The sequence below is a fragment of the Eschscholzia californica genome, unplaced genomic scaffold, assembly GCF_041429995.1.
Source record: "Eschscholzia californica isolate CP2 unplaced genomic scaffold, dmEscCali1.0.p SCAF_2, whole genome shotgun sequence".
Lineage (NCBI taxonomy): Eukaryota > Viridiplantae > Streptophyta > Magnoliopsida > Ranunculales > Papaveraceae > Eschscholzia > Eschscholzia californica.
In genome coordinates, this window is record NW_028238309.1 from 4,007,056 (window position 1) to 4,149,224 (window position 142,169).

The following is a 142,169-nucleotide window of genomic DNA, read 5'->3' on the forward strand; positions in this document are numbered from 1 at the left end:
TGTGAAAGACAGCAGGGATTTCTCTGGCCAGTTCTCTTCCACTCTCTTTTAATGTTCACCATCATCGGCACCAACCATCACATACGAGACCTCTCTCTCCCTCGGTGAGTTTCTCTCTCAGAAAGAGGGGAAAGAGAGTACCGACGATAGTGGTGGTTGGTGAACATGGTGGCAGCAAAAGTGCTGCGGTTACTTAAAATGACGGTGGGTAGCGATGGTGAAGAAGATGAAGATGCGGACGAGTTTGTGTTTTTCTTGTGTATGGGTTTAACAAATGATTTGGTATTAGTCAATGGACCAAACAAGTATGAGTTGTGTGTGCATCAGTGCATGTCAAAAACACATTATGCCTTCGGAGCAGCTTTGCTTCAAGAATGTTTACTCTCTCATGTGAAAGGGTTAGCTTAGGGGTTGAGTTAACTTTAATATGTGGTCAACCTGCGTGAACTTGTTATAATTTTTTATCAAATTTCAAATAAATAGTGTCGTTTAAGAAACCATCCACTTTAGGAGGCATAAGTAAATCACCTTTATTTTATTCTATGTTATTTTATTATTTCATTTTAAAATTAGATTTCTTTGTCCCACAACTCAATATTCAACTTTAAATTGAACCCATATAACCGCCAACAAGAATTCTTCATTTTCACCCAAATTCATTTTTAATTTGATTAAAGCCTCTTAATTGGTGAAAATAGTAATACCAACTGTGATTGGTTGATTGCTTGGTCAAGAGTAACATCAATATAGAAGCCAAGTGGTAACCCATTTGGAGTTTTATATATTAAAATTGCTTTTACAAAAGATAGTATACTCCAACTACTATTCTTCTTGTTTTTATTTTGTCTATTCTCACAGCAGAATTTTGAAATAGAGTATAAGGTGTGACAACAAAAATGTGAAGTTTAGAATTGTTAAGTTTGTGGCCATCCAACTCAAAACCAATTGGCAATGAGTGGAGAGGACCTATACGTTATATTCTTAGTTGCTGGTTACCCATTCTCCCATGTGGGACTATTCTCACACGCCCCCTCACGTGTGGCGTTCTTTGAGCCTAACACGTGTTTTTTTTTTCTTTACGGGTGACGTGGAGCACGTGTGGCTTTTAAACCTATCACGTGTGGGCCTAGCTCTGATACCATGTTAAGTTTGTGGCCATCCAACTCAAAACCAATTGGCAATGAGTGGAGAGGACCTATACGTTATATTCTTAGTTGCTGGTTACTCATTCTCCCATGTGGGACTATTCTCACAAGAATTTGCACGTGCAGTTGAAAACGTTTACGTTCCAATGAAGAGTTTGGCAGCGTCAAAATCAAGATATAAAAATTGGAATACTTCGTAGACTAATTTCATGTTTACATTGCAATAGACCATATCAAATAAATTTGGTAGCAAGTTGTGTGTTTTAACTTTTTTGAATTTCACACCATGTAAAATACTAGATCTTCATCAAAAAAAATTGTAAAATATTAGGTATAATAAGTGTTTGTAATGTAAGCTCATTTTGTAAGGATGACACACCCGGGACAGAACCAATTCTGTAGATAATAGTGGTGTTAGTGGTGGTTATGATTGTGGAGGTCTTGGTGACAATGGTGGTGGATTGGAAAGGTATTTGAGTATGTATATAAGAGTTTTTGTATGGATGGAATAAACATTAATTTTCATCTAAGAAAAAGATTAATTGTAATTGATGGTTTTGATATTATACATTTTTTTAACATAATACGGGTTAATAAGATATCGGGTAGATAAATAAAATTTTAGAAGTCAATTAGAGATTTAGAGCGTGTTTGATTTTTTAGCACTTGTAAGTGATAGCACTTACAAGTGAATATCACTTATAAAGGGCTATCACTTAATACGTGCAACGCCGTTTGTTTTTTATCACTTACAAGTGCAATGTCGTTTGTTTTTCAACACTGATAAACGCTTAAAACAATGTAAATTGTCTAGATTATCCTTGCATAAAATCTCTTAATTTTGTAACTTTGTTAGTAGAATTTATTCAAAAAATCAATCATCATTAATCAAACTTCACATCCTAAATTGATGAGGTAAATAAACTTCATGTCCCATATAGTTACGTAAGAAAATAGGCATTAAGCTGTAGCGCCTTGACATCCTAGTCGGAGGATCGGGCGAGTTAGTGTTGGAATCAGAGCCAATTTTGGCTCGACCCGACTCGTCAAACTCAGAAACCGAACGCGCCATTGCGTTCGTCTCGTCGAGCTCTTAAATTTAGAGCAAAGAATTACTCGAATCCGATTCCGGATGAATGAGAAATTCGAGTTTGAAGTTTGGGTGAAAAAACGGTTAAGTCAGGGTCTGAAACGTCAAACGGGACAAGTTAGATCAGGGGTCGTTTGAGCGAATACCACGCGCATCCAAATCTGTGGGCACATTTCGGTATTGATCTGACGGTGGGCGTTCCACCCGAGATTTTCACCCAGATCCGACGCCCCAGATTATAACCGACTTCAACAATCAGTTATACTTCATGTTTGGTCCCTAATTCCGAACAGATATGTCTTTTAACCCAACAGACACTATGCATCCATTCAACTCCTATATAAACCAACCAAACCCACTCCATTTTCATTCAATTCATTATCTTCTCTTCTTCTCTTCTCTCCTAACAATTAGAAGTTCTGGTTTGCCTAGAATATCTAATTAAGGGAGTAATTCTAGAAGTTCTGGTTAGACTAGAATATCTAGAAAAGGAAGAAAGAAGTTTTTCATAGGTCGTCTAGAATATCAATTCAATTCATTCTCTTCTTCTCTTCCCTTCTAACAATTAGAGGTTCTGGTTAGCCTAGAATATCTAATTAAAGAAGTATTTTCTAGAGGTTCTGGATAGACTAGAATATCTAGAAAAGGAAGAAAGAAGCCTCGAGTGAAATCTGAATTTCCGAAGCATCTAGAAGATCATCCGCATTAGTCAAAGAGCTCATAATACTGACAAAGGTTCGTCCGCTTTCAGAATATAGAAGTACCATCTTAAAATTCTGAAAGGTTAGTCGTTGTATCCCGAAGGCATTCACCCTAACGTTTGGTACTGTTACGGGGGTGTAAAATGTCTTAAGGAAAGAGAATTTATTCTTGCCTCGACTACATTAAACACCTATCTCGGTTAGCCCGAAAGAAGGAATATTGATTAATCATTAATCCTTACTAGTTTATCTCTCTATAAGTTAGAGAAAGGAAACTCTGTCTAAATCAAGCCAAGACAGAGAGAAATCGACTTCTCGATTGATAACCAGAGAACAACAGTTAGAGCGTCGAACAGAGCTAGTGGTTTATTTTGGATTTTAGGTACTCCGTTTAGTTGATTCAGACACCTCATCGGATAGTTCTCGAAAAAAATATGAATTTTGACTGGTCACACGAAAAGATCGGACATTGTTTGGCTATAGCTTCGTATTCGGTAGTTTTCTTCCAGGTCGAATTAATAATCATGGTTAGTTGTGGGATGAAAAGGGAATGAGAAAAGGTCATATTGGGTTTATAAGGTAATTAATAGGGGTTGAATAAGTAAGATATAATGTGTGGTGACTTGTTTATGGGAGCTATATAAAATAGGGACTTTAAAGTAAATGAATTTCATGGCCACTTCGTTAACGAACATGTGGCACCCCGATTCCCTTACTCCCAACGCCAAACCCACTTTCAGCTTACACGTGACCAGCAATTACCACCATAACCCCACCACCCTACTTCCTATTTCCATTTCATTTCTAAACTTATTAACAAAGAAACCAGAGAAGCTTTAACGACAGGAGATTAGGGTTCCGATGAACACAAACTTTATTCGTCGATTAGTTTGCGCTCGATCGTCGGAATTTGATGAAATTTGTTCCAGGTAATCCTATTCGACTTGTTCTACATATATAGTGGTTCAGAATTTTCAATTTCGTCTGTATTTGGTGGTTTTATGATAGTTATTACGATAATTGTATAGTTGGGTCTAATTTCTTTTGGGTTCATGATTTGGAGCAGTTATTCTTTAGTTTCTTCGAATGATTTATGTTCAGGATCATGTCTAGAATATTATGGACTATTTTGGGGTGTCTATATATAGACGGGTTGCTGCCGAATTATTTTACGGTTCGATTTTCGTATTTGGGCTAGTTTTGGGAATGAATTGGAATAGAGATGGTTACCCGAACTTTGTCGTATTTCACATAAATGAAGTTTGAGTTATGGATTCGTAATATTGGGTTCATTTTATGATTTGACGGTTCTAGATTCATAGTATTGGGTTCATTATATATATTGTCAGCTTATAAAGACTCGGAAATTTAAAATAGAGTTTGTGGGAAGTTGGTTGGTTTATATTCATTTCAGTTATTTGATGAGACGTCCCAGTGAATTGTATAGCGCCAATAGGACATTCCTAGTATAGTTTCATTCATTTTATGCATTCTTGCTCTGCAAGAGGACTCTTGACAGTTATGTAACTGTCAAATGACCGTTTTGCCCTTTCATATTTCAGTAGAACTAATGAACTGCAATAGGGAGCTCGAGGAGAAGTGGAGCTTAGTCAGGAGCACCATTGGAAGCGAAGAAGAGGTAGGATCCTACGAATCTTACTTGGAGCACGGGCATTCCCCGTTGCACCATTATATATATAGTCATTTTTCTTATAGTTCTCTAGCTCAATTTATGATATGATATGATATGATATGTATGTATGCGGTGTACTCTATGTTATGGATGTTTCTCTTTTCAAAACAAAATTGGTTTTTCTGAAAAAAATAATCACATGGAGGCAGAATCGCTTGATCTGTGTGATCGTTTTGTGTGAATTGTAAACACGTGGTGGCGGAATCGCTTGAGCTGCGTGTATAACATGGAGGCGGAATCGCTTGATCTGTGTTACGTGTATTGATTGTTTGACGCTGGGCATTGGTTGGTCCCCTTATTTATATTTCTGTTATGGATTAGCCATGAATTCATGTTAAGGGTTACACTCGGTGCGTGTGGCCAGCCGTTTGGTAACGACCATTCTTGTTTACCCGGAATGGGGTCCGAGAGAGATTGGGAGTTGGGGTATTCCGACCCTTGGAGTGATTAGGGGACTGACCAGTGCCATGTTTGTTTATTTATTCTGCTAAGCCACTGGTGAGTGTGGTTTGAATTCTGTAATGTCTTGTGTTTGATACTTACAATGTTTCACCGAACCGAAAGAGGGTGTTTACCCAAGTTTTCTTAATAAGAAAATACTTAATCCCTGAAAGTGGAAACTTGTAAAAGCTTGGCTTTAAACAAGGTTTACCTTACCTTGAGACACAAGAACGCTCTTCTCCTTCGGTTGATGGGACTTGTTAGGAGGGTTCTGTTCTTGTAGCTTTGGGAGCCTATCAGATCATTTAATATTATTATAGGTTCATGCATATGTTTGGGTATTCTTCGAATGGTCAATGAGTTACCTTGCGAGGAAGCGTCAGATCTGGCCGGAGATAGGACGCGCCTCAAGACGAGATAATTGTATCGCCGTGGGTATATGGCTCTACTAAGCGACGATACTCTTATGGTCGTCTGGGTAAGTCGTGACATATTCCAAGCGTATCATTGTTTGGGTGAGATTTACTATTCGATGCGTATTGAGATCACAAGTCAGCCCGATGGGCGATGATGACGAAGGGAGAGTTACGGAAGCTCTTACCGGGGTATTACGTGGATCCATGTGTACACTGCAGTAGTCAAACGTTAGATAAGGCGCCGCCTGCCTACGCACTAACAAAGGCTTACCGGTTCTTCCTAGCCGAATAGTAGGTGACCCCGACTGAGGGCGTATTCAGTCGTGATCTTGGTAAGCTAGAAGAACTATCTTGCTATATTGTTTTGCTTCATGTGCATATTGACATCTCTGTATATATGTAACACTTATAACTATTGATATATTAAAATGCTGATGTGTGTGGTGCGGGTAGGATGTCTAGGTATCCTACTGAGCTGACTTTCGGGTTATCTCATTCCTATTTGTTGTTGTTCAGTTGCAGGTATTGGTGACCCGGAGTGACATAGTTTACTTCGACGGCTCATATTATGTAAGATTATAATTTCTATTATATTTTCAACATAATCACAACGTTAATATTATATATGTATCATCTAGAATAGTTAGGATCGTTTTCTCCCTCGATTGTAATTGTACACATGTAAATAGTATGCACATTATCACTTTTTATTTGATGCTATTGTTATTTAGAAGTTTGTGAGATATGTATGAATGTTTGACAGGTTTTTCAGGTTTGATATGTTCAATTTATAGAGGAGACTCTGTCCAAATTTAGTCTCTTCTGTGAACTATTCATAAACATTAATTCAAGTTGTTTTTCTCTTTATGAAAACTATTTTGGGTTACATATTTTCCGAGCATATTTTCAAAAGGTTTAAACTATATTTGTTTTTCCGCTGTGTTTGTTCTTGATTTGTAACCCGTGATGAGAGTTTTGGCTTGGGTTTATATTTGAAACTGGTTTGAGTTAGTATTAGACCGAGTTTCTTTTATAAACTGCCGGACAAACCGTGATTCGGAACACGGGGCGTCACAAAGCAATCACATTTGACCGTATTTGGTATTCAACTCCTTAATAATGTTAGACCAATTCTTTAGAGAACTTCCAGCATATCCAAAAATCGCAACTGAATCTAAACATAAATCGATGAAATCCTTCTTCATTGTTGGGTTCAATTTCTAGATTTGTATATTTTTTTTTGTCTCTTTATCGGCAGATTCTTTACGCAAAATATTTAGCTTCGACATTCTTCTTAAACAATAGAAGTAAACAGACAAATAGATTTAATAACTAATTCAAATTTCTCAATTATTATTCTAAAACTCCTTTTATAATCATAAGGTTTATGATTGAAGGTTGTTCATGAAGTGAGTATGTCTTTCTAAACAATGATATTTATTTTTGGAGTGATTTGTTGTGTTACAAAGCATATACAATAATATTTATTGAACAATTGATTTTATGTGTATGGAGAAAACATTGGGATAGATTTTATTAAGTATGAATATTGTAAACAATACAATATCGTTTTTCTATGTTGTATCACTGTATCAGTTTGTATACCTTCTCATTCTTTCTCAAATAAATAAATATTTAACTAAACAATACAACCATGATCCTTAAAAAAAAAAAACAATACAATCATGATGAAGACACCAAAGCAAGTTATTAGGGTTGGTAACCTGCAAAGCAAGTTTCGGGTTTTGGTCAGGGCACAAATTAGTATAGGTATATATAGGTGTGTGGTAAGTTGCAACGCTTTCTGTGGTTCATAATGGGCAGGGCATTTTTTTTTTTTTGTGGAGGGGTGTTATGTAGTGGTTTATATTGGGATGAGTAGGCATAGGCATTAATTAGGTTTATAATGTTTTTTTTTGTGAGAAGAGTTTAGTTGGTTAGTTAGTAATTTTTATATTTTGTGGAGGGGTGTTATGTCTTTTTTAGCACTTATAGAGTAAGTGCAAAAAAGTAAGCTCCAAGTTGGAGCTTACTTTTTTGCACTTACTTTGACACCACTTAGAAGTGATATTCACTTATTAAGTGAAAAAACAAACGCTTAAAATTGCCGGCCCGCACTTATTAAGTGAAAATCACTTAATAAGTGCAAAAATCAAACACCCTCTTAGAGTATAATGAGGCGATTTGGAAGAGAGATAAAATCTAATGAACAAACACCTAAGATTTATCAATGATGTTTTGTCCCCGTCACACTCTCGTCCACTTTTATAGGTTTAAAGTAGAGCAAAATTACACCTATGTTATCATTGCGTCATATGCCACTATATTTAGCTAACAAGTTAACGAGTGTAGTTGTGTTATATTTTCTAATGGTTTGGCAATAATTTTAAAGGGAAATACGTTTCTTAACGCAATAACACAAAATATTGACCTGTCGAACGGATCGTACGTGAATAATGTGACGAATTGAGAAGACAAAGATCTGACGATCAACAAAAAGTAAAGATATATCAAGATATCGTTAAATGTATAAAACTCAATCTTCTTGATCCTCACATATCTTATAATATTTTCAAATATCATGGAATATCTTAAACTTTTATTGATCGATGGATATTCGTTTTCTCGATGCGTCACGTAATTCACATATCTCATTACTGTCTACGACCACTTGGTCTAGTAGCTTCACACTCACTCTGCACCTTAGAGGTCCCAAGTTCGAATGATGTGGAAGTGAAAATCTATGATTTTTTTATACATGTTTTCAAATTGACTTTGATATATGATAGTCATCACAATGGTGTTGATACATCCAAGATGTGATACACACGATAACTCTCAAAGCAAACATGAACTGGCCTAAAGCCCAACTAAACTACAGTCTGAAACCCATCTACTTTATTTATGCCCTAATAACTCCAAGTTCAATCATCCAGAAATTCCACCTTCTCTGGGGATCGAACCCAGGACCTCCAGGGACCTTTGGAGTATATGTGAACACTTTAACCACTTGGGCAACCAAGTGTTGATAAATCTATGATTTATTAAACTAGAGGATAAATAAGTTAAAAATGAGAATAAATGGAGTTTCATACCACAGAGCATCTCCAATGAAAACTCAAAAAAATTTCTAGTTGACTTATGTGTTGAGTCTCAATTGAGATTCTCTTTCCTATGTGGCTAACCTGAGTGTATCTAATTCAAGTCATTCTCCAATGCAACAAAAACTCTAATATATACACATGTCACACATATAGGAAAAAATAGTTGAGAAATAAAGACTTCGTTGGTTCTAAAATTAAATTTGGTGACTAGGATACTTAAGATACGCAAGAGATATCTCCAAAATAGAGTTTCTAGTTGAGACATCTTAAAACTAAATGCTTCCGCATCATCTTAAGATCTCAATTCAGTTTTGCATTAAAGAAGCTTTTTCTCAAAAAAAAACTTTAAAGTCCTATGTGGCACTTAAGATTTTAAGATTGAGTCTTGCATTGGAGTAACATATTAAAATGATCATCATCTTTTGGCCCCCTAAATATAATTGACTCATCAAAATGACCTCCTAAAAATGACTAGTTTTTATTTTGGCCATTTTTTATTTTTATCGTCAGTCAACTTTAACTGCTGACTTATCTGTTCTTTTTCTACTCATCTCCTCAAAATTCTTTTCCTCCCTATCATTTGTCACTTCCTTCTTGTTGGTCTTTGTAAGTCGGTTCTCGCCGACCGACAACCATATATATATATATATTCTCCTCTCCTCCCAAAACTTCCTCCGGTTGTCCACCACCATCTCTCATTTTTAATTTCTTCTTCTTTTCCCTTATTCTCGCTCGATTCTTCTCTTTCTCCTGATTTCTCTATCTCAATACTATGCGTTATTTCTCTTATATCATCTTTCAACAGCAGACAATGGCAAAACTAGAATATATCTTTTATGGGGGGGGCACCTTTTAATTATAAAAACCAATATCTCACAAATAAATCAAACAATATCTATCTATTTATTATGTTGTAATTAATTGTATCGATAGCTTCAAGATCGAATCAATAGAAACAAATTTGGTCCCACACAATATATTTCCATATTTGGAAAACAAAAATTTTGGACGAAAGTTATTCGAACTAATATATTTTTTTTAATCTTATTTGAACAATCCTAAAGCATATTGTGTGTGTGTGTGTGTGTGTGTAAATTTCATTATCTTCTGAATTATATTTTGGAAATTTTGAAAAGAAAGAGTCACACCATTTCAAATGGAAATATAAAGACAAAGGGAGGAGAAAAAGAATACTTTAGTTGCATTAAAGTATACATATATATATACTACTTTAGTTCCAAATTTCTTCGAACTAACATACTTTGTTTTTCAATGGACGAAACTTACGTTTGATCAACATTTTACGAGTTAAAGTCCATAGAATAAGAATTTCTTTTGTCTTATTTGTTTATTAAGGCGACTGACTATCTACGATTGCGGTTTTAGCCTAACAGGTTTCACATTTTATTTTTATAGTATTTATGTTGCATTTATAAAAAGTACACGTGCTATAAAAAAAATATGTGTTATATAGTTTCACTAATGAAGGGCGAGATTACATTGAGGTAGGTTCAAACTATTTTCTCATAGATTTGAGTTATAATTGCTTAACACTAATGAAGGGTATACATTGGAAGTTGATTTGTCTTTAATAACTATGAGGTGCTTGCAAAAAAAAACTATGATGTGCTTTCAAAGAAAAAGTATGAGGTGGCTTTGGAGTAATATTAAAGGGAGATCATTTGGAGCTTGTGGGGGCACATGCCCCCCGCATACTTCTTGGTGGCCACGCCCCTGACAGTAGACAGGGTTGTGTGGTGGGGGGTGCGGACTGTGCGCCCGCACAGGGCCCACCACCACAAGGGGCCTATTTCTCGAGATTTGGCCATATATTGCCGTATTAAAAACTAAAGGCCCGAGTGTTAACATCAAATGTGAAGTAGTTCATGTGGCATAGCATTGTTCTCGCGCGCCTGAGGTACCAAGTTCGAGTACGACTTGAGACCATCCCTTTTTCTTTTTAAGAAAGGCCACAGCAAAACATTTATATTAGGCGAATGCTATAGATCTCTCCTCTAATTATCACAAATCTCTTTTCTCTCCCTCTCTCTTGCGAAATGATATTTCTACAATTTTTATAGATCGGATATTACTCTCTGACACATAACTTTCTCTTTAATCTTCATTTTTTCCTCTCCGCTCTAGAATTTCTCATTGTTTCTATCGCACAAATATCTCTATCCATACCGTCATCATCATAAATTACTAAACTATAATTTAGGTTGTGTGAGATGAAAAAGTCAACCACAACCCTGCCATACACAAAAGCGACCGAATGAGTTGTTGATGTGTGGAACCTCACTTATAAAATTTTCAGATTTTACGTTTGATTATACAAGAAGGCCAAACTAAAATTTGACACTGGGCCCCCGAATTCTCAGGCACGACCCTAACAGTAGAGAGAAAAAAGAAGAAACCTCAGATGATTCCATTAAAACCTTTGATCGATGGTTCCATCAAATCCCTAGTCCATTAAGGGAACCGTCAAACACCAGTTTTTATGAATCTCCAACTAGAAGGTTCACGTTCTCTCTACTACTGCAGAAGGAGAGTAGGAAAAAAAAGTTGTTGGAGAGAAAATTGAGGATATTGGGAGAGAGAATATAGATGATAATGGAGGTGTGGTGGCATGACGGAGGAAGTGTTGGTGGTGGGAGAAGGGGAAAAAGGAGAAGAAGAAATTTTTTCCTTTTAAATTGTGGTTCTCGCAACTTGGTGACTAATCGATCTTTGGTGATTGACAAAAAGGATGGGGAGGGAAAGAGTTTTGAAGAGAGGGGTAGAAAATGAAAAGATAAATTAACATTCAACCGTTAAAGTTGATGGATGGAAAAACTCAAAAAAGGGGTCAAAATGTGAGTTTGTTATCTTTGGGAAAATTTTAGTGAATTGGTCATCTTTAGGTGCAATAATAGAATTATCCCAAATAAAGGAAGCAAACACCGTGTTTCGGGTCAACTTCTCACTTGGTCAACGCAGCAATTACTCCGCCAATTTAGGAGTAAGCAATCTATTAATTGGTGACTCAATTAAATGTGGGTGATGAAAACCACAACAACCCGACTAAAAAGTTCACAACACAAGCACAAAATCAAGGGTCTCCATTTTCAAGAGACAACTCTTTTTATCTTTTGATGAATTTTTCACTAACGATAAATATTTGATTTCTTGTCTAGGTTTAGTGTATAGCTCTACTTTTGTAGTTTCTTCTGTCTTTTCCTATTGTTAAAACAGAATTCTAATTTGGAACTTCGACCTAAAGACATCAGCATTATGACATCAACACCGTAATTTGACATTGATTAGAGGTATAAAAAGAGTGAGCATCAGTCACTTGACCATTCTTTGCTAATCGAGAGGTAGACTAATCAAAGCCTCTTCTCGTATTGTTTGGCGTGGTTGGGTTCAACCAATTACATATATCTATTGACTTATTTAAAAAATGTTAAATATTAACTAGAAAATCATACGCACACAAAAATTTCATCGATTATGAGATCCAAGGATAAAAAATAGAAAGTCCAAGATATTTGAAAATCTAAAAGATTGTGTTTTATGCTTTCAGAATACCTCTTGTAATTATTAGTACTATTATTAGATAGTCTAAATAGAAATAATAAATAAAGCTATGAACCCCGATTTACTATGTAATTATGAGTTTTTCTTTTTTGTTGAAAACTGTAATTATGAGTTAGATCCTAATTTGTATTCATTCGGTAATCAATTAAGGCAACGAATTAGTCCTCAACTGACAATTGTGGATATTGAGTTTATACGTGGACGCAGATCAATATTATGTGGATGAATTTTCGATTGAACCACGTTAGAAACTGATGTTCACTATTTTGTTTATCTTTACGTCTATCATGTAATCACAGATTTAACATCTATTTGTAATTTTATCTGAAAAAGAAAAAACTATTCACTACAAAATTTTGCAATCATAAAATGCTAACACAAATTGATTTTTTAGATGAAAGTCCGAACAACCTTACATTAAATAAAATACAATAAATTAGCTCGTAAAGATATCACATCATACGACTTACAGCTACGCGATAGGTAGGATTCGTCGGTTTAGTTTGACAGTTAAAAAAGTTTGGGCAAAAGTAAAATTAATTTGACGTGGCTCTATTTGGGTTGGCGAAAAAAATGTTCAAAGTAGTTCTTTTTTATCATTCTTACGGAAAAATAAAGAAATTTTTCAGATTGCAAAGCTTTTTGGGGTAACAAGATGAATTTAGAAATTTTTGTTTCCTCCAAACACCCGACCCCTTCTCAGTCCCTCTTCATCTTCTTCCACTTGCATCATCATCTTCTTCTCTTCTACCACTAATCCCGGCAACATCTCCACCCATCAAATCGGTCAAAACTTCTTCCCTTTTTGTGTTTCTCTCTCCCTGCCTCCCTCCTCTCACCACGCTCCGACGGAAGGGAGGGCCCCTTCGCTGGAACTTACAGAGAGAGATGAGAGTATAGATTGGAGAGAGAGAAGAAAGAGAGAAGAAAGGGTGATGAGAAGATGAATAGTCCGACAAGATTCTCCGACCGATAACTATTCCGACGACGTAAAGTGTGTGTTTGGGAGAACTTTTTTTGTTGTTCACTTTTTGATATTTTAATCTCCAGAATTTCTTTTGGTTTTCTCAAAGGTCGCGGCTTTGGGGAATAAAGAAAATTCTCCGGGGAATAAAGACTTTTCTTAAAACTAGTCAAATTAGATTGACTTTTTATGTTTCTTTTTATTGCTAAGGGGCTTCTAATTTTAGAAGATGCTATAAAAAAGGTTCCTCTATCTCATCACCTCTCTCTGCCACTTCATCTTCTCGACACCTCATCATCTTCTCCGACGAAAGTCGCCGGCCGGCGACCTTCAAACATAAATTTTTTTTCTTTTTTTTTTATTTTCTCTCTCCTCTTTCTCTCTCTAAATTTTTTTTTCTTCTCTCTCTCTTTAGATCAGATCTCTATGAGCAGTAGTAACAAAAAAATAAGAAGGGTTGCTTGGTCAATTAATTCAACGTGAACTAGTAGTGTAGGATCTCAATCTTTTATTGCTCTTAGACAACCAGATGGATGAATGACTCTAAAAGCTTGTAATGATTAGTTCGTATAGGATTATTCAACTGAGGAAGATTGATTTTGATTCTTCTTTCCTGAATTCAAAATTTGAATATATTAATGGGTTTATTAAGGTTTTATGCAACTATTGTTTTACCGGAAAGTTAAGGGAAAGTATTGAATCAAGTTTTAGCAAGTGGACCTGGAATTCATGATAATGGAATGTTAATTATCCACGACCTAATAATATGAATTCTAAAAGGAAACTTGATTTGAAAAGGATGATTGGTTAATCTTTATTGGACGAGCTCGTTATTTGCATACTCAACAAACTGGTGTTACTAAGGAAGACTTCAACTTCAAATCTTCAATCATTATCCTTACTCAGATAATCTCAACCTTCCTCGACTACTTCAAGCTACAACCGTTAATCTCACGAACAAACCTTCTCTCTCTAGATCAGATCTAGAGAGAGAGAGAAAATAAAATAAAATAAATTATGTTTGAAGATCGCCAGTCGGAAAATTGTCCGGCCGGCGACTTTCGCCAGAGAAGATGATGAAGTGTCGAGAAGATGAAGTGGTAGAGAGAACAGATGAGATGGAGGAGAACTTTCAAAAAAATGTATTCCGTATTCCCCATAAAACTTTATTCCCCCGAGAATTTTCAAAAAAATCTGGATTCCTCGAGAATTTATTCTCGGAAAATTTTCTTTATTCCCCAAAGTCGCGGCCTTTCTCAGAGGCCAGCGCTTTGGGGAAAGCTAAAAAGTTTCCGGGGTGTAAAGACTTGATCAAAAATTAGTCAATTTTGTTTGACAATTTTATTTAGGGGGAAAGCAAAATACTTCTCCACCTCACCTCACTCTCTCTCTCCACCTCACCTCACTCTCTCTCCACCTCACCTCTATCTTCTCCGATTAGGTCGCCGGCCGGAAAATTAAAAAAAAAAAAACTTTTTTTCACTCTCTCTCTCTCTCTAGAAACTCCGGTGAAGGGGGTTTCTCTCTCTCTAGAAACTCCGGTGAAGGGAACCCCCTTCGCCGGAGTTTCTAGAGAGAGAGAGAGTGAATTTTTTTTTTTAATGGTCGCCGGCCGAAAAAAATTTCGCGCGGCGACCAAATCGGAGAAGACAAAGAGGTGAGGTGGAGATAGATTGAGGTGAGGTGGAGTGTTTTTTTTATTTTCCCTTAAAATTTATTTCCCCGGAAAATCTCTAAAATTCTACATATTCTCTTTAAAATTTCACACCCCGAAAACTATTTAGCTTTCCCCAAAGCGCTGGCCTTCTCAAAACATCAACTTTTTTTTTTTTTTGGATGAGGAGTGTTAAGAGTAAGTTCGGTTCGACCAATCATACCCACGTTACACGTGAGTAAACAGAAACAGCTAAACTCCATTACCCACATTGCTGTCTTGCTAAATCCAACGGCTAAGTTTGCACCGAATTCAAATGAGAGATGTGAGTCTTAGATTTCTTATTCCTTACTAGCTTAGTATATTACAACCCTCACAACACGTTCAAAGATGTCTCAAAGTTAGAGAGAGAAAGAGAAAGAACGTGCTGGCAAGAATGGTAGCCATTGTCCAGATGGTATGAGGATCTTTAATCTCAATTATTGGGACCTACCTTTAATCTTATTATTAGTTATCATAGAGATTTGTTTTCCACTTCCAATGGGAAAATAAGAAAATGATCTTAGCCGTTAATATGGGAGATGCTACTAGAAGCTTAAACTTTACTTCTAGGATCCACTTAGATATCCAACCTCATTTATTACAAAGGTAATTTAATAAGAATTTGGAGGTTAATTGAAATCACTAATTAAATTAAATTTACAATTATGCCCATTTATTGTTAGTAAGATAATGATATAGGGGATGCTTTTTCTCCTGTTGTTCTTTTTCGCCGTAAAACGCTCACCTAACTAGGTCAAATTGTCAACTTCATAAACCTGTATCATACGATTGGATTACATGTAGATATTTATTCAGATTAAAATCTTACTCGAGTTTTCACTTGGTTGAAAGAAGAAACTATTGTTTGTAAATAGGAGTTGGAGTATAAACTATTCAATTAAATCTAATTTGGGCAACTTCTAGTTATTTGACTTTAATCTTGAGTTCAACCAATCTAATGTAAATGAAATGTGAATATAAATATATTGTCTAAAATTAGGCTTATAACCAAAAGAGTTCAACTCAACAACTCAACTCAGGCAAGACAAATTCAAGAAAGTTAGATTAAGGCGCTTAGAAACCACAAACACCATCTAATGAGTACAGTCTTATATCAAAACACAAAAATTTGTGTTTTTTTTATCGTGTCGTGAAAAAGAACTCAACTTGTGAATTCATAGGGAAAGAGTTAATTTTGATGTTTGGAAACAGTAAGATTCGTACCAAATAGATCTTTTTAATAAATGAACACCCGAAAAATGTTGAGTTTTCAGTAATGTAACTAGAATTCACCACATAATCTTGTACTTATATGATATATATATATATATATATATATATAAATAACAAATAAATTAGGGGGTAAAGTAACCAAACGTGTAAATGTTATTTAATTTGCAAGTACGTTTAGATGAATCATTCAGTCACTATTTAGTCAGGGCAAAACCGCCAATATTTGGAGTCGCGATATATATTTACTCTTCAAAACATATACAAATAATAAATTACAATACCTAAAAAATAAACATATAAACTCGGTAAGACAAATCTAAAGTTGGAACAAACAACAAGTGTCAATTTTATAGTTTTGTTTTTCCAAAATCAAACAAGAGACCCGTTAACTCAAACATGAAGTTGTAAGACTAACTCAAATTGAGATATCACTTCTGGTTAGTATTGTTTTTTTTTTTGAATCAAACTTCATTAGTAGACCAAAAGGCTAATGAGAATTACACCATGATCAAACACTCGATCCTGACTAAATACGAAAACAACAAATTGATCCTAGAGATCAACATAAACAAGCCCTAAAGACCAACAAAGAAAATAACCTTTATTTAGAAACGAAGAAAGGAATCCGACGAAGGGAAAACCCTTCGTTGGAGAAACAATGAAATTCCCTGGTTAATATTGTATCACACTAGATGCGAGAACCCTGATCGAGGGTCTAAACTAGTCTAAGGTAATGTTTAGTTGTTTCAAATCAAATTCATGCCTTTTCAACTTATAAAGTAAGACAAAATTAGATAAGAAGAATTTGTTTTTAAATCTGAATTTATTAGAGAACTAACACATCTAAATACTCAAACTACACATAGGTTAGTTTAATTCCATATTCGGACTTAGAAAAAACAAATAACACCTTCGGTTTTATAAACCCACCTATAAATAGATTATTACAATTGAGAAAGACAACGCGTCATGCACGTGTTTTACCGAACACAAACAAGTTAAAATACAGTTGACACCATTCCCGCCCTGGAAATGATAATTTAATCAAAATAGTCTCTTAAATGTGACCATCTCTTTTTGGCAACTGATCTTTCTAACTCGTCGTCTTTAAAAGTTGATTTTTTTTCTTTCCCTTCTTGACATAACACGTCTAAATACTCAAACTACACATAGGTTAGTTCAATTCCATATCCGGACTTAGAAAAAAAACAAATAACACCTTGGGTTTTATAAACCCACCTATAAATAGATTATTACAATTGAGAAAGACAACGCGTCATACACGTGTTTTACCGAACACAAACAAGTCAAATGACAGTTGACACCATTCCCGCCCCGGAAATGATAATTTCATCAAAATAGTCTCTTAAATGTGACCATATCTTTTTGGCAACTGATCTTTCTCACTCGTCGTCTTTAAAATTTGATTTTTTTTTTCTTTCCCTTCTTGAGATAACACATCTAAATACTCAAACTACACATAGGTTAGTTCAATTCCATATCCGGACTTAGATAAAAACAAATAACACCTTGGGTTTTATAAACCCACCTATAAATAGATTATTACAATTGAGAAAGACAACGCGTTATACACGTGTTTTACCGAACACAAACAAGTCAAATGACAGTTGACACTATTCCCGCCATGGAAATGATAATTTCATCAAAATAGTCTCTTAAATGTGACCATATATTTTTGGCAACTGATCTTTCTCACTCGTCGTCTTTAAAAGTTGATTTTTTTTCTTTCCCTTCTTGACATAACACGTCTAAATACTCAAACTACACATAGGTTAGTTCAATTCCATATCCGGACTTAGAAAAAAAACAAATAACACCTTGGGTTTTATAAACCCACCTATAAATAGATTATTACAATTGAGAAAGACAACGCGTCATACACGTGTTTTACCGAACACAAACAAGTCAAATGACAGTTGACACCATTCCCGCCCTGGAAATGATAATTTCATCAAAATAGTCTCTTAAATGTGACCATATCTTTTTGGCAACTGATCTTTCTCACTCGTTGTCTTTAAACCCTTCTTGATATAACACATCTAAATACTCAAACTACACATAGGTTAGTTCAATTCCATATCCGGACTTAGAAAAAAACAAATAACACCTTGGGTTTTATAAACCCACCTATAAATAGATTATTACAATTGAGAAAGACAACGCGTCATACACGTGTTTTACCGAACACAAACAAGTCAAATGACAGTTGACACTATTCCCGCCATGGAAATGATAATTTCATCAAAATAGTTCTTAAATGTGACCATATCTTTTTGGCAACTGATCTTTCTCACTCGTCGTCTTTAAAAGTTGATTTTTTTTCTTTCCCTTCTTGATGTAACACATCTAAATACTCAAACTACACATAGGTTAGTTCAATTCCATATTCAGACTAAAAAAAAAACAAATAACACCTTGGGTTTTAGAAACCCACCTATAAATAGATTATTACAACTGAGAAAGACGACGCGTCATACACGTGTTTTACCGAACACAAACAAGTCAAATGACAGTTGACACCATTCCCGCCCTGGAAATGATAATTTCATCAAAATAGTCTCTCAAATGTGACCATATCATTTTGGCAACAGATCTTTCTCACTCGTCGTCTTTAAAAGTTGATTTTTGGTCTTTCCCTTCTTGATATTCTTTACAAATGTATTTCCATTGATGTCCTCCCTTCCATCGTCATCAGAGGAGAATCACCAGTAGACAAACGAACAACCAATCGACAACATATTACCCTTCACCAATAAACAACTGTTCCTCGTTTTTATTATCTCCCTTCATCCCCTCATTCCACCACCACCACAATCCACCGTCTTCTCCATCACAAATCTTCCTCTCTCAACACTCTTATAATTCTATCATGTTATCTTTTACTCCAAGTAAAGAGAACAGTGAAGATCTAAAAAAGTGTTAAGATGGCCAACAACCCTTGATTGGAGTGGTAAGAGGTACAATCTTTCACATTAGAAGTCAAGGGTTCGAGCCACGCTAACCAATTAAAAAAAAGTGTGAATACAGAGATTGAAGAAAAAGAAAAGAGAACAAGAGTACTACGCCATATACAATGTTCAGTCGTGTAAAGGATTTAAAAGGGTATCTAAAATAAATTGAAGAAAAGTTTGAGGGTAATTAAGGAAATACAAAATAATGAAAATTAACGTCCGAGTTTGTAACATGAAGCGAAGGTGGTAGGGAAGCTAAAGAAGAAAGAAAGTTGAAACCGAAGAGAAGAGAAAAGAGAGAGAGAAACTAGAGAGAGAGATAGAGAGGTTTTGCAGGGGAGAAATAGGGTTTCATCTTCTTCACACAGACCAAGTCCGATTCTTCATTCTAAAACCTAATTGAGTTACGGTTTAATCGGGATTAGGTCAGTTTGGGATGAATAAACCTCTGCAATACTTCAAATCTCATCTTCTGACCACCGATCTTTAAACCCTATTCAATCTCTCAATCAAAAAGAAATACACAAACCCCCTATCTCATAGAATCCTAGTTAAGTACATTTCTTTTTAGATTAGATAGCTGTTATAATTCATTTTTAGGTTAAATTACTTAGGAGGGAAAAGAAATTAGGGGGAAAAATTGGATCTTGGTGAAATTATTTTGAGTGGTTTATTGTGTTATTGGATGATCATTGTTGTAAAAGAATTACGGAAGAGTAGATCGAGAAGAAGCCAAAAGTTAGATATCCCGATCTGACAAAGTCAATTGAACATGGTATGACACATTCTTGTTTAAAGATTTGATTTTTTTTTTTTTTATAATAAAGTTCTTACATTTGTTTTGATTTTGATCTGTTTGAAATAAATTCTATTTGTTCTGTATAGTTGACACATCGATCTGTTTCTGATTCCAATTAGAAATTTCTAGTTTTGTGTGAGAGTAGCTCATAACTAGATATTTTTTTTTTGCAATACTTATAGAAGCTTGTTTTTCAGTTCTATATCTGGTAAGCTCAATTAGTGTAAAGCAAGTTTGAGTTCAACTTTTGCTCACTTGTTCGTATTTTTCAAACGGGGTTGGTTGGTTTTTAAATGATGTTGCTGCAGAATTTGGGTTTTCTACTTCATCAATGCTCAAAAACTAAATCATTAAGCTATGGAAGTCCCTCCAAGCTATGATGATCAAGGGAGGATCTCAATCTGATGTTTTTCTCTCCAACCACCTCCTCAATGTCTATTCGAAATGTGGGTACATTGATGAATCACTAAAAGTGTTCAATGAAATGCCTAACAAGAATCTTGTTACATGGTCAGCCATCATTTCTGGCTGCTACCAGTCAGGGAAACACTTAATGTCACTCAATCTATTCTCCAAAATGATGAGCGTCTAATACCAGATATTCCAGATATTCCAAATGTGATGCACATCAGCACATGCATCATATTCGTGCTCTTCGAAGTTGAAATTTCAAATATAGAAGCCACATTTAATTAAGGCACTACCATGTCTTTGAAGTATCTGGATTTCATAGGTTTTGACATCCTTGTACACCAAAGCCAAAAAAGAAAAGAAAAACGAAGGGAAGAAGAGTGAGAGAGATAAAAAGGGCCATCTGGAATGGCCTCTTGGTCTCTCCTTCGATCTCATCCATGCAACTAGGTCTTCACATAGGCACAATTCTTACTGCAATCCCTCGCACACAGTTTTTTATTAACAATGGTATCCAGTTTTTATTTCTCTTTGAGCCCTGCGCCCCTGCGCCCCTGCCTCCTTCATTGGCTGGCCTACTTCATTGTATGAACGTGCGGGGCTTAACTAAGTGGTTTCTGGTATTTCTTTATATATATTTTAAGTATTTGTATCTGGTGAAATGCTAATTATTTCTTCTCTAGGCCGCTCCTGCCAATATATCGGTAGGATCTCATGTTTGGGTGGAGGATCCTGATGTGGTTTGGATTGATGGAGAAGTCTTGGAGGTTAATGGTGAAGAATTAACGATCAGTTGCACATCTGGGAAAACAGTGAGTGCTGTCTGTAAAATTGTACTTATCAAAGATATATCATTCTGTGTTTTTTCATAGCTTGCTTGATTATCCATGTTCTTATTATACAATTGTTCCAAATAAACTGAAGGTCCTTCTGACTTACCATTGATTATTTGCATTTTTCTGCTGTTTACATTCCTCTCATTTTTCCTTTTCCCTTATGTTAATTGATACTCCGTCTGATTTCCCATCTGTTCTAGCTATTTTATTATGGTTCACATTTTCCCCATATTACTTTTCCACCATGATGTATTGAAACCTATTCCGGCTTGCTATCGACTTACTTCCTCAGTTCACAAGAAGTTTATTGTCAAATTACTATATCCTTTCGATATACTAAGCTACTGAGCTCTGAGTTTCTATTATTGTTTGTAGCTGGCAAGATATCTGCTGGAATTCGTTGTTTCACTCATCTAGTTCAATAATTCGTGCGATTTGTGCTCATATTTTCTATCAGGTGGTTGTAAACATTTCCAAAGTCTGCCCCAAAGATGTTGATGCTCCCCCATGTGGTGTGGATGACATGACGAAGTTGGCTTATTTGCATGAGCCAGGAGTTCTGCAGAACATAAAATCTAGATATGATATTAATGAAATCTACGTAAGTTATTGCATCATGACGTTTTTTTAGTAATTTTTGATGCACACTAGTTCTGTCTAATTGTCTAGTAGCTAGTGCTTCCTATGTAACATGGACACTAATATGGGAATGCATCTATAACACGTATGAGGTGTCGGGAGTGAAAAAAGCTGTTACGAGGATATGAGTGTAAATATGTGTTTCACAGCCAGAGTTATTAGGTCTATCAGTTTCTACTTGTGATTTCCTTACTTTTGACCAACTATTATTACATGACAAAAAAAGGCTTTGACATAAAGTTGTATTTTATGGTCCTAACATGATTGTATGCAAGTCCAGACAAAATGTACATACAAAATTTCGTATTGCCACTGCTGTAATGACTAAAAGTATCAGAGTATCTGATAGAAGTACGAGAGTATCCCGGTGTCGGGGCATGCTTTATGAAGATTGATACCAAAAAGATGTAAAGTTGTATCCTTGATACATAAGTACTTTTAACCCAGACAAGATTGTTTTTTTTTTTGTCCTGAGAGAAATACAATAACATTAATAAACGATAGGTTACAAAGTTGGTCCCGAATCGGACAGATAGGGACTGAAGAGTAACACAAGTTAACGAAATGTACTAAGACCGCATACAAGACAGACTAAGGGGGTGAAACCGAAGTCGCCAAATCATGTGCTGCTAACCCAGACAAGATTGTTGATCAGGCAGCACATGTAGCAAAAATTATTAATTGTTAGAAGTAAATTTCATTTTTGTGCATTTATGCACCGTTCTCCTACTAACTATCTAATCCACAAATTGGACCTTATTTCATTCAAGGAGTTGATCTTTTCTTTCAGTAACCATTTGTCGTTTGTACCGTTCACTATGAACTTCAATACGAAGAATTCATTCCTCCCTCTTGTCAGAAGGAAAATAACAAAATCTAATCCCTTTTATGGTGTCCGCAGACATACACAGGCAGTATATTGATTGCTGTGAACCCTTTTAGAAGGCTACCTCATCTATATGATAGCCACATGATGGGTCAATATAAGGGTGCAGCCTTTGGTGAGCTGAGCCCACATCCTTTTGCTCTTGCTGATGCTGCATACAGGTAGTACTCATAGTAACTGTAACCCCCTCTTTGATAAACTATTTATAGACACCTCAAATAATTTTCAAAAAATAATGATAAATAATTGTGAAAACTTTATTGTTGTTTGTCCAAAAATAGGTGTATGAAAACATTCTTTTTGTGGTTGCAGACTAATGATTAATGATGGGATAAGCCAATCCATTCTGGTAAGTGGAGAAAGTGGAGCAGGTAAAACTGAAAGTACAAAAATGCTTATGCGCTATCTTGCTTACATGGGAGGAAGAGCCGCTGTTGAGGGCCAGCGGACAGTGGAGCAGCAAGTACTAGAGGTAGAAATGAGTAGTTTTGTTCTTTCCATGGAAGTTGAACGTATTATTATTCTTAGTTTCTGGGTTGGTTAAAAATGGGTTGTGATTCTTATATTTTGCCATTAACATTTTGTCTTACCATGTTATCTGTTTTGCAGTCAAATCCCGTTCTTGAAGCATTTGGTAATGCAAAAACTGTTCGAAACAATAACTCAAGGTGTGGAGGACCGATTACAAATAGCTATCTATCCTACTTTGCTTTTATTTTTGAGTCTTTAATTGAATATAAAGAACAATCCTACTTTACTAATTTATTCTGTGTTTATGCTTCTCAAATATAATTTTGCTTCTCTTATGAGTCTGTGAGGGGTAGTCTACCATAGAGATATTTCTTTCACCCATAGAGATTTCAGTCTTACTTTTGCTTGGGCTCATTGCCGCCAACTGATTTTCTTTTTTGGCTTTGAGCTTTATTTCTCTCCAGATAGGCTTTTCTTTCAAAAATCAATTTGTTCTCGTCCCGTCCTAATTTTCTTCATATTTTCGTGCAGTCGCTTTGGCAAGTTCGTGGAACTCCAGTTTGATGATAGGGGGAGGATATCAGGAGCTGCCATCAGAACTTATTTACTAGAAAGATCTCGTGTTTGTCAAGTATCTGATCCTGAGAGAAATTACCACTGCTTTTACATGCTTTGCTCTGCACCACCTGAGGTAACCGTAGCCCTCTTTCATTATCTGACATTTCTATACGAAGACATTCATATATGTTCATGAAGTTCCGAAAAAACCCGCAGCCTGAAGCAAACTTATAATTGCGAAATAACTGGTGTACAACATTAGGTGAATACAAAGTGGGACCTTTTTTCGTTGCCTTATAGCATCACAGTTCAGCAATTTCTTTCGTGTTCTATTTCTTCGTGGACCATGAAGTCAACTTCTTTGCTAATATTTTAAGTGACTACTGTTATATCTGCACCCTCAAGGATTCAAGGAGTCACCAATGTTAGTGTTTTAATATTGTGGTTCTGTGTATATGTTTTAATGAGCATTTACACTTAAAAATTTGGATGCGTCATGCATAAGTTCCTATAATCTTTTGTCGCTCAAGCATGTTTTTATCATTCTTTCAAACTGGGTTAGATATATATCCTATGATAGTAACAAATTTTAATTATTAATATCTCTGACTCCAAAAAGACGACTTAATTATATATATATTTGTGTGTGTGTGTATTGGAACCGGAGGATCTGAATTTACTGCCCATCTTTTGAATCCTTTTTTTACTGTTTGCTATTAGGATGTTGAGAAGTACAAATTAGGAAATCCAAGAACGTTTCATTATTTGAACCAATCAAGTTGCATTGAGTTGGATGGGATAGACGATCCTAAAGAGTACATCGCCACCAGAAAAGCAATGGGTGTTGTTGGAATTTCTGAGGAAGAGCAGGTAGTATTTCCGAGGAATTATCTACTTTGAATTGAATGTCTCTTACACGGGTTTCAAGATCATTGTTGAACTTCCCAATTCTTGTGTCTGAGTTTGCAGGATTCAATTTTCCGTGTCGTAGCTGCTATTCTCCACCTGGGTAACATTGAGTTTGTCAAAGGAAAGGAAATGGATTCATCTGAGCCGAAAGATGAGAAATCACGGTTCCATCTAAGAACTGCTGCCGAGCTTTTTAAGTAAGTCAATTATGTGTGTTTCTCGTTTTCTTTTGAAAAGTAAATTGTATAATATGTACATCAATGTGATACATTGTAGAAATTGCAAATCTCAATTGTATCGAGTCCTCTACAGGTGTGATGTGAAAGCTCTTGAGGATTCCCTATGTAAACGTGTAATTGTAACTCGTGATGAAACCATAACAAAGTGGCTGGATCCTGAATCTGCTCTTGTTAGTAGAGATGCTTTGGCGAAAGTTGTGTATTCTAGGTTATTTGACTGGTAAGTACAACATTATGAGGAAAAACTCGTATGATGAATGCTTGAAATTTGAAATTTTATATGATTATTCTTTACTACAAAAGTTGTTCCTACAATGGTTTCTCTCAGGCTTGTGAACAAGATTAATAGTTCCATTGGTCAAGATCCTGATTCGAAGCTCCTCATTGGGGTGCTGGATATCTATGGATTCGAGAGTTTCAAGACAAACAGGTGCTAAGCGGTACGCCTTTTGTTTTCAATACTTACAGAGGTTAATTTCTTGCAGTAAGCTGCTTGAAAACCCTGCATTAAGTATTCTAGAGCTGTGTTTTGATTATTGGTTATGTTTGTCTATGCAGTTTTGAGCAGTTTTGCATTAATTTGACAAATGAGAAACTACAGCAACATTTCAATCAGGTTTGTTTCTGAATTCTTCTTGAAATCTGCTACATGATTTACAAGATTCTTATGTGTGATGTTCTCTTTTACAGCATGTTTTTAAAATGGAGCAAGAAGAGTATACAAGAGAAGAAATTGATTGGAGTTACATAGAGTTCATTGATAATAAAGATGTACTGGATCTCATTGAGAAGGTTGGTTTGCTTTTTTTCTTTAAACATCATTAACCTAATGTACTTGTCCTTGTCCACTTATAATCAAATATTTGGTTGTTGAATTTGGAATGGTTCTTTACGGTAATATGATGTCATGTTCATCTTTCAAGTGAAGGAGAAAAGTTATGATACTTCATCACTTGTCCGTGGTTCTTCACTTATAGGTCTTTCCTGTAATATGAAAACAATAGTCCAAAATCCTACTAATAAAATTCCAATAAGGTGAACTGGTGAACTAGTTTTGTGTTCCATAGCTGCATTTGTTGGTATTTTGCTAGCCTTTGGTGTTTCATGTGATTATTATTACATTAAGATCTTTTCTTTCTTTCAGAAACCTGGTGGCATTATCTCTCTTCTGGACGAAGCTTGGTAAGTAATTTGATGTCTGGACATCTGGTTGCAACTAATCTGTTCGAATTGTTAGTTTGATTTGTGCTTATATGAGATCAAAAACTGAAGTTTAAATTTTGTAGTATGTTTCCAAGATCCACACATGAAACATTCGCTCAGAAGCTGTACCAGACTTTTAAAAACCACAAACGGTTTCAGAAACCAAAACTATCGCAAACTGACTTCACCATATCTCACTATGCTGGCGAGGTAAATATCATTGTTGTGTCCGTGTTTTACTTGTATGTCAGCTGTTTATGGCCCCGTCAGAACAAGGTCCGTTCTTTCAGTATTCATAGAACTTCTTTTTCTCCTTTTATCTATTTTCCAGGTCACATATCAAACCGATTTATTCTTGGACAAGAACAAAGATTATGTTGTTGCCGAGCATCAAGCACTCTTGAGTGCTTCAGAGTGCACTTTCGTATCTAGTTTGTTCCCTCACCAATCTGATGAATCATCAAAATCAAAGTTCTCATCTATTGGAACACGGTTCAAGGTGTGGTGTTGTTCTCGTTTGATTTAGTAGACTTCCTTTCTCCTTCCAGTGGCTCGAATGTGAATCGTGATATTTTCCTTTCACGTATTTTTTTATGCAGCAACAATTGCAATCTTTGCTCGAGACACTGAGCTCTACCGAACCACACTACATTCGTTGTGTAAAGCCTAATAACGTTCTTAAGCCAGCAATATTTGAGAACGGTAATGTTCTGCAACAGCTTCGTTGTGGGGTAAGAAGTTTCTTTTTCGCAACATGTTAATTTATTTGCATATCATAGTGTTTGTAGTTGATGTCATTCGCGTTTGCGTATTAGTTTTTCTTAATGTCTTTCCTACTTAGGGTGTTATGGAGGCAATTAGGATAAGCTGCGCTGGATATCCTACAAGAAGAACATTTGTTGAATTCGTTGATCGTTTTGCAATCCTTGCACCGGAAGTTCTAGATGGGAGGTATGAGATTCATGATTAAATAGATGCTGCCTGTCATTTTCTGGTTGCATTTTCAAATTAAAAAGCGTTCACTTGTTCGTATTTTTGTAGCTGTGATGAGGTAAATGCTTGTCGGAGGATTCTAGAAAAGTCACAGCTTGAAGGTTATCAGGTACAGTTCGTTTACCGATAACCTCGTTTCTAAAAGTTCTTCTGAAACAGCTGCTACTTGTAATTCGGTGACTTGTTCATGCTGTTTGGGGTTCTTTGACACTGTGTAGAAGCTTTTCAGGATTCTCTAATGTTTTCAATCTAATATTTGCAGATAGGGAAAACAAAAGTTTTCCTTAGGGCTGGTCAGATGGCCGAGCTCGACGCGAAGAGGACTGAAGTGTTAGGGAGATCTGCTAGCATTATCCAGAGGAAAGTCCGTTCTTACCTGGCCCGCAGGAGTTTTATGTCTATAAAACGATCTGCTATACAGATTCAAGCTGTGTGTAGAGGTGAATACTACTACTACTACTATAACCTACAGAAGAAACAAAAGATAAGAGAACACTACTATCACAAAAATATACGTACACATGTCTATATTTGTTGCTTCTCTTTCAGAACCCTTTTCTATTATGATTTACAATTGAAATTTCCAGATAAGCTCAGAGCTCAATTATGCACAGTAGCTATGTTGTAGCTGGTCAAGTTATTGATTGTTCTGTGCTGTTTGTAGGACAAATTACTCGCCAAGTTTATGAAAGCATGAGAAGACTTGGTGCCTGTCTGAAGATTCAGAGGAATCTGCGCATGTATCTTTCACAGAAAGCTTACAGAACTTTGCGTTCGTCAGCTGTTTCCATCCAAACAGGTATACGTGGTATGACTGCTCGCAATGACCTCCGGTTGAGGCGGCAGACAACAGCAGCAATTGTTATCCAGGTAATATAGATGACAGGTTGTGTAGAAGCATCTACTTTAACTAGTCATATTATATAAGTTTATTTCTTGAAGTATTAGTCTTCATGCGGATTATTTTGTTTTTGTATATCAGAGTCAATGCCGTAGATACTTAGCCCGTTTACATTATAAGAGGATAAAGAAGGCAGTGATTACCACACAATGTGCTTGGAGAGGAAAAGTTGCTCGCAAAGAACTGAAGAAACTTAAAATGGTAATATAGCTGGTTGTGGGAATCAATGGTGTCTTTCGTCCTATTTATTTTCTCACTTGCAGTTGTATAATTTTCAGAAAATTAATTTGTCTGTTGACTCTGTCCATGTTATGCTGGTTGTGGGAATCGATGGTGTCTCTCGTCCTATTTAGTTTCTCACTTACAGTTGTATAATTTTCTAGAAGTCGACATCTTTGGTTGGGTTCGACTGGTTCTTTAGTTAGTCATAAGATTATGTAGCTGCGCTATCTTTAAATGACATCATCTTGGGTTTGTTAAGTTTTTTATGTACGATGTAGTCTTTACAGGTCGGGGCGTAGTCTCTTTTTATCTAATTAACATGAAGATATAAAAGATCACTTTCATTGGAGGCATTGATAATTATTCTTCTAAGTTATGCTTGCACTTAGTATTCTGACTATTCCGTGTCTTTAGGCTGCAAAAGAAACTGGTGCGCTCCAGGCAGCGAAAAATAAGCTGGAAAAGCAAGTTGAAGAACTTACATGGCGATTACAGCTGGAGAAACGAATGAGGGTAATAATTTTGTTTGATATTCTTTTTATTGAACCACGCACACACACACACGCACACACACACACACCCACGCACACACACACACACACACGCACACACGCGCACACACGCGCACACACACACACACGCACACACACACACACACGCACGCACGCACGCACCCTTGCACGCACGCCCGCCCACACGCACGCGCGCACACACGCGCACGCGCGCACACACGCGCACGCGCGCACACACGCGCACGCGCGCACACACGCGCACGCGCGCACACACGCGCACGCGAACCCGCACGCACGCGAACCCGCACGCGCACGCGCACACGCACACGCACGCGGGCACGCACGCACGCACACACACACACCCACAGACACAGAACTATATATTGGCGCCTACTCCCGACTATTCCCGGTTTTTCTTGCACAGTATATAGTACACCGTTGTCTGTAAATTTGTAGTAGTAAAGGTATATTACATCGCATGTCTTTAAGTTGTTATAGATTTATGTGTATATGTATACTTCGGCGGTACATCTAACGGTTGATCTCTCAGAGAAAGTGGTTATTGACAAGTACAACCCTCTTTGCTGTATGTTGCTTTTATTTGTAGTCTGACTTGGAGGAAGCCAAGACACAAGAGAATGCAAAACTACAATCTGCTTTGAAAGAAATGCAACTTCAATTCAATGAAACTAAAGAAATTCTGAAAAAGGAGCGCGAGGCTGCTAAAGTCATGGCAGAGCAAGTTCCTGTTGTACAGGAGGTCTCAGTCATACAAGAAGTTCCTGTCATTGACAACGAAATGTTGAATAAACTTACTGAAGAAAATGAAAAACTCAAGGTAAAGATGAACGACCAGAACAATGTTAAGTTTTCTGGCATGCTAGCTATATTGATTTAATCACCGACATTGAGACTCACTCACTACAGTGCGTTGATCAGCTGTTTCTATTTGATGTTTATCTTAATTCCATTATTCTGGTCGCAGGCTTTGGTAAGTTCACTTGAACAGAAAATCGATGACACAGAGCGAAAATACGAAGAAACAAACAAATTATCTGAAGAAAGGTTGAAGCAGGCTTTGGATGCAGAGTCAAAAATAATTCAGTTGAAGACTTCTACTCAAAGGTGGTGACCGAGCTACTTTTATGCACTTAGCTGAGCTTGAAGTTAGATTGATTTCACTGAATGAAGTATTAGATACTTGATTATTTTAAATAATTCTCAGAAGTGTGTGATTTTTGTGCTTTTTTGTTTTTTTTACTGCTTATTTTATTTATTGTTGTATTAATGTACTGTTACTTCATGTACAGTCTCTATGAAAAGCTCTCTGACATGGAATTTGAGAATCAAGTTCTCCGTCAACAGACTTTGTCCAACGCATCGCCTGTAAAGCGGATGTCAGAACATTTATCAACTCCATCATCTAAGGTTCTATTGCACTGAAACAAGTTTAATTTATTTACCGTCTTTTATTATTTTAATAACTTAGCGCTAGATGCTAAACTGTCCATACTTTTTGTTTACTTCCAGAGTTTGGAGAATGGTCATCATGAGACTGACGAGCTAAAAACAAATGTAATTTAAAGCCATCAATCTTTTCTATTATCTTATCTGGTTTGATGTTGTTGATGGTACTTGATTATGTCTTCGTCTCTTTGATAATGAAAAATCTGTTTCTGTAGGAACCTCTAAGCGCAACACCTTCTGGCAGATTTGGCACTGAAGTGGACCAAAAAATAAGGAGAGCTCAGATTGAGAGACAGCATGTAAGCAAAAAGTTCATCTGAATTATGCATGTCGATTCTGTTAATAGTTTGCCATTATTTATGTAATAATTACTTGTTGCAGGAAAGCGTTGATGCTCTTATTAAATGTGTGAGTCAAAATATTGGTTTCAGTCAAGGAAAACCCATTGCAGCATTTACCATTTACAAATGTCTTCTACACTGGAAGTCATTTGAAGCTGAAAAGACTAGTGTCTTTGATCGTCTTATTCAGATGATTGGTTCCGCAATTGAGGTAATGTGTAAACATTTATCCTTTGACCTAAAAAAATATGCTGGAACATTTATCTTTTTCTCGCACTAGTATCTTTACTTCTTCATATATACGATGTCGGCTGTCCTTGGACTCCCGAAAAAACAAACCTCTGGCGCAGTGTTCTTGTTATGTACATGTGGATAGTGAATTCTTTATTCTCTTCTCAACTTTGTAAGTTGTATGTGGTCTATGACTACAGATTTTTAGTATAACTGCCCACTGCTGTAACCTGAACTTTAGTTCTGGTTTGGAGAGTAACCATCTTCAAATATTGGTGTTATGAGGTTTTGGTTTATCTGCTGACTTTGTCTTCCTATGCATGACGTTAGTCATCCCACTCTTGTTCTGAACGGATTCTTAAGTTTTAATGGAGAGTTCTAACTCAACATGATTTTGACTGATTACTGAGGAACCATTTATGAGATTTTTTGGTTGAACTGGGAAACTATTGTAGGTCTTTAAACTTGATAATTATTTTTTTCCTTTCGGCAGAATCAAGAGGACAATGACCACATGGCTTATTGGCTTTCAAATACATCTACCCTATTATTCTTGCTACAAAGGAGTCTGAAGACCACAGGATCAGTTGGTTCAGCTTCAATGAAGAAGCCACCAACCCCTGCAACATCCTTGTTCGGGAGAATGACCCAGGTAACTGTGAACTTCTATTGTTTGCTTATAAAATTTGGTTATTTCTGCTAGGCTCTTCTGTAATCAATATTCTGTTCATTATTTTAGGGATTCCGTTCCTCTTCTGCCAACATGGTTGTGCAATGCTTGGAAGTTATACGCCAAGTTGAGGCCAAGTACCCGGCTTTGCTTTTCAAAGAGCAGCTCGCTGCTTATGTGGAGAAGATATATGGAATCATTAGAGACAACTTGAAGAAGGAATTGTCACAACCACTTTCCTCATGTATCCAGGTACTTCATGTTTTCCATTTTACTTGTGATTCTATCTTGAGAATGCACAGACTTTTGCATTCTGTATCAAGTTGCATTTGTTATCAATGGATCTGAATCTGAAATTTATATATCTATATAATTTACTTCTATAACAGGAGCGTTTGCATGCATTTGCTCTCTAGTAAACGTAGATCTTAAACAAGCCATTTTCACAAATTCAGACTTGTTTTTGCTGAAAACACAGGTGCTGGAGAATAATATTTATCTTAAAATCTAGCTCGATTAGAGAGGGAAAGCATGGGACATGACAAAAATTACACATAAATCATATTCACCTTATATAAAACACACAAAACCTTTTAAAGCATAAAGTCATCCTCGAATAAATATATCTTGCAACTTATATACTGATTAACTTTAAAAAAGTCTTGTTTACTGATTGTCCCCAATCCCAAGAAAAAAACAATTGTGAAACTCGTTTCTAGGATGACTATCTAAGCTAAGTTACCTGAAATTCCAGGCACCAAGAACATCGAGAGGAAATGTGTTGCGGGCATCCAGTAGGTCCTTTGGTAACAGTAGCTCTCCAACTAGTCACTGGCAGAGCATTATCGACAGCCTGAATGCGCTCCTCGAAACATTGCAACAAAATTTCGTAAGAGATTTCTTTTCTCTGTAACTTTTGGCGAGAGACTAGATCATGTGTCTATTGCGTAAGGTTTACCTCTATTGATATTTTTTTCAGGTTCCGCCAGTTGTCGTTCAGAAGATCTTTACACAGGTTTTCTCATATGTCAATGTTCAACTATTTAACAGGTAAAGTTATGTTCATATGTTTTTCACTGTGTGGGTATTCTATTTAATATTTACCTAAAAACAAATGCTCTCCTTATGATGCTACTGCAGTCTTCTCCTCCGCCGAGAGTGTTGTACATTCAGCAATGGAGAATATGTGAAAGCTGGGTTGGCAGAATTAGAGATATGGTGTGGTACCAAAGCAAAAGAGCAGGTACTTCCCTTGCACTTTCCACATGAAGCAAATATTGTATCGCTTTATCTCTTTTCTTTTGTCTGAGACTCCTCGAACTTGCAGTATGCAGGTTCATCTTGGGATGAACTTAAGCACATTAGGCAAGCAGTTGGATTCTTGGTATGCTGATCCTGCTCTCTTTCGCTCTTTCTCTCTCATGGAAGTAACTTGATTTCATTATAAAAATATCTAGCTGTAGCACAACTATGTCATAACTCATACGAATGGTTAATTCTTATACAGGTTATTCACCAGAAATCTAGAATATCTTATGACGAAATCATAAACGACCTGTGCCCTGTAACTCTCTCTCTCTCTCTCTCTCTATATATATATATATATATAGTATCATTTAAAATTGTTATACAGGTTCAATGCATCTCTTGTATACTGACATTTGATTTGTATGATTTGTCTTTAGATCCTAAGCGTCCAACAGCTTTACAGAATATGTACACTATATTGGGATGACAACTACAACACTCGCAGTGTATCACAAGAAGTAAGTTCTGATGAACCTGATCACTAATATCTTTGCCCGTTTTTTTTTTAGTCATTGAAATTGCCTTCTCTGGTAACTAATCCGAGTAAGTTCTTGTCATGCATTTAATTTGCTTCTGCAGGTCATTTCCAGCATGAGGGTACTAATGACAGAGGACTCCAACGATGCCGAAAGCAGCTCTTTTCTGTTGGATGACAATTCAAGGTGAAAATTCAACTTACAATCAAACTTCTGCAGTTCTTTATTCATTATTCCTGGAACTTCAATAGTGGAACCAATTTCGTATAATCGGTTCCTTTCGGATTGGTTACTGTTATTGGTTCCAATTATGTAGTCCACTATTCCTCATTAGCAAAAGTCCGTAAGGAAAACAGAGGTGAAAATCTGTATTTAGTTTGTCAGTCAGTTCTCATTGATGTGTCCCAGTTCCATATCGAAGTACTCAGATTTGGTTTGTCAGTTCACTTCTGGTTCTGTCACTAAAATATAAGGAACCAAAACAACCAATTCATGCTTGTTTCCGGGGCTTAACCCGGCAAAACTTGTACTGACAATGCTTTCCTGATGCAGCATTCCCTTCTTGGCTGATGACTTGTCAAATTCAATGCAAGACAAGGAATTCACGGATGTAAAACCCGCACAAGAACTGCTCGAGAATCCATTCTTCCAATTTTTACAAGGCTGAAAGCCGTATAAAACTCAGAGCATTCAATTCAGTAAAGCAGCAATTCCCGGGAAATTGTGGAAGTCGAAATTCCGAAACATTTCCGGGTCTGTCATCAGATAACCTAAAACCATATATGTTCTTCAAATTCCTTGTCATGGCGATATATTCATGTCGTGGTTGTGAAATTATTCTTTGAATTTAGATTTGTAAAATTCCTTAGAGTGTGTGGTTCATCAGATAGTTAAAAGGTGGGAGGGTTAGGGTTGGTTTTTCTATTCCCTCCCAATGAGTGCATTATGTTTTGTTTTTTGGTACAATTCTTCTCACCTTTTTGTTTTCTAGGGCAAATATTCTTTGTGTTAGGGGGAGTTACTTTATACAGGAGAGGCAGAATAATATTTTGGGAAGTTTGTAATGTTTTTGGGAGGTGGGAGGAAGTTTGTTCTATTTTACCCTCTTCTCTCCTCTGTCTCCCAATTTTCAATGTAATGTATAGCAAAACAAAGTTATATGAAGAATTATTTATTAGGGTTTGGGGGAAAATTATTTCCCCTTTTTGTTTTGTGTACACACTATTCCCCTTGTATAAGACACTTCAATCAAAAGTTTAGTGAAGTGAGGTTTGAATTAAAGAAACCAAAATTTTGTGTCATGATTTAGTACTTGTTCTTCATTGTGTAATATTTTCTAAATTTTTTTTTGTCTCACTCCGTTACTTTCAATAATGGTTTTACTATATTGGTTTTCTATTTATGTGAGCTTGTGTTATCTATATATTCGAGAGTCCACTTTCACATTTACCACTTTCGCTTTGAGTTGGGGTAGGCAAACGACCAAGAGTAAGAATGTACTAGTGCTTAGATTATTTTATATGACCGGGCCAGTATGCGTAATGGTTTGTTGGGGCCGAGTTGAAGTTGTTTTGAAGTGGCTAGAGGGTTGCAACTCGTGGGAAGTCTAATGTCTATGTCTGTATTGTCCAATTCTGACTCATTCGAGTCTAACTTGTCCAAGTAATATGAGTTTGGGTTGTTTTAGTTGGAGCCGTAATAGTACTTGGTTGTTTCAAACCATGACTTCTGATTTTGATAGGTTCAAAATTAGTCAGAGTCAGTCATTCAAACGAGTTTGATATACGAATTAAAAGAGTTGAAACTTGAAAAAAGAACACTTTAATATTGGAACTCATTCGAACGAGTTAGATATACGAACTAGAAGTTGGAATTTGAAAAAAAAGAATATCTTAATATTGGGACTCATTCAAACGGGTTAGATATACGAATTAGAAGAGTTGATTGGGACTCATTCAAACGAGTTAGATATACGAATTAGAAGAGTTGGAATTTGAAAAAAGAACATCTTAATATTGACCGATAAGGTAGCTGAGTGCAAAAGATGTCAGGGAGTTGACATTGTAGTCAAGTGAGTTAAGAGAAGACTGGATTCTAGGAGTATAACCATCACCAACCCTCTAACTTCTTAATTATGATGTTACATTGGTGTAAACATTCTTCCTAAAAATCAATCTTTCAAGTGTGTTTTGAACTTTCTCAACCCATGAGGACTTCACATGGATCTTCTACTCGTTTATTTGAATGGACCAATCTAATTCTCTCCCTACCACATAGTAGAGTAGGAATTGGGGACCAACTAGTACAGTTAAGCCATCATCAACTTGGACCCCTACTCGATCTTCTACTCCATTTTCTTCTATCAATAACACAACTCTTTTGCCTCCTATCGTCTAGCCGACGTCCGTCAAGATAGTGATAAAGTCCATTAAGAGAGAAAAATAGTAGACCAGGAATTGAGCATCGTTGATTTCGTTTAGGTCTGGAGTATACTTTGCTTGTAGCCTTTTCTCACATTACTCTTTTTATTAAGAACTAGTGCGTGAATGTGTTCCGGAATGGATTTTCTTGTTGATAACAAAAACGGTCCCCTCGTTTTTGGAGTACATGTGTGGTTCACATGGACCTGATTCGAAATATATGTAGTGGGCCATTTGGGCCCAATAAGCCCATGAAAGGAAAGGTTGACAACTTATTGATATGGTCCCAACTCCTAATCATACAGTATTTGACCCCAACCTCTACATTTCTCTGTCATTTTTAGTGGCTTCAAGATGATGTGGACGCCTGTGGGACAGGTCCAAAGGGTGTGTTTATCTCACGTGGCACATTGCACGTGTAAACCTGCCAATTGAACCAATAATAATGTGACACGTTGAGAAATAATTGCACATCTTAAGTGTTGCCACTAAGGATTGAAACATTATGAGAATTTCGACTGCTGAAATTTTGTCTTACAGAGTGTTGTAAAAAGTAGATAAAAGAAGAATTAGCATCAAAACAGAATTCGCAGATAGTTCATTCATATGCGAACTAACATCCTACAAGTCATTGATTCAATTTTTCTAGAGTTACGATTTTAATTCCAACACAACTCTGTTGTACACTACGTTTCTGTTATTGTAGAAACCTTGACTCTGTTTGCTTCAACTAACAAAATATAACGTACCACATATTTTGTAAAGATATGGTAAAATATGTGTAGGTCAACTATATAATTCTAAGATATACATCTTAAGCTCGTTAAATCATTTTCATTTTTTTTGCATGTCATTTGTTTCCTTTTTATTGTTTTTTTTTTAAATTGTCCATTCGCAGGACAATCATTTTCATAAATTCTTGACATCACGAGAAAATTGTCAGAGAAAACATAAAAGCCAAATTCCAGGTCAATTTTTCTATCATATATGGGTTATAAATGTTATCAACTAAATAATAAAATCAATGATTTGACATTTTTTGGTAATTTTTGTTACCTCTACAAGAACAAAAAATATCTCTTATCCACTTGCATTTGGCACTATATTATTGTACTTTTCTATTTGTAGTTTAACAAACAAAATAATATGTAAAATGAAGAGTTTTACTTAAAAAGAATTTAAAACAATTTGAAGCTAATTATCTAATTAAACCTGATTTAAGAAAGACTAAATCTTTCTATTTGTTGACTCAAAATCATGATTTGACAGTTAATTCAAACTTTATATGGAGAATAATTAATTTATCATCTTAATAAAAAAAACGTGCAGAAATCACAACAGATTAGCCACTGGTTTTAGGGTAAGAAAAGGTATGGGCTCATGAGATGAAAGAGAAGATAGGAGGGAGAAAGAAAGGTGTTGGTGTTGGTGGTGGTGGTGGTGGTGGTGGTCATCCATGCATGTGGGTTTTTCTCTTTCTTTGTGCTAGCCAGTAGTTATAGGTTGTATAGGGAAATCATACAAGTCACAAATGACCATTTCAAACTATATAAACTAAAAGCAAGCTAGCCTGTATATGTATATATATATATATATATATATATATATATTGTAGGATATAGAGTCTATCATACATATATATATAGACTCACAAACTTAGTAGATGACCTTATAGCTGTTTTGAATTTTGAAATATTATTAAATCTTGAAATAATCCAAACCCTAAATTGAAAAATTGTACATAGAGTACATGACATGTTTGTGTTGTGTTACATAAAGATGTAATAGCACGTACACATGTTGTATTATCCTTTTTGGATTTCAAGATGTTTACACATCGGTTCCCCTCATCGTATTCTAGTTGATAATGAGCACTCTGTTTAAATGTGCAAATACACGTGTGTGTGCGCGTACGCGCGTGCTAATTCACTGGTTCCACTTTGTCTAGGTAATATGACTAGAGTTGGGAAGAAACCCTCATTACATCATAAAGAACCAATATGTTGATGAGTGAAGGGAGTATTTACATTCAGGGTTCAGAATGAGTCAAAGGAGTGAAGAGCTCACATCAAATCAATGTATATAGTTTATATATACTATGATTGTGTGGCAATGAAGAATTTGAGTACTATATGCAGAGGTTGAGACAGAGTAAAGGCATTTTGTATGTTTGGATTTTGAAACATATACAAGCATGGGCTCATGTGGTTTTCATCATTCTTCACATCTAACATCTTTATGGGGGTGATCTTATCTTTGTTAGTCTTTTGCGGTAATAAATGCTATCAATTTTTTTCACAATTCTTTTGTTTAGTTAAAAGTAATTCGGTTTCTATGGAAAAGTCTACTGATACTACGTCTCATACTCTATAATTTTTTAATCGTACAATTCTCTCTTCTCAGAAAGCAAAATAACGTTTTTGAGAAATTCAAGGTGTTTCATTTTTCACATTTTATTTTGATATCTTCCTCAACTACTATTGTTCTTGTAATGTGTTTTTGTTAGGACAATAAGTCATTCTCTTAATAATGCAATAGATGATTTCTAAAGTCATCAAGTAGTTGAGTTTATTTTGATGGGATTAATGAATTATAAATGTGTTTCAAGTTATATTCCAATAATGTATAAAAATACATAACTATATTGAAAATGACAAGGATATTTTTGTGGATGAGAAAAGATTGAAGTAGTTCTGTCAAGAATTAAGTAGCCATGAAAGTGATTTGACATTCCAATTCATTTATTCTTTTGAAATGCAAGTGAAGCTTCTAAATAATGAAATTCCTTAATGAGGCATTGAGGCCCTCTACTTTGCCCACCCCCCACTCAACTTTTTTTTTTTTTGTGATAATATCACAGTTATCAGCACGATAATCTCTATTATAATGTGATTTGCAATGTGTATTCTAGGTGCTATTCTCACATTTGTGAACGGTGAAGTTTGATTTCCCTTATAAAAGATTAAACCTCCGTTCTTATTGACCCATTTGAATACTATGGGCAGAAGTGGTAAAACAATCAATGTCAGTAACGATCTGGCGAATTCTGGGACTTCACAACTCTTAAAACAATTTTCTTATATTTGCTTATTTATCGCGAGGAAGATGGAGTTTATCCTTGGTGGGCCCTGGCGCCCTTCATATGATTCATAAGCCCATCAATAGGCAGTCAATCTCAACCATTAAATCATTGGGCCCATATCTTAAAGCCTTTAACTAGTTTTTTTTCTTTCCTATGGGCTGTTGTTGTTGCATTTATCCCGCACAAGAGAACTTATAAACCTAGAATCCTAGATGTATATATTAATTGATTAGGGACCATTTGAATAACTTCTACCATTATGAAAAAAAAACTTCTACCATTAGTCCATTACATGGGGTAATTTCAGGACTACCGTGCTTATTCGTACATCTTATTTGTTGTATTTACTTATATGATCTAAAACTTCTCAATGTTTTATAATATCAATCTAACTACTTGCACAAAACATTAAGAAACATAAAAAAAAAAAAAAAAAAAAGAGAGAGAGGTAAAAAGAGAAATGGACACTTGCACGGATATGGAAAATGAAATATTTTCATTGAATTTAATATAACATAATTATTATTACAAAAAATGACTGAAACCCTAACAAGAAAAGCCTCATCTTCCTCTATACACAAAATGCCCAAATTCTCTCAAGGCTTTTTGGAGAGGGCTGATATTCTCTATTTCTACATATAAAATTTATCATATACTTTTTCTTTCATATATATTATTTTTCTTCTGTCCTTTATGTGTATTTTTTTTTTCACTTTATTATTTTACATCTGGATCCCGACGATCGAACCGACCCGAAAAAGAAACAAAGCATTAAATGTGTGTAAGAATAAAATCAAATAAAAAGAAAAGGGAATCAAGATTTTAGATCTAGAATTGTGAAATGCATCTTCTATGACAAGGAGATTTAGTTGTTGTTTTCTTTTGCTTTGTTTCTTCTTTCCACACTTTTCCAATATCTTGAGAAATTTTAGTGGCATCAAATGAAGCACCAGATAAACCTCTCCTTGTGAATCCAACTGCATATAATCCTGATTTTCCTTTCCATGCATTTGGAAATGGGGCTTTTGGAAATCCATCCTTGGAAAAGAATTCAGTTTCCTGTATAAACCAAATATCACAAAAAATAATTTAGTAACACTTTAATTTATTATAACAAAACAAATATAAATTTATGGAAACTTCTATTTATTTATTTAATTTTTTGTTTTGTATAAAATGACAAAATTAAAAAGTGGGTATTTTTGATAAATCCAAAATCTAAATAGTTCATTTGAATTCTATCTTTTTTTGGAGATTTGAGTATCAAAAAATTCCTTTTTTTAGAAAGAAAATAAGAAGAATTTAAAGAACATAATTCTATTTATTCTTATTTTCCATTTTATTTTGGGGCAAATGAAAAAAATTAAAAAATGGGTGTCAAGAAATTCTATTATTTTTTTTTTCAAATAATTCCAAAAAATGAAGAATTAAAAAAAAAAAACAAATTCTCACCTGTAGCCAAGAAGGAACATTGCTTCTATAACCAGTAGCCAAAACAACAGAATCAATTTCAAGAACTTCACCATTAACAAATTGAACACCATTTTTGAAGAATCTCTTGATTGCTGGAACAACTTTAACATGACCTGATTTGATTTTCTCTAATGCACCAATATCCAAAACTGGGGTTTTTCCTTCTTGATTTTTCAATGTCAATGGACCAATTTCTGGTCTTTTAATTCCATATTTATTCATACTTCCAAGTACTAACCATGCCATTATTAACATAAGTTTATCAACCAACCATAATGGTAACCATTTCATTAATATAACAGCTAATTCGAATATCGACATTCCGCAAAATTCTCTTGGTAAAATATGAACCTGTAACACGAAAAATAAACAAATAAAACATTAGACATAAGTACGAAAAAAAAAGCGTGCTTGAGACAGAATAGTACTAGTCTAATAAATGAATGTGACAGTACTTACCGAGCTTCGAACAACCATTGATGGGAAAGCATTATGATTAGATAAATCAAGAGAAAGTTCCATTCCTGAATTTCCACATCCAACGACAAGTACCCGTTTTCCCCGGTAATCTTCACCGGATTTATAGTCACAAGCATGAACTATTTTACCAGCAAATTCATGAGACAAACCTTCAATTTCAGGTACTACATTTTCGGCATTCTCTCCGGTAGCTACGACAAGCCACCTGCAAATATATTCAACTTCGCCCCGATTTCCGACAATGTCATTAGTACTAGTACTAGTGGCAATAGTTTTTACTCTCCATAAACCACAAGTTTCATCATACTTAGCCGATTGAACACTTTCATTAAATTGTGGGTTTATATCGAATTTTGTTGCGTAATTTTCGAGGTAAGAAATGAATTGTTTCTTGGATGGGTATTCAGGGAAGTCATCAGGGAATGGAAGATTGGGTAGTTGACAGAATTTCTTAGGAAGATGAAGTTTGAGACGATCATAAGTCCTTTTTTGCCATAAAGAAGCAATGCAATCGGCTCTTTCAAGGACTACAAAGGGTACTCCTTGTTCATTAAGACAAGCTCCGACAGCGAGGCCCGATGGGCCTGCTCCGACGATAACAGGACCGTTAACCCAAACACACCTTCTTGAGTTGAAATCTTCATGATCTGATGATACACGAAACATTTTCGATAATAAGGAGTGTAAGCTAGGTGTAAGAATATATAAAGGTATGGGTTTGTTGTTTTTGTAGTATAGTTGTTGATTGAGAAGAAAGGGTTGTTGTTGTTTTTGTTTGTTTTGAGTTTGAAGAAGTTGCTAAGGATAAAGAGTTTGAGTTTTAGATAGAGAGAGAGAAGACAATGTTTGAATGAATGAGAATAGAAGGGGAGGTGGGGGTATAAATAGATGCCATGAGAGTTGCATGTGATGAGAGTGAAAGTTGATGCCTTTAACTAAGGGGAATTCTAATGATAAGCTTGTGGTAGCATCTCTTCTCTCACTTCTTATTATTATAATATGAAATAATATTAAGTCTATACTATATTTATTTTAAAAGATAATAATAAATTGATGTGTATATAATATAAATTTGTAGGTAATATTGATGATAAATAGAATAAGAAATTATTTTAATATTTTATGTTAAATTTCCACTATGAGAGATTTGAAAGGCTTTTGTTTTTAGTTTTAAGAGAATATATGAAATTATTTATCATTATTACTCTATATAAAAAGATAACGATATAAAAATAATATCATCTACTTTCTTTATTTTCCTTCATCAAAAAAAAAAAAATCTACTTTCTTTATTTTATGGCCCCATAGTCCTAGACTCCTAGGACTGGTAAAATGTTAAATTTCCTTAGTCAATGTTATAAAATCTATCTTGTTCGGTATAAATGTAAAATCATCACAATGCATTTATAATCATCAGATTTATTAGACCAGAGTAGATCTATATACGAGTAATAACAAGATAATTCATTTTCCCATTCTTATTGTCCACATTCCAATAGATAGCAAATGATCAATACAATAGCTTTTAAGTCAATATATACCCAACTCTCGATCGAAAGTATCCTTTTGTTTAATTTTGAATATAATATGAAAATAAAAAAAATTATCAATTCTTTTTGTAAAATGATTAAATGACACCCCACCCTCACAATAAAAGGGAGAAACTCTCTCACCAAGAATTTCCATTTAGATCTCTTTTTGGTCCTACTAATCTTGTAAGCTTTTCACCACATTTTTAAAAAATAATACATAATTATATCAACTTGATCCAGGGCTCTTCGCCCTCTGATTTGGGTGTCTTTCTAAATTGGGCCAAATACTCATGGATAAGATCACTACAATCATATATAATGTAAAATAAAATACAAAATCTTGATAAGATCATTTCCAATTGGGAGTAGATGGATTATCCGGTCATTTTGATTTGGTCTCATGGAAGTAGAAATCTTCGATTTGTTGAACTTGAGTGTAATAAAGTAAGTTAGATTAAATGAGTCACTTAAGATGATCTTTAAGGATTCACGATGTCTTAATCAGATTGTCATAGCGTTTATTCAATTCATATATCTTGATGTATCTTTGTATTATTTCTTCATAAATGTATCAATGCTTGTAATGACTCTTGTAGTCTATGAAAAAAAATGTATCTTCATATTGTTTGATAACATATACTGATAATGTGTAAGAATATGAAGGAAGGAGGTTTATTACATACATACACACAAGATATACAATAATCGGGCGGACAAACCCTTTGGTTCGGGTCAATCAATTTTGACCGTCCAATCTGATAGTAAATATAGTCTGAAAAATTGTGTATACCATCAAATATCTAGACCGAGACTTTGCTTACCTAGTTCGAAACGATTGAAAAAAAATTTATCGGACTTAGTTCGAGTCAATTATTACTTACAAATCACTCGAAAATCAGTTGAAATCAACCCGAGATTGATGATAAATATTTTTCATGGGTTTTCTACTTCAAAACCATTCAAACACTTCATTTAAAGAGCAATCTATCACCTTCTTGATAGGAAGATGAATGAGATAGTGACATGTCATCCATATTTGTAGAGAATAACATGACGGGGATCTAACCTATTAGATGAATGTGGGACCCATTTAACGGCCAACTTGGAAAAGAATAATAAATAAAAGAAAAAAAATATCTATGTGATTTTGGTCATTGATATCTACGTGGCAGAGAGAAAATGCTGACTAGGATGAGGCACTGTGCCATCACGTGGATGGGCCCACTTAATTACGTTATGACTCTCCAACTTGATTCAACCGCCGCATTGGGGAATGAGACATTTCATTTTCTGATGAGGTTCGGGCCCACTAATATTGGGCCCAATAGCCCATCCCTCTGCCAACTAACTTCTTACCAATCATTGTCTGCCAAGTGTGACTTGAAAAGACCTTCAAACTTGTATGTTGTGGGAACCCTATTAACTAAGCAAAAAACCCATTTTAGTCTAATTAATCCACTCTGTTCACACTTAATGTAATTAGGGTTAGGGTACACACCCAAATATAAGTTTAGAATAATAATTGACTAAACTTCATCGATATTATTAGAACACAAAGTAATAACTTAACGTGTTGAATAACAATGTAAACACTTTAAAAAATCGTAGCTTCGTAAAAATGACTGATATAATCACATATCTCTTTTTAACTTCAATTATAGAGGTCTACGCAATAATAAGATACAATTAGTTCTGTGTTAGGACAAAAAAAATTGAGACTTGTCAATATAATAGGGGTTATATAGTTATTGTAAATGTTTGAAAATATATATTGTTGTCTAACTAATTTGCTTTCATACTTATTAATATAATTGGGTTTATATAATTAGGTGCATATAATTAGGGTTAATCTATCTTGGAGACTAGGATTACTATAAGGTCACTTCATCAATAGAGTAAATTATTACAAAACTTCCTCGTATTATATATCGTGGATTTAATCTGTTGTTTCCAATAGTTCTAATGTCACCAATAGCCACGTGGTGTTAACTCATGCTTAAGCTATCATCATCTCTTCATTCAATAATATTAGAATTATACTAACAAAATTATTATCTGTGAACACGGTTTTTCAAACTCATTTACTGCTTCAAAAAATTTAAAATTATTTGCAAATATTACCACAAAAATGAGTTATATGTTGTACTATTGTTGTATTCCATTAAACCTCTTGGGTTGATTGAATTACTCTAGTAAATAGAAATGTAATTATATGTTCTAGTTAATCGTATACTTCTTGATTTTACAAACTAATGTGTAATTTCTTTATTTGATGAAAATTGTGGTGTGAAGATGAAGTTAGGATATATTTAGATAATGATTTCCATATATTGTTATCAAAATTGTGATTGGTACATCAATATATTAATATGTCGATCTTAGTTTCCCATTTTTAAACATAGAACTATGTGTATATTTATGGTTATATCTACACATAAGTTTCAAATAAAGTGAGTTAAAGTTCTATCTAATCACATATAAAAATTAGTGCTACTATATAAACAATTGTTTTACTTGGTTTCATAATTCAATTGTTTTACTTGGTTTCATAATTCATCTAATCAACTAAAATATAATATTGTTCAACAAAAAAAAAAACTAAGATATACTATTTTTTGCAAACAAAAAAAACTAAAATACTATTTTTTATCTTGAAGTTAAATAGTAGCACCTAACTAACAATTTAATTTTCAAAAAGAAAAATAAAATAGTGATTAATTGGGTGAGAAAAGTGGAGTCTAACCAATATCTTTTTTTTCTTATTGAAAAAGTAGTTTGGTGGAGTTTATGGGGTGCATTTGATTAGTTATACTTAGGGTGTAATTGAACAATCTACCTCCAAAGCTAGGCAAAAAAGAAAAGCGTGAGTCGTAAAACTATAGTTTTGGTTAACAAATGTCTACAAAATGTAGTATCTATAGTTAGAGTGTTTTACTTTCGAAATTGAACTAATTAATTAAGTAGTTAAATAGGTTCAGGAGGTGTGTTAAACCTTTTAAGGGTAAGTAGCTAGGGCTTTTAAGTTGTAGCTAGACTTGTGTTAATTATAGGGTTGGAAAGCTAAGGAAAGAAAGTACAAATTTAAACCCAAAAAATACTGAAAAGTTAGATATCATGATAATGCAAATATGGTGATTACCCCACAACATAATTAGAACTAGGGTTTTGTAACTAAAAAGTACTTATTCAAAAGTTTTAGGGAAATAAGGAAGCATGTGCCATTCTCTCCTTTTCATAGCAAAATAGAATTATTTAGAGTTGCTTGATAACATTTCTAATTAAGGGTACTATTTTAAAGACTTTTGAAATGAGTACAAATAAGCATGCCAACTTTCATAATCCACCACCTAAATTCCTAATCTTAGATATGAGAGAGAAAGAAAGTTTTAGAGGAAAAGATAAATTCAAGTATCCATGCATGATCTCTTGAGGACACCTAAATTATTATCTCTAACCTAAACTTCACAGCCTTGCAAAGTTGAGATTTCCATAAACTTTACTACTAGCTTAGCTTTGCTTTTGGGGTGTCACATTTGTATCCTTACTATATGTATAAAAGCTACATATATATATATATATATATATATATATATATATATATATATATATATATATATATATATATACTTATATCTTATTAGTAAGATACTTTCTTTTATATATTTGGCAAAAGAGAAGGGAATTGCTTACTATTAGTCTTGTGCTAGCTAATAGTATTTCGGTTACGCGTTAAAAGGAAAAGATCTAAAAAGGCGAAAAATGTGTTTTCTTTTCCAATGACATCTTAGAATAAGCTAAATTTCGATGTTAGCTATTACTTTACTTGGTCACTAATTTAGCAACTCGATCATCATTGGTAAACACAACTCGATAATTATAATCCTTGTCGTTTAGTTACAATTATACCATATAATTAGTATTTAGTAACTTTATTATGTATAATATCATTCTTTAGGAAAAGAACACTATTATATGTACTTTCATATTTGTAGTACCTAACCGTTTCTAGTTGCTCAAATTTGAAGTTTTATTAACTTTATTACATAAATCAAAGGAACTTGTTATTGTATGGGTGTAAGCATATATTAATATATGCATAAAAATAAAGTAAAACTAGTTAGTTTTTTTACGGTCTTTATAGGGTTTTTAGTGTGGGTTTATTTGAAAATACATATATGTTAATACTTTATGTTGTTTCTAAAGGATATATGATATATCTTTCGAAGAATGTAATAAAAGATCGAGCTAATAATTAATAATACAGTAAATATAATAATAATAATAATAACAACACTAACATAATTATAACAATAATAATAATAATAATAATAATAATAATAATAATAATAATAATAATAATAATAATAGGAACACAATGGAGTTAGCGCGGTTAATATCATGTTTTTTAGTTAAAAAAAGTTCATGTTATTAGTATTATGATTACTCATATAATGTGGTTCCTTTTTGGCATTATTGTAAAGCACATAGAAAAAAAAATGGGAATTAGTTCCTTGAATTTTCCAATCACTTCTACTTGTTCAATTTCAAGAATGTAAGGGAATGTATCTCAGAGGTTAGAGTTTTGAAAGCATATTAAAATGTGGTTTTGGGTTCACTTAGTAGTATATAAGATAGAGATAGTTGATGGAAGTGTAATAGTACTCATTGCATCCACATCTTTAAATGTTTAATTACTCTAATTATTGCCTATTCAACTATAAAAGCATGAACTTTATACCTTAAAGGCTTAAAGTAACCTAATTCAACTTTAATTCAAATATCCTAATGTCACTAACCCATTTGAATATCAAAGACTAAAAAAGCTTCTCGGGTTTTCTCTTAAAAGAGATATAACCCAAGGCCATAAAGTGCAAGAATTTTGTCGTATTTCGAATGTATAATTTGAGATTCAAGAAGAGTTGTAAATGCGCAAGATAAATAATTAGATTGTTTATATATATATATGTATATTACGAATCAAACTTTAATCTCCTTGACAGAGAACTTCATATTTTACCATCCAACTAAATTAGATCTTTTGCAACAAAAAAACTAAATTAGATCTTACAATAATTAAGAAAATCATTTCTATATGAGTTGAAGAATGATTTGTTTTTAATAAATTTAGGTTAAACATTAGAGATGGAGAAGCAAATAAAAGGGTGGTCAAATCAAAAGGAGGGTCACATGGGAAGGAAAAGATGAAGATCAATCCTTTCCACAATAACTAAACCCTAGAGACCACCATTTGCGCAACCCACACATTTCCTTCAATACTAATATTACAATTAAATCTTAATTATCTTTCTCTCTCTTCATGTGCTTTCATTTGACTCACTATAGACCTACTAAATTTCTAAACAATCATAATAAACATTTATGATAATTAAACAAATATATACATAAATCTCAAAAAATCTTTTAAACCCGAACCTTTTCTCAAACTATACCCGACTTTTGGATCTAAGGGTTTTCATCCATAGTTCAAATTCTCCTGAGATAAGCAAAAACGAAAATATAGAAATCAACGATTAAAATAAGCTAATAGAACATCATTTCAGAATTATTACAAAATAATTCCGTGCTCAATAGAACACTCCACAAAATTCTCAAAATCTTCTAGCAAATGTTTTGGTTCCTTATCATATGAGGAGAGAACCTTAAATCCTACCAACATTGATCATTATCGATTAAGACATTTATTGTTGCATACTTTAAACAAAAATTCGATTTTAACTAGATTATGTTTTTTAATTAAAAGGGTTTTAATGAGATTATTGTAAAGGAAACAATTTTGTCGGAGAGCTATAAACATATCTTTTTGGTCAAAATATTTCAAAATTTTCATTCAATATTAATAATTAATTTCAAGATCAATAATATAATTATTTAACTTGAGAAATTATTTATGATTTACTACCCATAAAAGCCAATTTTGTCCACTAGCTAAAACAATTAGTATAATAATTCAAGTATTTTATTTTGGAGGGAATAATTTTGATCGAGTCTTTACTTCTTGAAACTCAAAAGGTTAAGCAAGTTAAGTGAATGCTGGATTCACTCCATAAGAATATAAAAGTTATTTTTATTGCTTAATTTGATTTATCGAAAACCCACGTGCTATAAGCCATGGTTTTAGCAAATTAAATTGTTGATATCACTAACCAATTACTTTTTTCAATAATTAAAAAAACCAATTTTTGTTCAACTAACTAAAGTAGGAGGAAATGATTTTAATTGGGAGCTAAAGAATTTAATATTTCACCAAATATAATGTGCCCTAAGGGTTGAAAGTGACTTAGAATATGGGTCGTTATCTATCACATTTAGCAACCTGCGAACCGCTTTCCAGACAGGTTTCAGTGTGAAATTATTAACCCATTCTCCGGACTGATCTCCAAAGTAGGAATGATTTGAGAAGCGGGACTGATTTACGAAGCAGGACTTTTACATTTAGGTAGAAAACTAAAAAAAAAAAAAATCAGTTAGTCAACTTTGATTTGTTAAACTAAAACCAAATTACAAATGACTTATCATGTCACATGGTAAAAAGACCCTAATCAAATCAAATATTTTATTTAACAAAAAAAAAATGTAGTTTTGACCAAAATAGTAAGTATGAATAAGAAACTTAAAGAACTTCAAGACTAAAATGTTTGAGGAAGAACATTATGCATGGATTAGGTTAAGAACATGAAAATTAAAACATAATTAAGAACCTATTAATTAGAGATTCTTCTTTTTTTTTTTTGTCTTATTGGAGCAAAGGATTAAGAAGAGAGAGGAAGTCAAGAGAAGAATTGAATAATTGAGAATGAAATTGAATGTGGGTGACCTCATTTTTTTTCTTTTCTGATTTCATTCTTCCAAAGTATTGACCATTTTCCAACGACTAGATTCGGTTTATGAGGTCGGTTTGAATAAGGTCTGAAGTCATCATCCAAAACCCTAACTTCATCTTTTAACCAGAAAACCATGTTAGGAGGGGGGTCCTGTACCTGTCACAACCACAACCCTGTATCTGGTACTGCATAACGGCTATTTATTCCTTCTATTCAAATATGTCTTTTATTTGCCCTAGATGACATAACATGCATGATACCCACTCTCTTCTCTATCTCTCTCCACACATATAAGCTTTGTAGTTGGTGTGAAGACTTGAGTTTTTCAAGTAGTAGGTATTTGTTTAGAGGTTCAAGGAGATAGAACTAGAAATAAAAGAAATAGATATATCCAACCGAAAAATGGAATTGACCACAGGCAGAATGCTGATGTGGTCTCATTTTTCTCTCCAAATCTCAAATATAGTTAACAAATAATTAGGGTTTAAAACATGTGGTAATCCTTAATGAGATGTGTCTAAGGAGTCACCTATATTTATGTAATAAACCACTTTTCAAGGTTATTTCACATGGATCTTTTTAACTAACTAATAGTAATTTTTTCTTTTGGTAAATCAATTAATTATTTATAATTTTTCTAATTATAGATGATTCAGACCCGTGTGATATAATAATCATCAATGTGTCCCAAGGTAAAAAGTAAGAACTGATCAATACGATATCAACGTGATCAAGTCATTGTAGTAGTTCAATTGGTTGCATTATTTTTCGGTTAGAGCATGAGATGTGTAAAGACTAGGACCACAAAAATTAGGGCAAGATTTCATATACTAAAACCCATAAAACTCTAGTTCAAGACAAATTAATTTTGTTTATTCTTTTAGAGAATTCCAAGGTTCCTTCTCCCTTAGAGGGAGGATGTTAGTTGGGATTAGGGACTTAATTTGAACTTAAATTTACTCAATTTGATTCTACCAAAGAGAAGGAGCCAATTTCTAGGGCTTTCCCCTTAGAGAACTACATAAAATACATGAGTAGAAATGTTTGAAGGTTAATTTTACATTCTAATGAATCTTGTATATACTATTAAATGTTTTTACCCTTAAACCACATGCCATTCACTAACCTACTTTCTCTCATTTCGCTGGTCCACCCATTCGCTCGACGACTGTCAATCTCAACCGTTCAAACCTATCATCAATAGTTCATCATCATAAATGACAATATAATGTGTGTATTAGTATATACTTTTCTATCTCTAGTTCAAACCTAACTAAATATAAGTACTTTGACCAAGAAAGAAACTATATACCATATAGAAACATAAGTATGAATAGGACATTGTTCATGAATATTAATCAAGTGGTGAGCTATAATAAATTGTTAAGAAAGGAACATGTCAAAGACTCTTAGACTCCATTAGATTCTTCTTTTCAACTATTGAGGAAACAAAATTTAACCCAAGGATCTCTCAACTCATGAGAGAGATTAGATTCATAGTGAATTAGTAAAATCAAGAAACCTTCTAGGATTAAAGAAATCAGAACACATGACACCACATGGACTTTCAACATTTTAATAGGTACAACGAATAGTCCTCGATGGATCGTGGACTATTTGGGCCTTTGGTAGCTAAACTACCCTATGTCTTCTTTCCACACGACATGGATAGTTAAAAGATAGAGCAAGGGAAACTCCAAGTAATTTGGGAGAGAATCCAAAATCAACAGCCAGAAATTCCTCTTCATTTATGGCTCAAATCAAAAGAAAATTGACAAGAGAGCCACATTGGGGTTCTCTCTGAAATCCGCCTATGATTTTCCTTGCTAGATCATTTTCCAAAAAAACAAACCTAGCCGGTTATCGCTCATTTTCAGCCATGGGCTTCATTATAGGCCCATTTAATCTTGTAAAGTTGTAAGCCCATTGTAAAGACATGTTTCAATGCATATTTTATACTATTAGGTGTACCAAAAGTTGGGGAGTTTAATAGCTGCTCTACTCCTATTTATACAGAATCCTGCCTCTAAGAATACTAATTAACAACTTAATGATTTTAATTATGATTAAGAAATTAATGACTGTTAATGAGAAAAGAGTCAATAAGTTTTCAAAATCAAAATGCAACATACTATCATGTGCAACAAATAATTTCAGTTGGCCTCACTGAGATATCCTTCACTAAATATCACTATCTCTTGACCAACTTAACTTCTCTACTTTATGATTATTTGGTTAATTATTTTATTAATTAAGCGGTAAGGTTCTTGTCGTATATGAACTTTATTAATACACCAAAATTATTAGATTAATTTATCTCTAACTACCATTTAATTTTGTTAATATACTTCTGCAAACTTCCTATTAGGCTTCTTGATGCAATTTCCATAAGAGGAAATGGAGGTGTTTTGTTTAGAGGTGGGCTAGGTAGCTCGTCTGTATATACTGACCTTTCACATGATGAAGTTGTTGGCAGTCTTTTGCCATATCTCTCATGTGACAGATTTATATGTAGAGACTACCCATTTCATTTTTCCATAAAATAATTATAAACAATAAAAAAAAAAAAAAAACTAATTCTTGCAATTCTATCATCAAATATAACAATGTTAAGACATTATAACTAGTGATTCTTTAAGGTGGTTCATATTAATAAAGAAGAGTTGGTGATTAGTTTGAAACACATTATGATATAAGAGTTATTATTCATTTTTCTAGTTAATATTACACCTTCGATTCCAATTAAAAATTACTTATAAGAGATTTATTCATATTAGTTATTACTCGTATACACGATAAAAATGAAGTTTATTCTGAGTAGGATGATGAGTTGTATGCTTGCATATTTCTACAATTTAATCTAAAGATTACTTCATTATAAATTATATTGAGGAAACAAACAAAATTACAACGTTAAGACACCATAACTAGTGATTCTTTAATGTGGTTCATATTAATAAAGAAGAGTTGGTGATTAATTTGAAACACATTATGATATCGGAGTTATTATTCATTTTTTCTAGTTAATATTACACCTTTGATCCCCATTAAAAAATTACATAATAGAGATTTATTCATATTAGTTATTACACGTTAGCACGATATAGATGAAATTTATTCTGAGTAGGATGATGAGTTGTATGCTTGTATGTTTCTACATTTTAATCTAAAGATTACTTCATTATAAATTATATCGAGGAAACAAACAAAATTTGCTTAGTAAGCAATGACACGATTCTAAGTTGACTATAACTCGATAATAAAAGTGATTCAACTCAATGATTTTCAGATAAACTCCGGAGGAGCGTTTTCCTCAACTAGGCTAGAAATCGCTTCAAAGAAAATTAATACTTTTGTTTATATATTATTGTGAGCATAATTCTCATCCAGATACTTTGTTCTACTATACTTTTCTATTCATATTTGAACTACTAGTCATCGAGTCGACTCGGAGATCATTGAGTCAACTCAATGAATGGACTATCAAGGTCATATCATTGTAATAGATATAGGTATTGTTGATGAGAGTTGTTAAGAATGATATGATCAAAACTCGACACAGCTGTCGAGAATCGATGGGTGTAGACATTCTCAATTGACAAATAAGAGTGTGACATGTGGCAGAGGACACCTATGTATACCATGTGAGAACATGTGGAGTGAAGGGAATGAACTTGTTGCCAGAAGACAGTAGATATATTAATATACATATATATATGTATGTCTACATATGTATACCCTAGGCAAAGACATTGAGATCCATGAACTGAAGTAAGACAGAGAGATATATATTATGTTAGCTAGTTGTTACTGTTAGTTTTGTTATACTTGTCCCTAAACATATAGTACTTAGACAACTGAAACGAATCAAACTTGTTTTCTGCCTTAATATCAGTTTAAATTCTTTCTGTTAGATTGTTATCTAATATTTTTAGTGGGAGAGGATTTATGCAGGATCTATTATAGATATTATGATCATTGGTGGGCCTTGGATTGGACAGCCCAGCCCGATATAATATTTACAAGCAAAGTGGATTGCTTTTGTACAGGGTACTGGTATACGATAAACTACAGTGTTGATTATGAAGTATATATGGTCTAGGCATAATTCCACATGCTATTTTGGGGTTGAAGAAGGTTTTGATTATGCAATAGATCTTAAACATTTTTTTAACTAGTTAACTATATAACTCTCATCAAGTATTCAAACTCTTAGCTCTATAGGTTTTTTACGAGAAATTAAAGACTTCTTCTACTAGTTTAAGGTTAAGGTGGAATGATAGGCCCAAACCACTTGGGGGCAAGTAAGGCCCAAAGACCAGACCTGCAAATGGAATCAGAGTTCCAGGTTTACTAAAGTCTTTCATGGACTTCCATTGTAGAGGGGAAGATAGTCTTTCAGGTTTAATGTGTGAAGGGAAAGGTTGTTATCCCACATTGGTTATGAGAGGAGGTGGAGGTCACTTTATAATGGTGAGGTATGAGCTATATTAAGGTTGGTGTTGTTGGGGGCAAGTAAGGCATAAGGCCCACACCCAAAAGTTTGATCTACCAATGACTGCTAATGCTGAAGCCCCAAATAAAGTTCCTCGTAAAAGTGGTCCAATATCGTCGGCTGAGCTGAGTTTAAGCTAGAGCAGGCGTACGGTTGGAACACTTGAGACCTATCAGGCATTTATTTATGAATCAAATCGTTTGAATTTACGAGATCTTTTACCCACTGGATTAGGGATCGTTGATAGGCTGAAATCTTCCTAAGATGGGCTTAGACTATTCCTAGATTGGGCTGAAACTGTAAGATGTAAATTGACTGGATCTGCTAGCCCTAGATACTTGTGTTGTGGGGGGACGTTTTCTAGAAGCAACCCTAACATAAAAGCTGCAGTAACTCTCTCTCAGCCCTATGGAGACAAAAAATCGTGATGATAGACTTATGTTGTTTGAGGCGTGAGGTCAGGCGAGATGAGTCTCTACCCTCGCCTCCAGTCATGGGAAAGGCACTCTAAATGCCTTTCTCTCTCTTCATCCCTCTATGTAGTTCAAGACTGTCCAAGTAAGGGACGAAACCGAAATAGGTGCATGATGGGAGATTTACTATTTAGTATTTAAGCATTTTATGAATTCAACAATTGCTAAATATAAACTAAAACTATTTAAGAAACTTTTCGGGACGAAACATGAATGACTTGGATAAGATTTTTAGGAACAGAGAATTGCATTTGCAAGGAAGGGCATACCTGCCATTTCGAATGTGGCACCATATGTTCGTAATTAGTTGTTATTGAGCATTCGATCAATTTCGCCATTTTGATTGTACCTTTCCACAAGTTTCTTTGCATATGAAGGCATGTGCTTATCAGCTCTGACCCATGAAAACAACATAATATCAGTAATGTGAGGATTCAGTCACTTTGACAGTACTCCTACAATACAAACATTACCTTTCTTTTCCCCACGAACGGTTTACATACAAGTAATTCCTTATTGTATGATAATCTAGTGAATATCGAGCAAATTCCAGACCTTTTGGACCAATCTGAGAAACCAATATAGCATTAAAATTTTGGTTTTTGTACTGAACCTGCTGGTGATCACTTAGTTCTGACTTCTGAGTAGAGGGTATATACCAAATTAAGGATAGAAGCGATCAAATTCCCGACAAATTTGGGAGCAGGTTGAGAAGGGCCCTTTCCTGAGGAATAAAGAAATAAGATATGTTAATCAGCAGCAGGTTTTAGAGAATAAAAAACATTAGTCTACTTATACAATTCATAATTATATAGCAGATGATGATATTTGAATGTTACCCATTTTTGCTTTATCGTCTGCTTTAACCGTCTCCATGACATATGGACGCCGGTCACCCTGAAATAAGATGTTGAATTGCAAAATGAGTTTCGGTTTGCTTTAATGTCATGTTCTATATAAGAAAGTGTGTTCAGTCCAAATATATTTGCAAACATACACTGCTGATGGTTGGAGTTATCTCCAATAGATTTTCAACCAGACTAAGCATTTCCTTCCCACGTTCATTTCTGAAATTCGGAGAGGGTAAAACAAACTTGTCATCTGAAAAGGTTGTGTGAGTTATGACTCTAACATGAATCGGTCGGATTTTGTTGAAGTGGAGAGAAACCTGACTGTGATATACTGTGGATGCTGTGGCATGCTTACTCCAGCATATTTTGGCACACCCATATATCCGACAACCAAATCCTGTGGTTTGAAAAGAAATCAGGAGATGAAGTAGAAATTTTCTCTTCGACATAAGAAAAAATTGCATCCTCGTTAGCAGTAATTTGATGCTTCTAACCTACTGACAAAAGATATGACCTAATAAAATTCGTAGGATTGACGTCTGAGATCTCTCTATTATGCCAATTTGTCAATGGTAATTCGAGTAAGTCCAACAAAAAACTATTGATTTCTGGGGGTCTAGGCAAGGAAACACAAGGTCCAATAAATTTGCTTAAGCTCAATGTAGATAGCTTTAAATATCAAATTAAGATGTTCGAAAGAATTAGCTAAATAGGATAACTTACTGCTAATCCGTTTGTGTAATCAAAGCAACTGCAAGACAAACATTAAGAAATTAAATTTCAGGAGAAATGTGATAGATACCAGAAGTAAATTTCAAATTAATATAACTGATTATGATTAAAGAAGTCAAAGAAAACCAATAACGAACCAAGTATTCTGATGGGTGTGAAAAGTGCAAATTTTGTTACAAGCATGGGTAAGTGGTGACACGGAAAAATTCTGTTGAAGGCCATGACATGTTCACCCACTGTTTATAAATTTACAATTATTCTTCTAGGGGGAGCAAAATATGTCTCGTCCTCGAGTAACTGATTTCCATAAATGTGACTTGTTGAAATAACTTTTTAAAGGTCTTTCTCTTTTACAAATTACAGCTACTCTCAGGATAGAGGTTCAAGGTAAAAATCAACAGTAGTAGAGAGTGGAGACAGAAAGAACTACCTTTATCACTGTATATCTTCCTTAAGGTGATACTGTATTTCACAACCATAACCATCATTCGTCTCCACTGGATCACAGAGTGTCATCACTAAGCAACCTAAATTGGAATATGGTGTGCGCCCACTAAAGTCTATACCAGGGAAGAAAGAGCTACTTTATGTAGTAACTACGACTCATTAGTAAATAGTAACTACTCTTGTCAGTAAACAACATAACTAAACAGACTGACCCACAGGTGAACTCAAAATTCAAAAACAAAAATGGCTTTAAGTTTATTAAATTGTCTTCTGGCTAATTGCCATCTGTAGCTGTGGTGCATCCCTTGAACCACAACAATAGCCTTTTTGCTTCATCATTTTCCACTATGTAGTGAGTAAAATAGCTTAATAAGAAATATCCGATCTTTTCTTGTCGTAGAAGATGCATATTCTTAATTTTCCTACCTCCATTTCATGTTCTCAGACACTACAGGAAAAATGTCAATAAAACTCATCACATACGGGTATCACTACCCACGGAAATAAATAAGAATTACCTGTAGCAAGATGGTGCAATAACATCAACTAGGTCGTTTGCTGGAAGGCAAAAATAAGGAACCTGCATCAATTAAAACCAAAACTCCATAAACAAGTTCTGCCTAGACTTAAAATTTTGGTGAGGGTGGGAGCGAGTTGCAGATAGAAGTACCTCTTCGATGTGACCATCCAAGTGCTTCAAGTGCACCTATTGAAATGTAAAGTGGTTTAGAATCTTTAAAATGCTTTCTACAATTACAAAAATGTTTTTGACAGGGAGACAGCCGTCACAAGATTATACAAGGGGAAGTATTCATTTACAGGAAGAGTTGAAACCAGAGATTGAACTATTACTGACCTTGTAGTCTTGCATAAATTCGTAATGAAGAACAGTTTCAGGATCGCTACTGGCAGCATTCAGAAACTTTCCTAGACCCTCTCGAGTTCCATTATCCACTATGAGAAAAGGCAACATTAGCATCAATCGGATAAATTTATTATACGACCACAATATACTGGACTGTATTGAACTAAATACTGTCATCTTTAAAGTAAATATCGACTCTACGAACCCGAGGAAAGGCTGCACAGCAGTAGTAGGGGCGTTAAGTTGGCATGGATTTGTTAAATATGTGCTGCTCCACGCCTTATTTATCAATTCAAAATACTAAAGGATAGACTTTTCTATATTTTAGTGCTAGCCTTCTAAGTTTTATCTCCTAAAGGCTAGATTCAAAAGAAACGGGAAATAAAATAAAAGCATGGCAATGAACTGAACGCTTACCACAATTGGTGCCCAGTACATAAAGCTTTTCTAAGTTCAAATGTTGCTCTACAGATCTTAACGCTGCAGTTTAAGAAACCACTCTGCATTACAATAGTAAAGTCATAACATAGGAGAAAAAGCTGAATATAAAAATAATGTGTAGTATCAAAACAGACCTTGAACTTGACAACCCACGCCACAGAAGAGAAGTCGCTTTACTCCTGCTGCCTGTTAGCATGGAGCAAACATATCTTTCAACCAGTACAACCAATATGAAGACTGAAAAGGTTATTGAGAACTAAAAGAAAATTAATCACCTATTACATCTGCTGCAGAAACATTCAACAATTTGAAACATCGGGTATTATAGTTTAGCAGTTTAGGTTTAACCAGGTGTTTAGTTATTGGAACTAGTTTAAAGTTGCTTCATTCTCTTACTAGTTACTACTAAAAATACTCTGTAATTTCATATAGCACAAGGCTTCATGGGTCTAAGATAGATCAAGTATTTGTTAGAGGGCACATACAAAAAAAAATCAGTTTCTCGGAGGGGTATTCTTAACTTCCGTCTGTTAGTCGCCGAGAATCTAAGTGACGACTGATGGTTTTTTTTTTTTTTTTTTCTCAAAAACACGGCGAAGGCTGTACAGAGCTATATGAATGAAAGGATACAAATGGAAGGAGATAAAAATAACTAACTCCCATAATATAATTTATAAGGAAAGTTGCTGACCTCCACAAGAGCAAGAGTATTCAGATTAGGAGATAATGTTGGCTTGACGCCCCTAGCTGCAAGCACTTCCTCTGGAGTTCTTTTAAAGACCGGAGAAGAAATAAAAAAAAAAAATTAAGAATTTAAATCATATAATGTCCAATAGACAGAGCAGTTCATTTCCATCTCAAAGTACCTGGCTAAGACAGGTCTAGGAGTAAATCTGTCCTCTGGGTCACTGCAAATAATTAACCGTGTGGGAGGCAGAGAAATCCGTTAACAAACTGTAATATAAAATGCTTGACCAATTGAATGGATAGCTAGGTTCATTTTGTCTACGACAAGTGCTGGTACCTCTGTACACAAATGACTGCATCAACCATGTTAGTTTTCAGCATCTCTATTGCAATGGTTGTCACAATCCCTGTCCATTGAGCCCCTGCAGTATACGGAAATAAATGGGAACTTCAAAAACACAACCTCACGACTATTTCGAAGTTTCATGACTCATGTTTTCATCAAATAAGTTGTCATAGATTGGGGTTCAGGACTAACAAACAAGATGACCAACCATTCGTACAAAGAAGAAAAACAAGATGCCATAACAAGGATACTTCCCGACTCCATTCCTCCTTCACTAAAGGAAAAAATGACACCCTAAATTAAACAGAGAACTAGTAGTTGCTACCTGCGACACACATTAAGGGACTTTCCATCATTACATTCTTGTTTCTATGAATTCCCGATCCCTAAGAGTCATGAGTCCTCCATCACACGCCACGAAAGAAACAATTTGTTGCAACTTGCACGTCATCACTAGTAAATTGCCCAAGATCGTATTCATCTTACAATTCTATCACGCAGATTGCGAAAACCAAAGCTGTATTTTTAATATGTGCTCCTATTGTTGATATTTTTTTTTGTTGAAAAGTCCTATTGTTGATATGGATCAACATAACTACAGTTACTTATGCTTCAAAATAACAACCGAGTTGACGTGATCTAGGCCATCTTTTTACAAGTTTATATACTATATTGATTGTTTTTCTTTTTGAACAATACTATATTGAATTTTGTCTCAATTTCGGGATATTGAAACATTAAACAATTTTATTCACCCACACATATTGGTATATTAGATTGTTCCGGTGTCGGTTAACAACAGAAATAAAATTTGATATTTTACAAATTGGGCGTACAAATCAAAGCAATCTACCTTCAACGGGCTCAGTTTTACGAGCATACAACAATTCCTGATGGACCCCTAAATATGTCTCATCAAGTGAACCCTCCTTCCTTCCTCTACCATGAACCACAGGTTCCAATCCCTAGTATTAAAGAATAAAGTAGGAGAAAACAAATAGAACCAATGAGAAGTTTGAACCTGAACTTATCAAAATAATATAATACCTTCTTGAGAATAGTTCCACATGGGAAAAGGGTAACCAAGAATATTATAATATCTACGTCTTCTCCACTAATTGTCAATTCGTTCTAAGTTGGAAGGTCGCAAATTTAACATGGTATCAGATATAGGCCAACACGTGAATCGAGATAGCCCTAAAGGCAACATGTGCTCCATGCAACTCAGAAAGAAAAAAAAACACATGTTAGGCCTAAAGAACGCCACACACGAGGAAGCGTGTGAAAACAAACTCACATTATGAAAGGGCACACTTTATTTTTAATTTCTAGGTCTTCTAGCCTTTCCCCTTGTTGCCAATTGGTTTGTTGTTTTGATGAAAACTTGTATGAATCAAAACAACAAACAGAATCTAATAACTATTAAATCAAGTATGAAGAAATAAAAAAAAAAAATTAGACATGAAAATTAAAAGTTAAAGAGTATCTTACTTCAACCCTAGACATTCCATCTCCTAAGAAAGCACAAGCGTTCTTAACGTGCGCAATATAATAAGTATCACACAAACCACATTGACTTCACCAAGAGAAAAGAAATATGACAAAAATTAGATACAGAGAAGTAGAGAGAGAAAGAGGAAGAAAGAAAGAAAGGTAAAGAGAGAGAGAGAGAGTATACCTGCAATAATCTTTGGCAGGATAAGTACCACCAGGAGGAATAGGTTTCGAACGTTTTCTCCAATCATCTCTCAACTTAACTGAAACAAATTTTAACTTGGTAAAGAAGTGATGATGATGATGATGATTGAAATTCGAAGTTGAAATTTAGAGATTTTACCTTGTTGTGATGATGAGGGAGATTCTGACGACGATGATGATACGATGAGTGAGGAATAGAGAGATGGACGGAAAGAAGATAGGTAAGCAAGAGAAACAGCCATGGATGGATTTGAATCGGATTGAATCAGTTGAAGATTTCAGAGTTGGAAATTTGATTTTTCATTTAGTATTATAGTTTACCGCCAATAATATCGTGAGGATGAAATTACTTGGATTAGATTGATATTTATCTTTGTTATGAGGAGATCCAATATGGATAAAGAAAATGGTCACTCGGAACTTTTATAGGCGCCTTCTTCACTCGGAATCTGACAAATCTGTCCCTCAATTTTGCTTTGGGAGATTTGCTGTTTGGACCCCCTTTCCTATAATTGACTTGCTGTTTGGACTCCCTTTTTTCAGTGTTGCATTTTGGACTCCCTTTTTCACTAAAAATGTTAGATATAACAGTCTCAAAACAAATAAAAGGGGAAAAATACTATATTACCCTCTATTGACCTAATCCAAGCCCAAAACCCACGAGCTAACCCAAAACTCACGAGCTAACCCAAAACTCACGAGTTAACCCGTCATTTCATTTTGTAGTAAATAGAGTTCAGAGAAAGAAATAAAAATTAGAGAGAGAAAGTGAAAAAACGAAGAAATCATAGAGAAAAAGAAAAGCTTGATGGATCAACTGTGATCATTGATCAAGAAGACGACGATGATCATGATGATAATGAAATTAGCATGGTGGGGAAGAAGAAAATGAAAATGAAAGTAGGGTTTGATTTTAGAAATCAGGGAGTTCATTTAAGGATGGATTTTAGAAGATGATGATGATGAATTTGAAGTTTTGATTTGTGTAGGTTTAGATTTAATTTGTAAAACACAAAATTTGTGAATTAAAAAGCGACGTTTCTTCATAGGGGTTTGATTTGATTTTGGAATTGTTGGTAGTGGTGGGGGTTTTAATAGTTAGAGTGTTGTAATAAAGAATAGTTAGCATTGAGAAGTACTGAATCATGAAGAGAAACATGGGATCATACCCTTTGTTTGTTAGGATTAGTTACAAGTTGTTAGGTAGTTAGAGTTTGTTAGAGAGTTAGTTTAGTTTCTGTTTCTGTTTCTCTCTCTATATAAACTTGTAATCACCATTTTTCATCTAATGAGAATCTCTTTCAATTATGGTATCAGAGCTTGATCCTCAAGCTTCCAATTATCTTTTCTCTCTCTAGAAAATGAAATTCAATCATCATCTTCTTCTTTCAATCATCATCTTCTTCTTCTTCTTCTCTCTGTAAATTCTACTAATTCAGTTCAAATTCTCTCTAATAATCAATGGAAACGATGAAGATAACCTCTTTGTCAATCAACTCCATAGGAAACGCGATCCCAATCAAACTCCAATCGAATAACTATCTCGCCTGGAAATCAATGTTTCTTCCAATTTTAAAGAAATACAAAGTCCTTGATCTCATCGATGGAACCAGACCTTGTCCTGATAAGTTCATTGATGAAGACAGAGAAATCATAAATCAAGACTATATTAACTGGATGGATGAAGATCAAACACTCTTAATCTGGATTAATTCCACCCTATCTGATTCAGTTGTGCCTTATGTCATTGGAACAACAGCCTCAGCTCAATTATGGCGCAATCTTGAAGAATCCTTTGCTACTTCTTCAACAGCACACATTCTTCAACTCGAAAGACAATTAAGAGATTGTCGAAAGGATAATGATACTATTTCTGAGTATCTTTCAAAGATCAAACAAATTTGTGATAACCTTGCTGCTGCTGGTAGTCCAGCCTCTTCCAAAGAAGTGATTGTGAGTATTCTTAGTGGTCTTCCATCTGAATTTGATGCTTTCTCTACTTCTATTCGCATTAGGAATCCTCCTGTTACTGTTAATGAGTTACATAATCTGCTACTAAGTGAAGAAATCACTTTGAGTGATAAGATGAAGAAGATGAATATTTCTTCAGATAGTCATGTCCTAATGACATCAAACTTTGCTGGAAATTCTCAAAATAAGAACAATTATCAACATAAGTTTCAAGACAATAATTCTTATCAAGGAAAATCTTTCAATTCTGGTTCTTCCAATCAAAATGGGTTTAACCACAACAATTCAGGAAGAGGATCAGGTAATTTTCGAGGAAAAGGAGGTGGTAACTCATCTTTCAGAGGCAATGGTAATAGAACTCCACCTCCAAATTTCAATGGCTCATCCACTAATCGACCTACTTGTCAAATTTGCCACAAAGTTGGTCATACTGCTCTGGAGTGCTATCATAGACTCAATTTCTCCTATCAAGGCCGATCACCTCCATCTAATCTTCATGCTATGATTGCTTCAGCTAATGTGTTTGGACATAATCCCTGGTTTGCTGATTCTGGAGCAACAAACCACATTACACCTGATCTCTCTCAGTTAGCCTCTTCTTCTGGTTTTAATGGCTCTGAGAGAATCAATGCTGCTAATGGTCAAGGTATGCTTATTACTCATACTGGTAATACCTCATTTGTTAAGAATAACAGATGTTTTAGACTTAATAATGTTCTTAGACCTCAAGCCGCACATAATCTGCTATCTGTTCATAAATTCACTACTGATAACAACTGCTCTTTAACTTTTGATCCCTTTGGATATTATGTGAAGGATCTATTCTCGACCAAGACAATTTTCCAAGGGCCAACTGAAGATGGTCTATACCCAATCTCCCTCTCCCTGAATAAACCAAGCTCAACTCATGCTCTTTCTGCTCAATCTTCACAAGAACATCTCTGGCACAGGAGGCTTGGACATCCTTCTTTTCAGTCTCTTCAAAGATTAAAACAGTTTATCTTCCCTAATAATACTTCACTCAAGCCTATCTTTTGTAATGAGTGTCAATTAGGCAGAAGTACAAAGTTGCCTTTTGCTTTTTCAGAGTCTTGTTCCTCTCAACCACTTGAATTACTTCATGTGGACCTTTGGGGTCCTTCACCTGTGTCTTCTGTAAGTGGTTATAGATATTATGCAAATATCATAGATGATTTTACTAAATTTTGCTGGGTTCTACCTTTACATAACAAATCAGATTTTAAGAATGCATTTGTTATCTTCAAAAATACTATTGAGAATAAACTCTCTTGTACTATCAAAACTCTAAGAACAGATGGGGGTGGAGAGTTTCTCCACTCTTCATTCAGGTCTTTTCTTCAACATTCTGGCATTACTCATCAAATGACATGCCCACATACACCAGAACAGAATGGTACTGCTGAGTCTAAACATAGACACTTATTAGATGTGGCTAGAACTTTGTTAATACAGTCCTTTCTTCCTCAAAGCTATTGGTTAGAATCTATCTTCACAGCTAACTATCTCATCAATAGGCTACCCACTAAGTCTCTGAATTTTATCTCTCCATTTGAAAAACTTTTTCATAATGTCCCTGATTACACTTTTCTCAAAGTATTTGGCTGTGCTTGCTTTCCTTGGCTTAAGTCATATGCTTCAAACAAGCTCTCCCCTAGAAGTAAAACATGTGTGTTTATAGGATACACACAAGATCACAAAGGATACAAATGTCTTGATATAACTACTGGTAGAGTTTATGTCTCAAGACATGTCACTTTTAATGAATTTTGCTTTCCTTTTTCCACTATGACTAAGACAGATTCTCCTATTCCAACACCATCCACATCTCCTTTTATTATAGCCTCTAACTCAAATTTAGTACCTGTTAACACATTACCCATATCACCACCATCTATTTCTCCATCACCACAACCTATTTCTCCATCACCACAACCTATTTCTCCATCATCACAACCTATCTCTCCATCACCACAACCTATGTCTCCATCACCACAACCAATATCTCCTACTTCTCCTATTTTTGCACCCTCATTAACTTCTTCTGTACCTTCTTCCTCTTCCTCCACACATTCTATTCCTCCTTTAAATCATCACCCAATGCAAACAAGAGCAAAGTCAGGCATTTTTAAACCCAAGTCTATGCTTCTTACCACCAGACACCCAATTTCTCCAATCCTATTGGCACAGTCCCTTCCCCCCACTCCAACTTGTTTCACACAAGCAAATAAGGATCCCAAATGGAGATTAGCAATGAGTGAAGAATTCTCTGCTCTTCAAAGAGCTGGCACTTGGTCCTTAGTTCCCCCACATCCAAATCAGAATATTGTGGGTTGCAAGTGGGTATATAAGATCAAACAAAAGTCAGATGGTTCCATTGAGAGGTACAAGGCTAGGCTTGTTGCTAAAGGCTATCATCAACAAGAGGGTATTGACTTTCAGGATACATTTAGTCCTATGGCTAAGCCTACCACAATTCGAATTTTATTGAATTTAGCTGTTCAAAATGATTGGGAAATGAGGCAATTAGATGTTAGTAATGCCTTTCTTCATGGCAATTTGAAGGAGACAGTTTATATGAGTCAACCAATTGGTTTTCAGGATCCCTCTAAACCTAACTATGTTTGCAAATTACACAGGTCATTATATGGCCTCAAACAGGCCCCAAGAGCCTGGTATGAAGAATTAGTCGACTCATTACTCAGTCTTGGCTTTCAAAAGTCCACTGCTGATTCCTCTCTTTTCATTTATCATAAGGGTTCTGACTTAGCTTATATGTTGGTTTATGTTGATGACATTTTAGTCACTGGTAGCTCCTCTATATTATGTCAAAAACTCATTTCTGAGTTAAGTTCAAGGTTTTCCATGAAAGATCTTGGTCCACTACACTATTTTCTGGGTCTTGAAGCTATTAGAGATCATCATGGGATCTCACTAACTCAGTCTAAATATATAATTGATCTCCTAGAGAAAACCAATATGTCTGGTGCTAAGCCTTGTTCTACTCCACTTGCTGCTAAAACTAAGCTTCTTCCCACAGATGGTTCTCCTCTCTCTGATCCAACTGTGTTTAGGAGCATTGTGGGTGCTCTTCAGTATTTAACATGGACTATGCCTGATATAAATTTTGCTGTTAGTCAGGTTTGTCAATTTATGCATAAGCCTACTGATGTTCATCTAAATGCTGCCAAGAGGATTTTGAGATATCTCAAAGGTTCAATAGATCATGGAATTAGGATTTCAAAATCATCCTCATTTGATCTCAAAGCCTTTGCTGATGCTGATTGGGCTGGGAGTCCACTTGACAGTCGATCAATGGGAGGATTCATCATCTTTTTAGCTGGAAATCCCATTAGTTGGTCTGCTAAGAAGCAACCAACTGTCTCGAGGTCTTCCACAGAGGCTGAATATTGTGCCTTGGCTCAATCAGCAGCTGAAGTTGTCTGGGTCTGTTCTCTTCTCAAGGAGCTTCATTGCTCTCTCTCTACTGCTCCAATGATGTACTGTGATAATGTATCAGCCTTGGCTTTGGCCTCTAATCCAGTTTTTCACTCCAAGATCAAGCATCTTGCTTTGGATTTTCATTTTATTAGAGAATTGGTTGCTTCTCGAATGATTAAACTTCACTACATCTCCACTGTTGACCAACCAGCAGATACACTCACCAAGTCCTTACCTGGTCCTAGGTTTCATACACTTAAATCCAAATTGAAGGTTTGTTCTTCAACCACCTCCAATTTAAAGGGGGTAATAGTTAGAGTGTTGTAATAAAGAATAGTTAGCATTGAGAAGTACTGAATCATGAAGAGAAACATGGAATCATACCCTTTGTTTGTTAGGATTAGTTACAAGTTGTTAGGTAGTTAGAGTTTGTTAGAGAGTTAGTTTAGTTTCTGTTTCTCTCTCTATATAAACTTGTAATCACCATTTTTCATCTAATGAGAATCTCTTTCAATTAGGTTTTTGGCCATTATTGTAATTGGATTCAGGTTTTGGAACGGTCGGTGGTGATGGTATTTTGGTTCCCACGAATTTGATTGTTGGGTTTGATATCAAATCTGTTGGTGTTATTTCTAAATTTAATTTGGGAAGTACCCATCTCTCTCTCTCCTTTCTCTCTTTAAATTGGGTGAATTTGGTTTTAGAGAGAGAACTACCAAAGAATTATTTGGGAACATAACCAGTTTCTCAATCTTCTCCTTCCTTGCTTTATTTTTCATCCACCATTACCATCACAATCTCTACTAAAAGTTCAGTCCGGAAAAACCTTCTCTAATTCCCCTCCATTTCTCAGTTCCTTGTTTTCCTTCTTTCCATAGTCGGTCGAATCAATAAACTAATCCCCCAAAAAGTGTTTCCCGTTACTCCTCAAATTCTTTAATTATATTAATGGTCACTAGGACGAGTTTGGGTTATTATTTGGGTTGTGTGTTAAATGGAGGAAGAAGATGAGTTAAGAAGAAGAAGAAGATGAGTCTCATCTACTTGAGTTAAATAAACTAGGGGGTCCAAACTGCAATATCAATTATGTAAGGGTAGAATGGGAATATTTTCAAGTATAACTTTAGAAACAGAATATTCCCGACTGATTCCGTCAAAAGGGAGTCCAAAGTGCAACACTGGAAAAAGGGAGTCCAAACAGATAGTCAATTATAAGAAAGGGGGTCCAAACAGCAAATCTCCATTTTGCTTTCAGGGAGTCACCTTTAACACTTTCAGGAGGTGCTTTTAAAACTTTCCCAGCCGGCTCCCGCTAGGCTGGATAAATAATGACCAGCCCAAAAATTTCGGCCGCACTCACATAAAAACAAAGAGCAATTTCATTTTTTCATTTTTGGAAATTGACTCATTACATGGCGTTGATAACATCAAAGATGTGATAAGCACGATTACTGTCAAATACAAACTCTTACAAAGAACGGGCCTATAGCCCAACTAAACTATGACCTAAAGCCCAACAACACTATTTATGCTAATAATTTCAAATTCAATAATCCAAAGATTCCACTTTCTCTGGGGATCGAACCCGGGATCTCCAAGGACCTTTGGAGTATATGTCAACACATTGGACCACTTGAGCAACCAATTGTTGACATCTTCTCATATTATCTATGTACATATATAGCGGTGTATGAGGGTGTGTTCCAAAATATTTTCAATTTAATGACGATTAGATTTGACCTTATGTGTTATCTTTCTTGATTGGTTGTGGAATCCAATAGCCTCTCTCCAACATTTTTGGGGACCTTATTATTGTTGGAACAGATTGAGAAATGTTTGGTTAACATAATCCATCGTTGTTTTCAATGTTTTCGAATCTTGATAATCTATATAGAGTTGAAGGTTGTTCATCGGTTGTCTGTTAGCGACTTTTTCTGATTAGAGAGTAGGTAGAGAACAAATTAGACTAACTGAATCATGATCTTGTGAGTCAAATTAAAGCGTTAGACAAATTAAAGCCAAACTTCCCCACTTGTCATAAGTTACAAGCCAAAATACAAATAGCCTTAAATTTTTTTTTAGAGAAAGAAAGCCATTATAACTAAATAAAAGTTACAAAGTAGTCCACAAACTGAATGAAAAGTTACATCACCGGACTAAACTTATAACAAAGTTAACCACAAGGATAAAAATTCAATGCTCAGAGCAAGTCCAATGTGGTGGGGGCTGGGGCTCCCAATTTGAATTTGGGAGCCCCAGCCCCCAGCCCTTGGCCTCCAACCCGGGAGCCCCGGGGCTGGGCTCCCGGTGGGGCTGGGAGCCCCATGCTCCGGGGCTCCCAAATGGGAGTCCGGGCTGGGGGCTCCCAACCCCCAAAATATGGTCGTTCGGAGCTCCAACAGCTATATTTGGGGTGGATCCTCTTTTTAGGGGATCCACCCCACTTATTTATTTTTTTTAATTTTTTTAGTTTTTTTTAAACTATTTTTTTTTAAATCTTCTTATTATTTTAAATACTTCTTTTTTAAGTATTTTTTTATTTTTATTTTGTGTTTATCTTTTTGAAATTATATCTCTCGAATAATATCACATTTTAATTCATAGTCGAAATCTAATAATTCATAGTTGAAATTTAAAATCAAATTTTCGCACACTTACTTCGCACACGTATATTATTTTGATTTGAGAGCCCGGGTGGGAAGCCCGACATTGGAATTGAGAAAAGCCCCGGGACTCCCAAAATTTAGGGGCTCCCAAAATTGGGAGCCCGAGCCCCACATTGGACTTGCCCTTAGTAATTTAAGGGGGTAAAGTTGAAGCCGCAAGAACGTGGACTTCCTGATTGTAAAACCGGTTGCAATACTCCAATTTGACTCAGTGTTCGTTCACCCTCATTCTGAGACCGTCGATTTCATTCATCAATCTCGATGGTAAATCACAATCAACGGTCGAGATAAAATGGATTAACACCTGTGCGTCCCCTTCTATTATAAACCCACGAACCCTAATTCTTCACCCAAATCTAGGACAGTTTCTAACCCCATAATTTCACTGTAAATAGTCGACTGAGGAGGAACTTCTCTCACTTTCGTCCCCAAAATTCGACCTTCATAATCCTTTGCTATGGTTGCGCATGATGCTCTATATTCTCTGAAAGCTCCATCAAATAGCTCTAATTTATAAGCTGAGTAGATGGTTGTTTTTTAAGTGCCGCTCAATTGAATGGTATTAGCTCCTAAAACTTATGTCTAGTGTTGCTTATTAGTCTTGGGCGACCCATTTAGGACACGAGGTCGGCCCAAGTTTTATTCTGAACCAGACTGGGCTTCGATCTAAGTCTGACGAATCAGTATTGGCTGGCCCGACAGCGAACTCGGGTTAGGCAAAGTTCGGTCCGACACGTTTCATTTTCTATATCCTATTAAAGACTCGGTAATAGAATTTATTTCTGATTCATTCTGATCAAGCTTCCTCCTATTAATCTGGAAGTTCTTCTCAGATACAAGGAAATAATTCAATTCCAGAGCCAAAGATAATATGATTTAAAATTATATCTTTGTAAGATCTTTCTTTCCCATAAAATTTTTGGATTAAGGAATGTGTTTTATTTGGTAAGTTTTTAATTTATGTCCAGTAAATTTTTTTGTGTAAGTTTGTAATTTATGTCTTCTCATTTTTTTAAATAAGTTTGTAATTTTTACCTTATAATTTTTTTTTGGAAAGTTTGTAATTTTTCTTTTGGAAGTTTGTAATTTATTTCTAGTTAAGTTTGTAATTTATCTATAAATTTTTTGCTTAAATTTGTAATTTATTTTTTGATAAGTTTGTAATTTATATCCCATAAATATATTTAGTAAAGTTGTAATTTATTTTTTTAATTGTTTTCCTTAGAGTTTGTTATGACCGCGATTTTGGAGCATAAAAGATAATCTCTAGGGAATAAATTCTCTAGAAAATCCATATTTTATTGTACATTCTCGACGCCATACCCAACTCCGACCCGGGCATGACCGGGGTTTAAACTAGCCAACACGACACTATTTCATCTTGGCCCTGGCTTGAAGCCCAATACGGTAAGCAAGAGTTCTTACGTGTCAATCAAATTAATCTTGAAATGTACATATTTTTGAAGTAGATCAATATTATGTGTACCTTATGGAAAAATGTTTAAAATAAATTACGATGAAGTCAGGCATGACATCATTATCAATTAAATATAAAATTAAAGAAAGAAACTTTGACCAAAATTTGAAGATTGGTCCACAAGTAAGTAGACTACAATTAAACTCCAAAATGATCTTATCATCTATAAATAAAAAAGTTTAATCATACCCAATATCATTCTAACACCATTCTATCACAAAATCAAAATGGAAGAAGTGAAGTTGTTTAGAGTTTGGAGTAGCCCATTTAGTTGCAGAGTTGAATGTGCTTTGAAACTAAAGGGTGTTAATTGTGAATTAGTAGATGAAGATCTTTCAAACAAGAGTCCTTTACTTCTGCAATATAATCCAGTTTATAAGAAAATTCCTGTTCTTGTTCATGGCGGAAAACCGATTTCAGAGTCTATGATCATCGTTCAATACATCGATGAGACATGGCCGGATCAGTCGTTACTTCCTATTGATCCTTTCGAGCGTTCTTTAGCTCGATTTTGGACTAAATTTGTTGAGGATAAGGTAAGATTTCAAAAGACTTCCATTTATTTTTTTTAAATCCGTTCTAAAAACCCTATTTTTTTTTTTTTATCTTTTAATCTATAATGTTTATCGTCAAATTTGGGTTGATTTCAAGTGGTTTTAGAGTGACATGTAAATAGCAGTTGAGTTTCTCAAATTTACTGAAGTCGAAATGCTAAGGGACCGACTGATCTAATCCGAGAGGTCTCTGATTGTCCAATCAAAAACCAGGCAAGAATCGGGACTGGACAAACTTCCAGACTCTCTTGTCCGAGAGTTTTCTGACTGGGCCAGTCGGAGTGTATGCTCACCCTCTCGGACTGTCCAAACCGGGGGCAACGAACCTACAGAACGCACTAGTCACACCCGTTTGACAAAAGGCAAGGGGCATTTGGGGTGCTAATGGCAACAAATGGGTTTGGCTCTAGATGCACCCTTTCTATAGATTTGCTTTTTTAGTTTACTTTTTCTAGCCAATATATCGCTGGCACATAGCACTACAGACTTCCGCGGCCAAAAGTTGACCCCAACTTCGCAGCGGAGCAATACATATCACCACAGAAAAATATATTGTGTTCGAACCAGATGCCCTATTTGAACGTGAACTATCTGATTGTTAGCCACATAACGTTCAAATCTAGGTAGGACATTTGGTTCCAACATTGTATCATTGTCATATTATTACCATCTAAGAATGTCGATTTCATACATTTTTTTTTCTATCTTAACTAATTTCATCACTTTTTTGTTCTTTTTTTTTGGCATGTAGTGTGTTGGTGTATGGCCATGCTTTAGGACAATAGGAGAGGAACAAGAAAAAGCCATAAAGGAGACATTTGAAATGCTAAGAACTATTGAAGAACATGGTGGACTCAGTGAGAGGAAGTTCTTAGGAGGTGATGCAATTGGACTAGCTGATTTGGCCTTTGGAATTGTAGCTTATTGGTTCGAAGTGATTGGTGATGTAATTGAAGTGAAATTTATAGAACCTCATACTTTCCCTCATATATATTCATACATAAATAGGTTCAAAGAAGTTCCTGAAATCAAAGAAACTCTTCCAAATTATGATGAATTAGTGGTGTTTTTTAAACATAGAAGGGAGATGTATTTATCATTATCAAAGTGAAGAGATTGGGATTGAGTTACAAGAGTTTCTTTGTAATATTTAAGTAGTAATGAATAAGATGTGTCCTAATAGATATGGGAATTAGGGGAGTGCTAGTTTATTTTCGTATTTGCGGACGTTACTTGCATTCTGTATGAAATCACATTCCTTTGCTAATAAAGTATGCTTCTTTTCTTAAAGTCGTGAAAGACATCTTGTGATCTTCTTTTCAGTTCTTAGGAACCACATTAAGAGAATAAAACAGTATATTGATTAAAACAGAAGAAAGATGGGAAAACATTGTTTATAAGGGTCGCCAAACCTTTAGGAATTAGTTTTTTTTTTTTTTTTTGATTTAATTTATATATTAATTAATGTTGGAATAAAACAAAAGAAGATGACAATGTGAACATATACCACAGCAAATCATTCTAGTAATAATGGTGGTCACCACTTGTTTCGTATCTCAACTGGATAAATACTCTCCATGATAATTGAAGCCTTACACAAATAAGGACACATGAAAAACTTTCTTTGCAATTTATTCCTTGGGTTGGTGAGATTACCATATTCCTTCAATTTCTTCTCTTTCCTGTCATAAATATATAAATTGAAAACACTATCGTTGTCATCTTCTGAGTTTGCCAAGAGTTTTGGTGTAGTTGTTATTATTAATTTATTTGTTCGTGCAATCGATTTGAAAACATAAGCATGTTTATTATTCCTCATATGGCAAGGCAATTCAATTGGTTCTTCAATCCACCTATTCTCCTTCCCATCCTCGATAAAAATCCACAACTTCATCTCTGTTTTGGACCATCTCCCATTTTCAAGATGACACCATTGGTCTATTAAAGCTAAATGTCCATCAACTTCCAATAACTGTTCAATACAAAAAGCACCAGGAAGACGACTCTTGATAATATCGTTAGAGTAATTTAAGTGACTCGTTCAAGAAGGAGAGAGAAAGAGTCGGGCGGAGCAATAGGGTCAGCCACCAATTCTGGCGGTGATTTAGTTACAGGCGACGGTTATTGAGCAGTTTTTTTGTCTTTTCGGGCGGTTATGGGTGGTTAGAAGCCACCATTTAAATTATTTCTTCACGAATTCAGAGGTCTTTTCTCTGGAATTCCAATCTAGTCGCTCTTTAGGAGATATTTAGTCGAGATCTAGTCTCTTTGTGTTGTCTTCTTCAATTTTTTTTCTTCTTGTACCTCTTTCGTTCTCCATGGCAGAACCTAGTAACCATTTTCTGCAACAATTTGCAGCACTTACGACAAATGAACGTGTTCAAATTACAGTCGACGGGCATGATCTCATACCCTGGGAGATGGATGTTATGAAAAACGGGGTGGTTTGGTTCCAAAGTACAAAACAAATAGATATTAACCAAGCCGTCTCGAGATTATCTCGCGTAATTCACGGACCAAACAAATTCAATCTTACTGAGATTAAGGTTAATGTATTCCTCATCAAGTTTGCCACTGCTACTGAATTGGACTTGGCGATGGAAAGTTCTCCATGGGTTCTACAAGATGAGTTGATTATATTACAACAATGTTCTTCGGAGATTATGCCTGCAGACCACGTGTTTGAGTCGGCCTGGTTCTGGGTCCAAATGCATGGTTTACCCCCCAGCCATTTAAACAGTACGGTGGTCAATCGTTTAGCCGGTTCGATTGGAAATTTCATTCCCACGACTGTGGAAGAAGCATCCAAATGGAGTTTGTTTGGTAGGGTTAAGATAGAATTGAATATCCTCAAACCTCTTCAACAAATTGTTTACCTTAAACTCTCAAACACCAAAATTTTGGCTATCTCTTTGAAAATTGAAAAACTTCCTAGGTTTTGTATCTATTGTGGTATTACAGGACACACCATGAAGTTTTGCTCCACTATTCTAGCCTTCAATGATCTCTTGAAACAAGACCTTTCCGAGGATCTTCGTATCAAAGTCATAAAGGCCATGAAACCTGAGTACAACGACGATTTTAAAGTTCCTTATGGCCCTCGTAACAGGGTAAAAGAACTTGAGTCCTATGGATCTGGTCTGTTGGTGAATCCGCAACAATCAAGTGTTTTGCCGGTTCATAATGAAGAACCAGAACAGGAGTTTGATTATACAATTAAAACAAATTTTGGTGATCTCTTATCTAATTTGTGCAGGACTAGAAAAAGGGGAGTTCCTAATGCTATTATACCTATGGGTGTGCATAATAACTCTTTATTTCAATATGATTGTACAGGCAAGGCCTCAACCAGTAGATCGGGATACGTGGATGTGGATATGTCTACAGAGGATGTTAGAGCACCTAAACATTTTAAAAGAACCAACATAAATCAACCTCAGGAAAAGAAGGAAGAAAGGGTATCGGCAGCCCCAATGCCGACATCTAAATGAGTTTCTTTGCGTGGAATTGTCGAGGGCTTGGGAACACCCCGACAAGAGAAACTCTAAATCAGTTCCTGGGTTCGGTAAAACCTTCATTGGTTTTTCTTTCGGAAACCAAATTACCTAATTATATTCCTCTTCCTTTCTTTCGTAATTTTAATCTAGTAAATTATCATGTAGTCCCATCTATGGGCCGTAGTGGTGGGTTATTATTGTATTGGTCTAACGAATTTCATTTAGATATTATTTTTTCCTCTATTAATCTAATTCATGCCTCCATAACATTTCCAGGTTCTAACTCCTGGGATCTACTTTGCATCTATGGTCCCCCTAATATTCGGGATAGACTACCCTTTTGGGATAACCTACTCATTAGAATTCAGGGGTTAACTAACCCTTACTGCTGTATGGGCGACCTGAATGCTCTTTCGGATTATAAGGATAAATTTGGTGGTAGTTCTAACATCCCTTTTTTGAACCAATTTCAGCAATTTCTTGATAACGCTAATCTTCTGGACTTGGGGTTTAACGGTCCCGCGTACACCTGGACTAACAACAAGGCAATGCATCACCTAACTAAAGAAAGATTAGATAGAGTCCTATGTGACGCTGAGTGGTTGACATGTTATCCAGAGGCAGGGGTATTCCATTTGCCTAGATATAATAGTGACCATTCTCCTATACTCTTAAAACTTATAGTGGAGGGGCGACCTTTACAAACCATTTCTAAGTTTGAAGTCTTTTGGACGAAACATGAACAGTATAGTGCTCAATTCCAAGAGCAATGGGACAATACATCAGGCCCTTTCCTTGAAAAGCTTCAACAAGTTAAAACTTCAATTAGGAAGTGGAGTAGGAGAGCATTTGGTGTCATTAAAAATAGGCTTAATGTTCTCAGGACTAGACTCCTTCAAATTCGGACTCTTGACTCGACTGAGGAACTATTAAATGCGGAAAGCAAAATTCAAGAGGAAATAATCTATTTGGAGGACTTACAAAAAACAAGGGCAGAGCAGAGATCTAGGTCTAAATGGGTTCATAATGGCGATCGAAACACAAGAGCATTTCACGTTTCAATGTCAAGCAGAAAACAGAAGAACAGAATTCATGAATTAAAACTCAGTAGTGGATGTATGTCTAAAAATAAAGATGAGATTGAAAACGAGTTTGTTTCCTTTTTTCAGAATTTGTTTACTGAGGACCGAGTCAATGAACCTCCAATGGAGGTCATGAATGCATATAAGGTACTCTCGATCGAACAACTGGCAGATATCTCAAGGATTCCAACCTCGGAAGAAATTAAGGCAGTCGTTATGGAAATGGGATCTATCAAAAGTCCGGGACCAGATGGACTTCCGTGTTTTTTCTTTCAACATAATTGGGAGGTAATCGGACATGAACTCGTTCTCTATATCCAGCTAGCTTTCTCGACAGGTAAGATAGACCCCCATTTAAATTTTACAACAATTGCCTTAATTCCCAAGATAAGAAATCCGAGTACTGCCTCGGAGTTTAGACCGATTTCTCTTTGCAATTCGGTCTACAAATTCATCACCAAAATATTAGCCAATCGACTTAGACCATACTTGGAGGATTGTATTTTGTGGAATCAAAATGCTTTTGTACCTAACAGGCAAATAATGGATAATATAATCATTACTAAGGAACTACTCCATTCCATGCATGCCTCTAAAGCTCAAAAAGGGCATTTCTCACTGAAAATGGATATGGCAAAAGCATATGATAGAGTAAGTTGGGACTTCTTGAGAAAAGTCCTTCAGGCTACTGGCCTCTCTGGCCTCATTCTTGATTTGATCATGTGTTGTATTACCACATCTAGATTTAACATACAAATTAATGGGAGTGTAGTGGGCGACTTCTCGGCCTCTAGAGGCCTCAGACAGGGCTGTCCTCTATCGCCCTATCTATTTATCCTATGCTCTCAGTCTCTCTCGCTCCTTATTAATCATTATGAGGATAAAGGTACATTTACAGGATATAAGGTCAATCCAGCAGCCCCCTCTATTACACATCTCCTTTTTGCTGACGACCTTATTGTTTTTGGTAAAGCAAATCTAAAAAATCTAGAAGCAGTGATACAAATCATGGAATATTACTCATCATTCTCAGGGCAACAGGTAAACTTCTCTAAGTCCTCCATATACTTCAGTAAAGGTGTGTCTTCTTCCATCAAGGATTCATTCATTGATAAATTGCGTGCCCCCATCATGACAGATAGGGAGAAATATTTGGGAGCCCTTGTGCTCAGAAAAGACAATAGGATACAAAGTTATAATTGGCTAATAGAGAAGTTTAAAACTACATTAGCAGGCTGGAAACATAAATTTACTACTCAAGCAGGAAGGACTGTTCTAATCAAGTCCATCCTTGCATCATATTGCACATATATTTGTGGTTTTCAGCTCATTCCAAAACAGGTGGTGTACCAGCTAGAGAGAATAGAAAGGTGCTTTTGGTGGGGACACAATACAAATGACAAAAAGCTTCACTTTATCAACTGGGATATTATATCTTCTCCTAAACATAAAGGAGGACTAGGCATTAGGACTTTACATGAAGTAAACCTCTCACTTATTGCTAGTAGGACTTGGACTTTTTTGACTAGACCCGATGAAATTTGGGTAAAACTTTTGACATCCAAGTATCTCAGGAAAGTGGATTTTTGGTCTTATGATATACCCCAAGGTACATCTCCAATTTGGCAAGCTATGGTCCATACCAGGGACACTATCAAAAATAACATAATATGGCACATTGGTAATGGTTCAATGGTCAACATCAGGACAGACCCTTGGGTATTAGATCTCCCAGGTCATAAACCGATTAATTTTTCTAATCTGCCTGACAATATATGCTTAGTTTCTGATTTATTGAAGCAGGATGGAAATGAATGGAACATAGATAATATCAAGCAGTGGTTTGATACAACAGAAGCTCAAGCAATCATAAATACTAATATTCATCTAGTTAACAGGCAGGACAAATTAATTTGGAAACCGAAAGAATCGGGGAAATTCTCAGCCAAATCTTTTTATGCTCAAATCAAAGAACATCCTGTGAGATCACAAGAGGCATATGATTTTCCATGGAACGAGTTTTGGAAAAAGAAACACATGATTCCAAAGATTCAAATGTTTATCTGGAAGCTAGTAAATGAAGGGTTGCCGACACTACATAACATTCATAAACGAATACCAGACAAATCAGAGATATGTGGTTTATGCGAAACAGGTGAAGTAGAGAATACTTACCATTTATTTGGTACATGTCCCCTCTATCAAGATCTCATGAATCGAGCAAGGTTGGACAACCTTCAAAACATCAAAACAGACCCAATCAAATGTCTAGCAAGAACTCTTAATCTAAAAGAAAAAGGAAATCAAGATTGGTACACTTATACTTATCTTCTTTGGTTTTGGTGGAAGACGAGAAATGAAGCATACTTCCAGATGAAGAAACCGGATCTTCAAAGATGTTGGTGGCTGATTAAAGAAGAATTGAGGTACGTTCCTGACTTCGACTTACCTAATACTAATGAAGCTTTCTTGCAGAAAACTCGATGGTGTCCGCCACCTTTAGGAATCACCAAAGTTAATTGTGATGGTTCCTTTAAAGAAACAGGCTCTTCATGTGCTGCCATTGCTAGGGATTCGATTGGTAATATTTTGGGTTCGAGATCGACTAGAACAAATTCGGAGTCACCTTTACACAGTGAGATAGAGGCGGTAGAACTAGGGTTCTCTCTCGCAGAGGAGCTGGGGCTTTACCCTTTTATAATGGAGACCGACTCTAGGGTTTTGGCTGAATTGATCTCGGCCGCAGATCCTGTTATACCATGGAGAATAGAACATCGAATCCAACGGTTAAGATTACGAGCACACGGGAATCGGACGGAGGTTATACATTGCAACCGGGCCCAAAATTCGGACGCACATGACCTGGCGGCACTTGTTAATGTCTAATTATCTTTTCATCCTTCAGATGTTAAATTTCTTTACGTTTAGTCCTTTCTTTGCTTTGAGTTAAGTGAGGTACTACTTGTAAAACTATTATTGTTATTAAGGTTATCTTCAAAAAAAAAAAAAAAGATAATATCGTTAGAGTACTTTATCACTTTAAGTTTCTCCTTTCCAACATCAAATGCCACTATGCTATCAATATTCTTTTTTTCTAGAAGATTGGGACAAAAGGGTTTTTCCAACCAATATAAAGAACCATTCACATAAATTGGGTCTCCAATAACAATTTTTTTTGGCGTGTCAGTTTCAATGGTTCTCCAAGTATTTTCACCAACAGTCAACACTTCACAAACAGACACTTCCTCAAAATCTTGATATTTATACCGCTCATTCACCGATCTACCCCACATGAATATTACTTTATGTTTTTGAGTAATTGGATCAAATCCAAACCCACAAATAGGATATTTGGAATAAGAAAGTGTGGGATCTTTTCCTATATTTGATTTGATCCATTTTGTTTTTTCTCTAATGCAATTATTGTAGATTTTAACAGAAAAATCGCTATAGTTCACATAACAAAATAGACCATAAGCAGATACTAGTATGCAACCTTTCTCCTGTTGACGCGAATATCTTCTTACATACCTACTTTTAGGTTGAAACAAATCTAGGGTGAAAAAATTATGCCCCTCCTGTCTCTTATTAAGTGAACTAGTTATAAGGAGTTTTTGGTGTGATTTTGATGATTGAGAACTGTGTAAGTATTTATCTTTTTCAATCAAATACAACCAACTCTTACTTACACACTTGAATCGCATCAGTGATTTTGGTGGAAGTCTGCTTAGTATTTCAAGCATTAATTCATAACACATATTATTACCTCCAAGAGCAAGAGGGGTTGTTGAAACAATGGCGTCATTGGTGTTGTTGTTGGCGTCGGCGGCAGGATCCAGTCGTTGTTGTGGCGGCACCACCATCTTCAACTTTTTTGTCATCGAAGTCAAGAAACTAGTTTGTGTTTCTTCTCTATTTGAGTATTTTCGATCTCTGTAGTCTTTCAACACTTTCTTATTGAAACCCTAACCGAGTTTTTTCCATTAAGTAGATAAGAGTCTGATCGGGATTTTATCGAAACCCTAACTCATGAACTTTATGAAAAAGAGGAATTAGTTGTTTGATTGTCCAAACGTATAGTAGGATTATAAGATTGGGTTGATTTCATTTTATCCTCCTAAAGATGACCACATCACCAAATAGTCCCCCGGAGATGGATAACTCTAAGTGGGGTTATTCGTTCAGAACTTTTGTAAGATCTTCAAAGGTCTTAAGAGCTTTGAAGTTTTGCGTTATTGGTTCACAGTTTTTTTTTAAGAACTTCAAAGTTTAGTGTTATTGGTTCCGGTCTTTTTTTAAGAATTTCAAAGTTTAGTGTTATTGGTTCCGGTCTTTTTTTTTAAGATTTTATAGGGGCCCCCCATTTTTGTTAAAAGGTCCCTCTTTTAAAAGCGCCTCCCAAATCTCCCATTTTGGTTTGAAAGGCCCCTCCAAAAAAAAAAGGCACTCTCCCTTCTAGTTTGACCTAACGGTAAAGTTAAGGCCGTTAGGTCAAAATTATGCAAACCAAGAAAAAGTCCCTTGACCGATCAAAAGCCCCATTGCCCTTTTATCTTCCTCATAACCTGTGTTTCATCTTCTTCTTCTTCAGTTTATCTTTTTCTCTCTGTAAAATCTATCACCTATATCACTACCGCCATTTTCATCTTCATCTCTCCCTCATTCTCTCTCTTGTTCTCTCTTTCTTTCTCCCTCTTTTCATCTTCATCTCTTCCTCTTTCATCTTCTTCATAACCCTAGGTTTAGTTTTTTTTCGATTTCTTGAAACTACATTGTTTGAATACTTGAATCTACTGGCTAGCAACACAAAGAAGATTTGCGGACCTTATTTGGAAGTATTTTGTCTGGAAGCGGGTGAACATCAAGAGAGGAATAAAACCCTCAAATGAGCTTTCCGGTCGCACCAGACCGAAAAGCTACTGGTGCCAAATTCGGTGGGCTTGATCCGTAAATGTAACATAATTCAGCCTGAGCCCACCGCCAGTAGCACCAATAGTTGTTGGACTAATTTTCAGTGGGCTCAGACCGAATTATGTAACATTTTACGGTGGGCTCAGGCCGAATTATGCAACATTTTACGGTGGGCTCAGGCCGAATTATGCAACATTTTACGGTGGTCTCGATCCGTAAATATTGCATAATTCGTCCTGAGCCCATCGAAAATTGGGTCAGTAGAGTTTCATCTTCTTCTTCTCCTTCAATTTATCTTTCTCTCTCTGTAAAATCTATCACTACTTCCATTTTCATCTTCATCTCTCCCTCATTCTCTCTCGGTTTTTCTCTCTTTCTCTGTCCCTCTTTTCATCTTTCCCTCATTCTCTCTCGGTTTCTCTCTCCCTCTTTTCATCTTCATCTCTTCCTCTTTCACCTTCCTCAAACCTAGGTTCAGATTTTTGAAAGTTTGGTTATCACCAAAGTGGAAGAAGAGGAGTGTTTAGGGATTTGAGTTTTGGAGAGATTTATGGTTGAGATACGTAGATTGCTAATGTGGGTGATATACACCCTTTAAGTGAGTTTTTTTAAACCATTCCATTGGGGGTCCTTTAACCAAACAATGTCAATGACTATTTACCATGTCAATGAATTCATGGGGAGACCTTTAAACAAAAATGGGAGGGCCCTATAAAACTTCCGTAATTCTAGTATGACATATTTTTTGTTAGTCCACTTTAACAGTTGATTTTTCTTCTTCTTCTTTTTACCCTTAAAAAACTAATTAATTCCACCATATTTCTTCGTCAAATATGGGTCGGCAGCAGTCGGTTGGTTGGCCAACCACATACAATCTTCCTTAGCAAAAAATCCCTTTTTTTTCTTCTGCGTAAAAATTGAAAGAAATTACTGAGTGGTAAGTTTGACTAATGAAATCATGGTTTTTGGCGATACTGACAAATATTGGGGTCCAATTTTGCAGTTCGTAACAAATCAGGGCCCAAATTGGAATTAACCCAAAACTCTATATCCAAATATAATTTCCATCCAACTCGGATTCTCTGACCGAGTCGAACAGGACCTAGTGGTTTATCGAGCTGAATATAACCGAGTCAAAAAAAAAAAAAAAAAATGAGGGCGAAGCAAAATTTCATTTTCAATTTTTCACCAAAACCGCACCAAGAAAACTGCGGTAAATCTTTTCTACTGTTTTTCTACGCGTAGATCTTCAATTTGATCAACTTCAAACAGCGATTTTCGATCTGCCATTAATGAAAAGTAGAACAAAATCCTTCATCAGAATACATAGATTGAGAAAGAAATAGAGAGAGAGAGAAAAAACGAGAAGATCTTCGATGTTTTTTTCCCATCATGGAGATTTTCCCTGTTGTTGGTGTTAGATCGGAATTCAAAACCCTAGATATTTCAATCTCATGTATACAAGCTAGCGTCATCAATTCAAAGTGCTCTTGATTCTTTTGGATTTAGAGATTGGATTTGGGTAATGTTTCCGGACTGGATTTGTGGTAATTAAACTTTGCTGTTTTCAGTTTTATGAATTATTTAATTTAATGGTGTACGCGTTTGATTGTTCGATTAGGGTTTATGTTTTTTGCTACTTTTTTTTTTTGAAGTTCCTGTTTGTTGCAATTTAAGGGGAGAATTTTGTAAATCTGTGAGAAGTTGAGGAGAAATTGGGAGGATTTTGAGGCTATTTTTTAATGGCGTCGGCTCAAGTTTTACCTAATCCGGGATCTTCTTCGCGCAAGCAAAATCTGGAAGCTGGGAAACGGAAGGTACAGTATTGAATCATTTGATTTAGTTGATGCATTAGTCTTTTAATCGAAATGTATCAGCTTGGAATAGAAAAGAATAGAAAACTCAGCTAGGAATAAATTTACTTTGATATCATTATGAATTGGGTTACTGATAGTTTTTGAAACATTAGGGATCTACCTATTGATAATGCGTTAGATGTTTTAACTATGGAAGTGAAAGAATTAAAGCAAATGCTTGGGAAACCGAATTTGATGATGTGACACGATCCCTAACCCGTTACATATACCGAATTACATATACTAAATTGATTAGTTTCTCAATCCCATCTGAAATATTTGATTTATTAGTCTATCCTTTGGAATGTCATAGTTTTGACCATAATGGCTTCATGTATTACTCAATCGGTAGCCAAAGATTACGGTAAACCACACAAATGGGTGGAATAGAAGTAAATGACGAAGTTTACGAACCTTTGTTGCTGTAGTAAGATTTACCTACCAGATAATATGCAAGTAGCTGAGTTAATGTTATTTTGGCCAAGAAGAATTCAGTTGGTTGGAGACGATGTTTACAATATCATTTTAGTGCTTAACAATTCTTCGGAAAATAGTTTATACGGACACTAGAAATAGAATCTAAGATAACCTTGCGAGAACACCTTCAAATGATATCTTGAGGTGGTTGAAAGCCATTGTAGTTGGTCAGTGCTTGAAGACAATGTCTAAAATCTTATTTGTAAAGAATCATTTTCTCTATTAAAAACCAAAAAAATTGCTGCAAAAGATAGTGATATTTATGAAGAAAACAATAGTCGTACACAACGTGGGAATAATCTATGTCCAAACGTAAGTACATAAATTTCCAAGGTTTTGGACCTTGCATTTGTGTGATTTTTGTTGGTGCTTTGTGCAAACAAGTTGGACTTTCCTGGTAGTGCAGAATCTTCAGATTCATAAGCTGTTATGCAATTGTATTTTTTTTCTATTTTATTTTAATTTTGTGTAGATTGCTGCTTGCGTAGCTTCCCTCAGTTTACAGTCATGTACTTCTTATTTTCAGTTGGAAGAGTTCCGGAAGAAAAAGGCGGAAGAGCGAGCCAAGAAGGCTGGGTCGACTAGCCAAAGACAATATACGGATGTTAGTCGATCTGAGAAACAGTCCGGAGACAGGGACACTGTACGCTTTCCTGATTCAAATGGAGCTTCTACATCTGAAAGAGATGGTGTCTCTAATAATGAACCTCCTGCAGCTGCTATGGGGGGTAATGCCATTGTAATTGATTCACCCCAGACTAATGATCTGGGTTCCTTTGGGGGGAAGCATACTTCCCCTGCTTCAGCCAATATGTTTCATTCTGATCCACCTCAGAAGCCAGCAATTGTTGGGGAGTCGAGGTGGGACGGTGGTTCAAGGCTTTCTGAGTCACCGTATGTTAGTTTTGATAATATTCGGGATGACAGCAACCAGAGCCATGGCAGTACTGGAACTCTGGAACCAATATATAATGCTACAACAGACCAGTCTGTTGTTTCTGATTCAGCATATGTGACAGGAGGCATTGGTAAAAACAACTACCAGTCTAGTTATTACGACAGAGTGAGTCAATCAAGAGAAGATGAGATATCTTCGAAGGAATATCTTAGAGTACCAGATACATCCCGAGTTATATATAATAGCATATTATCTGAGAAATCAGCTAGTGGTCCAGTGAAAAATGAGATTGGCTTGGACAGCATATCAAGAAGTAGCTCAACCTCATATGCAGGTAAGATCTTTCTTCGAAGTTTCACAACTTGTTTAAATATGCGGGTATTCTAAGAAGTGGCAACTGCATGAATCCCTCTCTCTCTCTCTCTCCTTACTTTCTTTCGTATACGTAGGACTGAATTTCTATCTGGTTATGTTCTGCATTATAGATTCTATTCGTTCCAACACCAACATAGCTGAGTCTGTTGCTGAAGTTGAGCAAATGCATGGCGGTTTGGAGTTTAATGGTGCTTCTATTCTTGATGGAAGATGGAAGCTCAGTAGCCCTATCAATCATCAGCAATCGAGTTCGGATAGTGTATCTCGGCTGCAGTCAAAGTCACACTCCATGGATCTTACTTTAGGTTATGGAAGTTCATCTAATCATGTCCCGTTATATCCCACAGCACCTGAAACTGGAAGTCGTCGAAGTCGTCCATCTTTCCTCGATTCGCTTAATGTGAATAGAGTCTCATCATCGTCGTACTCATCTCTCACTGACTCAAAATCTGAACCACTTTTCCCTAACGTGGTTAACAATCAAGCAATTCCAGATTCATCTGCCTCTCAGAGATCGTTTACTGATACTGTCATTGTTGAACCCTTAGAGAACTTCAAAACCCCTAATCTGCCTAGTACTTCAGATCCTCCTATTAATCCCTCAGTCTCTGAGGCTAGCAAGGACGAACTTTTGTGGCCAAGTTTAAAGGATGCCAGTGTGGAGTGGAAGCACGAGTATCCCGTGGTGAAGCATGATGAAAATTTTGCTGCTTTGGAACAGGTTAGTATATGTTTTTTCTGTTTGCAGCGTCCTTTTTGCTGTCTTTTCAGTACATGCTGTTCTTGTCAGTACTTCGCTTTTACTCTAATGCATCCTCTGTTTGAATGTTAACTACTGAAAATGGATAATTGGAGATGTCTTCTTGATATTTTGGTCAAGAATCTTAGGAGCAGACTTTGACATATACGTTGTTATTTTAGATCATGGTTTTCTCCTGATAGTAAATTAGAGTTCTCAAATTTTCTAAGACTGAAATTGTGAATTCTGTCATGGCTAAGGCTTTTGTAAAATCTTATGCCATATCGGAAATTTATTTGGCTGTCATGCTACTTACAGAAAACTATGTTTGCAAATTTATTTCCTCAAGTGCGTTAGTTTTAGGAACCTCTCTAGGTTGAGTGGCTGTAGCACCGTTGCATAATTGCGTTATTATAGCATGGAAGTATTTTCTTTAGCGCCAGAGCCTCAATATTTGCTTCGCTGATGTTAAAATTTTGGACTGCAAATATATAACTGCAGATTTCCAGTTGCTAACATGTTCATTCTCTGGAATTAGTTTGATGGTAAAATTCTTAAGTAGTTGTTGCTCACACCAGTTTTCTTCGGTGCAGCATATTGAAGATTTGACACAAGAAAAATTCTCACTGCAACGAGCTCTTGATGCTTCACGAGCTCTAGCAGAATCGTTGGCTGGGGAAAATTCATCTCTCACGGATAGCTATAACCAACAGGTGGATCATGACCTATTTTTCTAGATTTCAGAATTCAGCTATTACTTTATACATTTTTTCCTTGCTGAACAGCGATTAATTTTTCGTACTTGAGCTTACTGTTGATTATTATCCCGTTCTAGTGCCCATAGAAGAACTGCTGAGATATTGCGTCAAATTTTAAAAAGTTGCTCAATGCGTTGTATTTAATAAAAATTGTCGTCCCATTGTTTACATGGATATCTCTTACTGTCCAGTTTCTAGTGTGGAGGTCGTTAATCTTGCAGTGTAAACAGTGACGTACTGAATGGCCAGAGTAGACCTAGTCTCCAATAAGAGTGCTCTGATCTTCAAACAAATCCTAATTACACCAAGAAAGTCTTGTCTTGACACTTATAGATACTTTTTCGAATCTTCACTAGGATGTGTAAAGTGGCAATGATCTTTAGCTTGTTAAAATTTCATATAGAACATTCTTATATTTTCTTAGCCAACGAACATAATAAATTTTAAAATTCATTATAGTTACTTTTTATGAGACCGTTGTTATTTATAAAGTAAAGAGTACCCCTTGCTTTACCTTCATGTGGCCACACAATGTATGTAGCTCTTGGTTTTATTTGATTTGCTCTTGTTAATTTGCATCTAATTCTCTGGTTTTCACCAGGGAGCAGTAGTTAATCAACTAAAGTCCGATATGGAGAGATTACAAGAGGAGATCAGGCTTCAGCTGGTTAGTATATTGTTTCCCTTTAAAAGCTAGATTAAATCTTTAGTATGGTTTTCTTATTACAATGTGTTGCATGATATGGTATACGCTCTTTGTATTGCATTCCATAAAAATCGTGCGGACTGAGGGTTAGCTTAGCAAGCTCCTTACGAGTCCAAGACTGAAGTATTGACACTCTTTTATTTCTTTCTTAGAAATTTGAATCTACCAATGTTTCTACGTGAAGTTGGGGTGACTTAAAAGTTATTTTGGATCACATTTACGTGCTGCCTCCTTTTTTCTTTTTCTTTTATTCCTTTATTTATTTTTCTTTTTAATTATTTTATTTGTTAATGATGTACCTCTTGCATGTCGAAGCGGATTATTAACCCTTGGTTGCAATCAAGGCTTCTAGTATGTGGCAGCTAGCAATTGAAGAACACATTGAATGAGGACCTATAGACTACAGAGTATAGACTGTATGGTCACGGAAGACTTGTACCTCTAATGTAGTCGCAAGACTTGTCAAGAATATATCTATCACATTATTCACATCAATTAATTTACCTCGAAAACAATACGACCCAAGACGCTTATCTGCTAGTATGTGAGAAATGTCTCGTTTCGGGGTACTTTCAAGTGTCAACATGTTTTGTTTGGTCATGCGAGTTTACTTGTATACTCATTCTAACCTTCGGTTTCTATCACTGATTGCCGCACCATTTAATTATTTTAATATAATGCCTGTTTGGATCAACTATGGACGACAGATTGAAATCGAGTCTATCAAAATGGAGTATGGTAATGCACAACTAGAAATTACTGCAGCTGAAGAACGAGCCAAAATATTGGCTTCTGAAGTCATTGGCCTAGAAGAGAAGGTACTGTTGGTTTTTATATTTCTTTCAGTACATGACTTACCTTGAGCAGACATCTAATTTAAAGAATCTGGAAAAGTACCATTATTAGATATCCACAGTTATTTTTGTTCCTTATCCTGCTAGAACTATCTGAACTCTATTTAATATTTTCTGTTCAGGTTTTTTATTTTGTCCGAGTTTGTTGGATACTTGGATCCATGTTTTCGGGCTTAAGTTTGTTTGGTTTATATTTCATTTCTTTTAGTAGGAGTACATGAGTTAACCATCTTCAACCAAACTGAGATGCTGAAAGTGAGGTGAAGGATTATGCTTGGAGGAGACGATCATGATATATGATAACACTATATTTCTTAATCATGAAAATTTATCTAGTTCATATTCCTAGAGAAGTTTAGCAGAGGGTGTAGATTTTATAACTTGTCTTTCTAAACATGTATTTATACTGTGCATTCACCCTGTCCAAGTCTATTTACTTCTAGGTTTAATATAATGTAGGCACTCAGATTGAGGTCAAGTGAGCTTAAGTTGGAGAGGCAGTTGGAGAATTCAAATGCCGAAATTACTTCTTACAAGTAAGCAAACTTTCCAGTTTCATATTCTTCTTGATTTTCCTAAAAACTGTCTTGCTTTAATTAGTGTTGAGACTTCACATCTTATTCCACCTGAAGATGTGTGCTGCTTAGGTTCACGTTTACCTTGTTCCCATAAACTCTCTCATAATCTCATATTAGTTCAGTTCTTTACTTCCTTTGCTTATGCTTGGTTAAGTTTTTCAATTCAAGACTTTCTAATTGGAATTTGTTTGTACATCTTAATACACAGGAAGAAAGTTTCTATCCTTGAGAAAGAGCGTCAGGATCTGCAATCCACAATAAGTGCTCTACAAGAAGGTAAAAATAATGTGATATGGCCCAAAAACTGCATTATGTTAAGTTCGTCATAGAGACATAGACGTCAGTATGTCACTAGTCATTGTTACTATTTACTCTATCATCACTTCTTATTCTACTTACTAAATGCAGAAAAGAAGTTATGGCAATCGAAGTTATGGAAAGCATCTGGAGGTGGAAAGCCTGTTGATACCATTAAAAAAACTCCATCTGTTAAAAAAGATATCTCAACTTCAACAGAAGATTTAGGTTTGTTGTTTAATTCAAATTATGTAACCAAAATTATCAAAGATTGTGGTGGTGAACCTAGTAGAAGATACATCCGTTCTTGACACAGCAATCCAATTTGTTTGCTTGGAACTTTCAGTTTTATTTAGTTTACATTTTCATTTCAAAAGATTTGGGGGATGCGAAAACTCGAGCAATATCAGTGGCTTTAAATTCAATGCCCATTGTCCTCAGGTGTTGAAGTTTCGAATTTCGTTTCCGGGGAGGCAAGTGGTGAAAGCACGGAGTCAGGAGATTCGGATACAAAAATGCAAGATGTTGCATCTTTACTTTCCAATGAGAGCTCCACGCTACCCGAAAATAGTCAATTCCATCTTTTAGCTTCATCAGCCGCTATTCCTCCGGATCAACAGAGAATGATTGGGAACATTAATTCTTTGATTTCCGAGGTAGCATATGTTTCTTTTTTCAATGTTCTTGATCTTTCTCCATCTTGCTAAGGCAAATGTTGTTCATAACTAGAAGTTCGCACATCAAAATTTTCTACTAATATTTCAGAATAACATATTATTATCATGTTTCATCTACATGAAATTTATTTATATACTGATTGAAGTGTTGTGTTTTTGCAGTTAGCGTTGGAGAAAGAAGAGTTAATGCGAGCTTTGGTTTCCGAGTCATCTAATAGTTCAAACCTCAAGGTAACTCCTTACTGAAGTAAAAGAATCTGGTAGTTAACAATTAGTCGGAGGATAATCATATAGAACTTCGGTAGAAAACTTACAATGGCACATACAGATTTCTTCATAAATCTTGCACTTGTCTGTTTATTTCCATTCGATTTTATCGTCTGAAAATCTCATAGTTGCAACATATGTTGCCCTTTTTTATCTTCACCAATGACTGCCATGCTCACATCTGAACTGCCTCCCCGGAACTTGTTTCCGGTAATTGATTTCATGTATGTTTGAGTTCCTTGTTTGGTTAGTTCTCTCTCTCCATGTAATCTCATTGATATGCTTCTTCATTTGTGAAGGAATTGAACAAGGAATTATCCCGTAAACTAGAGGCTCAAACTCAGAGATTAGAACTATTAACCGCTCAAAGTATGGTCAATGAGAATATCCAGACAAGACAAGCGGATACTCTCACAGTCAACGATAATACACCATACGCAGATGAAGGAGACGAGGTTCAATATCTTATAATCATCTATTTAAACTTAAACATTGTCTACTTCTCTTTTCTTCTAGAAATCCGCAACATTTTTCGGTTTATTCATTTTTTTTCTTCTAAACCAGGTGGTAGAGAGAGTATTGGGTTGGATAATGAAGTTGTTCCCTGGAGGTCCATCTAAACGGCGAACCAGTAAACTTCTTTGATTCAGAGTAAGAATCCTGCAACATTAAAAATTTTATGTATTTTTTTACAGAAAAACACATCTTCGATGCTGCGAGTGGAGATCATTATATGTATATCTCGAGACATTAAATTTAGCCCATTCTTTTTCCATAGAAGAAAGTCGATGTCTTTTATTTTCCGCTTCAATTTTTTTTTTTACATTAAAAAGGATTCAAATTTTAATAGCAGGACAGTCTAAGAGGTATTGTGTGTTCATGTTATGAAAAGTTTTATTGTAACATTTTTATTCAAACAATAGAAATGAAATGGTTATAACCCAGATACAACTTATACTTTCATTTGCTTGTCTCTTTTTTCAATTATGAAATTTTCTTTTATTTGGGAGCCTCGATAGTAGTTACCCTCATCGATATCCTGGCGCCAGAGATTCTCGCATTGTTGTTGAGTTTGATGTTGATAATGAAGGCTACGATTTTCTTTCTCCCACCGCAATGATTTTTTGTAGTGTTCCTTTTTTCCAAAGTCAAATTCGAAATCTGACTCGAGGTCTGGATTGATTCAGGTTAGATTTTAACTCATTGTTTTTTACCGACTCGTTATGTTTGACTCATCTATTTGTACTCGAGACAACTTGCTTTGAGGGGTGGGGAGAAAGCTTGCCATGCCAAGTCTGTCCACGACGGCACTCGTTTGCTTAAGTTAAGTTCAATGGGACCGATCTGACTACCCCACACTTAAAAGTATTTGAACCCTTCCTGCAAATATTCCAGTTAGAATATAATAGAAGTTAGTGTCAATTGTACTTGGATAGTGGATTTCCAGCTCTTTCTTATCTGAAGTGCGGGATTTAGACATTAAGTCCGATTGGAGGTCTTAGTTGACTCGCGCTAGATTTCAGGTTGTTTGTTTTTGCCTAACTTGTGTTGTTTGATTGTTTTGATGATTGATTTGGGTTGAGTCTAAGTCCATCTGATTCAAACGAGCCAGATTAGGACAATGAGAAATCACAAACGCCACCCGAATTAGTTATCTACATTCGTTAAGATTCCCTATCTACTGGAAAAGTATGTTCCTTGTTTAGGTTATCGATAGCATGAGCATTTCGTTATCTTGTTAATATTTTTTTAGTGTTCTAGAATTTGTTTATTCGGAGAGCTTTACTAGAACCGTCTAAACAACCTACTTCGTACTAATAAATCCGCATTCTGATCTTAATCAAGTTGTTTAGGACTCAAATTATGGAGTTCTAGATATGACAAAGCTAGCATTAAGTCCTTAAGTTCCTTAAGAGTAATTTTCAAATTATGAATAAGAATACAGAGAAAGAAATCAAACAGCGGAGAAGTATAATACAAAGAAAATGACAGAGTAATCATCATTTCACTTCTTGAATCTCATCCAAGGCATAATTGTTTGTTGATACATTTGCATAATTCACCTTTTGAAACCGAACAACAACTGGGTACCGAGTCTTAGGATCCTGTAACACGAGAGATACATGTCATTAGGTCAACTTAAGATTTCCGTCTGCAAATTCAGTATGATTTATTTGTGTATGTACGAAAAACAGATTACATACCTGGTCGACTGCTACAACAGATCCAATACCATTGAACCAGTAGGACTCCTTTCTGAGAATCTTAACCTGCAAAACCAAAACCATGTCAAATACCCATAATCACGAAACTCGGCTGTGTTACTCGGCTCCGATCAGTTTGGATCGGAGTTACCAGATACTCTGCCCCCCTTGTGTAATGGATATCAGAGTTTAGTTTGTGTTCCAGTATCTTAAATTTGGCATACTAGAGTTTCTAACATTACGTTAAGCTAAACTAGTTGAGATGTTAGCTAAAAGACTTTTCGATTGACTAGTTAAAATACTAAGTTCAATTGAGATAAAATGGCTAAAAGTAGGTGTAACTAGTCGATATGCACAAGGTAAAGTATTCACCGTCTAGTAAAGATAGTCCAAAATGTACGAAACCCTAATATAGTGTACCAAAGACATGCCCGCGCGAAGCGATTTGCCTACCAGGTAACATTGGTTGGGATCAGGTTTTTACCCGATCCCTGCTCACAACTGCTTATAATAAGCTTAGTCTTTTCAACTATTTACTGAGCAGGTGACTTTGAACAAGTCTAGACCAAGAAAGACAAAAGCTTGAACTCTTCAGAATCACCTTCTTGCTTATTATACCTTAGTGCCTCTCTTGGGTCCAATTGGAGGTGGTTTTACTTTTGTGGCTGCAGCAGCTTCCTTGGTTGCTGTCGGAGCAGCCGGAGCTGGGGTAGCGGCTTCTTCTGATGCACGTACAACTAGCTTCGAATTACTTGAAGTCTTACCGGGGAACGATAAGTAATTCCGGGAAGATGAAGTGTTGGTGGTGGAAGAGAGAGTTGATGTGAGCATAAAACTAGAAGCTGCTGAGGCCATGGAACAACTTGCCATGTCTATGTCTTCTCTTTCTCTCTCTCCTCTTTCTAAACTAAACTAAGTACAAATGAGTTAAGTTTTGTTGTGGTAGTTGAAACTTGGATTATGTTTTGAAGATTGTAAGAATGAGAGGCATTGAATGAATGAATTATTTCATCATTCTTTTTTGGGGTGGGGGAAATTCTTTGTCCAATAGAGGTAAGGGTAGTAAGAATCATTTTCCATCAATAGGATGTTGCCATGTCAGCACCATATAATTCCTATTTGGATAACATCATCTACTATTTTGTAAATTTGTGAAAGTGTTGATCTTTTTTCTTTTTGTTCAAAAGAAGTGAAAGTGTTCATGAACTCTTCTAATATATGGACAAGTGGAAGTGGAAGTGGAAGTGGAAGTTGTGGTTTGAGCCCATATGGAAACAACTTTGCTCATCTTTATATGAACAATAGAGTTTCTTACGAGGACGGTATATAAATGAAAATTGAGTATTCCTGCAGTTTTATGAGGACGGGAAAAATTTAAAGGATCTTCTTTGGGCAGAGAGGAAGAGGAGAGACGACAGATGGGTCAATTTCTTGATGGTATTTAAAAGATAACTTGTCTTTTTAACTTACAAAAGTTTAAAATTAGACCTTCAGACTAATTTCCTATATATTAATCTCATACTACGACTTACAAAAAATTCTATTTGGTCAAACTTGATTACTAGTCTTTGTAAAAGTAGTTCTCGATGGTCTTTAGATTATTTTTTTTATGATGACTTTTAGGGTTTGTTCTCGACCCTTATGACCGTTACTACGTTTTTCATGGCATTATATGTTTATTTTCAAAATTCGAACTTGATTTTCAAGTGAACCATACCCCTTTTAACAAAAAAAAAAAAAAAAAGTGAACCATACCCCACCACAAGTAACTAGTTAAGGGCCCATTTGCAAGTCGGATCATTTCATTGGCTTCAGAAGCAATATCATGTCTCTCATTAAGAGCTTGTACCTAAACTTCTAGGGCTACTCAATTAGTCATCGCCCTTCATATACTTTTTCAGATGCGTCTTGAAATTCTTCCTCCTAGCCGTAGTAGTACAGGTACATCCTAAAAATATTTGTTTCAATAGACATGTGTAAATATTGAAGGATTGCTTAAAAGGATCGATTTGACCATATGATAATGATAGTGGCACTTTTGTAATAAATGAGAAATTTTTTCGTCCATATAGTTTATTGCCCTAATCCGCGTCGTACGGCAGAAGGAAATTTCGGGTTGGGTCTCGGAGCAGACCAACAAACCCTCCCTTTTTCTTTGGTGTTCTTCCCAAAACAAGTAGTTAAATATTTTCCGAGTCAACTCCGATCTAATCCCTATTTGGACTCATGTGACCCTATAATTTCTCATTTCTACAAAGAAAACACAAATAAAGGTACTAATATTCGTTTACACCCTAATTTCTTGTTTAGAATGTTTTTATTTTTTATTAAAATATTAATAATTTTTAGCCAAGTTGCACTACCAACTTAATTTAGTACAGATTTTAAACGTTGGTTCACCTTAATATATTGTATTAATATTTTAATAACTAAATTAATATTGATTCCTCTTGTTTTCTATTCCGTTTTCTATTTGATTAACGAACTTTGCAATTTTCTGGACGACAAAAAATGTTAAATTTCTAGCAATTTGATTCCTTTTTATTCATATATTAAGTGAGGAAACACTGGATATTATTAACGGAATAGCGGTTCTCATTCTAAAACAAAATTATTGGAGATGAGGTAATGAAATTACCCATTTATAAGTTGAATCCCACTATTCTTGCCTTGGTGGACCGATGGGTACCACTAACTGGCAGCGTAGACGGTTTGCAACTTACAATCTAAAAAAGAGAATGAGATTTGAGGTTTAGCTCCTCTTGGTGGAATAATAGCTCTTGAACACAGATGATTGTCGTGTATAAGTCGCCTAAAACACAAGGCCCCAAATGAATTCATCAAAATTTTACATTGTTTTTTATTTAGCATTGTTAATCTTTTAGAAATCTAGCTTGAGTAATGAATAATACAAAAATTGTGTTCGTTATTAGTTTAGCTCTTAACATCCGAAGACTCCCGTAAGTGAACATATAGTTAGTTGTATTGCTCAACTAAAAGATAACATATGAAAGATAAATACAATCCACTTATTTATTAGAGGGTCTATACTCATATGATTACCTGAAAGAAGAATCCTATCCAAATGATTAATCTTTTAGAAATCTTAGCTTGACCCCAAATGATTTCATCTAATGTTTACGTCGTTTTTTTTTTATCTAGTATTGTTAATCTTTTAGAAATCTAGCTTGAGTAATGAAAACATACGAATGTACTCGTTATTAGATTAGCTCTTAACATTCGAAGACTCCCGTGGATAAGTGAACATATAGTTAGTTTTTTTTTTTTTTGTTGTTGAAAGATATAGTTAGTTGTATTGCTCAACTAAAAGATAACATATGAAAGATAAATACACAATCCACTTATTTATTAGAGGGTCTATACTCGTATGATTACTTCAAAGAAAAATCATATCCAAAGAGCATTTTTTTATAGAAATGTGATACTGAAATTTTGTACTATACGAGACTAATGAGTGTCATCTAAATCATAGTTTTGTTGTATTAAACTCATCTTAACAACCTATTCTATTATTTAACCTAAAATAAAATACTAAAATTAGGATATATCATCATCTTCATCTCTCACTCTCTCTTTCCTCTCTGTTTTGTTTCCTTGTCACATCATCACTACCATTTCTCTCTCTCTACTCTCTAACTCTCTTTCTCTCTCTAATTTGTAAATTAAGTAATTTGTTAAGATTTAATATGAATGATTAAGAGATACTAATAAGAGAAGTAAGTATTTCAAGTCCGTGAAGTTCTTTTCAAGTCTGAGAAAAAGAAAAAAAGATCTCAAAAAAAGTAGGATTCTCTTTTCCACATTATTCCCCTCCTTTGTTCAGTTCAGATGACCGGTCTGTCAGATTCCGGTGACATTTCAGTACTCAGTTCGAGATCGATTCAGATAAGGTTCTCATCCAATACCCTTCTCTCTCTCTCTAGAAAAAGTTGTCATTTTGAAATGAAATTTCAATTATGTACTCACTTTTTCAGTTCTACCCTTTTGCCTTTTCGATCTTGATCTCGATTTTCTCAGCCTTTTGATTTCCCCCCTTTTTTTTTTCAGAAAGAATATCAGCTTTATTTTTTTTTTAGTTTGATTCTACCTTTTTGTATGGATTCTAGTGAGATAAACCCTAAAGGTGTTAACTTTAGTTGATCTTTGTGTGTGGGCATTGGAAATTTTAGTTAATTAGGTATTAATTTTAGTTATTTTTTTTTCTTTTTAGCTTGAATGTGTTTTCTTATCCATTATTGATTGTTCTTCTATTCATTCAAATCCTCATATCTGTTAAAGGATTTGTTGTTGATTTTCCCAATTTCACATTGTTATATATGATGAATGTGGGTTATTTTGTATGATTTCATATATGGGATTACTGGATCCAGGACTTTGTTCTAGGTTAATTTTTTTTTTGGGTGATTAGTAGCTTAAGTTCTTACTGTTTATTGAAATCGGAGTTATCGACTGAATATGGGTCTATTATGGGGATATTTACTTAGCTACGCCATGTATGTTCATGCTCAGTTTCATTAAGGCTTGTCTGAATTGAAGTTTTATCTTAATTTTACTTGAATGAGTTGCTGTTCAGCTTAAATCTAGGGTTTTTACATCACAACCCACCCTATCTGTTTTGTTTCGAAGTTTTTCTAAATCGTTCATTATGTGCATGTTTGTATGTCAAACCTGGTTTTTTTTTTTTTTGAAAATTTGAATTAATACAAACCTGGTTTTCTAACTTGGGCTTTCCTCACTTCAAGCTAATGTACTTACTATTTATCGAAATCAGAGTTATTGACTTAAATACCGAACTATCATGGGGGGATTCACTTTACCAACCCATGAACGAATTGTTTGAAATTGTGTTCCTTGAATGAGTTGTTGTTCAACTGACATCTAGGGTTTTTACATCATGGACTTCTTCACAAGTTCACATATCTATATTGTTTTGGAGTTCGCTAAATTGTTACATAATGTGCATGTTTTAATGTGAAACCTGGTTTTCTAACTTCGTTCTGTTCGTTCTGATGATTTCTTGACTTCAGCTCTTGATTGATCAGGTGTTAAAATGAACGGCATTCATAAAACAAGAGGAGAAGATCTTGAGAAGTCTTTTCCGGGATGCATGGGAACAATGATCAACCTCTTTGATTTTGGACCTGGCATGACTGGAAACAAGCTTCTAACATATAACGAACATCAAAACGGTGATTTTTTTTGGATTCTCAAAACTCTTTTTTTATGTTCAATTATAGGTTCAATATACTACTATTTTCATAGCATAATATATATATATATTTAAGAAAGGCGAAACACTTTCGACATGATTAGAACGAAGAGTAAGGGCAACTTCATCATCTTCAAATGTTCTACTCTGATAAGCTATTAGCTTTTTAGTTATTTCGCACTCATTCTGTACTTGAAGGTATCTCGTTAGCTCTTTGTCATTGGTTATGTGTTGCCTGAGGGACTGTTTGATCCGAAATCCCCAATCAGTTCAATTAAAATTTATATATTTCTTTGGTTGATCATCAGGTTCTCTACCTTCTAAGGGTCGAACAGACGTGGTAAACAATGCATCCAATTGCGCTAGGGATCGAACAGATGACAAGCCTGTAAGCTCGTTCGAAACCTCTTTTTCTCTTAGTATGAATTCCACACTCATCTTTGTTAAATGGTGCTTGTTATTTTGATCTACAAGTGAACTTTTTTCCATTGAAAAGCATTATGGAGGTTAGGATCTTGAATTTCTTGTATAGGAACTGATTCGCAACGCGGATTTTCTGTGTTGATTGTACAGATTGGATTTAAACTGGCAAGGTCTTCTTCAGCCAGCAAATCTAGTGGAACACCCATGAAGATGCTTATAGCCAAAGAATTGACAAAAGAAACAGAGTCCAAGCAGAATCCACCCAGTGTGATTGCTAAGTTGATGGGCCTTGATTCCCTTCCGGTACAGGCAAACATAGATTTACGTCACACAGAAAATGAGTATTTGGACAAGAGAACGACACATGAGCTTAAATCATATCAGGAACAGCTGCAATATAAAGATGTCTACGAAGTCTGGCAAAAATCTCCACAAACTAGTTATGTTAGAGATAAATCCCCCCGTAGTAGGGTTAGGCATAATGAACAGCATGAGAAGAAGATGGCTCTAGTTCGTCAGAAGTTCATTGAAGCAAAACGTTTATCAACAAACGAAAAACTTCGACAGTCAAAGGAATTTCAAGATGCATTGGAAGTTTTGAGTTCGAACAAAGATTTATTCCTTAAGTTTCTACAAGAACCAAATTCTCTGTTCTCACAGCATCTATATGAACAACAATCTATTCCTCCACCTCCTCAGAAAGAACGTATCACGGTACTCAAACCGTCTAGGACAATAGAGAATATTGCTCATGTGGGTTTGGAAAGGAAGAGTGAGAAACAGAAGAAGAAACTAAACCAGTTAGATGAAACGCGTGGCTTGGATCAACACAAACCTGGACGGAGTTCTCTATCTACGAGTTATAATGGCGAAGATTCTGCTCTACCCACACGGATAGTGGTTCTAAAACCTACTCCTGGAAAAGTTCATGATATCAAGGCTATGGTTTTCCCCCCTCCCTTGTCACCAGGAGAGTCTCATAGTAAGGATTTATGCGATCTAGATAATGATGAAACACGGTCTTCAAGAGAAGTTGCTAAGGAGATCACAAGGCAGATACGTGAAAGTGTGGACGGTTGGCAAAAGGAGGAGACTGTGCGGTCTTCTGTATTTTCCAATGGATATGTTGGTGATGGTAGCTCCTTCAATAGGTTAGAAAATGAATTCGTAGAGGAGGACAACCTCTCTGACTCTGAAGTAATGACGCCAACTTCCAGATATTCATGGGACTATGCCAATAGGTTTGGAAGTCCCTACTCGTCTTCTTTCAGTAGAGCTTCCTATTCTCCAGAATCATCTGTTACCAAAGAAGCAACTAAACGGCTTTCAGATAGGTGGGCCGTAATGGCATCAAACAGAATTGGTCGAGAGCAAAGACAGGTTCGCCGAAGCTCTAGTACATTAGGTGAAATGCTCGCTTCTGACGTGGAGAAATCAGTAAGATCAGAAATGAAGGTTGATAGAGGACATGGGTTTCCAACTAGCAAGTCTTGTGGCGGCGAACAAGATCTGGATTGCCCATTATCATCCTTCTCGAACATTAGAGGCATGGATGAAGTTTTGGAAGATTCTCCTAAAAATCTATTAAGGTCAAAATCTCTCCCGGTATCATCAACAAGATATGGAACCAAACAGGATTCTGAAGTTTCTAATCCCGAAAACGGTAAGCTCAGTGCTTCTAAAGAAGTGCAGAAATCAAAAAATGGGAAATCATCATTCAAAGGGAAACTTTCTGGTTTATTTTTTTCCAGAAACAAAAAACCAAGTTCAGAGAGATCAAATTCATCTCTTCTGGTTGGTGATCAAGATCAGTTTCAGTCTGCCATTGCTAAACTACCATATGCCTCAAACCAGTCTTCCCCTATAACTGACAGTATTCCTCAGTTTGTTACAGACTTCGATTTCGGAGTACCCAGAAATCCTTCTACAGCTTCCATTGTTGAACCAAAACAAGAAGCTTTACCCAATAAGGTATTTTCTGGTTCTTTTTCTTATTACCGTTTTGTTTCGCATATATCAACTTCCAAATGTCTTCGATAATTTTGCTCTGTAAAGTTAATTTAATTTTTAGAGTTTCGATTTTCGAATGTATGCCAAGTTAATAGTTCGTAGACTTGGGACTTAACTGCTGGTCTAATAGTATCCCGACGTATTACTGATGAATAATGTGAAGTTGCATTCTTTCTTTCAATATGAAATTCATGAGAATGTTCTCGCTAATGAAACTCTTTCTTTCTAATAGGCTTTATTGGGTCTAGCTAAACCTTGGATAGCTGGAAATCAATGTCCGAATTGGGAGCAGCCAAATCCTATACCGGATTTCCAAAGACCATTTGAAGATGGTCTTAGTACAACTCGTTTTTTCTGTGATAACATCAAGTTAGACCTCCAAGGTAAGTTGGTATATGTGAAGTGTTAGAACTTTCTCATTCCGACAAATTTAGTCTTTTTATCGTCTATAACATAATCTTACTCTACATTTTTTCGGCAGGTGAATCTATGCAACTTCACTCTCTTAAATCTAATATAATTTCCAAATCTCCTCCTATTGGATCATTAGCGAGATCCTTGTCACGCGATATTTCCTGTTCAGATATTGCAACACCAGATCCCCTTAATTCTACTCCACATCTCACCGAAGCTGAGGAAGAACAAGAACGTTTTCTGTTTATCAAATCTTTACTCTCATCGACAAACTTAGATTGGAACGGCCACTCTAATGTAGTCTTCAATAGACGGCATTCACTGGAAACCCCGTTGGATCCATCATTGTTGGACAAAATTCTCAACCAGAGAGATTATAAAGAACAGTGGCAAGGGACTAGATGCAGGAAAAGAAGATCGGACCAAAAACTTCTATTCGACATTGTAAATGCAGTACTAATAGATATCATGTGTTATGGGTCGGAGACAAGTTTATGGACAAGAATTTCGAGTAATTCCAAAGATAGAATAGGTGAATCCGTGACTCTGGAAGAAGTGTGGACCCGAGTGAAGGAGTGTTTTTCAAGTGAAACAAAGTGTTGTTCGAGCGAGAGTGGGGATAGTAATAGTTTGGTAGTGGAGCGAGTGATAAGGAAGGAGGTCACGGGGCGAGGTTGGACGGAGCTAATGCGATCGGAAGTAGACAGTATCGGAAAACAAATCGAGGAAATGATGATGCAAGAGCTTGTGGATGAAACCTTGTTTGAGTTTTCAGATTGATTATGGTAAAAAGTAAGCATTTTTACACACTACTCTTCAATTATCTGTGTTTACTCTCACTGATTATTATCATCATCTTAATCATAATCATAATTGTGCTCCCATCTTTTGATTTCATTATGCTTCAAATAGTGTCCGATTTCATTTTTTGTTTTGAATCATCCAAGTTCGTCATGTCTACAGCTCTCTCTTTTGTATCTTTTATATATTCGTCCGTCTTATTTTATTTCAATAGGGAGGCCGTTAGTGTCGTTATTAAAACGTTTAATTTTCAGACAAGACCGACAACTAGTATTATATTCGAACTGTATACTGAGTTTCATGACCTGTTTAAAACCATAAACTATTTAGGTTGTCAGAAGGAAGCTTAATATTCAACTATCCCCAGTCCCTGTTATTTATAATAAACAGAACACAGCCTCTGTTTTTTAAATGAATAAACAGAAGAAGGCCTGGTCGTGCACCAGGATTATCTGTTCTTTTACAGAAGTTGGCCAGTAATGAAGGAAACTGAGTTGCAGAAAACATTGACCTAGAAATCTGGGATTGAGATTTTAGAACTAAAAGCTGAAAAGTGGGAGGAATATGATGAATGAAGTAAGAATTTGAAAATGCAATATAGATGATTTCACTTTGTTCCTTCACAATCATAATCGGGTTAGTCGACGGACTTGGCCTCGTAATTTGAGGGGTTCGTAAGACTCCGGCCATGAGCCAACAACCCTTGGCTCAAGTGGTAAGAGGTAAGTCTTCCAACTTAAAGGTCAAGGGTTCGAGGCACACGCTTACCAATTCAAAAAAAAAAAAAAGACTCCGGCCATGAAGACTGTCATATGAAAATATATAGAAGAGCTACAAAGTATACTTATCCCAGACTTATCGGGACGGATTGGTCTCGATCAACCTTGGGCCATGAAGACTTTCTCATAATAGGAATCAACTTGTTTATCGAGCCCGATAGGTCCGGGCTTCTACCGGTGAGTTAGTTACAAATTGGGGGCCAGATGCAGAATTAACCCAGAAAAATTGAAACAAGCAGGGGCGGCAACAGGCTTTGCTATATCCAGGATTCACGGGTAAGCCTGTCAATAGATATCCGAATATTTGACATCCTATCCGCATCCATATTCGAATTTTAAAAAAATATCTAAAATTTCGAATATCGGATACGAATTCGGATATTCCTTATCGGATATCTGCTTATTGGATACACTAATATTCAATCCGATAAATATCCGTATCCGATAAATAATATAAAAGAATAATAAAAATTTAAATTTGTTCAACGAAAAAAAAAAAATTTAATTATTTCATAATAATATATAAAATGTATCATTGAGATTCATTATTTAGATCTAATGGTTAAAATTTATCGGATAAATTTATTCATAATAATATATAATTATCGGATTCTTGTTAGACTGGTCCGCTGGGCTCAAAAATCAAGCTCAGCCCAGGAACAAGATATAAACGACCTCATAAAGTTCTTCATCGGGAGTGAAGAAGTTCATCAAGAAAAGAAAATTGACTCGAAAATGAAGACTGTTAATTTGGTGAAGGTCTGGAGCAAGCTTTGACATGTAGCCCCTCTTCTAGTACAACTCGTATTAAATTGTGGCTACTTCGTAGTCTTTTCTACATAATAAAATTGCATTGAGAAAAGGACTTGTCATACAAGGAATATTTACCCCAATTTGAACAAATAGAAATCAAAACCCAGCCACCCAAATCCATAAGGCCTAAAAAATCAAACACTTCTCCCACACTCCCCCTCTATATACACCAAAGCAGCACAACTGGCTCCTCTCAAACCAGGAACCCCAAGAACAAAAACTTAAACACTCCAAATAAAGTTTTATTTCCTTGCTGAAAAGCTCGTAAATTACAAATCACTCGACTCGAGCGTGCCTACTACAAGATCGAACATTTGCTTGAATCTTGATCTTCACTTCCTCTTGAGTTTAGAGTTGCATTCATATCCATGGTTTTATATTTCAAGTTTCCTTAATGCAAACCGTACTGCGACAAAACCACATACAAACTTTCATATACTTAACAGCAATGTTTTATCTCGTCATCTATTTTCTCCTTGAAATTCGGATAGAGCAAATGAAAAAACAAGCTAAACGTTGGAACGATAAGAAAAGAAAGGAAAGAAAGCTTGTCGTGGCTTAAAATATGGGTGATAGCTGACGTACCTCATATGTCATACCTTCTCTCTTATTCTCTTGCTCCAAATGTCAGTATGTGTTTTGCTTTCGGTTGATGTCGAACCAGAGTTCTGGTTTAGTTGCGAACTTAACAGTGGTTGTCGAGTTCTATCTCTAACAACTTCATAATCTTCATCACTTTCATAGTCTTCTGGATTCCTAGTAGAAACTAATGCTCGTAGAATTACTGCTAGTAGCAAAGATAAGGCCTGAAATATGGAAACCAAATATTGTGTAAACATATGAACTTGTAAATGATGGATTGTAGAACTAAATGTATTCCACGAATAGCACACAAGCATATAGTATTTTCTCATTGATAGGTGAAAAGGGAAATAAACGTCAGCGACGACTTCGTGACAACGAAATAAAGAACTTAATTTCTAATCCTCTGTAACATGGCAAATTAGTTACACATGCAGGCCAAATAGATGATGAAGAAGGTTAACTTGAGAACCACTTAAAATACGCTAGACCGAAGTGAAGTTTTGAGACTTCAATAATGCTTATACCTTGAGGCGGCAATGTTATGTTTCGCCTTTTATCGAAGAAACCCTACTCAAAGGCTCAAAGCTCAAAATCATTTTACAATATTGTACACAATATCCTTAAAAACAAAAGAAAAAACAAGAGAAAAGATATACCTGAATTATAACCACGACTATTCCAACCCATTTGCATATATCCATATTTTCTTCAACAAATGACCGAAGGCTGTCGAGCTCTCCGGTTGAATCACTTGGAAGGTCCTGTATAGAAAATACATTAGCAAATAGGGGATATCTACCGTATGAAAACTCTAACAAGAATGTCAAACAGAAGCAGTCTCTCTCTCAATTAGGCATGAACTAACCTTTTCCCACCGCCTATCCAGTATAAGAAAAACCACCATAGACGCTTCTATCAAAATGATTACAGTATTAAGCAAAGAGTACTGATATCATTAAGAAGTTAAGGAAACAGATCTAATCAATCAAGGTGTATAAGTAGAAAACTGCAACCATAAACCAATAATCATGAATCGCCTTAGCCACTTGACGATAACAACTCAGAAAGTAATTTGAAAAACAACAAAAGAAAAACTCATAGATCTGTTTGATATGTAAAACCACACAAACAATATGAGAGGAAACACGACCAAAGAAAAACTCATACACAGGATACAAAACATAGGCAGCAGCCATTGATTGCTTCAGCTGCAATGTGGCCAATGAGAGTAACCACACATAACAGAATCCCGAGTCCCATAACAGTGTAGATGAACCTACCACAGCAACAACAGCCCTGCATTAATATAAAGAAATTCCCGCAAACTTAAACATCAACAAGCTTGCCATTCAGCAAGCTCAAAGATATTCACCACATATCTCTGTGCTGAACTGCTGATGTTAAGTATTTGAGAGTACGTATCAAAAGGAAACACATCTAATTAGGATCACAACATTCAAGTATTCTTACAAGACCCAGTGCCCATGTTATCACTCCCTTCTCGATACTGACTGACACTAGTTCTTTCTGGTTACGTATCTCTACTCATCTATCGGTATTCAATGATTACATTAATCCATACTTTATAACTATCTAATCCAAAACGATTTATAGTTGAAAAGAATTCTAAACTAAAGTTCGCCCATCCCTCTCTATTCTCATCCTTGGTGTGCGTGTGCCTTGAATTTCAATTGATAGGTGTTTTGTCTAAACTCTAAAAACTCATCAAAGCAATTGTTGTAAAAGTGATAATGAACCAAAAGTATAATTACTTTGTGGATCATGAGAGCTAGTTAGCTACCAAGTAAGAATCGTTTAGATCAGAAAAATAAGAACAGGAAGTGAATTAACATAATCGGCTCAGGTTACCTAGGTGCATGGGTAGTCACTCGACTGTAACACCCCGAGCCTTAACAATTATCAGTTCTGACCCACTTCTGACATCGATGCCCAAGTCTGCAGGTATAGGGTTTTGTTCAAGGCGAGGTGAAGGCTCTACCAGCCCACCCAGAAGGCCTCGACACTTACTATGCTTGAGCATGCATCTATAACCCAGACTCTGAAATGCTCAGCCAAGAGATGTGGGACTATTACATAGAGTAATGAACTCCCTAATTCTATAACAATAGAATTCATTACCACAAAAAAGCTAAATATTCATTCAAACCCAAACTCACTAATAAATTTAGAAACAAAATAACAAGTAAACTAATGCAATAACAACAATTATCAAGCAAAAGCATATAACAGTGATAATATGAAAACCCTAACTAACCATGGAGTAGGAAGCTTGTTCAACCCAAATTGAATATCATCATCAAGACCAGAAACAAGACCCACACCCACTCCCATTTTCCAATTAAAATTATGATGAAATTGAGCCCTAAAAATATCCCCATTTTCAGAATTTATCAAAAGAAGAGCTGAAGAAGATTGAGGAGATGGAGCTGAAGGTGGTGGATTAACATGGGTATGATTGTTCCAACGATTAAGCATCCAAACAGAGTAAATTATAATCGAGACTCCAACAAACGTTTGAAGGAAATTTAAGAGCTTTAGATGAAAAGCTAGATACCCTCGACACCAATTAGCCATGATTTTGTTCTTGTACTAAAATCTAGTTTAAAAAATGGGGGGTTTTTCAGAATTCAATTGGAAACCCTAATTCATTATCAGAAACTTCGATCTCTTTCAGACTCTCTCTCTCTCTTTCCTCTGGGGTTCTGATTTTGTCAAAAGTCAGTTACTTTCATCTCTGTGGGCGAAAAGACCGATAATCCTGGTGCGTCAGTCCAGAGAGTTTAGGTGTTATGTCATTGAATGACGTGGAGATGCAAAGTAGACGTGTCAATGTATAAGAGCATCTCCAATACAAAACTCTAAAAAGAAACTCTAAAAATCTTATATGTCGAGATTCAAATGTCAATCTTTAATTTTTCTCTTTCTTATTTGTCAAGATTGAGATCCTCTGTTCGAAGGACTTCTCCAACGCTCTAAAACTCCAAAAATTCCTTATGTGGCATTTTTTTTTTCATTAAAATATATGAAAATGCTGAGCTGACACTTAGAGATATCTCAAGAGGACACTCTAGAAATGCGGTGTTTTCTTGAGATATCTCCACTCCACCCTCGCCACGTCATCTTTGAAATTTGAATTGAGTTTTGCATTGGAGATGAATTTTAAGATAAAAATTCTAAAATTTCTATATGGCACTCCGAGTTTCTAAGACTGAGTTTTGCATTGGAGATGCTCTAATATGCTTCAAATTCTTCTTAACTGCCCTATCTACTCATCCCATACAAATAGGCAAATAATGATTGGTCTATAGGAGCCCAAAATTTGCTACACGACCGCGCTTTCTATTAGTGGCCCTTTGGACAAGGCAGTTTGAGAGCATTCGAACCGAACTTAGAGCATCTCCCATGCAAGACTCAAATTCAAAATCTCAGAGTGCCACATAGGATTTTAGAGTTTTTCTTCCAAATCCATCTTCAATGCAACACTTAACTTGGATCTCTAAAATGAGATGGCGGTAGTTATTTTAGAGATCCTCAAGAGGACACTCTAAATTTAGAGTGTCCTCTTGAGGATCTCTAAGTGCCACATAAACAAATCAATAAATTTTAAACTAAAATATAGGTTTTTAGAGTTTCTCTTAAGTATTGCATTGGAGAAGGTTTTCCAATAGAGTATCTCTAAATAGCCAAATAGGAAAGTGACTACTTAGAGATCCATTTTTCACACTTAACACATAGAATTTTTAGAGTTTTTCTTGAGTCTTGCATTGGAGATGCTCTTAGTCTGTGTTGGATTTGAATAGCTCAGACTTGGGGCAATCGGAGTGTCACCGGATTGCCCTGTGTGTACCTTAGTTGCTGAGTCTGAGGGCCACCGAGGGCGTTAACAGAGGAGTGTGCCTATGGCAAAATTAGAGGCACTTATATATACTTCCTAAGAACCCCTAATGTCATGTTTGGTGCGTGGAGGTGGAACACAATTACCCCTTTTCCATAATGTAATTATAAGAAATGTGATTGTTTTAGTTAAGTGTTTCGATTGATCAAGAATAAGTACAGGATTCCTAGCTAACAAACTTGATGTTTCACTAGGAATAAAATTACTACAATTTTTGGTAAGCTTTTTACCCTCGTTTAACTATACAGACAATACATCAACTCATTCATTTCAAAGTAACCTTTTTGAATACATCAACTCATTCATGTCTTCTTTATTTCCTCTGTTGATGATTAGCTTTGTATCGTTAGAGGGCGAGCTTAGAGCCCAACATATGGTGGTGTTTTTCATCCCTTTTATGGTAATCGATGTACTAACCCTAGGTGCACACATCTCTTCGACCACAACTGAATATAATTTCAACCTTCGATCTCATCCTATCGTCTTCCATTACTGCACCCAAATAGCTTTCACCTCCTGGAATCATATTGGATTTATGTGGATCCATCGACTAACTTTGTGGATCATGAGTTCATACATTTTATCCTATGAGAGATTCAATATCAGTATTAACTTACCTTTTGATCTTGGACGACACCATACTTTGCATTTTAATCTCCATACTCGTCGTGAAGTTTATGTTACCTATCTTCCAGCTCACGTTTTGATGAGTACTTGTGAATTTGGTGATATTATAGGTGTATCTCTGAATCTAAGTTCTGTAACATGATCACTTTCACCCTTTTACGCAATTTTATTGTGTACTTATGTCGGATTAGCAGGGCATTCATACTCGGGCTATGACGGCGATCCCATTTCCCAGGTGTCTGAACTATTTCTACATTGTAGATTTCGATCGGATATGGTCTCTGTACATGGAGAATACTGGCGGGATACCCGGAATCATCCTATGATTCCATCTTGCAGACACCCTCGTTTCTTCCGGAAATGTTGGGTGTATGCTTAATCCATCTTAAGTGTTACAAGAAGTTACATTCGCTCTTCATCTTTATAGATACCAGACGGACTCTCAAGTATAAATATTGTATCTTACTCAAGAAGAGCTGCCAGCCTTGCAAGCTACAGAATGAAGACTGCTCTACAAACCGAAGTTATAATTTGCACTTCTTCAGTTCTGATATTTTGTTGTATTTCATTACTTATTGTATTTATGTTTTTCTTCTTAGTTTATTGCAAAAACTCCTTAATATTAATGTATTCCCTTTCAACAAAAAAAAATCAATTAAATTTAATAGACATAAAATATGTATTGTGATACACCAATAGTATATAAATAATTAATATGATGATAAAGACACCCACTTATGTTTGTATTATTCGTTTGGAACATTTGAATAACATCCAATATTTATTTTATGGGTTGGGAATTTTGAAATGTCCACATAGTGTTATTGGTTCAATATATTTTACATATTTACTATAGTACGTGTTGTTGGTTGGAGACGCGATTACAAACATTTTATCTCATTTCAATTGACAAGCATTAGCAAATAATTTGATATTTTTTAGAAAGTAATTTAGAGAGAGAATATAGTTAAAGCTATGGAAGACAGTTTATAAACACCACGATTAAGAAAAGTAATGAAAGTTGGTGTTAACAAAGAATTGGTCCACCAACAATTGGTACCTCAGTTGGTAAAGCATATATTTTCGAAATTCAGGAGCGATTCCCAACGGAAGTGGAATCCATGGTTTATTGAACTTGAGTTATTGAAAGTATAAATATAGTAATTTGATGGGGTTTAGGCCTCTAGTTTAGACGGAGTTTAGGTCCAGCAATTTTGAATATTTAAGTTCAGGCGCTTAACATGCTTATCACATCTTGACGATGTATCAATTTCTTTACAATGAATGTATAGTCATCCTTCCAGGAAACAAAAATAAAAAATATACTCAACTCACCTCCTGAGACTTCCACTTGAACTGCATGTTAAAGAGAGATGGTATGGCCGTTTTAATACTCGTTTTATCCCTAACACTGCCCAATAGGTCGGGTTCCTAATATTACACATCCTAAATCCCTGTTTAATTTTACAAACCCACACAGGTTGCCAGTAAACACAAGAAAAAAAATATTTTCTATTTTCTTCTCTATCTTCATCTTCTTCCCCATCACAACCACCACCATCTCCAACAACACCTCTACACCTACGTGTTGGGTCTTCCCCAATTGTGATTTGTGCTGAGTATGGTAAAAAAACATGTGTGCCGATAAAAGTTTCCAACAGACAAACCTAGATATCCAATGGGCCCAATTGTGGCCCTAGTTTGGTAAACTGATATAGGGTGCTTTCTGAAATTGAAGGAAATTCTAAAAACACCCTCACATTTAGCGGACCCTATAGCCAAATTTTATCATGATGCATTTGGAACGGAGCACCACCTTTAGCGAAAATAGTAGGCCCAAAATAAAAATGCATTACGCATAATTTTTTATTACATCTTCATGATGCATCAATGTCTTGTAACGACTAACGTATATCGTAATCGAATTCTCAAAAAGAAAAAACCAGTAGGCCCAAGATAAAACGCATTACGCATAAAATGTATGTCTAATCTAGGTTATCGAGTTCGAAGTGTTTGGAGTATATAAATACATATTACTCGCAAAATAAAAATAAAATGTAAATAATGAACTTTAGATACTATAAAAAGTTGTTAAATTTTAGAATATCTAGTGGCGCTAGAAGCAGTACTATGTACTAGATCATTTCAATAGCCGAAAAACAAGTTGGAAGTTAGTCCACTATAGTACTTTTAGTCCATATGTTTCATATGGAAAATTGGAAATTTATAAACATTCTATGTATAATTGATTTTAGCACCACATTTACACAAAATGCTCCATGAACTTTGTCTTTGAAAAGGCGCCAACAACAATAGTGAGGAGGGCATATAGAACCAGCACTAATGCAAATTTATACATAGTACTGTGAGAACTTATATACTTGTTGGAACATTTCTATATCTCTAATAACTCCAACCAAGTAAAGATGATTCTATCTATATCTAGATTCTAGATCTTTTTCATGTGTGATTGGTAATTTTGTTTGTGATTATTGAGTGAGAGAGAAAGATGAATGCAAGGGAGGTAGATTCAGCTACTCTACTTTAATTTGGGTCCGTGGGTATATAGACCAAAATAATATTCAAAAAAAGGTTTATGATCCAATCTTCCCAAAACATGGATATTTAGTCCTTTTACATTATGGACATAATAACCCATTCTTTATGAGAGAATTACCGTCCATGTCCCTCCTACAAAAATCACGGGATTTTTAATTTTCCAGGGTGAATTTGGAATGTGTTCTAATGTGGGCGTGATTTAAAGCAACTAACGTATAAATCCAAAATTGATTTGTCTCTATCTTCTAACCGTTTTGGAAAGCAAATCTATTTCCAAATCAATTCAAAACAAAAATCGTAACCAAATCAGTTTTCTCTCTCTTTACAGATTTGGAAACCAAATCAATTTTCTCTCTCTTACTATGTAAATTTTTTTCGATTCAAATCAATTTTCTCTCACTTAACTTTCAGATTTGGAAATAGTATATTTTCTAGGATCAATTTAGCGTGATTTGAGGTTTGGTATACAAAACATATATATCACTTTCTCTCCCTTAACTTTCAGTTTCAGAAATAGTATATTTTTCTGGGAACATTAAAGCAACATATGTTTTCGTTTTTACTCATACATAAATACACATAGAATATAAATTATGAAACAAATACGTAAATTATGTATTATTTATGACGAGGAAACCATCATTTGTCAAGTATACAACATAATTTATCAAATGTATGTGGGTCTTGTTCAATAAATTACACATAATTTCTTTTACATTACACATAATTTCTTTTACATTACACATCCTTTACATTCTGTTACAAAAAAAAAGTACAAAATCTTCTTTGGTTCAAAAATGGTGCCCATCCATGTACTCTCCATTAGTTTCGTTGACTCACTTTGATTTGATGATTCTCTTTGAAATTTCATCTGGTATATCAAATCTACACACATAAATACACATACATTAAAGAAAAAAAAAATCATATATTTTATTATAAACTACATGTATAGTTTCATAAATTATATATAATGTTTGTCAAATTTTGACAACATTTGAAGGTTTTGAGTAGTTTGGTAAACTTATCAAGGCTACTGTTTTGGGTGAAAAGTACACGTAATGGTAAATAAATAATACACAATTTATGTGCACTTATACGTAAATTATATACATAATGGTAAGAACATGAAGATATACGTAAATTATATATACTTTATTGCAAAGTGCACGAGATTTGATAGTAAAGCGAAGTATTTCTACTAATGAAGTGAGTACTGTTTTGGTGTTAAAGCACGGATAATGTTCTATAAATTACCCATAATTTACTATAAATTGTGGTAATTTACGATAAAGTACATGTACTGTAAATTCTGTTATGAGTAACCGTACGAAAGAACAAATGTTTCATAAATTCGTACGGATTGAAAACCAGATCTAAAGAAAAAAAAAATGAGAATATCATTAAGCTTAAACTACAAATCTAAAGATATCTGCTATGATGATTGATTGCAATAATGTCAAACTCGAGTTGAAGAATTAAACATCAAGATCAAAAACATAAATAAAATTTTAAGAGAGAGATTGAAAGTAAACATCAAACATTCGATTGATGATTGATAATCTGATCTCACGAAATATCACAAACAACAGAAGATTAAACATAGATCTAAAGAAATATGATATTATCACTGGATGCAAACATAACATATTAACTTTGAAGGAATCATTGAATAAGGAATAAACATAAAGATCTTAAACATTTATGAAAATTTTAGAGAGAGAAAATAAACATCATACATTCGAAGTTAATGAATTAGTAAACAGATCTTATAGATATGTATCATAAATCTGATACGTTTTATAATAGAGCGAAATAATTAGGGTTTTAGTTATAAGAAGAAATATTAGATATAAACAATGGTGTTTATAAAGATTTCGAAAGTATTAAACCTGATAAATGATGAATTTGGACAGCAATATAATGTAGAAGAAGAAGATTTTCTGAGTTTAATGGAGGTTTGTAAACTAAATCGATTTTAGAGAGATCAAATAAAGAGTTTCCGTTACTGAAAATAATGAAGATATCCTTACTTTGAATAGAAACATGATTGGAGAGAAATATGGGAGATAATAATGAAGATATCCTTACTTTGAATAGAAACATGATTGGAGAGAAATATGAGAGATAAATATGGAAAAAGATATGCATAGATTTCGAAGATAAATCAGTTATAAAATATGGAAAGGTTAGATTAGGGATTATGAAATAATATTTATTCTAAAGATTTGTGTTTTCTCTCTAGATGAGACCAAATGGACTAGATATCCATTTATATTATTTTTTTGGTTTTAAAACCCTTTATAGGATTAGAGAGGATTATATCTACTATTAGGACCCGTTTTTTGGACTATAAGCCCAAAAATTCCTTTAATTAATGATCTCAACCCATTTATTTATTTCACATGCAATACCTTTATCAAGCTAGGGTTTCCTCTACTGGCAACAGACCCCCCACTATATAAATAAACAAATGAGAAAAATGATATAACCTAAAAGTTATGTTTATACTTTTGTGATCATTGAATTTGTAGTTTGTTTTGTTGAAAAGTTGGATCTGAAAAGTTGGAGTTGTAGTTTTATTTTTTTTGTTGAAAGTTAAGAGTTGTAGTTTTTTTTTGTTGAAATCTAAGAGTTGTAGTTGCTAGACACAATATTATATTCTCCCAATAAAAAATACACAATATTAGATAAGTAACTCCACATAGAATGGACCACTAACCTAACATTTTAAATGGGAACCTAACAAATAGACTATGGCTTTAATAAGTTCATATATATACAACATGTATGCATGGGGGAGAACAAGTAAATCAAGAAGTTTTTTTTTTGTTGAACCAGTAAATCAAGAAGTTGATCATGAAAATAAACAATCTAAGAAAATTAAAAAATTATGTAGTTCGGTTGATGAGATCTACAGTACGACAAAAAATGTAGCAATGGGTTTCGCTATGAAAGAAGGGGGAACAAGTTTACATAGGTTTTGCAAGAACTTTTATATTTGTAGCTCACTAAAATCCTATTACTCACCCGCTTTTAATACTCTCTTGAAAATCAGAAGAAAGTTACACATATGAGCACTTTCAACATTTATAAACAGTTAGATGTCATCTAATTTTCATCATAGAATTTGGAATATGTACATTCTGTGACATAATTGTTTTTGTGAGTGCATTAGACTCCGTCCTAGGTAGAAATATGAGAATAGTTCTAAATGGGAGAATGGGTATCTAGCAACCAAGAATATAAGGTTTAGGTCCTCTCCACTCAATGCCAATTGGTTTTGAGTTGGATGACCACAAACTTAACACGGTATCGGAACTATGCCCACACGTGATAGGTTTGAAAAAAGCCATATGTACTCCACGTCACACGAAAGAAAAAAACACACGTGCTAGGCTCAAAAAACGCTGTGAGGGGGCGTGAGAATAGTCTCGCATGGGAGAATGGGTATCTAGCAACCTATTCGGTCACTCGTACCGGTCGGTTATTTGGACGGTCTATATTGGTCGGTCGGTTAGCAGTCGGTCCTTCAACATAGAATTTTGACCGTGATTGTCCGCCAATTCTTTCGGGCCAGTCGGACATTGACCGTAATGACCATCGGATGTCCATTGACACTTTTTATCTCGGTCGAACGGGTCGGATGGCGGTCTTCCGGATCTTTTTCCCACCCCTACAATATGTACACTATAGTTTGTTATGGATCAATAATGGAATATAGTGAGACTAATCTTTTCAAACTCAATCATTTACAGGTGGCCAAAGAGAGAGGGAATGAGAAGAAGAAGGAAGAAAAAGAAGAAGAGAGAGAAAGAAAAAGTTAAAAACTTATTATTTTCTTGTAAGTTTGAAGGTGACAAGAAAATTTGGCCGGCCGTCGACTTTCATCGGAGAAGATGATGAAGAGATGATGTGGAGGAAAAAGGTGGTGAAATGGAGAAGAGAGGGGGATGTGAGGTGGCTTTTATTTCTAAAGGTTTTGAGAATTAATTCTATTTTGACCCCTGTGAGGGTAAGAATTGGCGGGTCAAGAAGTCAAGTGGACCGGGTCGTTGACCAGAAATCGGGCATTCACCTGTTAATATTTTGCAGACACCGACGACGTATTTGGGCTTAACCTGTGACAAGAGACAATAACAAACGTGACCGTAAGATCCATCGTACACCGGGATGGTGCCGAATTAAGGGGCTCCGACGATCAAGTCAATAAGCTTGCAAGAGAATTAATAGATACGTGAGTATTATCCTTGGAATGTTACCGTTGGTTGGATAATGGTCGGAGTTCAGGCACTGCTCATAAAGTGGTCAGAGCTCGCTCTCTACGGATTGACTGACTTGTTTGGAGAGAGAGAGAGGGTGTGACCGTACTCGTGGACGAGACAACCCTCGTCCTCTGACGAATAGTTTCAGGAGAGATAGGTCGTCCTCTTTTGAATGTAGGTCGACCTCTTTTTGATCAGTCATAGGTTGTTCAATGGGTGTTGGATAGAATAGGACGATAGTAATAGTAGAGGTGTCGTAAACAATGGGTTGATCCCTTTGTACGAGACAGAAAGTGATGGTGTGTATTCGTTGATCGCACGATAATCGTTGATCGAGTGTTTTAGTCTGAAGCTGGATGGAAATGTTAAACTAGTAGTCAATGTATTAGCTCTGAATCAGATGATCTGTATCATCCTTGGTTCCGTCATTTTATAGTGTTTTGGGTCGACTGCTACCCGGTGATGAGCTGTCTCTTTAATGCGGCAACGCAACGAGTTGTCATCATAAATGTGGGTATCGTAACTCCCCTTAACGAATATATCTGGGATATTGTCGTCTTGAATTAGAGTAACACCTCCCCAACGGATACATGGTGGAAGGAGGTCTGGTGAGGAGGTGAGGGTGGACCTCTTTATCCCGAGCTGGATGTGCTTCTGTATTCTTGATTAGAAAAGGAAGTGAGGACAGACTTGTTTTTCCAGGGCTGGAAGTGTTTCCGTACTTTGGCGTATCTTCGGGGTGCCCGAAGATAAATGGATCGGACCCGTTGACCATTAATTCATGGGCTTGGTCACCGTATTAACCCGTTGACCATGAATTTCTTGGGGCGCTCCTGATTACGTATTTTGGCCCATACAACCCCCAAGAGTACTTATAGAAAAAATTCAAATTTTTTGACATTTGAAAATCAAATCGAACTGCTAAACATCTATAGAGGCAAAACGATGTATTAGATCACAAATTGGAGTTCAAAACGGAGTTAACCCTAGCCTAGTAGTCAAATGAATACTGGAGAGCTCTCATAATCTGGTAATGTTCATTAATATTATATTTGAGATAGATGAAAACGTATATAATCTACATATTTTTCAATTTTAGCTTATTTTTGTGATGGTTAATTAAGGGGTATGTAGTTGCAATTTTTAATAGGTTGTTATAGTAGGTTTTATATATATATATATATATATATATATATTATCAACCACCACATTGTCCTTGTAGATCTACAACTACCAACTTCAATGATGTTGGATCATGTTTGTGCAATGAATCTCTCAAGTATGCTAAAGAACTAGTGTTTTCTACTATAAGCAAAATCGATTACTCCGAAATAAAAATAAAATAAAAACTTTTAACTTTTAAAAAGTTTTACAAAAGTCTACAAAACCATCTACGTTTTATCGATTATATTCCATGTACTCTATGAGTACTAAGAACTTGTATTTTTAAATATCAGTACGACTAAAACATGAATCCCTTTTGTTAGAACCATCTATGTTATCTACATTTATGATATCATTGTATCAAAAAAACAACAATGTAGTATTTTTTTTCTTTAGTTTTCTAGATGATTATTATAGTTAATAATAGTAAGAAGAAAAAAATGAAAAAAAATAAGAACAAAATTTAAGGAGAGTGAGAATTGAAACAAAGTTAGCTTGAGCTTTAAAAGCTAAAGCTGGCAATAAAAAGGAGAAAAAAAGTATTTAAGATCATAAACTATACTAACAACCTTCTCATAGTACAAACTGTATTTCCTTATGAATAGAGCTGGATTTTACAATAATTTCATGCTTATCTTGCATTCTTCTCTTGGCCAATGGGTAGATAGATTTGACATTAATATGGTGCTTTTTTTTATCAATCAATCAATCATAAAGTTACTTTTTTTTGGCCCCCTGCTACAAACTTGAGTCTCAACCTTATTCTAACCTTATATAAACTCTTTCTTTACATATATCATATCATTGTTAGAACATACTATTGTCTATTGAGAGAGAAAGAGAAGATCTAGAGAGGTGTAAGAATGAATAACTCCTCTCCATCATCATTTCCTCATGCCACTACTCTTTTCACATATTTTTTAGTAACAATTTTAGTCACACTTTTACCTCATCAAGCAAATGCAAGGGCTTTCTTTGTTTTCGGGGATTCACTTGTCGATAATGGAAATAATAACTTCTTAGTCACTAGTGCTCGAGCCGATGCTCCTCCTTATGGCATTGATTATCCTACAGGCCAACCCACCGGACGTTTCTCTAATGGGCTTAACATCCCTGATCTTATCAGTTAGGTTTTTATTACTCATTCCTCAAATTATGTTACATTTTATCTTACACTAATTTCTCTTAAGTTTAGATTTCATACATTAACTGTTTTCTGAATATTTTATGATATTTAGGCGAACAACTCGGTGCAGAGCCAACATTGCCATATTTAAGCCCTCAACTCAACGGAGAAAATTTATTAGTTGGTGCAAATTTTGCTTCTGCTGGAGTTGGAATCCTCAATGATACTGGAGTTCAATTTGTAAGACAATTTGTGGTTCCAATTATTAATAATGATCATATAATCCCTAAATGCATGAGATATATATATGTTCTAATTCACAATGGGTTCATATATGAACAGTTAAATATCATTCGAATTGGTCAACAATTACAATACTTCCAGCAATACCAACAACGTTTAAGTGCGTTAATTGGACCAGACGAAGCTGAACAACTAGTGCGCCAAGCTCTTGTTCTCATGACTCTTGGTGGTAACGACTTCGTTAACAATTACTACTTGGTTCCACTCTCGGCAAGATCTAGACAATATTCAATAGAGGACTATGTTCCCTTTCTCATCGTCGAGTATAAGAAAATTTTATCGGTAAATTTCCTCCCTTTCTTCATATATTTCTTCTTCAATAAAGAGTTTAGCTAGTTATAATTACCTAGAGTAGAGATCAATATGACACTTGAAAATTTTTGTAGACCACTTCTTTTACAGTAGAAGGAAAATTCTAATTGTACAGACTACCAACCCGTCGTCTCTACACTTACGGTCTAGGGTTTAGGGTTTGGTTTTATCTTTTCCAATTTTGATCCAAATATACTATTTTTTTTTATCGATCTTATTTAAATTACAGATCGGTTAATGATAAATTTTAAGTGATATTGCAGAGATTATATGAGTTGGGAGCTCGACGAGTCCTAGTGACAGGAACAGGTCCACTAGGTTGTGTACCAGCAGAGTTAGCAATGAGGGGAAGCAATGGACAATGTTCCCCAGAGCTACAAAAGGCAGCAGCATTATTCAACCCTCAACTAGGTCAGATGTTGAGTGAACTCAACAATGAAATTGGAGATTCTGTCTTCATTAATGCTAATGCATTTGAAATGCACTCTGATTTCATTAGTAATCCTCAAGCTTATGGTAAGTCATTCTTTTTTTTTTTTTTTTTTTTTTTTTTTTTAATTCTTCTCCGAAAACGACGTTTTTTTAGTATATATGAGGAATGCAATGTACACAAACGGGTCAGTCATCTGTACATACAACTCTCTCCGTTAGGTTTGTTTGCGGTTCTTGATTGGTTGTTGCAGAGTCAACCCTTGACCGACGCGCCACACCGTCACTCATGTGACATATACTCCTAGTGTTATATATATGGGTCACCAAACAAATTCATGTGATAAGAGATCTTCTTGGAGATCTTGAGTTTTTTTTTTTTTTGATGAGATTTGGAGATCTTGAGTTGATTTGCATTTATACCTATGTGTGTGGACTATAAATATGGAAAAGGCCATATTTATTATACAGACCTAACAAATGCAGGTGCTCTTTGCAATTGATACCCAAAAAGTATGGATCATATGATTTTTTTGGTTTTCTACTATTCTGTATTAGATTTGATTCTACTTTAGCTTGAACTTCTTACCAGATCATCAAGGAGAGTTCTATATATAGGCACCACTTGAATTGCCAAGCACAACTCCTTATGTCCTAAAGCTGTACAGAGAGGGTTTTAGGTATCCCACCATTTATAGTAAGGTGGTGTGTTCAGACAAATGTGAAAGCTAGGTCGACACATGATACGTCTCGTCCGGGTTAGGTAATCGAGATAAAACGACATTTCTAAAACTCAAAAGAACACTACATTAAGAATAGTCTCACATTAACCAACTTTGAACGAAATGGAAAGTTACGCGTGATTGCATTCATAACCAGTTAGTGATAAAAATAGAAGGTAATTTGAACTCAGCAATATGTTTTTTCTAAGTTGTTGAAATTAATTGGAATTGTGTTTGTTTTGGTTAGGGTTTGCAACATCACAAGTAGCTTGTTGTGGACAAGGACCTTACAATGGGCTAGGGTTATGTACAATCGCATCAAATTTATGCCCTAACCGAGACCTATATGCCTTCTGGGATGCTTTCCATCCTAGTGAACGAGCAAACAGGATTATCGTCTCAAAGTTAATGAGCGGTTCAACCAAGTATATGAACCCAATGAATCTTAGCACCATTATGGCCATGGATTCAAGGGTATAACTCTTGTGTATCCAAAAAAATATAATATACTATGAGTGCATCTGAGTTTACATAATTATTCATGACCATCAAAATGATTTTGGATGGGCACTAGATAGTAACTTGTTGGTGTGATAATATATAGGGTTTTGATTGTTTTCCATGAAGGAATTTGTTGACTTGAGTCTTTAATTTGAATCTGGTGTTATATTCAAGTGTACTGATAGATGAAGTTGGTTATATTAATAATTGTTATGTCAATCTCCAAATTAAGACTGAAAATTATATCAATAAAATTATTTTTTTCGTCTCTATTACAGTTATATCTTTAGTGTTTATTACGATTATAAATGAATCTAGGCTTTTACATGCCCATACACATCACTAGTACAGTAATATCTTCTTCGCCATTGCCACTACCATTTTCAGCAACACCTCTGCACCTCCACCGCTTGTCGTTATTCTGTTTTTTTTTTTTCTTTTTCCCTTTACTTTTTAAGTCATCTTATGGTGTGTGTTTAACAATTAATTTGGTCATAGTAAACTGTGATTGGTGTGGGCATTGTAACACTTCTCAACAGACAACTAGATATGAATGGGCCTAATTGTGCCCAAGTTTGTACTATATAGAATGGTTTATGCAACTTAAGGAAGTTCTAAAAGCACTTTCATTCAAGCGAACCCTATCGCCAAATTTTATCGGGTGCATTTGGAACGGAGCAACATTAGCAGAAGGATAGGGCACAAGATAAACATGTATTACGCGGAAAATGTATGTCTAATCTAGGTTATCAAGCTCAAAGTGTTTCAAGTATCTCACAAAATAAATATCAATAATTAACTTCAAATACTACAAAAATTTATTAATTTTAAAATCTCTAGCAGTGCTAGAAGCACTACTATGTACTAGATCACTTTCTATAGAAGTTAATCTACTTTTAGTGATGAACTGTGATGTTTTCTCCTACACTTATCCCAACTGAATTTTAGTTGGGGTGTGTCAGGTCAGGTCGTCAGGATTTCGAGACAGAATGTAAAACAATTTCTCCCTCTAAATTATGTCTTGAGACGTACCCACCCCTCTCTAAATCCTATTCGAGACATACCCCGACCATTAGGCCAGGATAATTGCCGAACAGAAACATTTTCTTTGTCATTTGTTTTCACGGAAAGTTTTGGATATTTTTAAAGGCATCACTATAAGTGTTAAAAACGGTCTCCTTCCTTCACAAACTCACCTTCAGATTTGCCTCGAGGGAGACCCCTTTAACACTTATAAGGGGCACTTTTAAAACTTTCCTGTAATTTTTTATTTGTTCTCTAAATCTTGTCCGGAGACATACCATGATCTTGATTCATCTTAGCTAATCATGTGCCGAGCAGAAAGACATTTTTCCTTTAGTTTTTTGTTTCTTATATCTCTAGTACCTCCTACCAAGTAAAATGATTCTTTCCACTTGATAATTTTCTTGTTTGGTTAATAATTTTTTTTACTTATTAGGGATATTTAGTGTTAGGGTCAAAGAAAAGTACTAACATTAACGTATGGTTCAAGAGTTTGTCAGTTATAGGGTTACAGACTAACCGTTGACTAGAGACGGTCGTTAACAACCGTTAATTTGTGACCCGAACACTAACTATCTCAAAAGTAAATAATAATGCCAAAATAGAAACATATTGATCAATCTAGCAAAACTACAATGTAATTCAAAAATAAAAATATCCATCGAATTCAATATGTTGATCGTAGAGGGAACGTGCTTTATTTTGCACTTAATGCACGTCTTTCCGATTCGAAAATTGTTGTTCTAGTGTCTCGAAATATGAGATTCTTTTTCCTACAAATTCTCTAGGTCACTTTCTTTTTGTTCTCATGACCCTGTTTTTCTTATCGTGGAACTCTCTATACTTCCCAGAAAAATTTCACAAATATGACATGGACTTACTCTTCTTAGCGAGAGTTTGATACAGTTCCCCTCAAGGAATCTCATCAGACGAGTTCTGACGACTACTATTTCCTTGATACATTGAAGGGACCTATGCTAAGCAGTAGATCTATTGGAGTGACCTCTGTTAACACAACTTGTCTTTCTACCAACGGTAGGTCGTCGGTGTCCATAACTCTCTACTGGCAGGTTTGTCGGTCAGGGTTCGTGTCTCTTGTGGCGCGAAAGATGGTGGAAGAGTTAGCTCGGGACTAGGCTCCGCTCTACGTTTGACAAATTCTCAAATCTGACAAGTTCTCCATCAAAATGTGTACACCCCTGAAATCCACACATCTTTCACCAATTTCCTTTAAGACACCCATGTTCCAATAAAGGTAGATTTAGCCTTAGAGTCAATGAAACAGTACCGACATTAGCATTTTGATCACAAAGTAACGGTTGTTAACGACCGTCTCCAGTCAATTGGGTCAACCGTTACTATGTGACCCAGACTCTATACCGGACAAACTCTCGACTCAAATACTATTGTCGGTACTTTTGTGTGACCCTAACGCTAAAATCCCTACTTATTAATAGAGGGAGGGAGGGGTGGATTGGCCAAAGCCGGTCCAGGCCCAAAGCCACCAAAGCGGTGGCTTTAGGCCCCAAGATTTGGATGGCACGAAGGACCCAATATTTAAATATATATATAGTTTGGAAGTCAACAATATAAACAACGTAACTTCAACTCAGCTGGTGAACTTGTATATTTTTCTGCATGTTTTTTTTTTCAATCACTACTTCATATCTATTCAAACACAAATCACTTAACTTACATGTTTTTTTTAAATTTTTGGGTTCATAGTCCAAAAATCTACACTTAAACACACATTTAGTCCACCCTAATATTAATATAAGATTTTAAGCCAAAATAATAATTATAATGGATATTTAGTCCAAATTAGTTAAAGTATGTCAAGATGTCAAAGTTACAGTGTTTTTCTGTTTATTAATTCTTGTTTTGTTTCATAAATACCTGTTATTTATTAGAAAAGTTTCATATTTTATTTCATTATTTTTTTGTGTCATACATAACACATTATGTATCAACAATGTCTCTTCCAAAACGGAAAAGGACTAAAAACCCATTTTCTGGGAAGACTGGACCTTAAACCTTTTTTGACCTTTATTTTGGACTTAAAACCCATGGACCCTTCTTTTTTCTTGTCTCAATCACTATTATCTTTCATATCTATTTAAACACCAAGATTATACTCCCTCCGTCTCATATTCATAGTCCATTATCGAAACTCACCCGATTTATTTTCGTTTTGTATGTTCCCATATTGTCCTTATTAAATAGGAATGCTAGCATTTATTGTAATTCAATCTAATGAATTTTATTGGAGAAAAGTAGTTCATGCATTATCTTTCTTAATAAATGCACTTGATATTGATAGAATTAAGGAGGGGTATATTTGTCAAAATAGTGGATATTATAGGTTATATATGGTATGGGACTTTCATTTTGAGACAACTCAAAAAGGAATAATGGACTTTCATTTTGAGACGGAGGGAGTAACAAATTTTGGTAAATAGATTTGTTGTTGTTGAATAAATTACATTTTGCTTACATGAAGATATCTACAATTAAATTAAGGGTTATTTCCCAAATGTCCCCCAACTTTGTGACCAGCTTCCTGCCTGGCCCCTTACTTTAGCAAATATTCCCGTATGGCCCCCTTTTTTCGTTATCTTTAACTGTCCGTTACTCTCTCTCCTCCATCTCATTTTCTCTCTCTGCCAAGTCACCTATCACGCCACACTATCATCTTCTCCGGCAGGGGTCGCCGACGACCTTCAAAATTTTTTTTATTTTTATTTTCTCTCTCCTCTCTCTCTCTCTAGAAATTTTTTTTTTCCTCACCCTCTCTCTCTAAAAACTCCGGCGAAAGGGTTTATCTTCGCCGGAGCTAGGTCTGTTCGTGAGCAGAGCCGGACACTTTTTAACTTAACGAAGGGGCCTCAATTTAAAAATTCATTTTAGGCCTACCACAATCTTGGGTTGGCCCTGGGATTGGCTACTCTGTTTTAATTAATGATGTCGACCTATTTCTTTATTTGGCATGCAATACCTTTGTCTAGCCAACAATACCTTTCATTAAAATTAATGTTGAAGCATCTTTCACTAATGTATTATCAAATTCGGGAATTAGCTTGATTGCACATGATGCAGATGCAAAATTCATAGCAGCTCAAGTGAAAACATTGAGGGCAAGAAATAGTGAAGAATGTGAAGCAATAGCAATCTTAGAAGGTCTACGTTGGGCGAAAGAACAAAATCATAAGTCAATAATCATAGAAAGTGACAACTTAAATCTCATGAAGAACATCCATGATAAAAGACACTCTGTCAACTGGCAATCGTTGATTCATATCCGAAGAATTCGAGAAAGCAGAAGAGAATTTGATATAGTGCAATTCAAATACACCAGAAGAGATCTCAACTTGAATGCAGACAAGCTAGCAAAATGGGCGAGAAAGAAAAATAGAAGCAAAATGTGGCATAATGTTCCTTGTATTTTAGTTGATAAATATTGTTATAACGTTTATTCCTATTAATGAAAGAATAGTTCAACAAAAAAAAAAAGCTAGGTTTCCTCTCCTGGCAACAACCACCACTATATTATATATCAATAACTTAACCCTGGAATGGACCACTAACCTATCATCTTAAATGAAAACCTAACAAATAGATTATACACAGATAAACCAAGAAAATTAATAACAAAAATAATGTGTATCTCAAAGGTTTTGATTTAATTTGTACTTGATAAGTTATTTTCACCAAAAGGCAAAGAGATTAAGTTTGACTGCGATCTAGTCCATTCTTCTATCTGAGTATTGTACTAAGCATTTTTCAATCAACAATGAAAATAAATAATCTAAGAAATGCAAGAGATTTATGTGGTTTGGTTTGTGAGATCTACTCTACAATAGGCAATGACGCGATGATTCTCGTTACGAATAAAGAACAAGATCACCAATTTTTCTCAAAAACTTTAGTGTTAGTTGCTTCTATCTATATCCTCAAAATGGAAAAGAGTTACACATGGACCCATATTAAAAAAAAACTTTCAACCTATATAAACAACAAAATGTCATTTTTCTATATCATCAAAGCTCGGACATGTATATCACCATAAAGAAAACAAGTTTTTGTGCATTAGACTCCGCTGCCCCGCACCACAAAAGTAGTGGAAAGGGTGGCTCTAAAGGCACCGGGCCAAAATGCTGTTAGCATCCATCTCTATTAGCACCAAGCCCAACTGCTCCTTTCTCTGTTAGCACTGTCCAACTATGTAGGCACCGGTCAAAGTAGAGTTAACCCTAACCCCTCCATCCATCTCTCACAAAATCTAACCAAATTGGGAATCCCAAACTTCCTCTCTCTAAGATTATTCATACCTTCTCTAAATCTTTGCTTGACATTCCTATACCTCTTAGATTCTCCACCATCAACTGAAAGTATTTCCTGCAAGATATCGCCCCCATTGGTGATTTTTTATTCAGGTTACCTTCTCTTTTACCTACCATTCACACAAATTATATGATTACTATAAAGGGAAGGGTAGATAGAAACCATGATTTCACCTCCTTCTCTCACTCGTCTCTTGTTTTTACAGATTATAATACTGTGTTGAATTTTTGAAACCATGATTTCACCTCCTTCTCTCAATCGTCTTTTGTTTTTACAGATTATAATACTGTGTTGAATTTTTGAACCATGATTTCACCTCCTTCTCTCTCTCTCTCGTCTCTTGTTTCTACAGATTATGAAGGGAAGGGTAGATTGAAACCATGATTTCACTGCCCGTTTCCATTAAATCACGGATTAGCCAATCCGTTAGTCTTCACATACTCACGGATTGGCTAATCCGTTTATCTTCACATACTCATGGATTGGTCAATCCGTGAGTATTTCAATCCACAGATAACAGAGATACATGTCAATCTCTCTTCCTCCATTTAGACTGCTTCAATTCTCTGTTCGTAATGCTGAAGTACAATTCAGACATTGGAAGGAAAAAAAATAAAAATACAAAAAGAAGGAAAGGGTATAAACCCTAAGGTTTTTTTTTCCTTATCTTTCCAGTGGTTATTTTTTTTCGAGCTCAAATCATGGGTATTGCTTGTTATTTTATCTTCAGAACCTCTTCTTGATCTTTCTGCTAATGGGTTTTGCTTGTTTTTTTCAATTTCCAAATCTTCTTGTTCATTGTGATAATGGGTATTGCTTGTTCTTTGATCTTCTTTCTGTTATCTACAAGCGAAACGATACTACATTCTATATGTAGATTTCAACTTACCAGAGTGTACGGGTTTTGATTTGCTTAAAGATTTAAGGTAGGTAGATTGTCTCAATTCCTATAAAGGTTTGTTTTTAAATCATATAGGTTTTGATTTAACAAGAAGATACTGAACAGGAAGATCCATATTTGAAATGGGCATACATAGTAACCGTGAATGTAGATGAAATGGCATAAAAAAATCCATACACAAATTAGGGCTTTAATTCTTTTTGTTTTCGAAGAAGAAGAAGGTGGAAGAAGCAAACAAAGGTGAACGTCACTCACATTAAAAATCGGTGCTTATAGAGAACTTAGGTCAATAACCATTAACCCGAGTCAATAAAATTTCCGGATGCTAACTGCCTTTTGGTCCGGTGCCTTTAGAAACACCCTAGTGGAAATATTAGTAGCTATGTGGATTTGGATAGTTGCAGATTTCCTATTTATCTTGTTTAATTAGAGCGTGCAAGACTAAACTTGAAAGACTTTAAGAGTTAAAAAGAAGAGTTATTTTTTTTTTCTACCCTCTATTTTGTGACCAATTTTTGTTTGCTCCTTGTTCTTCGTAAATTCAAAACCGGTCCCTTTGTTAACACCGTCAATTAACTTTAGTGATTAATTTTTTTGTTTTCATAATTTTCTTTCTTATAAAAATGGTTTTTAAATTTAAAATGACCCTCATTTAAATTAGGGTTAATTCCCAAAAAATCCAATTCTTTTAGAGTTAACTTGGGGGCTAAAATGGAATTCATTTTCAACCATTTTAAAAACATTAAAGACACCTCATCTCTCCTTTCCCTCTCTCTCACCCACATCGTCTTTCTTGCCACCTCATCATCTTCTCCAATGAAAGTCGCCAAACGACCAAATTTTCCGGCGATCTTCAAATTAATTAAAAAATGTCTTCTTTTTTCTTCTTCTCTCTCTTCTTTCTCTTATTTCTTCTCTCTACTCCCTTAATCAAAATAACTTTGGCGTATGCACTTCGCCAGAGATATTTTGAGAGAGAGAGTAAAGAGAGAGAGAGAGTAAAGAGAAGAAAAAAGAATGATAAAGAAGAAGGAAGAAATATTTTTTATAAGTTTGAAGGTCGCCAAAAAATTTGGTCGTCCGGCGACCTTCATCAGAGAAGATGATGAGGTGGCGAGAGAGATGATGTGGAGGAGAGAGGTGGTGAAATGGAGGAGAGAGTGACAAATGAGGTGTCTTTAATCTTTTTAAAATGTTTGAAAATGAATTCCATTTTGGCCCCAAGTTAACTATATGAAAATTTGGAATTTTTTGGGAATTATCTTTTGGGAATTAATTTTAGGAATTAACCCAAATCTAAGAGGGGATCAATTTTGAATTTACAAATCATTTTTAAAAGAAGAGTAATTATGGAAACAAAAACAAGAGCAAAAAAATGAAGCTGGTCACAAAATAAGGGGCGCAAAAAAGAATTTTGTAACTTCCACTTGAGTCTTAAAAATGACGTGACAACATTTAATTCTAAGATGACTCAAGAAAAAACTCAATGTTTAAGATTATGCTTGAAGACCTCAATCGTCCATATCAATACAATAATTTCTATTTTACACAGAAAACAAAATGTCTAGGAAATGTCACGTAAGTAATTTTTAGGTTTTCAGAGTGTTGCATTATAGATGTTTTTGAATAGAGACCTTAACAATGTCACCCAGGAAAAGGATCTCAATTGAAACTTTATAGGACAACTAGAGTTTTGAGTTTTGCTTCGAAGATACTCTTATTAGAAATTACTTAGAGGTACTAATGACGAAATAAACTCTAAGTTCTGAACTATTCCGAAATCAATAAATACATTAATAGTTCGTTATGGACAAGCAGGGGCGGATCCATGGGGGTGCGAGGGGGTGCGGCCGCACCCCATGGATCCACCCGAAAAAACATAACAGAAGTAGTAAATTTTATTTTTTTATTTATATAGGTATATATATATTCTGATGAGTTATAGTGGCAGAAAAGGCAATATGGCCTAGTGGTTAAAGTGTTGTCCGGATTGCTCTCTCAACATTGAGGGTGTGAGTTCGAATCCCACCACAACTATTTTAAGTGTTTTTTTGTATATTTCTATATTTGTCAATGCCTTTATATATTCAATTGTGTGCAGATAACATCTAGTATAGCATGGCTAGATAACATCTAGTATAGCATGGCTCGATGGTTGAGGAGTTGAGTTGTCGGAGAATGAGGACCTAAAATTTTATTTCGAGTCCTACTATAAGCAATTTGAAGTATTTTAACAATTATATATAGAAATTTTTTAAAGCGTTATACATTGAAATTATTCAATTCAACTACCCTAAACCTTATAAAATTCAATTCATCTATAAACCTTATAAACTTCAATTCATCTATCATAAATTTCTGTAAACTTCAATTCATCTACCATAAACCTTATAAAATTCAATTTATCTATCTTAAACTCTATAAAATTCAATTCATCTACTCTAAATCCTATAAACTTCAACCCATCTACCATAAATCCTGTAGATTTTAAAAGAAAATTTTCTTCGGATTCATCAAGTTCAATACCAGAAGTCCCAGACTCGACTCCAACGTTATTTTTCATTCCAACACTGTCAACGACTCTAATTTATCATCTTTGCCAATTGATCATGGACTACCAATTTCAAGTTATGAATCCAAATACAGAGATGAAATTCGTAGATACTATTTACACAACGTTGTCCATTTCAACCAAAGGACCATATTTTTCCCAAAAAAGTTTTTAGTGAAATTGAACTCTCGTAGAAGTCAATTGCGATTGTAATTGTTGATGTAATAATATAATTAATGAATATAAATATTTTGTTAGTTATGTGTTTGAAAAAAAAAATTAAGTATACAAATCCGCACCCCCAGTGAAAACTCTGGATCCGTCCCTGTGGACAAGTCCGACCTAAACCATATAGATATTTGTATTTTAGTGACAAATGAAGCTTTCTGTATAATAATTACATGCTTATCTTGCATTCTTCTCTTGGCTTATGGGTAGATAGATTAGAAATTAATATGGTACTTTTTTTATCAATCAATAAAAATTTAGTAATTTACATTCATTTGGCCTCTCTGCTACAAACTTGAGTCTCAGCCTTATTATAAACTTTATATAAAATCTTTCTTTGCATATATCATCATTTTTAGAACATACTATTGTATAGAGAAAGAGAGGAAGAGAAGATCTAGAGAGAGAGAGAGAGAGAGAGCAAGAGGTTGTGTAAGAGAATAAGAATGAATAATTCTTGTCCATTATCATTTCCTCATGCTACTACCCTTTTCACCTCTTTTTTAGTAATACTTTTGGCAACACTTTTTTTACCTTATCAAGCAAATGCAAGGGCTTTCTTTGTTTTTGGCGATTCACTTGTTGATAGTGGCAATAATAACTACTTAGCCACTAGTGCTCGAGCCGATGCTCCTCCTTATGGCATCGACTATCCTACCCACCAACCCACCGGACGTTTCTCTAATGGCCTTAATATCCCTGATCTTATCAGTTAGGTTTTTATAGTTATATTAATTTCTCGAGTTATGTTGTATTTTATCTTATAGTAACTTCTTGAATTTTAAATTTCATACTACATTAACTCCTTTTATTACGATTTTATGCTATTTAGGCCAAAAAATCGGTGCAGAGCCAACATTGCCATATTTAAGCCCTGAACTCAAGGGAGAAAAATTATTAATTGGTGCAAATTTTGCTTCTGCTGGAGTTGGAATCCTCAATGATACTGGAATTCAATTTGTAAGACAATTTATTGTCCCGTTTAACAATAAACATCATATTATCTCTTCATGAGAGATAAGTTTTAATTCGCTATGGGTTTTAACCGTAACTAAAAGATAAATATCATGTGTCATGTGTCTCTTGTGTCTCTTGTTACAAAAACAAGGTACTAAACATCAAATTCGCAACAATTTATCTTAAAATTGTGGGTATTTGCTAGAATTTGGTAATCCATTTTGTTGAAAGTTTCTCAACTTTTTTTAAGGCTTTAATAGTGTTGAATGATGTAGTTATTCAAATTAATTAGTACTTGTTTATATATGATGAACAGGTGATTCTTATTCGGATTGGTCAGCAATTAGAGTACTTCCAGCAATACCAACAACGTTTAAGTGCGTTAATTGGATTAGGCAAAGCTGAACAACTAGTGAAGCAAGCTCTTGTTCTCATGACTCTTGGTTGTAACGACTTCGTCAACAATTACTACTTGGTCCCATTCTCGGCAAGATCTAGACAATATTCGATAGAGGACTATGTTATCTTTCTCATCGTCGAGTATAAGAAAATTTTATCGGTAACTTTCCTCTCTTTATTCATATATTTCTTATTCAATAAAGAATTTAGCTAGTTATTATTACTTAGAATAGAGATCAATATGCCACTTGAAAATTAGTATTTTTTTTATTGATCTTATTTAATTAAATTACAGATCGATTAATGATAAATTGTAAGTGATATTGTAGAGGCTATATGAGTTGGGAGCTCGACGAGTCCTAGTGACAGGAACGGGTTCAATAGGTTGTGCACCCGCAGAGATAGCAGTGAGGGGAAGGAATGGACAATGTGCCCCAGAGCTGCAATATGCAGCAGCATTATTCAACCCTCGACTGGGTCGGATGTTGAGTGAACTCAACAGTGAAATAGGAGCTCATGTCTTCATTAATGCTAATGCATATGAAATGCACATCGATTACATTACTAATCCTCAAGCTTATGGTAAGTCATTTTTTTTACTTGGTACTCCGAAAATGACGTTTCTTTGCATACATACGAGGAACAATGTTCCGTATACAGACGGGTCGGAGTGTGTCGGACATCTATAAAAAAACATTCTGTGAGGATTGTTTGCGGATTCTTAACGGGTTGTTGCAAGGGTCAACTCATGATATGTCCAGTGTCTCATGTAGCCTAAGCACTCAAAACAATGCCACATTAAAGAAACAAGTTGAGAATAGTCTTACGTTAACCAACATTAGCTTTAAACTACTGATGCATTTGGTTGTAGAATTTCTATTAAAAATGGGATTTGTTAGGATTCAAGATTCTTTAGTTTATTTGGCTATTAAAAATTTTAGGACTCTTAAATCTTACTGATTTTTAAATCCAAAATTTGTACTAGACCAAAATATCACCTTAACTCCTAAGATTTGTAAGGATTCTGAATTATCAAACATAAATTTCGAACCCCAAAAAATAATTTTTTAAATATGTGTTTTTTCAACAAAATAATTGTTTTAAGAATAAGTTGTTTTTTTTCCAAATACTGTATTTTCGTAAAGTGTTTTTTTCGAAAAGCGTTTCTTTAGAAAACATTTTTTTCCGTGAACACATTTTCTCTAAGAAATCTTTTTTCTTCCAGAAACAGTGTTTTCCCTGGAAATCTTTTTTCTTAAGAAACCGTTTTCCCTTGAAAACTGTTTTTTCCCTTTTCCCCAGCAAATGAAGAAAACGTGTTTCCAAGAAAACGTATTTTTTCGACAAAATATTTTTTCCAGAAAGACATTTTTTTCCAGGAAAAATCATTTTTCCTAATCAATTTTCGGCAAAAAAGAATTTGGTTTCGAAAAAAATGATTTATGAAAAATAGAAAGAGACGGTCTGAAAAAAATGAGTTTCGAAAAGAAGTTTTCTAGGAAAAATCAAGAAATATTTTCAATAAAAAAAAATAATAATAAATCAAAAGATTTTTATTTGTTACCTAATAAACAAAAATTATCATTTGGACTAATGAATCCGTGGAATCATGATTACTTCATACAACACACCATACATGTTTCTTTTAGGGATCGTTGCACTCGTAACCAATTATAAAAAGGAAAGGATAATATTTTTATTTTTATACTATTTGTTTTTTTGTCTTTAGATTAATTTAGTTTGTGTTTGTTTTGGTTAGGGTTTGTAACATCAAAAATAGCTTGTTGTGGACAAGGACCTTACAACGGGATAGGGCTATGCACGATGGCATCAAATCTATGCCCTAACCGAGACATATACGCCTTCTGGGACAATTTCCATCCTAGTGAACGAGCAAACAGGATCATCGTCTCAAAGTTAATGACTGGTTCAACCAAGTACATGAACCCAATGAATCTTAGCACCATTTTGGCCATGGATTCAAGGGTATGACTCTTGTGTATCAAAAAAAAATTAGTGTAAATTTGCAGTGCATCTTAATTTACATAATTACAAAATGGGTTTGAACGGGCAGTAGGTAGATCTTTAATTTCACTTTGTTGTCCTATATTCCAAGTGTAATAACAGATCAAGTTGGTTATAATGGTTATGTACTTATTACAGTCCCCAAAAGCCGAAAATTATATTAATACAAATATCTTTTTCTACACTGTTACAGTTTATATATCTTTATTTATCATAAAATTAATAATGTCTATTACGGTTATAAATTAAGTACAAGCACATATTCAACAACACAAAACCTTTCCAGTAAAAGGAAATGAGACATGTATTTTGATAATTTCGATATTCCTTCATTTTCACGAGTAACATTTCCCGCGCGACTTTGTAATGGTCAAAGAAATGTGTCCAAAGTCTTCATCTTCTTCCCGCTTCTCTGCTTTTCCCCCTAACCTTACCCTAACCCTAGATCACGAAAGTTGTAATGGGGATTTATGTCCTCTCTAGTTATCATTCGTTAGGGTTCTTAATCGTTTTCTTTTTGTCCGGATTTTCCGACTTTGAACCACTAAAACCTTCAGTATGATGAAAGAACCTCTAGATGTATTCGCATTGGGCATGAATTCAACCTCAACGACAGTTATCCATGGTAAGTTAATTTTTTTAGCTCCCAAAATTGAAAGGCATATAGCAACAAATAGAAATAAAAAAGTCAATCACAGTTGACCAATTTTATAGAAAATTTTTATTTCCGAATTTTTATTTTTTTATGTTCTCAAAAGTTTACGACAAAAAAGGTAATTCTCTATGATATGTTTTCTTAAGTTGTTGAAATTAATTATAGTTGTGTTTGTTTTGGTTAGGGTTGTAACATCACTAGTGATTTGTTGTGGACAAGGACCTTACAATGGGTTAGGGCTATGCACAATCGCATCAAATCAATGCCCTAACTGAGACATATACGCTTTCTGGGATGATTTCCATCCTAGTGAATGAGCAAACAGGATTAATATCTCAAAGTTAATGAGCGGTTCAACCAAGTATAGGAATCCAATGAATCTTAGCACCATTTTTGATGATGTACAAAATGTTCAGTCGTTGACTAACGTCTATAAGTCAAGAATAGACCAGAAGTCCAACGAGTCAACTCGATTTAAGGCACGTTGAGTAAAATCAATATATTCTCAAAAAGGTTAAATCAATATTCGATCTTTTTACTGCAAAAAGCAATCTGACTGTCTTGAGCGTCGAAGCGGTTTCCGAACCCTTTACAGGTTTTCTCACAAGGTTTCTAAGCAGCTAAGAACAAGGAACGGGAACGAGAAGAAAGAGCATCTATCAACCAGACGGAATATCCATTAATAACAGATGTTGTCATGTATCAAGTCTCGATTTCTTGCTGATTAAAGGAAAGTCATTTTTTGACATCAGCAATCATGGTCGTGAATTTAAGTAGGAACTTATCTACTAAAGGGTCGGGATTGGCTAATCCATTTTGGGTCAGATTGGTTAGATTATGATTCATTGGTCAAGATTCAATCTAACCAATCTGACCCAAAATGGGCGGCTAGATTTATCTCATTCTTTGTCCCTTGTTTGTCTCAGTCAGCACTCATCCACCTATTATATATAACTAGATATAGCATGTGTCTTCGGCACGGACGTTCTTGTAGAGTATATTAAGCGTTACAAGGGATATAATCTGTACCGATAAGGCATGAGCAGTTCGTTAAAAATCGAAAATTATGTGTTTATACTCAACTAAACAAGAAGTTGAATATCTGAAATTAAAAAAAAAATCATGAAGATCTTCTTGAGTCAGTTATGTGGAAAACCAATCAATTATGTTACTTTACATAACAAAACTATCGTTATGATCCAAACATATATTCTTTATAGGCGAAGTCCATCAAGAATTTTCCAAGTAAGAAATCTAATATTCAACATTTGTTAGACAATTTTCATATAATGAGGTTGAATTTAAAACCGTGATTTGCTTTCTAACTAAAATACCATTTAGTGATTTATTTCATAATAATAACATTTCTAACATAATAACCAAGAATATGAATTGATAAAGAAATCTCAAACTATAACCAACATTACTAACATGTAATGCTATGAACCTATGTTGTGCATTTCTTATGTAAAAAACACTAATATTTTTTTTATTGATTAACAAACCCTACAAATACGATAAAAGATTGTGTCACTAAAAGTAGCATACTTGAGAGGTATAACACTACTTGACCAGATACTCACATGGTATATAAGGTAGCATGTACCGATACCCATACCACAAAGGTGATATGTGATCTAGGTATTATCGCATAAGACTTTATGATTCACAAGTATTTGTGTGATAGAGAAACACACCAAGGTAACCCAAAGACATCCTCAACAAAAAAAAGATAAAAAAAAAAAAAAAAAAAAAAAAAGAGGTAAGCCAAAGACATCATAAAAAGAACATATGCAAATAGTAGTTCGCAAATGAGAAAAAAGACAGTAAGTTAAAATAAAATTTCAGAAGCATGAAGTAAACAGTAAAGTAAAATATTAAGATCATAACGTCCCCAAACCTTAGCAGTTGTCGATATTGTCCCCGCTTTAACCACCTCACACAGGTACGGGGTTTTGTTCTTGGTGAAGGCACCACAAGCCTGCCCAAAAGGCATCGGTACTTACTAAGCTTGAGCGTACACCTATAACCCAGTCTCTAGACACTCTTGCGAGCAATGTGAGACTATTACAATCCTCGACCCTCGACGAAGAGCCGTCCCCGGCTCTGATACCACTTTGCAGCGCTCTAAGCCTTAGCAGTTGCCTTATTATCCCCGCTTTAACCACCTCACACAAGTACGGAGGTTTGTTCTTGGCGAAGGCACTACAAACCTACCCAAAAAGCTTCGGAGCTTACTAAGCTTGAGCGTACACCTATAGCTCAGTCTCTGGACACTCTTGCGAGCAATGTGGGACTATTACAAAGATGCAGAACAGTAAATCAACAGTCATGATCAGGCACGGCCCAAGAAAATAATTGAAGCTCTTTTGATTAACTTTAGCTAAATAAGTTTAGGTGAGACACAAAAGTTAGTAGAATTTATGTAGAGAGAACACAAAAAAGTTAGACATGAATAAACAGCGGAAGTCGTCTACAAACAATAAACCTCAAAAGCTTTATTTTCTTTGTTACAACTTGAACCGAGAGTGAACTTTAAGTAGATTCATCAACGGCTCCAAACTTTAGCAAAATTCTGAACTCCCATTTGCTTAAATTTGACAATAGAATAAACATATATAACTATTGAAGAAAATAATGGTTGAATCTGAAAACACAATAGAGGGGAAGATAAATAACATGAATAAAATATATCAAACATCATTGTATGCGCACCTAGGATAGCGAATGGATCAACATTTTCTTATTTAAATTAGTTTTCATTTAAGTACTTTCGTATAGTTATTTTTGGTTTGTTTTTTTTGCTGCAGAGCTTTCGTATAGTTGTTGTGCTTTGGTACGAAAAGAAAAAACTACAAAAAAAAAATGAATATCACAAACCCACTGCGTAACCTTAACCAATACAATCAAGATCAAATACTAAATTCTTAAAGTAACAATAAGTCATTACAAGTACCCCAAACATTTAGGAGCATCTTTCCACTTGTTCCAGTAGCCATAATAATAATAATAATTCGACAAGTTATAAAAAAAAACCTACAGCTTGTGGGAGATATAATTTGGACAAAAGTGGTCATATACATGTTTACCTGCGTGTATATCGGACGAATTTAACGAACTCAACTTCAGTAAATACTTGTTGAATGCATCAACGAATTCCAAATGCAACATCCACCTTCATCGAAATGGTTTTTTCCTTCGTTCCACCAACAAACTATCTTTGGTACTCCAATATATTAGTAATGGAAATCCATTAACTATAATTACAGTGATACACAAAATCTTAATGAATAAGAAGAATATAATTAGGAATTTAAACCCTAATGCTGCTTAATTGAATATCTTTTAACAAAAAAAAAATACTAATTGAATATAATTAGGATTATGATTAAGTAAATTAGGAACCACTACAAATTGAAGCAACTTGAGCAGAAATTTAAATCATGCAAAAAAAAAACAAAAAAAAAAATCAAAATCAAATCAAATATATAGAAATTTCAAACTAAAACTAAGAGAGAAACATAATCACATAGTTACGCCAGTGAGTACGTACCGAACCACCCATCGGAAATTAGAGCGTATGTGACTTTTAATCTTAAGCTTTGTCATTTAACTACTCAAAGAAGAAACCCATAGCCATATCCTTAGATAGAATACCAACGACAACATATTTGATTCCATACAAGCATTGTTTCATACTATAAATCATGAACTTTGTTGAGAGTTATGAACTTAATGAATTCTACTAAGAAAAGATTTAATTTCTAACTGAAACTTTTTATCTCTTCGTCAAATTTATTATCGAAACCTATTTGATTTGTAACCGAAACTTTTTCTCTTCATCAAATTTATTACTGAAACCTATCATAAACTGTTAAATAGCTAATGTTATTAGCAATAAATTAGAGTTATGCACATATTATTTGTTTTGTTAATCTTAAAAAAATAGAAAGTCAAGATTTATCATAGGACAACAAACGACAAGATTTATCTTTGGTTTGTCTCTGAGTTAGTCATAGTCAGCACTCACCGTCCTATTTTATATAATAGATAGATGATTTCTGTGGGCATCGTAAAAGAATAACCATGTATGTCAGTAACACTTCCCAACAGACAAAACTAGATATGAATTGACCTAATTATGCCCAAGATGTATTATTTATAGAATGGTTAATGCAACTTAAGGAAGTTCTAAAAGCACCCTCATTTAAGCGAATCCTAGAGAGAAATTTTATCAGGTGCATTTGGAACGGAGCCATATTAACAGAAGGACAGGGCACAAGATAAACATGTATTACGCGGAAAATGTATGTGTAATCTAAGTTATCGAACTCAAAGTGTTTCGAGTATCTCACAAAGTAAATATACATAATTAACTTTAAATAATACAAAAAGTTGTTAACTTTAAAATGCCTAGCAGTACTATGTGCTAGATCACTCCAATAGAAGTTAATCCGCTTTTAGTCTTGTATTGTGATGTTCCATCCAATTCTTAACCAAGTTGAATTTTAGTTGGGGTGTGTCCGGTCAGGATTTCCAGACATAACGTAAAACACTCTCTAAATCATGTTATGAGACATATCTCGACTGTGAGGCCAGGATAATTGCCAGAGGGAGACATTTTCTTTTAGTAATTTGTTTTCTATGGAAAGTTTGGGAAGTTTTAAAGGCACCGCCTATAAATGTTAAAGGCATCTCGTTCCTTCAAAAACTCATCATTTGCCTTAAGAGAGACACCTCTAACTATTATAAGGAGCGCTTTTAAAACTTCCCTATAATTCTGTACTTGTTCTTTCTAAATCTTGTCCCGAAACATACCCAGTCGAGATAACTACTGGGCACAACAAATAGGGGTGGGAATTGGTCGGGCTCGAGCATTTGCTTCACGGACTAGGGGTTCGAACATCTTTTGTCCGATAGGATCAGTCGGACACTTCGGACCGGACCTTTTCAACTATTTGAGTGCCCACAGCTCGGTTATGCCCGCAAGCCCGCTCGTTCTTAGATCGAGCGAACGGGTCGCGAGTTCACTTCTTTAAAAACTTTTTTTTAATATTTTATTACTATTGGGTGGATCTAAAGTTTAGAGTAGGATGTAAATAACCATTACTTGAGCCACTTTCTCTTTTGTCTCAATGATGTAGATGCTTTTGGGTAAGAAAGATATAAATAATCGTTACCCTAACTTCTTTCTCTTTTATATTAATGATGTGGTATTATTTCCACTCGCTTAAATTTTTCTAAGTTCACGAACTATTTAGTACCACATCTTTGATGGTAATGATAAAAAAGAAAACGAGGAGGTTATATATAACCTCTTCCTCTCCTTTCTAAAACAAGGCCTTTTGAAGACCATAAATGTAATCAAGCTCTCCATCAATTTAATTCCATACCTATTGGGTTAAAAGTAAAGGTTCAAGGAGAGAATACATAGATACTCTCTTCCTTTAATTCATGAAACAAGTGTTTTCAAAGCACCAAGTTAAGTAAGCTCCAACTATTTAGTCCCACATTGTTGAGTTAAAGATAAAGGTGAAAAGGTAGAGGTTATATATCTAACCTCTTCCTTTGATTGACAAAACGAGGCTCTTCCAGATGCCCAATATTTTTACTCACGAAAGTATTTGGTCCGCACTTTTGGTGTTAAGGATAAAGAAGCAACAGGTGAAGTTATATATACCTATTCATTTGCTTCACAAAACAGGACCTTTTGAAGGTAAAAAATTTATACTCTCAGTTGTTCGATCATAAACATACACGGGTGATCGGGCGGAGGAAATGTTCAGGCAGTAGCGGGCGGGTATAACGGGTCGGGACTCGGGTAGGGGCCTCACGTGAGTCTCGACCAGTTTAACTTGATGGCGCGGGTCGGGTAAGCCCGAACCGGGCAATAGTCAGATGTCGGTCGTAACAGACTGGGCAGTTAGGGCGGGTCTCGAGTTTCTTGACCGTTTTGAAATAAATGTCTTTTTAGTTTAATGAAGTATTATGTTACCAATAATATTTTATAAATAAATAATTTAGTAAATAAATATTTTTCTATATGCCAGACAAACAACGGAAACTAACAACATGAGAATTTTCTTCGGTGAACTAAACAGTAGAAAAATTGGATAATGTTTCAAGGAATCAATTTCTAGATGAAAATATTTCTCCGAAAAACACTTTCTCTTATCTTTTGTCCTTTCCCTAACTTGGAATCAAACACTTTCCCTTTTTTTTTTCCTTTCCCCGAGTCTTTCTCTCTTGATAATTTTTGTGTTTGATTGATAATTTTGTTACTGATTAATGAGCGTGAGAGAGACGAATGCAAGGAGGTGGATTGGCTACTCTGTTTTAATTGATGATTTCAACCTATTTCTTTATTTGGCATGAAATACCTTTATCTAGCTAGGTTTCCTCTCGTGGCAACAACCCCCAACTATATTATATATCAATAACTTAACCCTAAAATGGACCACTAACCTGACATCTTAAATGGAAACCTAACAAATAGATTAATTTGTCGATAATCTAGACCACTCTTCTATCTTTGTCACAAATTAAATCAAAATTGTACACTTGACATTTTTCAATCAATAATGAAATTAAACAATTTAAAAAGTACAAGAGATTCACGTAGTTTGGTTTGTGGGATCTACTCCACAATGCTGAAAAACAAGTAAAACAAGAAAATCAATAACGAAAAATAATATGTACAAGGAAGATTTTGATTTAATTTGTACTTGCTAGAGATAATTTTACTATGATCAAGATACCTGCGCGAGTCTTTGTCACAAATTAAATCAAAATTGTACACTTAGCATTTCTCAATCAATAATGGAAGTAAAAATTTAAGAAATACAAGAGATTTACATGGTTTGGTTTGTGAGATCTACTCTACAATGGATTACAGTGACGTAATGATTTTCGCTATGAATCAAGAACAAGATAACAAATTTTTTTTCAAAATTATTAGCATTTGTAACTCACTAAAAATCTATCAGTCAGTTGCTTCTAACTATACCCTCAAAATGGAAAGAAGTTACACATAGACCCATATCAAAAGAACTTCCAACCGATATAAACAATGAAATGTAATTCCTTTTCTTTCAACAAAAAAAAAAGTGTCATTTCTTTTTCTCATCAAATTTGGAACATGTATATTATCAGAGAAAAAACAAATGGTGTGCATTAGACTTCCCCCTAGCCCCAACATTTGGGAGGCCCCAAGCGAAGTTAAAATTCTGACCCCTAATATAGAACATGTTCGAAAAAATAAATAAATTTTTTGTTATTGTTTAGATGGGGAATCGAATCCTTGACCTCGTATTTAAAATTCAAGCTCTTATCCACTAAGCCACAACTAAACTCATACCTTGAAATATAATTATTATTTCGAAACTGGTATACAAAATGCGCAATAACACGCACATAAACCGCAACGAGTAAGTTGCAATTCCACAATTCCTAAAGTCAGGGTCACTTAATACTCAATAACTTAAATACAAGGGCAATCTGATTGTCTTAAGCTTTAGAGAGGTTTCCCAGTGCTTTGCAGGTTAGCTCCCAGATCAGAGGAGCAAAGTGAGATTCAACGTTGTAGTCTCAACATCTTATAAGATACTAGGAGGAAAAAGTTTGAAATCATCAAATTGGCGCCAGAAGGAATGTCGAGTTCAAAAAACTATATCATCGTTCGGTAATCGGAAAATTAAACTCGATTCCTCACAGAATCCCATCTTTGGTTTACTTTCAAATTTTATATTGAAATCGATAATGTCTTTTGAAGAAGATGTAGCCTACGAGGATTCATGCCTCAAGGTGGAGAAACAACAGGACAAGGAAAAACCTGCAAGCTTTGCAAGCAAGCCTCTCAAAAATTCAAGAAGAAGCAGATTTGTTGAAAAAGTTGGAGATCGAGAAACAGAGAGATAACCAAAGTTCTTTCAAGGAATCTACTATCCACCCCTTTGAATGCACTCGTGCCACATCTCGAGGGGAGGCAACAGTTGAAGACCCATGGAACTATTGCTCAAACAAAGCAAAGAAAGAAGAAGTATGATGTAGACTCAGAGTGAGAGCTTGGACGCCCGTCAAGGGGCAGTCGCTCCTTTGACCAAAACCGAGGAGATAAAGGACATACAACGTCCCCCAACAACAGTAAGGCACCAAGAGAATTTCCTGTTAAATGTTCTTGTCATACGTCAGTTGGCAGAGCTTACTAGAAAATGCGAAGAAAAAGATACGCCAACAAAGGCAAGGATAATTCCACATCCTTTGAACTTCAAGATACTCGAGGCACAAAGACCCAATTTTGTTTAAAGTATCCTCACTTGGAGAACTATAACGTTTTTGGAGATTCGATTCAAAAATATTTATATGTGACTACGTGTCGCTCATGAGGTCAACTACCATCGATAAGGCGATATGATGCTTGGTTTGTCCGACGGTCCTAAAGAAACTAGCGAGATCGCGGTAGAATGGTCTTGGGGAAAATAGTATTAACTCATTCGATGAGCTCGCCTCGGTTTTCTGCAAAAGCAGACAGGTAATGGACAAATCGAGGAAGATAAATCCTTAGACTCTTCACTTGCTGCTACAACATGATCAAATATTTGCAGTTGATTTCGAAGAATCTTTTAGACGATCTTTTGTCTTCAATAATATCTCCAAGACTTTTAATTTTGTTAATAAGTTCAGGGATTCGAGATGAAAATTGTTGAATATTTTTACTCTCCTTCATCGCCAAATTCTCAAATTCTTTCCACAATGATTGAAGCTTGATAACAAGAACCTTTTCAAAACCTTCAAATTCGTTTTCCGAAATATCCCATGCAATTATACATTTAGTTGAAACCATATTTCTGTGGAAGATTGAATTGTTGACCCCTTACTGGACGTATTACAATGTTATTGCATCCTTTTTAATTAAATCATTCTATTAAGATATTGTTTCGCCTCCTCTTCAAAACCTTGATTGACTAATTCCTTTAAGTCTTGTGATATGTGAATTGTCTTCGTATGAATACTCCAATAAGCACAATGTTCTACATAAAAAATAATTTTTGAGCTTATAGTCCAAAAAACGGGTCCTAATAGGAGATATAGTCATCTATAATCCTATAAAGGGTTTCAAAACCAAAATAATATTATAAATGGATATCTAGTCCATTTGGTCTCATCTATAGAGAAAACACAAATCCCTAGAATACCAAATAAATCATAATTCCTAATCTAACCTTCCTCATATATTATAACTGATTTATCTTCAAAATCCATAAAGATCTTCTTTCATTTTTATCTCCCACATTCTATCTCCAATCACGTTTCTAAACAAAAAAATATATATTATAACTGATTTATCTTCAAAATCCATAAAGATCTTCTTCCATTTTTATCTCCCACATTCTCTCTCCAATCACGTTTCTAAACAAAGAAACGTAATTCGTTATTTTCAGTAACCGAAACCTCTTTATTCTCTCTCTCTCTAAATCCGATTCACATAACAAAACCTCCATTAAACTCAGAAATCTTGTTTCATCTTCATTAGATTTTTTTTCAAACATTCGTCTTCTAGTCCAATACACAAGCTCAGAACTCCATTTCCATTTATATCTCTTCATATCAAGTTTATTTTCAAGATGTACAGTTTCATCTTATTATAAGGTAAGAAACCATCTTTCAAATTTATGTTTTCGCTTAACATCTTCTAACATTTAAATGATTTTGTTTATAAATGGTTGTAATCACTTTATCATTGAATCATCATATCATATTTCATTAGATTTAATTTTCCTATTGATAATAAATCGTGTTAATTATTTTGTTTACAAACCAGATTTTGATCTCTTTCTAAAACCGAAACATCTTTCAATCTCTTTTTCATACAGAAGATTTCAGATTTGTAATTTAGATTTTTGATTTTCTGATATTAGGTTTTTGATTTTCTGACATTTCTTCACATCAGAACTTTGAATCCGTACAATTTTTTATCAAGATATTATTCCGTACGGTTTCTCTTAACAGAATGTACATTATAAGTAATTTGTATTAAATTTTTCATACTTTAAAGTACATTACGCCAATTTCGGCCGTACTGCAACTATATAACAGAATGTAAAATATATGTAATCTGTTAACATTTATACATACTTTAGCAGCCATATTTAAAAAGAATGTTTAATTATTCATAAAGTACGTATAATTGCGTAATATCTGAAACAGTACATGTAATTTATAGCAAATTACACATATTTGTGTTATATTACAGTGTCAATGTGATTCAAACTAAAATACTATTTATCTCCAACACATGTTGAAGTTTATCAAACATTATGGATAATTTATTCATTGTTTATTGTCGTTTATGATAAATTATAGGTTTTTCTAACTAATGTACATGTTTTTTTTCTTGTAGTAAACCAGCGCTGATGGAATTTCCTACAGAATCATCACATAAACTATAGAAGTATAAATTATGATGAAGAAGATCGTTTCTATAATCCTGTTTGGATAACGGAGTCTTATGTGAAGACTTACAAGGAACATATAAGTCCAACCCCTAACTTTGATGAACCACGTACATTTAATGAAGAGTAAAAAACACTACCATGTTTGATTCGTCGTAGACCTGGAAGACCAAAGACAGTAAGGAAGAGCTCGGGCAACATTCCAACGGAGTTTGTTTTTAAGTTACCTAGTCTACTATGTTATTTTCATTTACAATAAAACACAGATTATTGTTCAATAAAATTTCATTTCAGTTGTACAAAGGTTGTGTTATTTACTATACAGTATACATAATTTATGATAAATCACATACTTTATAACAAAAAACATGATTTCAGATTTACATTTCCTAATATGTTACCATAATTTATGGTACATAATGGACATGTACGCGTAAAAAACAAGTAATTTATGTCAGAAAATAATCTAAGTATTCAATGGTACATAATGGACATGACACACATACATATGATAAATTACGTTGTATACATGACAAATGATGGTTTTCTCGTCATAAATAACACATAATTTACGAACTTGTTTCATAATTTGTATTCGATGTGTGTTTATGTATGAGTAAAAACGAAAGTTAAATGAGAGAAAGTTGATATATATATTTTGAATATTAACCCCCAAATCACGTTAATTGATCTCAGAAAATATACTCTTTCCAAATCTGAAAGTTAAGTGAGAGAAAGTAATATATAGATTTGGTTTCCAAATCTGAAAGGATGAGAGAGAAAATCTGTTTTGGAAAATATCCGTTTTCCAAATCTGTTTTGGAAAATATCCTTGATCCGTTATTTCCTATAAAACTCCTAAATCACGTCCAAATCTTGTCTTTCCAGATTCTTTCTGTCCCCAAATTAAAAATCCGTGAAATATGAAGGTGGGACATTGACGAGACTATGTTTTAGAAAGTGAGGGTTTTTATGTCTATATGGTAAAAGGACTAAAAATCCATTTTTTGGGAAGATTGGATCCTAAACCCTTTTTGAACATTATTTTGGACTATATACCCATGGACTCCGTAAAAAATTGGTATCGAAATCGAGTGAATGATTGAAAGTGAAATTTGAAGTGCTTGTTGACATTTTTTATGAGATTCAAAAAAAATAAGGGGACGATTGTCTCTGATACCAAATTTGTTGACTACATGTATGATTATGGATATTTATCTTTTGAAATGCTCTTACAATTGCTTGATAACTTAATTTCATTTGTGGGTTTTCTCGCTTCTCTTTTGCTTATTCAAACACATTACAAACACCTCTATTTCTACGAGATGATTTAGCCCAACTAGCAAGGCCTAGGGAGTTCCATTGAAACTTACAAAATAATCAATA

General features: G+C 35.0%; 11 protein-coding genes and 2 long non-coding RNA genes across 22 annotated transcripts; 8 read left to right on the forward strand and 5 right to left on the reverse strand.

Moving 5' to 3' along the window:
* The first annotated feature begins 3,736 nt into the window (after positions 1 to 3,736).
* Positions 3,737 to 6,277, forward strand: LOC147555393 (uncharacterized). The gene is made up of 3 exons (XR_015235060.1): positions 3,737 to 3,865; positions 4,499 to 4,575; positions 6,003 to 6,277. It is a non-coding gene; the product is annotated as an uncharacterized LOC147555393 (long non-coding RNA).
* A 12,989-nt stretch (positions 6,278 to 19,266) lies between these two features.
* LOC147555394 (myosin-6-like) lies at positions 19,267 to 34,407 on the forward strand. Its single transcript, XM_086662920.1, has 39 exons — positions 19,267 to 19,809; positions 20,928 to 21,056; positions 21,538 to 21,681; positions 22,621 to 22,766; positions 22,918 to 23,077; positions 23,215 to 23,273; positions 23,608 to 23,767; positions 24,355 to 24,504; positions 24,604 to 24,740; positions 24,856 to 25,002; positions 25,111 to 25,212; positions 25,341 to 25,398; positions 25,473 to 25,574; positions 25,927 to 25,964; positions 26,069 to 26,195; positions 26,317 to 26,484; positions 26,585 to 26,716; positions 26,827 to 26,936; positions 27,027 to 27,087; positions 27,241 to 27,418; positions 27,643 to 27,848; positions 27,961 to 28,080; positions 28,516 to 28,614; positions 29,221 to 29,451; positions 29,599 to 29,738; positions 29,924 to 30,041; positions 30,144 to 30,188; positions 30,296 to 30,379; positions 30,462 to 30,632; positions 31,146 to 31,304; positions 31,392 to 31,574; positions 32,077 to 32,211; positions 32,302 to 32,372; positions 32,463 to 32,565; positions 32,650 to 32,706; positions 32,830 to 32,886; positions 33,008 to 33,088; positions 33,210 to 33,292; positions 33,659 to 34,407. The coding sequence occupies exons 1-39, from the start codon at positions 19,807 to 19,809 to the stop codon at positions 33,771 to 33,773; spliced, it is 4,569 nt and encodes a 1,522-aa protein (XP_086519046.1). The 5' UTR covers positions 19,267 to 19,806; the 3' UTR covers positions 33,774 to 34,407.
* A 4,680-nt stretch (positions 34,408 to 39,087) lies between these two features.
* On the reverse strand, positions 39,088 to 41,417 carry LOC147555395 (putative indole-3-pyruvate monooxygenase YUCCA9). Its single transcript, XM_086661550.1, has 3 exons — positions 40,541 to 41,417; positions 40,061 to 40,432; positions 39,088 to 39,667 (listed from the first exon to the last, which is right to left on the reverse strand). The coding sequence occupies exons 1-3, from the start codon at positions 41,225 to 41,227 to the stop codon at positions 39,437 to 39,439; spliced, it is 1,290 nt and encodes a 429-aa protein (XP_086517676.1). The 5' UTR covers positions 41,228 to 41,417; the 3' UTR covers positions 39,088 to 39,436.
* An 8,369-nt stretch (positions 41,418 to 49,786) lies between these two features.
* HCAR (coenzyme F420 hydrogenase family / dehydrogenase, beta subunit family) lies at positions 49,787 to 60,437 on the reverse strand. Its single transcript, XM_086662912.1, has 20 exons — positions 60,110 to 60,437; positions 59,951 to 60,029; positions 59,764 to 59,848; positions 59,126 to 59,237; positions 58,264 to 58,348; positions 58,106 to 58,147; positions 57,931 to 58,009; positions 57,374 to 57,425; positions 57,216 to 57,278; positions 56,790 to 56,887; positions 56,604 to 56,639; positions 56,452 to 56,513; positions 55,478 to 55,505; positions 55,072 to 55,151; positions 54,901 to 54,970; positions 54,743 to 54,800; positions 54,563 to 54,627; positions 54,377 to 54,471; positions 54,173 to 54,297; positions 49,787 to 50,126 (listed from the first exon to the last, which is right to left on the reverse strand). Exons 1-19 carry the CDS (start codon positions 60,210 to 60,212, stop codon positions 54,207 to 54,209), a joined length of 1,383 nt encoding a protein of 460 aa, XP_086519038.1. The 5' UTR covers positions 60,213 to 60,437; the 3' UTR covers positions 49,787 to 50,126; positions 54,173 to 54,206.
* Positions 60,438 to 60,743: 306 nt separating this feature from the next.
* Positions 60,744 to 66,042, forward strand: LOC147555397 (uncharacterized). Its single transcript, XR_015234866.1, has 2 exons — positions 60,744 to 61,058; positions 65,919 to 66,042. It is a non-coding gene; the product is annotated as an uncharacterized LOC147555397 (long non-coding RNA).
* A 3,608-nt stretch (positions 66,043 to 69,650) lies between these two features.
* On the forward strand, positions 69,651 to 71,387 carry LOC147555398 (putative glutathione S-transferase). The gene is made up of 2 exons (XM_086663695.1): positions 69,651 to 70,079; positions 70,849 to 71,387. The coding sequence occupies exons 1-2, from the start codon at positions 69,771 to 69,773 to the stop codon at positions 71,206 to 71,208; spliced, it is 669 nt and encodes a 222-aa protein (XP_086519821.1). The 5' UTR covers positions 69,651 to 69,770; the 3' UTR covers positions 71,209 to 71,387.
* A 6,213-nt stretch (positions 71,388 to 77,600) lies between these two features.
* On the reverse strand, positions 77,601 to 78,714 carry LOC147555399 (putative F-box protein At3g10430). Its single transcript, XM_086657761.1, has one exon. The coding sequence runs from the start codon at positions 78,555 to 78,557 to the stop codon at positions 77,601 to 77,603; it is 957 nt and encodes a 318-aa protein (XP_086513887.1). The 5' UTR covers positions 78,558 to 78,714.
* A 1,948-nt stretch (positions 78,715 to 80,662) lies between these two features.
* LOC147555400 (protein BLISTER-like) lies at positions 80,663 to 89,032 on the forward strand. Of its 6 annotated transcripts, none has more exons than XM_086662917.1 (14): positions 80,663 to 81,109; positions 81,270 to 81,404; positions 82,447 to 83,152; positions 83,304 to 83,914; positions 84,526 to 84,645; positions 85,292 to 85,357; positions 86,104 to 86,214; positions 86,710 to 86,786; positions 87,037 to 87,104; positions 87,237 to 87,353; positions 87,567 to 87,781; positions 87,965 to 88,033; positions 88,369 to 88,524; positions 88,634 to 89,032. In XM_086662917.1, exons 2-14 carry the CDS (start codon positions 81,330 to 81,332, stop codon positions 88,712 to 88,714), a joined length of 2,472 nt encoding a protein of 823 aa, XP_086519043.1. In that variant the 5' UTR covers positions 80,663 to 81,109; positions 81,270 to 81,329; the 3' UTR covers positions 88,715 to 89,032. The 6 variants fall into 6 exon arrangements, with proteins under 6 accessions (XP_086519043.1, XP_086519040.1, XP_086519039.1 ...); XM_086662914.1 differs by having other exon boundaries at positions 80,712 to 81,109; positions 81,265 to 81,404; XM_086662913.1 differs by having other exon boundaries at positions 80,731 to 81,134; positions 81,265 to 81,404.
* Positions 89,033 to 89,947: 915 nt separating this feature from the next.
* Positions 89,948 to 91,474, reverse strand: LOC147555401 (photosystem I reaction center subunit IV A, chloroplastic-like). Its single transcript, XM_086662919.1, has 3 exons — positions 90,892 to 91,474; positions 90,274 to 90,339; positions 89,948 to 90,174 (listed from the first exon to the last, which is right to left on the reverse strand). Exons 1-3 carry the CDS (start codon positions 91,141 to 91,143, stop codon positions 90,070 to 90,072), a joined length of 423 nt encoding a protein of 140 aa, XP_086519045.1. The 5' UTR covers positions 91,144 to 91,474; the 3' UTR covers positions 89,948 to 90,069.
* A 1,912-nt stretch (positions 91,475 to 93,386) lies between these two features.
* Positions 93,387 to 99,232, forward strand: LOC147555402 (uncharacterized). 5 transcript variants are annotated; one of them, XM_086662921.1, is made up of 6 exons: positions 93,387 to 94,184; positions 95,322 to 95,483; positions 95,812 to 95,891; positions 96,077 to 97,897; positions 98,169 to 98,319; positions 98,418 to 99,232. In XM_086662921.1, the coding sequence occupies exons 2-6, from the start codon at positions 95,345 to 95,347 to the stop codon at positions 99,128 to 99,130; spliced, it is 2,904 nt and encodes a 967-aa protein (XP_086519047.1). In that variant the 5' UTR covers positions 93,387 to 94,184; positions 95,322 to 95,344; the 3' UTR covers positions 99,131 to 99,232. The 5 variants fall into 5 exon arrangements, with proteins under 5 accessions (XP_086519047.1, XP_086519048.1, XP_086519049.1 ...); XM_086662922.1 differs by having other exon boundaries at positions 95,337 to 95,483; XM_086662923.1 differs by having other exon boundaries at positions 94,147 to 94,471.
* Positions 99,233 to 100,761: 1,529 nt separating this feature from the next.
* Positions 100,762 to 104,085, reverse strand: LOC147555403 (tetraspanin-20-like). Its single transcript, XM_086662926.1, has 6 exons — positions 103,604 to 104,085; positions 102,505 to 102,604; positions 102,194 to 102,274; positions 101,985 to 102,089; positions 101,329 to 101,549; positions 100,762 to 101,149 (listed from the first exon to the last, which is right to left on the reverse strand). Exons 1-5 carry the CDS (start codon positions 103,921 to 103,923, stop codon positions 101,337 to 101,339), a joined length of 819 nt encoding a protein of 272 aa, XP_086519052.1. The 5' UTR covers positions 103,924 to 104,085; the 3' UTR covers positions 100,762 to 101,149; positions 101,329 to 101,336.
* Positions 104,086 to 114,662: 10,577 nt separating this feature from the next.
* Positions 114,663 to 117,522, forward strand: LOC147555404 (GDSL esterase/lipase LTL1-like). Its single transcript, XM_086662927.1, has 5 exons — positions 114,663 to 114,984; positions 115,098 to 115,225; positions 115,328 to 115,570; positions 115,864 to 116,116; positions 116,999 to 117,522. Exons 1-5 carry the CDS (start codon positions 114,723 to 114,725, stop codon positions 117,229 to 117,231), a joined length of 1,119 nt encoding a protein of 372 aa, XP_086519053.1. The 5' UTR covers positions 114,663 to 114,722; the 3' UTR covers positions 117,232 to 117,522.
* An 8,913-nt stretch (positions 117,523 to 126,435) lies between these two features.
* On the forward strand, positions 126,436 to 129,858 carry LOC147555405 (GDSL esterase/lipase LTL1-like). The gene is made up of 5 exons (XM_086662930.1): positions 126,436 to 127,007; positions 127,129 to 127,256; positions 127,570 to 127,812; positions 127,982 to 128,234; positions 129,412 to 129,858. The coding sequence occupies exons 1-5, from the start codon at positions 126,743 to 126,745 to the stop codon at positions 129,642 to 129,644; spliced, it is 1,122 nt and encodes a 373-aa protein (XP_086519056.1). The 5' UTR covers positions 126,436 to 126,742; the 3' UTR covers positions 129,645 to 129,858.
* The last annotated feature ends 12,311 nt before the right edge of the window (positions 129,859 to 142,169 follow it).

Excerpts from the sequence above, each read along its gene's own strand:
- LOC147555394 (XM_086662920.1), top strand. Across the intron at positions 23,078-23,214 it reads TGGAGCAGCAAGTACTAGAG|TCAAATCCCGTTCTTGAAGC; the intron begins GTAGAAATGAGT and ends TCTGTTTTGCAG. Across the intron at positions 33,089-33,209 it reads CTCGCAGTGTATCACAAGAA|GTCATTTCCAGCATGAGGGT; the intron begins GTAAGTTCTGAT and ends TTGCTTCTGCAG.
- LOC147555395 (XM_086661550.1), bottom strand. The coding sequence starts at position 41,227 with ATGTTTCGTGTATCATCAGATCATGAAGATTTCAACTCAAGAAGGTGT. Across the intron at positions 40,433-40,540 it reads CAATGGTTGTTCGAAGCTCG|GTTCATATTTTACCAAGAGA; the intron begins GTAAGTACTGTC and ends TTCGTGTTACAG. Across the intron at positions 39,668-40,060 it reads ATGTTCCTTCTTGGCTACAG|GAAACTGAATTCTTTTCCAA; the intron begins GTGAGAATTTGT and ends TGGTTTATACAG.
- HCAR (XM_086662912.1), bottom strand. The coding sequence starts at position 60,212 with ATGGCTGTTTCTCTTGCTTACCTATCTTCTTTCCGTCCATCTCTCTAT. Across the intron at positions 59,238-59,763 it reads ATGGAATGTCTAGGGTTGAA|GGATTGGAACCTGTGGTTCA; the intron begins GTAAGATACTCT and ends CTTTAATACTAG. Across the intron at positions 56,888-57,215 it reads TGTACTGGGCACCAATTGTG|TGGATAATGGAACTCGAGAG; the intron begins GTAAGCGTTCAG and ends CTTTTCTCATAG.
- LOC147555398 (XM_086663695.1), top strand. The coding sequence starts at position 69,771 with ATGGAAGAAGTGAAGTTGTTTAGAGTTTGGAGTAGCCCATTTAGTTGC. Across the intron at positions 70,080-70,848 it reads CTAAATTTGTTGAGGATAAG|TGTGTTGGTGTATGGCCATG; the intron begins GTAAGATTTCAA and ends TTTGGCATGTAG.
- LOC147555399 (XM_086657761.1), bottom strand. The coding sequence starts at position 78,557 with ATGACAAAAAAGTTGAAGATGGTGGTGCCGCCACAACAACGACTGGAT.
- LOC147555400 (XM_086662917.1), top strand. The coding sequence starts at position 81,330 with ATGGCGTCGGCTCAAGTTTTACCTAATCCGGGATCTTCTTCGCGCAAG. Across the intron at positions 85,358-86,103 it reads AGGAGATCAGGCTTCAGCTG|ATTGAAATCGAGTCTATCAA; the intron begins GTTAGTATATTG and ends TATGGACGACAG. Across the intron at positions 87,354-87,566 it reads AACTTCAACAGAAGATTTAG|GTGTTGAAGTTTCGAATTTC; the intron begins GTTTGTTGTTTA and ends CATTGTCCTCAG.
- LOC147555401 (XM_086662919.1), bottom strand. The coding sequence starts at position 91,143 with ATGGCAAGTTGTTCCATGGCCTCAGCAGCTTCTAGTTTTATGCTCACA. Across the intron at positions 90,340-90,891 it reads GACCCAAGAGAGGCACTAAG|GTTAAGATTCTCAGAAAGGA; the intron begins GTATAATAAGCA and ends TTGGTTTTGCAG. Across the intron at positions 90,175-90,273 it reads CTGTTGTAGCAGTCGACCAG|GATCCTAAGACTCGGTACCC; the intron begins GTATGTAATCTG and ends CTCGTGTTACAG.
- LOC147555402 (XM_086662921.1), top strand. The coding sequence starts at position 95,345 with ATGAACGGCATTCATAAAACAAGAGGAGAAGATCTTGAGAAGTCTTTT. Across the intron at positions 95,484-95,811 it reads ATATAACGAACATCAAAACG|GTTCTCTACCTTCTAAGGGT; the intron begins GTGATTTTTTTT and ends GTTGATCATCAG. Across the intron at positions 98,320-98,417 it reads CATCAAGTTAGACCTCCAAG|GTGAATCTATGCAACTTCAC; the intron begins GTAAGTTGGTAT and ends TTTTTTCGGCAG.
- LOC147555403 (XM_086662926.1), bottom strand. The coding sequence starts at position 103,923 with ATGGCTAATTGGTGTCGAGGGTATCTAGCTTTTCATCTAAAGCTCTTA. Across the intron at positions 102,605-103,603 it reads AACAAGCTTCCTACTCCATG|GTTCATCTACACTGTTATGG; the intron begins GTTAGTTAGGGT and ends TTGCTGTGGTAG. Across the intron at positions 102,275-102,504 it reads ATGGCTGCTGCCTATGTTTT|TACTCTTTGCTTAATACTGT; the intron begins GTATCCTGTGTA and ends TAATGATATCAG.
- LOC147555404 (XM_086662927.1), top strand. The coding sequence starts at position 114,723 with ATGAATAACTCCTCTCCATCATCATTTCCTCATGCCACTACTCTTTTC. Across the intron at positions 115,226-115,327 it reads ATGATACTGGAGTTCAATTT|TTAAATATCATTCGAATTGG; the intron begins GTAAGACAATTT and ends ATATATGAACAG. Across the intron at positions 115,571-115,863 it reads AGTATAAGAAAATTTTATCG|AGATTATATGAGTTGGGAGC; the intron begins GTAAATTTCCTC and ends GTGATATTGCAG.
- LOC147555405 (XM_086662930.1), top strand. The coding sequence starts at position 126,743 with ATGAATAATTCTTGTCCATTATCATTTCCTCATGCTACTACCCTTTTC. Across the intron at positions 127,008-127,128 it reads TAATATCCCTGATCTTATCA|GCCAAAAAATCGGTGCAGAG; the intron begins GTTAGGTTTTTA and ends TATGCTATTTAG. Across the intron at positions 127,813-127,981 it reads AGTATAAGAAAATTTTATCG|AGGCTATATGAGTTGGGAGC; the intron begins GTAACTTTCCTC and ends GTGATATTGTAG.